Raw genomic sequence first — 144,179 nt, forward strand, 5'->3', positions numbered from 1 at the left:
GAATGGCCTTGCACAACTTTTAATAAAATCCATGGATATTCAAATATGATATTGATTATGTTAATGAATTGTTGCTTTGGAATTGAATGCAACTATAATCTATGCAGGATTTTATGTTGGTTTTACCAATTTTGGTTGGAAAATAAGCTCATCTAAAAACTCGCACAAGTTGTGTCAATTTGGACACGAGAAAAGAACCCTCTCAAAACTTTGAATATACTATCTTTAATGTCTTATAAATCATGTTAGGGGTATAAGCTTGAGTGACTTGGGGTGATGCAGTGTAACACCCTAGAATTTTCAACTCAAAAAAAGTGAAAATTTTTAATTTTTTTTTAAACACAATCCAATTCGAATTAGAGGAACGATACAGAATGAAAATAGTTTTCATTTTTTAATTGGATAACTCTAGGCGGGTTGCAAAACTAAAAACTCTCAACTAGATTGGATCAAATTCCTATTCGAACTTAGATTGTAAAACCTAAGATTTTTTTTATAATTAAAGTGAATAAATGATTAATTATTGGTGCATCTGTGACTATAGTGTGAATTCTTGATTTTTTTGATTTCGACTAATTGTGAAATTTTGTCTCAAGTCATAAAGAACATTATAAGAATAATTGTAAAATTTTAAAGTATGCGGACTAAACGAGAAAGTAAGTGATTTTAGATTTTGAACTTTGGTTTTGGATCTAAATTCGGCATTTGAATCCAATATGGATATGAGGTAATAATTGGATTTGATCCAATTTGAAATATTAACTGGACCCAATAGCCATGGATTGGACCCTCATAGGTGACATCCTATATGGACCCCCATTTGGATCCAAGAGTCTATATGGGTTAAAATCTTATCTAGTTTTAATTTAGAAAAATAAATAAATAAAGAAGATAATTAAGATTTTTATTATAGAATTAAATTAAATTAAATTGTTAAGATAATAGAGAGGGTGGGACATCCCACACCTCTTGAATAAGATTAAATTAGTTGAATTTTGTAGTGGTCAGTTGTAGAATAGTCAAACTTAAGAATCTTAATCAAATAGAATTTTGAGAAAATAATTAACCTATTAAGAAAGGAGTCTAGAAGATAGAGTTTTTTCTAAGTTAGGACTCCTCCTTCCACACAATTTTGGGAATGAAGAGTTCTAGGTATGACATTTCCTTGTGCATCTCGTGGGTTCTTATCAAACCCGAGCTATCAAATATATAATATGACTCACATGGATAACAAAATTAAATGCAATAATAAAAAGATTCACAAAAAGTGTGTCTAATGATACTGTGAAGGTTCCTTGAACCATATGCTCAATAAAAGGCAATAATAGTACAAGTATGTATCCCATATATAGAACACCATGCATATCATGCTTCACATTCATGTCATGCATTATTTCATTGCATAATTAATTCATGCACTCATGACATACGTCTGTTGCATACTTAGTTCATGCATTTATGTCATACATCATCTTATTGCATACTTAGTTCATTCATTCATGCCATACATCATCTCATTACATACTTAGTTCATGCATTTATGTCATACATCATCTCATTGAAAATTTCAAATTTCACGTCTTAGTTTCAAACTTTTTCTCAATATTTCTGGGATAGTATAAATCCCACAAATTTTACAGAGTATACCTTAATGTATCTACATTAAGTACACCAAAAAGCAATTTTATTTCTATGTTTGCAGAAAGACAAATCTCACACTGAAACTGATTTTTGGCAAACAGACTAGGGTTGTTTCGCAAAAACTCAATTTTGGCCAACACATGTAGGAACTTCCCACACCAAAGCTGATTGGTAGTGAGCTTAATATTTTTTTTATAGGTTGAAGGGCATGTTAACAACATCTACAACCAGATTAAGCATCATTTATTAGCTGATCCACAAAGTTATGATTTTTACATTGCACGGTGATGGAAATTGAGTCTTGGTTAGGACTGATTCCTAACCCGAACTTGTAAAAATCGTAACTCCCTCATCCCAGGTCAGAACAACTTGATTTTTGTGTGTGTGCATGTGTATATATGTGTAGCCTCCATAAAATATCATAATCGTTTCAAATTTAAAGCAACTGAATTTAAATAAAGGCTAGACATGTAGCATAAATCCTGAAATCTCCATTTTAAATCAAGAGACCCCATGGATTTTCTTGATCTATGCAGGGGACTATGAGGACACCCATCCAACGTAACCTATATGACCCCTAACATGATATTAAATGCCTAAATTAATATATAGCATACCAAAGACCAAAAATTCATATAATAGTGTATTTTTGTATATAAATCAACATATTTTTTATAAAAATCAATTTATGTATAGTATAAATAAAAAACTTCCGAAAATAGGTTTCTAAACCATAAGCCATCAATCTAATACATTCAATTATACATTTGAATGGGATTCATTCATGCATTAAAGATATATACTAACCCGTGAAAATATATCTAGATGAAATCTAACCATTGAATATGTACTAAAAACATAAACTAACTATTAAAAATATATTTAAATGAAATCTAACCATTGAACATGCATTAACATTTGATTCTAACCATTGAAAATACATCTAGATGAAATCTAACCATTGAACATATATTAAAAATAGATTCTAATCATTGAAAAAATATATAGATGAAATTTAACCATTGAACATACATTAAAAATATATTTTAATAATTTAAAATACATTTAGATGAAATTTAACCATTGAATATATATTAAAAATAGATTCTAACCATTGAAAATATATCCAGATGAAATCTAACCATTGAACACACATTAAAAATATATTCTAACCATTAAAAATATATTTAGATAAAATTTAACCATTGAACATGCATTAATAATAAATTATAAGCATTAAAAATACATCTAGATGAAATCTAACCATTGAACATGCATTAAAAATATATTATAACCATAAAAATGCATCTATATGAAAACTTAGTCATTAGACATGCATTAAAAATAAGGATTAACCATCAAATGCATTTATGTGAAAACAGAACCATTAAACGAATATTAATAATAAAGACTAATCATTAAAAATGCATCCAATTTTACAAAAGACTATAAAAAACATTTAAAGACATATATATGAATTTTTTATGCATATTAAAACTCATACATATATGTATTATAAAAAATTACATGTACATATAGTAGATGAATGTCACAACAAAACAACTTATATATTAGTGATTTTTACTTACCCTTAGGAGATAAAACACCACAAAGAAACACAGATCCTGTTTTTCAAAAATGTATAGGATGAAGTTCCACATGGTACCTCACCCTACACCAATAAAGGTAAAGGTAATAAACCAAACCCCTAAGCGGCCTTCAAAAATTTGGTGGAGAGGAAAAAGGGAATAGAGGAGAGAGAGTGAGTGAAAATCAATTTTTTTGAGTGGAGTTATGAACTCATTTTACTTTTTGAGCATCCTTTATAGAGTTGGTTAGGGTTAGAGTGAAATGAGTGGTTGAGAGTGATTGAGAGATATGAAGAGTTGAAATGAGGTCAAGCCCTCCTCTCCTAATTTTTTTTTTCAAGAAGATGCTGTTTTTTTTAAAAACCAAAAAGTCTTCTTTTTCAAGTTTCACCAAAATGGAAACATGGATAAAACCTAAAAAAATGGTATCCATTTTGGATTTAACCTTGGGGAGGAAAAAAGTTTCTTTTAGAACCACCTTGGGTTCCTAATGAGAGAAGGAGCCTTGGGATCCACCCCTCTCATGCATTTTTCAAGAAGATGCTTCTCATAGAAAAACACTCCAACCCATTGTGAAAGGGTTGGTTCAAATCCAACAAAACCCTAACTAATTTTTTAACATTTATTATTTTCTTTCTTCATGTTTATTTATTTATTTTTGAAACTCATACACAAAGTCAACTACACATTGGATCACCAATTGGCTCTAATCCAATTGGGTCTGATCCAAATCTAATAAGTCTAATTAACTTTATTTATTCAATACTTAGCATTAATTTTCTGCTAATCATGATTTAATTAACTTGAATAGTTAATTATAATTTAATAGAGTAATTAACCACCAACTTAATTCATTCTATGAATAAATTAATAATTATATTAAATTGCTAAGTAATTAAATTTCTTAGATTAGTTGAAAATTATCCATTAATAGTCATCTATGTCTAAGTTAAACCCAAAACTTAGGAATTTAACACAAATCATTTACATATGTCAATTAAATAGGGGAAAAAAATACACTAAACACAACAATTCTATTTTAAAATTCCATAAATTTTGTGGGTCTTACATGTAGTAGCTTTTATTTCTTTACTCTGGCAAGGTCGGCTAAAGATAAAGTCTTCAAGAGATAGACTTGCTCACGACGCCAATATGGGAAAATCAGCTTAGAACCAGAAAAATATCGTGGAACATGAAATACAAATGATTACAACAGATTCAATATTGTATTTCTATTAGATAGGCATGAGCACATTATATTAAGGCTAGACCTTTAATACGTCTTTCAATGTTGTCTTATTTATTATACTAGTAAATACACATATATTAAGTCATAGTCATAATTTGCCAAACAAGTTTTTTGTAAATTATGTTTTTTAAACATATTTGTAATTATTGTGTTTGTCAATTTTCGTTTTTGATATTCCAAAAAACTTTATTACTTTTAGAGTCTTAATTTAATTAAAAATATTACCTAATGAGTGATAAAAAGTATGGTTGGAGGTTAGACTCATTTTCTTAATAGGAGACAAGTTCCTATGCTCTATAAATAGTGGAGCAATAGAGAAATTGTTCTAGGTACCCTTATATCATATAGCCAAGTGGCAAGCTCAAGTTTGCCCCATTTTATATGCTTATAAACCAGGAGTCGACACAAAAGCTTGAACTTGATTCTTTTTTTTATGATGATTTAAGTTAAAATAAGGTGATTTAGCCTAGTGTCTTATTTTTTCTTTCTTTTAAATCAACATAGATTGGAGAACCTTAGCTACTGGAAGGTACACTTTCTTTTTATCTCTCTTTTGATATTGTTATCAATTTATGTATATTATTTAAATTTATGCTTAGATCATATACTTATACTTAGGTCAGATAAAAAACCGAAATTGGATAGCACTTGACATAATCAGTTTTCTCAAGCTATAACTATGCAATTGTATATCGGAAGCTTATTCAATTTTCTAAATTATACATTTTACATCAAAGTCAAATTCCTTCTCTTTCATATCCGAAATTGCATGACAATCAAACAGCCTAAATTTGAGATATTAGATTTTCTATTTAAGTGAGCTTGATCTTATTTGTGATATTAATTAAAATTGTGTTAATGACTACTCAACAATTTGATTTAATGTTTGTTGATGATAACTATATATATTTTAATTACAATTATGAATTATTTAAAATTTGATCCATTTAGATATGGTTAAACATTTCAATTGATTATAAATGGTCTCATATATTAATTTAAAATTTGGATTTGATCATGGGTATTTCATTTGCATATTTAAATTGACATGTCATATGCATCATATATATATATATAAGTGTATAACTTCTCTCATAAGCATAATTATTTTATATAAAAAAATTTTAAAAAAAGATATTGTTTATCATAAAACAAAGTATGTAATCATGCAGATGTATCATACTCGAATAATAATATTTATTGGAATATTTTAATTTAGAAGAGTTTTATATTTTTTTTTCAATTTCCTAACCTACCACCTTTTCCATCATTATGTGAAGTAGCATTCTTCTTTTTTTCATTTTTATGGAATGGAAAGACTTCTACTATGATGAATCCAATCAAGTTTTAAACAAATATAGTCCAGGCTCAACTTTTTTTTTTCTCAGGAAACGTTTATCTCTCACAGGCTCCAAACTCTCTTTTGAAAGCTCCTCTCTCTTTTTTTTTTTTTGCACATCTTATCCTCCAAATGTGATCTACGTATATTTGGTCTAGTAGAAATTGACCTTTAGATAATATTTTGTTGACATATATGCCAGGTTTACTAAGGGTTGAAAAATCAACGGCCTACTAAATATCAAATTCTCAACTCTAAAGTAACCAATATTTTTTAAATTTTTTATACAGATCAAGCCGATTACCATCCTAACAATGACAAAGAAACTAGTGAATTCCTCACACATATTCCAAATATCCTAACAAATGTGTTAATCAAGAAGGTAGTCAAAATATCCGGACCAAGGATCAGATCAACTGGATAAGATGAAAGAAACTAGTGAATTCCTCGCACATATTCCAAATGCTCGTTTCGAGTATGAAGATTTAGGTGTACTCTTTGAAGTGTTCAAATTGAAATCCAATTTCATATTGTACAATGGCCAATGTGTAGAATAGGCTCCGGGGATAAGGGTCCTAGCCTCAGAGTTTTATGCTGCTGGCATGACGCCGTAGGTATGGCAGGCTGAGCCAGCGCAACCAGGTCTTCATGCGGGGTGCGGTTTCTTCGGATTATAAATTAAAAAATTTATTGTACAATGGTTTTATATGCATATAGATAGACATATCATGACTGTGGGATTCCTTCTAATTGAATCAAACCCCCAACCTATTCAAAGGTCATTGAGATGGGGAAGAATTGGATAATTTGCTTCTTTTTTTCACTTTGACAGTCAATCTGGGGGATAATCCCATGGTATTCGAACCTGAGACCCCTCGGTTATGATAGGGCCACACTAACCATCCAGCTATCTCATTTGATTCCTGATAATTTGCTCATAAACACAAAAACATGTAAAGATTTGCAAATTTGAAACTATGGGGACTAAGAAAGTTGTAATAGCATGCTATAATTGATGACAAATCTGGATAATGGAATCTTCTTGGCGACGGAAAATCCTGTAAAAAAATTAATGCTTTTATTTTCTTCAGAAAATCACTACAAAATTTTGGTAAATGCAAAATGAATAACATAAATAATAAAATTCAATATGAAAATATTAATATAAATAATTACAAATTTTAAAAGCATTTTTTATTGGGTGAATATACAGTTATCGTGATATTCTCAAAATAGGTGTCATTTTGAAAGTATCAGGATATTTCTGGATTGACATCAATTTTTGAAATATACAACAACAAAAATTTATTTTCAAAATATCAGTGATTTTTGTGACATTGGCTACAATAGGATTAACGGAAATTGACATTTTCAATCAAAACGAAATTTCACAGGAAGAATCAAAGAGCGCTAAATTTGTAGAGATACTCTCTAATAGTCGAATTCTCCTTTATCATTGCAAATTTATCATCGGATAAACCATCTAAAGGATCCAATGCATCTTGTCAGACCCAGGTTGTGCACATCAGAATACGGGTCGGATTCAGAATAAACATAGGCAAGCTAACCAAATCTGATCGGGAACGGGCAAATGAGCATGGTTGAATCTGGGTCAGTATTGGATCTAGCTCAACCCTTTTTACCTAAAATCACATGAAAACTAATAAACTTTTACCCATTTTGAGCCGATATGTCATAGCTGGATCTGGGGCTCTATAGATAAATCAAGTCACTTCCAGATCTAAGCTGGACCCACTCTTCAAAATCTGGATCCATTCATCCCCAATCCGTCACGTGCAAATGGTATGGTTGTATAACTGGTAGGGGTCTGACTAACCCCAGCTTTCTCTGTTGAAAAAAGAAAGAAAAAAAGTTTACAAATTAGATTTTGCTATTGATCTCTTTTTCATTTTCTTGGTTCTCGATTGGTTGCACTGGTGTCTGTATTATTGAAAATTCTCAAAACCGTACTTAAATTATTAGTGATAGTAAAAAACACACTTGAGTTTATGACATTGCTAAAAGCACACATAAATTTTGTTACAGTTAAGGGCCCGCTTGCATGCAGCAGCTGCAGAAACCTCGGGGTTTTTGCGAAAATGCACGGAAACCCATGCATTTCCATGGGCCTCACTGCTGCAATGCATATGAGGGTTTCCCTTTCCTATCAGAAAGGGTGCCCCATTTCAATGGGAAACACCCCCTTTCCACGGTAACCTTTCCCATGAGGTGGTGATCCGAATCCCCTTCAACCGAATAGGACTCCAAGGAACCCTCTTCCTCGGGATGCAAACGCGCCTAAATAAACACAAAATTTCCTTTCAACAAGGTTACCATCAAATCTTTGCTGAAATTTACTCTTACTCATAAAAAGGAAAGCACTAACCTTTTTTTAGCAATAATCAAAAGCACACCAAACTTGAGTTAAACAAAAAGAAAAAGTTGCCATGGGACCCTCAAAATTTGACTTGAGTTAATGACAAACCCAAGTTAAATTGACAAAAACACGAGTTTAACTAACAGAGTGTAATTTTAATATGTTTTTAACAATTTCAAAAGCTTAGGTCCGTACTTCATTATCGCTAATAATTTAAGAGAATTTTCAAAATTTCTTGTTTTACATGGAACTTCAATTTACAGACCCACCTTTTGTTTGATTCTCCAAATAGAGTTTCATGTTTTCTAAAAGGATATTTCAGGATCCAACTTATTAATGCAACTGTCAAATAGAGACCTCAGTATAAGTAACTCAGATTAAAGAATATTTGAACTACCCTTATTGCATACTAAAAATAAGCACAACACTTTTTCAAACCAAAGGTTAAAAATGAAGCTTTATAAGGATTTTAATCATATTATTAACTTTAAATTTCTATTAGACAGTTTCAATAAAAAAGTTAGGTCATGAAATGTCTGATAAATGAGACTTTTTCATAATACCAGCCCAAAGGAGGAACTCCAAATGCAATTTTCTTTCATTTTAAGCGCATTCTATCTCCAAAGAGCGCCATCCAAGTTGAAGTTGCCCTTTTAGAAAAAAGCACCACCTAGCCTCATACAGCTGCACCACCTAGCAGGAGACAGGTTTCATAGAATAGCATTCTGTATATCAAAACATGCAACTATGTTGATGCAAGCAGAGCAGCACATTCATGGAAGAATAAATTGGTTGTAGCAGGTCAAAACCAAGAAGCGCCTAATGAAATAGTGAAGCTCAACCAACTTAGTATAGTCTAATGGTTTCCTTGAGTATCATGAAAGAAAGAATGTGAGAAATGGACTCTCATTTGCCTATACAAATTAGAGTTGCGTTCTCATTTAGATGAGAATCAGGACCACAAGAAGCCTCATGTGATTCTGAATCATGACTCCAAACGAAATTTGATTTGGTATCACGTGGCCCAGCAAACCCCAACAAACATGTCAAGTCATGGACCGGGGCAACATTTTCCATTGCAAGATTTTGACCACAGTTCCGAGGATCTGATGTAAAGTAGGGAGCCACTGATGTCGCGCAGCGCCCACGCCTACATTCAAAGCATTCAAGCAATGCATCACATATCCTAACCTTTTTTATCCGAAATACATATTTCACTGTTTTTTGGCCAACCTGGAGGCCGAGTCAGAGATCCTCAATTCTCAAATCTGATCCCTCGGATTTGAGAACTGAAGCATTGAAAGACACCATAAGCCACTCAACTATAAGTGCATAACCAAAACTGGCTAAAAAGGATCGGCGTCTTTCCTTTATGGAATGAGGTTTTTACCTTAATGAAACCGGGAAAGTTCCCCGCACGAACACCCAGATTAACCAACCAGCAGTCCTGGCCTGGACCCAAACAGATACTAAATGTCATAGATGGGATGTTACTAAGGTTGGATCGAACGAATTTCAGATCAGGGTGCTCACCAAATAGCTAAGCTTCAGTTGTTGATTGTATTTCAGTGGGTCAGTTGTTTCACCACTTGTGCATAAATTCTCTTGGATTAAAAAAAAAGAAGCAGAAAACAAAAAAGAAAAGAAAAAGGATCCCTGTTTGTGTCAATAAGATAGTAGCAAAAGATTTGTTTAGAGTCCCAGCATAATCCATTTCCCAGTTAAGGATCGTTTTACAGAACAAATGTTTATCTGATACAAACTACATTAGCTTACACTTGTAACACATCAGTTTGCACATGGTGAAACATGCATAAGAAACATGAACATAATCATACAACCTTCCCTACAAACATTTGAAACTCAGTTAGAATCAACAAGAAAAACCATGAATAGCAAACTTCTCTCCTGTTTTCCATGCCAGTGCGAAAAAATGGGTTCCAGACATATTCCTTACAATGCTATGCTAAAAGTTGCAGTTAGTTATACCTGCAAAAACTAAGAATAAATATTGCTTTCTTCAATTTTTTTTAAGCAACATCAAGTGCAAAAGTAACCATGGTTCAGACAGCTGCAAAACAAGCATACCTTGACTACATGGTACAAATCACAGCTTTCTGCTTGCTTAGCGCGCGGTGAATAATAGTGTTTCCAAAAAGCATCTTATATACCACAGAATGAAAATGGGAAAAAATTGGAATCTTGTTTGCAGAGAGAACTATTGATAGATCTTGGCTGATAGCACACGTTGAAGACCAGATCTTAAAGCTACTGAAGCAGACACTGCATACAATCCAAAAAATAGTTTTGAGTGACTTACAAAGACTGAGAATGTTATCAGGTCACACAAATAGGAATATTCAATAGAATGACAGTAAACCAGGCATGGCAATTTAGCAAGATTCTCATCTACCACGGATAGCCCCAAGTTGAGCATCTAGCATACAAAATATAAATGGACCAAAAAACGTGAAGCAATTCATCTTATAACTACCCATTATACTTATACAAATTTCTCCCAGTAGACCATAGTTGGCAAACCCGTGACTCGGACTCGGATCACCCAACCCCTGACTCGCGAGTCAGCAGGTCAACTCGGTAACTCGGACAGGTTAGGACCTAAATTTTTTTGGTGTTTTTTTAATTATACTTTAATTTTTTAAATATTGAACAGAACACTATGTTTTCTACAATGTGAATGCAAATAATCACACTCCAAGCATCAAATTCACTAAATCAAAGCATCAAAGAATAGAAACTACAAAATATTTGCATAAAAAAACTTCATAGCTGCACATGCATAAGAACAATGAAATGAAACAAGTAAATTGCACACCCTGTTGGGGTTTTTTCACCATTTTGTATACCATGTTTGTGTGTAGTGTTGGATTGTGTAGACTGTGGACAACAAAATAAACCCTCAATAGTGTGCATCGTGCACCACTGCAATACAGGGAAAGCGGGAAACCCCATCAGTCTGAAAAAAAAAAGAAATCTATGACCCCCAAGGCCACAGAGTGAGGGCATTACTTGAGAGAGAGAGAGAGAAAAGGGCCTCAGCTCACCTCAGAGAGAGAGAGGCCTCCTCGGCTCGGCTCGCAAAGAGAGAGCACTTGGCGGATGGTGGCTGTCGGCAGTCGGCGATGGTCGTCAATGATAGCCAGCCATCGTCGTTCGATGGCTAGGTTTGAGATGAGGCGAGAGAACGAAAAGAGTAGACAAACCCTTCTCCAAAAAAAATCACTTTTAAAGGGTTAAACCAGTTTGTATCGAAATGAATCGGTACAAAATTTGAGACAACTCAACAAATCAGGACTGAATCGCCTCATCGTGTCTCAGTCCTGAGTCGCATGCTTCAGGACTGAATCGGCGACTCTCCAAGTCAGCTGATTCCCAGTCGATCCTGGTTAAACCAGGACTGGCCTGGATAGGCGGCCTAGTTAGTGGGCGATCCGATCCGACTCCGGTGATTCCTGAGTCGGATCGTAGGGTTAGCCAACTATGCAGTAGACATTACTACCAAAAATTTCATAACATCATGTTTAACTTTATAAAATAGAAGATGTTGGATACCATTTTTTAGCACTACCTGACACCAATGTTGCAAGTATTGTACTATATCGTATGATACGGTACGATACTTATGGTTACTATGAGCAAAAGTGATACAATACATACCCGTATCGCAATACAAGTATGTATCATACGATACAACCCTGTATTGTGTTGTATCGTATGATACACTTTCGGCATACTTTAAAAATTGCCGAAACTTGTTTTTTATTTTTTGGGTTTTAAAGACCTCTTGAAAGTCGACTTCTTCATTTGTGTAGAAGCTATTAGAGGAGTATCTACCAGAGTTACCAGTCGAGGAAGCGGGAGCGGGAAGCGAGGCACTTTCAAAAATTTAAGAAGCAGGGAAGCATGGGACCACTTAGAAGAAAATTCCGAACCGTCTCGGAAGCGACCTAGGAAGCGAACCGGAAGCGAGGGGGAAGCGAAAAAAATGAAAAAAATGGGGAAGCGTGGGGGAAACGTGGGGGGAATTCCCAAAAAAGGGGGACGCTCCCCCTCACGCTTCGGAAGCGCGACGTTTCGCGCTTCCGAAGCGCGCTTTGGGGAAGCGCGCTTCCCCCTTTACTTAGGCACTTCTGGTAACTCTGGTATCTACGCACCTTAGGAGTCGTAAGAGCGATTTGGGAGCCGATCTGTGCGCAAGGGAGAGGGATCTTATGATTTGTTCAAGAGTGTGCATTTCCACTTTTTTTTCACTCAAGTGGGTTAAGGTTAAAAATCTCTATTATGAGTAAAATTACAAAATTACCCTCCAAAAAAGTTCGACATTGGGGGCTCACGCCCCCAAACCTCCACATTACGAGCAGGGGGCGCTTCTGCCCTATAACCCCCAATTAACTTACTACGAAAATTAGGGATTTAAATCAATGTAGAAATAAGACTCCACATTGCAACAAAGATGGCATATGATGATCCAACATGGCAATGGGGCACTCAAGTATTGAGTAAGAACCAATTGAAAATCGAGAACAATTATTGCTATAATATTTTTGTTTATGTAATATGAAAATATGAGTCTTGTGACATGTTATTAATATTAGAGCATGAGGTTTGAGGTGGTCGAATTATCACTCACATCACAATTCATGTCTCCTGGTTTCTTATTGTATTTTATTATATATTGTGTTCTTAAAATACCTATATGGCAGAATATAGATCTATGGCAGCTGTCACAGCTGAAGTGACCTAGATTAGACATCTACTTACAGAAATGGGAGAGAATGTCTCAGGTTCAACTCTTATGTGTGATAATAGAAGTGCCATACAAATTGTGATCAATCATGTTCATCACAATCGAACTAAGCATATTGAGATCGACCAACACTTCATCAGAAAAAAGATAGCAGACAAAGAGATTGAACCAGTTTATGTATCGTTACAAGATCAAGTCGCTGATGCGTTCACAAAAGGTCTCACGAGTAACCGTTTTTTGTATCTGAAGAACAAGTTGCACATGGTTTACTCCCATGCACAACTTGAGGGAGGGTATTAGAATATGGATCGGATATGGATCCAATAGAGATCCATATCGAATATAACTTCTCATACATATATGTAATATGTGTTTCTTGTAAAGGGCATTTTTGTACATGCAAATTGTTTGTAACCCTATTAAGGTTAATGAAAAGATTAGTGCAGCACTAAGAAAAAATAGTGGCTGCCGTTTCCAAAGCAGAACTCGAGTTCTCTCAGCCCTCCCTCTCCATTCCCTTTCACGATTTTGAACCAGTTTATCACCCTCCCTGCACCCAAGCACCCAAGTTTTTTAAAGTGCCGTACCCGCACCTATATGGCATAGGCCACCAGAACTCTTGTTTAAGTGCCAGGTGGTTTGGTGCACAAGGAGCCCTAATAAGCTCCAGAAACTTGGATCAACTGGAAATCTTCAGTTGTGACTCAGGAGCAAGCTAGTACACAAACTCCGCAACTATGGCCCGACCTATGAAATGTGGGTACAACCAGGCATCTGAACCCATGTTATATAATGTCAATACAGGTATATATACTCTCTAAGGTTTACAAAATACTTTGTATAAAGCCAATAGATGGACAATCATGAATCAAAAATCTAAAGCATGTCAAAGATCTATAGTTAACTAACAATCAATACTCAATAACTATATAACTAACCTTATACACTTTTTATCTTCCTCGTTGACTAAAAGCTGACTGGATCATAAATGGATAAAAGGGGTTGGTTCTGGTCCAAAACCTAGATATAATCTATTCAGCACCATTTAGATCTAAGTTGCAACCACTCAGACCTCACAAATGTGTTCAGTATGTTTTGTTTGCTAGGAAACACACCATGGTTCATACTTTTTTCGATGTAAAAATATGACCTTTTGATTCTTGAAAATTGTGACACATTGTGGGCCATTGATTTTTTAAGCCCTTGGAAAACCAGGTTACATGCTGTGATACATGTTCTAAAACCTATTTTCTACTAAACATGCTATGTAAATCACATCTATAATGACAGATCCACAAAAATTTTGCAAAAAAGTTGAAAAAAATAGGAGTTTTACAATACATTGTATGTACAAACAAATGTAGCAAACATCTCTCTCTCTATATATAAGATTAATATTTGCTGCTATACTATCCAGCTACAAATCATAGGTTATCTAATCACACAGGTCCGCAACATGGTTTGGTTGTTAAGGATCATACCTTGGATCGTGTTATTTTGATCCAAAAATATGAATATTTAGTGCATTGTGGGATGCTAATTTTTTGAAAAAAACTGCCAACATCGGGGAAGCGACCTTTTAAATGGGAAGCTCGCTTCCCAATATCAAGAAGTGATTTTTTTTGGGGAGGGGGGGGGGGGGGGGAGGGCTTGGAGCCTTTAACAAATTTTTTTACCCAATATTGGGAAAACTTGATTCTTATTCGCTTCCCAATCGAACCCTAGGTCGCTTCTCTCTTCGCTTCTGGTTTGTTTTCTAGGTCGCTTCCGGTTCATTTCCCTTCTCGTTTCTGCGACGAATCCCAGTTCGGTTCTAAGTCATCCTCTGCTTCCCGCTTCCTAACATTTTAGAAGTGTCTCGCTTCCCGCTTCCGCTGAATCAAACTCATTTTCTACAAAACAAGTCTTATAGTTCGAACACACCCATAAGGCCCAATCTAAAAAAAAATATGAAAAGAAGGTGATTTATACTTGCTAGTTCTATGCCTTGAATAGAAACAAATATTAACCCTATATATATATATATATATATATATATATATATATATATATATATATATAGAGAGAGAGAGAGAGAGAGAGAGAGAGAGAGAGAGAGGAATTGATTCCTCCTAACCATCCATAAGGTGTGGACGGTAGTGATTTTCATTGTTTCAAGGTGTCCGAAGGAATCCATATTGGACTTATTGGGTCCTTAGCTATTCATGCAAGGGTTGGTGATTGTGTACCTATAGAGAGCCCTTTTATGAAATATCTGAGAGATCAGAAAAGGAACAGATGGTTTCTTTATCACCTTTATATATATATATATATATATATATATATATATATATATATGTGGATTAGATTCAGTTCGGATGTGGGCATTACCAAATCCTATTAATCGGATGTCTTAATTGGAGTCGATTCAAACCTGAATAAGAAAGAACTAAAACTAAATCTGGCCCAGAGTGCTCTAGAAGATGCGGTTTGGGTCGGGTCCCCCATTGAAGTTTATATAACAAATCTTTCGACATTTGCACAAGCGTGGGAAGCAATCAGCTGGTTGGTTTGCTACATCAAGCAGTGTTAGTGAGTGAGAGCCTCAAAGTTGCAATTTTCATTTAGACATGAGAATACAATTGGATCTTGGTAAAAAACCGAATCCGGACTGATTTTGCCATGCCAAACACATTCTGACCTATGTAGTCAAAAGCGCTAGGCGGTGCCTAGTCAGTAGACCCCTAAAAAGACTAGTCGAGGACTAGGCGGGAGTAGTCGGACTAATCGTTATCCCAATTATAATATAAAAAAGTATACAAAATATACATAAAAATATGTTTAATTCTTTTACTAATAAGATGTTTTCATCTCGCAAGTACAAAATTACACATGCTTTCTCAAAATATATTAATATATTAATATATATATATATATATATATTCTATTATAATATTATTCATAACATATTCAATATAATCAACAAAATATGCTTTCAGCCTTTCACAGAAGCACAATACACATACATATATAAATAACATATTACATAATTCATATACTAAACATGCTTTCAGGCTTTTATAGAAAATCCATCAGAACCAAAGTAACACACACATATATAAGAAAACATAATCAATTAAAATTAACTCTGCATGGTTTCAACGTTTCACAGAAAAAAACCCAAAAGCAAAGTAACACACACAAATATATATATATATATATATATATATATATATATATATATATATATATATATATATATTATGCTTTCATCATTTCACAGAACAAATCACACAAACACACGCACATATATATATAACAGAATATATATAATAATAATTAATAATTAATAATTAAACAGCCCTCGTGCTATGTCACATGGGTGCGGGTGCGGGGGTGCGGCAGGGCAAAAATGTAAAAAAAAAAATATATATATATATATATATATATAAATATATATATATATATATATAAAAGGGAAGTGTATCACTTTGATCATCTTATCACAAGAGAAGGTGGTGATGTGGTCTTCCCAGATAATAAAATCATGCCACTGATGGAGTTTCCCGCTTATACAAAGTTAGGCCATATTTTGACATTAAAAAGTTTCATAAGACATTTAGGGTAAAATGAGGGTTTTTATAATGCATCGTATCTCTCAAAGATAGTATTTCTCAAAGATGAATGTCATTCATGATATACCACTTCTAGCATGCTTGCACTGACAAATACTATTAGTTTAGAGCAAAATGGTCTCTATACGAGCTGGAAAAGCTTCCAGTACAGTTCTGGGGTTTCCCTGCAGGTTTTTCTGCTGTCAGCAGCTGACAGCAGGTGTCTGTCAGCTGCTGACAGCAGCTGCCTGTCAGCTGCTGACAGACAGTAGCTGTCTGTCAGCCATGACAGACAGCTGCTGTCAGCCCTGACAGACAGCAGCTGCCTGTCAGCCCTGACAGCAGATTTTTTTTAAAAAAAAAATTCAAATTCGCAGCCCATTTCACAGGGAATTTTTTTTTTTTTAAAAAAAATCCAAAAAACAAATGGACCTAAATGATCCTGGGTGCGGTCAACGCACCCAGGATCGGGTTGACCGCACCCGGTGCCGCACCCGAACCCGCACCCGCGTCGAGTCGCGTCGACGTGGGTGCGGCACCCTGCTAGCCGAATCCCTGTGACATAGCCCTCGTGTCTAGGGCAGGGGTAGTCGCTGCCTAGTCGGCAAAATTGGTACCTTTTAAGGTACCCACCTAGGAATTGCAAAGCCTAGGCATTTTACTTACGCCTAGACTGACTAGGCGGACTAGTTGAGGCTGTTGACTACATAAATTCCAACCTGATCCCTCAATCGGATTTGGATTTTTAACCAAACCCAACAAAGGGTTCAGATTGGTCGGATATCCAACCAAATCAGCTACAAGAACCTAAACATACTGCACTAGGCATAATGAAGAAATTTATATATTTTATATTATGAAAAAGTGATTAATACAGGAATCTTTTTATCTAAACTACACAAGCCGGCTCCCTGTCATTTGCATACCATAACATTTTCTTGGCCATTCTGGAACATTATAATATATTGATATTGAAGGAATAAACGAAAGACTGTAATACCATGGCAGAAAAACGCGACCAACAAACTTTAAACTATCACAGATAGATGAAAGCAACTAAAGAAAAATCTTTTCATTAATACCTCTATTTTATCTTAAGAATATGCAAGAAGACAGTCATCCACTATCCAGAGGGGCAGCAACTTTTCAAATACACCCTTTAACTATTTCTTTAATTTCCAAAGCACCATAGGCTATGTCACAAGGATATTCCATTTTGAATCCTGTCCATTATCCCTTTATATGTAAGTCCTAATGAGAACTTTATAAAAATAGTTGTGTCCATTTAAAAACACTCACATTTGAAGTTTCAGGCTATCATTTTATGGGAGTATTCACAGCAGTACCACAAAGAAAAAACAATTTTTGAGATCTCATGAACTTCACGTGCACAAAATTACCAGACAGTACTCTCAGTGTCTGCCAAATTTCTTTGGCATCAAAATTAATCCATAAATTCAAAAGTCTTCTAACAGTTTATTAGCAGTAACAATAACTAAAGTAAAAATGTAGACAATCAATTATCATAACAATGTTATAATATATATTATTTGTTTTTTCTGTTACAAGTGTTCATCTGGTTGAATTTTCACCACCATACCTGCAGATCACGCATAAATGAAATCCCACCGCTCTTTTCGCATGTCTAAAACCTCTATATCCCCATCATCATACAGTATCTGCAAGAAAAATTAGGTACTGAGGCATTATTTTTCCCCACCACCACACAGAATAAGCAACAAATACAACACTGGTGCAGGAGTGCAACTAGCAACAAAACCAAGGTCAGACATCCATAAATGGGTATCCATCACTCACTGTGTGCTTTTTCTCCTCTGCATTATAGGCTGATATTTTCCCCTTATAGAACCTGCAATTTCCAAGGTACATCAGTTAATAAAAATGCAATATGAAAACAAGATTGGTAAATGAAACAGAAAAGGACTTTTACAAGGACTATAGAACTATAATCGTCTACTATTAAATAAAAGTTATAACAAGATTATAAACAGTTAACATAATAGCTATGCTTTTAATGGTTGCCATATACACACATTTTATTCATCAAACAAATGCACAAATTTTTTACAAGATACAGAAAACCAATGTCAAATATGTTACGTATGCTGAATAAAAGAGCCTAATACCATTGTCAAATATGTAAGTGTGCTAAATAAAAGAGCTTGTTAACAAATGCGCAAGGAATGATACCAAGGCAGTTTTGGAAGAGTTACTCGCATAATCACAAGATGTAGCTTATTTATTGCTTTGTTTGCATACCATTTTTGTTATCAATTACATATGTGCACCTATCAAAGCTCTTGGGTTACACCAAAACTTGTGCAATAGAGGAAGCAGCAGCAATGTGAGAGAGGGCTGTCAGTGCTCATGATTCCCAATATGGGAAATCGTCCGAAATCTCCCAATATATACCACAAACTGTTACAATGATGTACAATGACAAAAACACCCCAATACTCATATACAAGGCTTAAATAATAAAAAAGGGTATAACAAGAAAAACAAAATATACACTAATAAAACACAAACATTAATTTGATAGTGATGAATCCTAGATCCATGCCCCATCATAAGCAATCACGTCTCAATAACCTATTAATGGAAATATTTATGAGCAACTATGCAGCATCATTAACTCAGTTCTTCACCTTAGAATGGCTCTTTATGATATTACTAAATTGTGTGAGCATCATTTGAGTAAATTATCCTTGCACTTCTTCATTTCAAGCATCAACATTTCAGTATCATCTCACTGCTTTTCTTTTTTATAACAAGGAGAAACCACCATTATGGTTCAGACATTGACCGTGGCTCTGTTTTGGTGTCCACAGCGTAAAACTCTACGGGTACTATGCCTGCCCACCAGGGATAGTTTCCTGTTGGCTTCAACCTTCCGATAAGGATGCACACCCTGGGTATTGAACATACAGCATCCTTCAACTCGAATGTTTGCTCACTCAAGCTAAATCCACCACAAGTCTTAGAGCTCAACTCTATCTTAAATGCAAACAAGCTATCACAACTACAAGCAGCTCAATGTTAGCCTGCATTCAACTGAAGATGACAATTTGCAATTTTTGGCTCCTCATCAACAATTACATGGGGCTATTTACCTTACCATGACAAAACTGAATATTTTTACTCGTGTTCTCACTTTCTTCAGACACTTATCATATACAGTGCCTTTTTAAGTACATTATTCACAATAAACAATCTCATATAGTGGAATATGTTCTCATTCACTTTCTTCATATATCTCATTGATCAACACTCAACAACAGCTCTCTCTATGTTTTGGGATAACTTGTTATCTGACAGTGGCCAAAAAACATACTAGATTTCCTCTCACCTACTTAGGTTGAGTAGCTTGCCATTGCCTTCATATCCAAAGGAAGTTTCCATCCATTTGCTTTAATAGGACATAGGGTGCATTTCTCCTGGGGTGGCCATCACACTGGGAGCCCGACGGGATGTCGGGTACCCGGCCTGTATCGTGTTGGGCTCAGGCTGCATTTTTCAGCCCAGGCTCGAATCAAGTCGGCTGCACCTGATCTGATTAGATAATCAGGCCAGGCCCCTGCGTAATTTACTTCTCTTTACGACAGGCCCGGCCCATTAACTGGGTCAGGCCTGTCAGGCCCTAATGGGGCTGGGCCAGGCCAATGGTCACCCCTAATTCATCCCACCCCCTTCCATATCATTTGTGACAATAGAAGTGTATGATGAGTAGCAGTACATTATCTAGATGGCTATATATGAAACTAAATTGCCATATGGAATTTGGTATTTTCCTTTTGGAGCTCAGAACAGAGACGTAACAAGTAATCAGATCTCAAACATACATGATTTCACCATACAATGTGAGAGGGCCAAAGCATAGGTTCGACAAGAAATGCATCACCAATGTCTTTATTACGTCATATCCAACAGAAAAATGGTTCCCTTAAGCCTAAGTTATGATTTCAAAATGATCCATCTATGATGGATTAAGAAGAAACCAATCAGAAAATACATCAACACGGATTCGGACATCCACTATGATGTGTCTTATTACCAGTGAAGAATAAAAAAAACTCTGCAAGATTATTCTCTAGTGACAGTGCATCATGAAGTGATATGCACTGCATGCATGTTATTTCATGCAATCATATTTTTGTCCTACAATTAGTGACTGTAGTGTCTGTCAGCTGAGCTGACAAACAAAGCACCTAGAAGCATTATTTAAGGAGCTAATAATAACACAATTTCTCCACAATCCTGCAAAGCAAGCAAACCCATTGAGTTGGATTGTGCAATAGCATCATAGCTTGCCCTTCCGTTCCCCATAACTTGACCATTTCAGGACATCCCTTCCCTTTTTCTATTTCATAAGAAACTCTGATTGCTATCAGTGAGTTTAGGGGTTTAACATGTACAGAGTGCAACTGCTGTATCGTTTTGTTATTTTGCTGTTTTCCTGGAAACTTGGGTAATTAACTAATGTTCACAATTTTTATTCTGAAATATTATTGGAGTTCCTCAAACCAAATAGAAAGGTGAAATCCCATCTTAACCCATGATGAAATAGTTGATGAAATGAGATTGTCTTGATTCAACCATTTATTTGAATTTTAAAGCTTCACATCTGCATGTTAAACAAATGCTCTACTTGGAGCCCCATGTGTATCAATTTATATGCATAACATAAAAAAGAATTCACCATTCGTCTCTTTTCTGAACTGATCAAATGTAAGTTCCAATTTAACCACTATACCATGCTTAGCTCAATGGTTAATTGGTCATTTAGCATGCCAAATAGACAATTCACATAGCATGTACACCCCATCCCATGTCAACATGACAACAAACATGAAACTGGAAGTGGTCAAACACGCATTTCTATTTTTAAGTTGGATCTAAACTTAATGTTTATTAATCATAGTGGTCTAGAATTGTTATTTAAGAATTTGAATTTAAGATGATATTTATGCTTTATTGCTTTAAATTAGGAATTTTCAATGCAAAATCAAATTGACACAAACATACATATAATGTATGGTAGTGACTCGTGACTTAGTTTTATAAAGCTCCTGTGCATGAAGCATGTCTGTGTCATGTGTGTAACCACGTCTATGACTATGTGACACAGGTGATTAGTTTCTACAAAACCATTTGCATTTTGAACACCACATACCATGTTTGAATGCTCACTACTGGAAACAGACACTAAAGAAAACTTTTTAGGTTGTGTTTGATTCGCTGGACAAACTCGCGCAGGGACAAAGGAGTCACCAGAGGGACCGTTTTGTCCATTCCCATTTATTTTGAATTGGGCATGTCAAGATGCGCCAGTCACACCCTAGGAATGTGACCGGCACATTCGAGACAAACACCATGTGGCATTTGTCCAGCCAATCAAATGGTACACAAGCAATGAGATCAGATTAATATGCCCAACAGATTTTGAGGATAATATAACATTGAGTTTCCAAATTTCATATTCTGCAATTAAGGCCCATTGTGTTGCAATCACATATGGTGATATGCAGCAAGATAGGTACTAGCAAAGTACAATAGGTGTAAAGTAATTTACAAGTTTCCTCTAGTCAAAGAGTTTTGCTATTAAGATGGATATTGAAATAGGTTTATATTAAGATAGAGAGTCCACAATCAAACCCACCAAATAACTAGAGCTTGTAAAATTCATATAAGTTTTTTTTTTTGAAAGGCAAGCTGGGGTTAGGCAGACCCCCACCAGTTATTATTCATGGTACCACTGGGTTTTGAACCTGCAACGTCCCACCACAAGGAGACGTGCACTGACAGCTCCTACCAACCACGCGGAGCCCCTGTTGGTAAAACTCATATAAACTTCAATATGATAAGCAAAGCAATAAGACTGGTACTTAGACACAATATCACGGAGAGAAGAACATACTGATGCCATATACATAATGTGAGAAGGCACAGCAATCAGAAAAAAAGTAATCCATGGCAATGAAAACACCCAAGCGCATTAACTGCAAAAGACATGCACTATAACCATGATATAGACAAGATAAAGAACATCCAACAACCACAATGCTGCTAAAGAAAGACAACTTCAAACATGGACAAAAACTCTATTTGAACTACTGCTCAATATCAAAATTGCTCCAGCACCAACATCTGGATCACTGCTGACTTTGCAGTAAGCTGAACATCAACAAAGATGTTCTTATCATATTATCCAAATGTGAAAGAAAATAAAGGACAATATTGAATAGAAGGAATGACAGTGGGATGGTGACCAAGCCATTAAGCTGTCCAATCATACCTCTTGTCATCTGGCCACCATACTTTCACACATAGACCAATACATTCAGCTTCTTTTTTCTTATAAGAGCAACCATTGAGAAAGCCTCCTGAATTATTAATAAAAGACATGATTTTTAAACAGAAATAAAAAAGGAACAGGTCTCTGGAAGTGTGAAAATAAAAACTTAAACCACACATTAACAAGTATGAACTTACCACTAGCCATTTCTCCAATAGGCCAATCCTTTGCAATGAAAAAATAACGAAGTCAGTTCATTATTTGCAAGCAATAAGTCACAAGAATCATCTAAAGAAAAAGATAGTACACATGCATGTTACATGCACTTTGCCTAGCCATCACTATTGGCCAAATATTGGTGTCACATGCATCTCACACTAGCCGACTAGCCTAAAGGGGCGCCCACTTGGCTTGAGTATTCTTGTAATTCATATAAACATCTGAGCTTTTATATTCAGCTGGGAACCGGGTGGCATGAGTGTAATAATTGGATGTATTAAGGGTAGTTAGGAAGGCTAACGTCTGTATAAGGCCCAACTCAAGTGATGTGGCTCATTCTATATCTTGTATCTTGAGTTGCTCTAAGCAATTGCAGAGAAGTTCCTTTAAGAAATCTCTTATGGAGGTCTTTCTTCCTCTAAAAGGGTTAGGCTTAGCTAGGTAGGTCCTTAACTACTTGAGATTCACTTCTAAGTTCTAACAAACCCAAACCACCTCTCTAACCTATCCAACCCCCTACCCAACATCTTGTAATGTAATGGAAAATACACAATAAAGTGCCTCTTATGGGCTTACAATCATACAAAGAGAGCACAAGCAAAGACCATTTATGGGTCAATACAAGTCACAAGCACAATATCCTCTGATGGGCTTGGAAAAACAACATAAAAATATAAGTTTTATGTATTCAAATGTGCTTGAGAACAAGCATATATAATAAAGGGAGAGACACCCTTTATATAGACAAAGTAGACCACTTATAGCTATTGGGATGCTCCCAACGGCTATAAATATAGCTGTTAATAGCTTTCAACAACTATAAATATAGCTGTTGGGAGCTCCCAACTGCTATAATGGTCAATGACTATTAAGCCCTTACAAGGAAAATAAAAGACAAAAATAGAAAAAAAAATAACATACAAAGGACTAATGTGCCCCTATTAGACACAGTCTAATTACATGGACTGAAAGACCAAAATACCCCTAATGGGGATAACCTATTACAATGACAGAATATATAATTATATATACATATTTATATATATAATATATACAATTTAACACTCCCTCTCAAACTGACGGTATAATCACCGAAAGTTTGTCAAGAAATGAAACTGGGGAGAAGGAAGTGCCTTGGTCAAGAAGTCGGCTAACTAAAACCCAAATGCTATGTAGGGCAAGATGATAGTCCTCTTAAGATACTATTCACGAACATAATGGCAATCCATCTCAATATGCTTGGTCCATTCATGTAATATATGGTTGACAGAGATGTAGATGGCGCTTTTATTATCACAACATAGTCTTGAGGGTGATTGCATATACACCCCCGTGTCTTATAATAATCACCTCAATCATATAATTTCAAAGGTCGTGGTAGTCATGGCACGATAGTCAACTTTAGTCGGCAACAGGGAGATTATTTGTTGTTGCTTGCATTTTCGGGACACCAACGAATCATCTATAAACACATGAAAACCAGTGGTTGAGCGTCTATCATTGAGATGTCTTCCCCAATCAGAATCAGTATAAGCAATTAATTAAAATGAAAAGGAGGAGGATAACAATAGCCTTCTTGAAATAGAGGTTTGCAAATATTTAATAATGTGCATAACAACGCTCATATGCACAGTCGTAGGAGAATGCTGAAACTAGCTTGTTGTGTGCACGGCATGAGAGATGTCAGGTCGGGAAGAGTAGGATCATCTAAAGGGGTGTCATCATTGATTTTCATTTTAGTGTTGATAACTTAAGGCGTATCAACCCTCTTATCAAACCTATCAATAATCTCATAGGCAAATTAGGATTCAGTTAACAAATAACCATGCGCAGAGTAAGCTACAGCAATCCCCAAAAAATATCAAAGAAAACCTCGATCAGTCATTTCAAAACTTTATTTTAAAACAATTTTAATATAACTAACTCTTGTTTATCTCCTCCCGTGATGATCATGTTGTCAACATAAAAGAAGAATAGTTACACCTGCATTAGATTTCTTAATAAACATAGCAAGGTTGTAAGTATCGTATCGATCGGGTCCAAAATAAGATATGTATCGTATTGTAAAAAATCATAAATTTTTAATAAAAAAATTCACAAATTCTAAAAAAATCAGAAAAATCAGGAAAAATAGCGAAAAATCTAAAAAAATCATAACACATGATACAATGATGAATTGCACAAAATACAATCATAAAATCACATATGAAGCATTTATGTATCTCTGAGCTAAATAAGACATCATAACCAAGTTTTCTAAAAATAACACATAAAACAATAACCAAGCTTTTTAAAAATATACCATCAATAATCATTATCTTCTTCTTCTTCTTCTTCTTCTTCTTCTTCTTCTTCTCCTCCTCGTCCTTCTTTAACATTCACATCATCTCCTATGTACGTGGGCTCTTCATCATCTACATGTTGAGTTTCTTCCACGTTTATCCACTGAATGTCTTCTTCATTCAGAATATCTGCTTATTGAACCCATGCATCTAATACATCAAAATTTTCCAAACTAATAAAATCAAATTGCTCTTTGTGCCTCCTTGATGATAACTTTTCTATTTGCCTAAAATGATGATATGAAGAAATTAAAATTAGTGGGTTTTGTATGATATAAAAAAACTTTTAGATGTGCAGGCCGCAACATTTAGATGTGTCTCAGTGAAATGATGTTTCAACATAGAGATACAAACAAAAAACCAATATGGCAATAGTTGCACTCGATTTTCAATCGGTTTTCACTTATTATTCGAGTGCCCCATTGGCATGCTGGATCATTTGATGTCATCTTTCCCCAAAAAAAGCTCAATAAGAAGCAAAGAAAATGGTTTTTTTTTACCTTAACCCACTTTTTTTGAGTGAAAAAATGGTGGAAATGCACTCTTACTCGAATAACCCACAAAAGACATCTTTTTGTGCATGAATTGGCCACCAAATCGCTCTCATGAGTCCTAGAGTGCATGGATACCTCTCTAATGGCTCATATACAAATGAGGGAGTCATCCCTCAAGAGGTCTTTAAAATTCAAAACTGAAAAATTACGATTCAACCTTTTTTTTAAGTGTGTCAACCATGTATCGTACAATACGGTACGATACGAGCTTGTATTGTACGATACATATGATATGCAATTATATCGAGATACGAGTGTGTGTTGTATCATATGATACATACAACCTTGAACATAGCAATGTCAGTATAGCAGGATTTAAAATCAAGTTTAAGCATAACTGAATTGAATCTATCATACCAGGCTTTAGGGGGTTGTTTTACGTCATACAAGACTTTACAAAGATAAAGAATTTTTCATCTAGGAATTTCATATCCTGGTGGGGGATCCAATATATACTTCTTTTAGTCCATCATTTAAAAAGGCATTTTTAACATCTATTTAATATATAGACCAATTCATAATCGCAGCTAGAGCAATGAGAGTCCTAACCAAGATCATCCTAGCCACAGGTGTGAAAGTCTCATCATAGTCTACACTGTATTGTTGTGAATAGCCTTTGGCAACTAGCCTACCCTTATATCGTTCTAGGGAGCCATCGCTCTTAGTTTTAACCTTTTAGTTGTAAACCCATGTAGAACCTATGGACTTTTTTCCTTGTGGTAGATCTCCTATTTGCCACGTGTTAGATTTTTCTAAGGCTCTAAGCTCATGGTTCATGGATTCTATCCATTCGAGAAGACTTTTGGCTTGTATGTGTAGGAAGTGGGTTCGAAATGAGAAAAGATTTTAGCTAGACATGCTTGGTACTGAGCAGAAAATGAAAAGAGTCACGAGGAGGCAAATCTATCTGAGGGTCTAGATTCCCTAGTAGAACTAATACCTTGTGGCTCAAGGTTAGAGTACTGATCTAAGGCATTAGGTTGACTCAAATCTTCTTCTATATTGAACTAGAGGAGGTTCACTTCTATCTATATCATGATCCACATCACCAGGGGTATGAATAATAGGTTCTTCTTCACCAATATTCAAACAATCTTCCCTAGGAAGTAATTCAAATAAAATGAATAATTCCAAGCTTTCTTAGGCACATCAAGATCAAAAAAACATTTTTTTCTAAAAAGGTAACATTTCTAGAAATATATAAATATTATTTTGGATATCATAACTGTTAAGACATATGTAATAATACATCTATATATATAAATATAGATGTATTCACCATAATACCCGATAGGGGTATTATGGTCTTTTCACAAGTACCCAATAGGGGTACTTGTTTTATTTCTTTTATTTTGCTGTTTTTTATTTTTGTTTTTTTATTTTTTAAAATGTAATTTGGGATACCAAAAGGGGCCCCACAATGGAGTCATTGGGGCCCCCAACGGTCACAATTGTGACCGTTGGGGGCTCCCAACGACTCTATTGGGAGCCCCCTTTGGTCTCCCTTTTCTTATAAATAGGGGGAACCCCCCTTGTATTTTGTATTGCTTTTGAGAGCTCTTCTTCAATAAAAGAGATTATTTTTATGTGTGTAGCCTTTTTATAAGGCCCTTCGTATATCCCTTAGTGGATTTCCTCTCTTATGCTTGTTGCATTTGTCCGTGTTGGACATAGTGAATGCTTTAGCATTCTTGGATTCTTCCGCATATTTCATTACATGGTATCAGAGCCATACGATCTTCTAAGGTAAAATCGTGTCTCTCTCTACTTCTTTTTTTTTCTTTCACATCTACATTTTGTAGCAATGGAAGTCAAGATCGATCTATCATTCAAGCTCAATGGGAAAAATTACATGATGTGGGCATCCGCAATGGAGAATAATCTCAAAGGCAAGAAGCTTTGGGGTTATGTAATGGGAACCGTTCTGGAACCCCAACTTAAGCTCACAAAGATGGAAGAAGATCAAGAGAAAGCACTTGAAGGTGATGCTCGTCTCAAGGCCATAGAAGATTATCATCACCAAATGGAAGATTGGGAGAGCAACCATGCAAAAATCCTAGCATGGTTTATGAATAATGTCGAACTTAAGGTATGTGCAAATATTGCAAAATTCCGTCGGGCAAATGAAGCGTGGTTTTTTATGAAGGGTATGTTTACCCAAAAATGATCTTGCAAGAGCTTATTTTTTGCAAGAAAAAGTGAGAACCACAAAACAAGGTGACATGAGCATACAAGACTATTATAGTGCTCTAAATCCTTTGTGGGATGAATTGGCTCTTTTAGAGCCAAAATGGGTGGCTATGGAGGATGTGGTACTAAGACAAAAACAAATGAAACAAGATAGAATGTTTCAATTTTTATTTGGGCTTCGTCCCGAATTTGAACAAGTTAGATCTTCACTTCTCCATAGATCTACATTTTCTCCTTTAGAAGAGGCTATTGCCGAGATTACTCAAGAAGAGACTAGGCATAGCATGGGTAAAAGCATAGATGAAGTTCTTGCCGTATCTAAACCCGACAATCATGTTAAAACATACAAACCACCTCATTTTGGTAAACAAGGGAGTGGTGGAAGAAAAATGATTATATGTCATCATTGTTATGAGTCGGGACATATTAAACCCGTTTGCTCAAAGTTAAATGAGACATTCAAGCCAAAGGTGACTTCCGTTGAAGAATCATCCACCAAAGAAGATGACGGCAAGAACGGGGATCTCAAAGATACTCTTGGTCAAATCTCCTTGGCTCTCCAACAAATTCTAAAGGCTACTTCTTCCACCTCCGGTGCCGCCATTGCCTCATCATCACCTTCCGGTACGTACTCTTGGATTTTAGATTTCGAAGCCTCTTTTCACATGACTCCTCATGAAAATGCATTAACCAACGTGCACACCAATTCAAAAATGTCTTGTGTCTCTACGGCGGATGGAACTTTTCTCAAAAATAAATGGTATTGGAACTCTTGATTCTAAAAATGTTCAAAATTTTCTTGTTCCAAAAGTTAGAATAGTTCCTAAACTAAATCTTAACCTCTTTTCCGTTTCTCAAATTGCAGACCATGGATGTGAAATATCTTTCTCATCCCAAGGGTGCTTTGTGCAGGATCTCCGGTCCGAGAAGCGGATTGGGCAAGGCCATAGGAAGGGAGATCTTTATTTTATGGATAACTTAATGCTTCCAAATACCTCATTTTGTACTTATGTCCAAGACAAAAATATTGAAACTTGGCATAAAAGGCTTGGACATCCAAGTTACTCTAAAATGTATCTTTTTCCTTTTGGAAACAAGTTTTGTAAAGAAAAAGATATCAATTGCAAAGATTGCATCTTTGGAAAAATGAAGTCTATTCCTTTTCCTATTAGAACCTTTGTGACAACAAGACCTTTTGAATTGGTGCATTCCGATGTATGGGGACCATCTCCGGTTCTATCCAAAGGTGGTTATTCGTATTATGTTACCTTTATTGATGATTATACTAGATATGTGTGGATTTATTTTCTTAACCAAAAATCGAAAGTTTTTAACTTCTTCAAAGAATTTCATGCAAAAGTTCAAAATCAATTTCAAAGTCAAATATCCATTCTTAGATCTGATTCGGGTGGAGAATACTTATCAAATGAGTTTCAATCATATTTAAAACAACATGGCATTTGTCATCAAAAATCTTATCCAAGAACTCCTCAACAAAACGGTCTAGCGGAAACAAAACATAGACATATTTTAGAAACCACTAGATCTTTGCTCATTTCTAGAAATATTCCTAAAAATTTTTGGGCCGAAGCCGTGTTAACCTCCACCTATTTAATCAATAGAATGCCATCTTCAAAATTAAACAATATCTCTCCTTATGAAAAACTTTTCAATATAACACCCGACTACAATGGTCTTTCGTATTTTTGGGTGTAAATGCTTTGTTCTTTTACATAAAAGAGACAAATTGTCACCTAAAGCCATTGAATGCGTATTTTTAGGATATGGTGAAAATCAAAAGGGCTATAGATGCTTTGATTTTAAAAACAATAAGTTATTTGTCTCCAAAGATGTGACCTTTTTAGAAAATGAAAATGGATTTGAAATATTGGAAAAACCGAATGAAATTGATTATATGTTTATCAATGATCTTTTAGAAGATTCAAATGATGACTCTTTGAGTCATCCAGAATTTTTAGAAAATACTCATGATTCTCATGATAATGATGTGTCACCAACTAATGGTGACAATCTCCAAGTTTACACTCGGCGCGAGGAAGCACAACCTATTAGTGCTTTAGAAAAATTCTTGTGGCTTAATGAACCCCTAGAAGAAACCCCCTTTAGGCGATCTTCTAGAGAATCAATTCCACCTAATACGTTTGTCTCATATGAAACTCTCTCACCTAACTATAGAGTTTGTCTAATAGCCTTGCATTCTTACTATGAATCTTCTCATTATAATCAAGCAAAAAATATTCCTCATTGGGTTGAAGCAATGAAAGTTGAACTAGATGCTTTAAATAAGGCTAAAACTTGGGAAATAGTTCAACTTCCTTCAAATAAAAAAGCTATAGGATGTCGGTGGGTCTACAAAGTCAAAACAAAAAGTGATGGTTCCCTAGAACGTTATAAAGCTAAATTAGTTGCTAAGGGATATTCACAAGAATATGGCATCGATTATGAAGAGACTTTTGCCCCCGTGGCTCGCATGACAAGCGTTAGAACTCTAATTGTTGTAGCAACATCTAAGAAATGGCCTATATTTCAATTAGATGTTAAAAATGTCTTTCTTAATGGTCAGTTGAATGAAGAAGTATATATGGACCCTCCGCCGGGAATTAGTGTTAACCAAGGTCAAACTCTTCGATTATTAAAAGCTTTATATGGCCTTAAACAAGCTCCTAAGGCTTGGTATGATAGATTTAGTGCTATCATGTTACAATTGGGATTTCGTTCATGTTATACTGACACTGCTCTTTTTGTTAAACGTGCAGGTAATAGTATCATCATCCTTCTGCTTTATGTTGATGATATGATCATCACTGGCAATGATGAAAGTGGTATTCTTAATGTTAAAACCATGTTAAAACATAATTTTGATATGTCTAATATGGGTTTTCTCAGGTACTTTCTTGGTATAGAAGTAGCATACTCCCCTCGAGGGTATATATTGTCACAGATGAAGCTTGTTGCAGACATATGTTCCAAATCTGGGATTTCAGATGACAAAAAGGTGGAGACTCCCGAGGTTATCAATGCTAAACTACGACTGGAGGATGGAGTTTTGCTGGATGATCCTACGCCTTACAGGCAACTCATTGGCTCCCTCACCTATTTGACTATCACCAGGCCTGATATTGCTCATGTTGTGCACTCTACAAGCCAATTTCAGCATGCTCCTACATCTGTGCATATGAGTGTTGTGCTTCGGATCATTCGATACATCAAAAATACTTTGACTAAAGGGCTATTTCTATCCTCACTGTCTTCATTAGATTTACTGGCTTATACTGACGCTGACTGGGGAGGAAACCCAAATGATCCAATCTCAACTACTGGCTTTTGTGTTTTCTTAGGAGATTCGCTAATTGCTTGGAGATGCAAGAAACAGCAGAAAGTCTCATTGTCTTCTACTGAAGCAGAATACAGGGCTATGGCAACTACTACAATGGAGCTTGTGTGGCATCGAAGTCTTCTTCAATATATGGGAGTCGAAATTACCGGTGCTTCGAAGCTTTGCTGTGACAACAAAAGTGTCATCTATATTGCCAGCAACCACACATTTCATGAGAGGACTAAACATATTGAAATGGACTGTCACTATGTACGTGATGAATATCTTCGTGGGACAGTTACACTGCCATACGTCACTTCAGAATATCAACTTGCAGATTTCTTTACCAAAGCCTTGTCTGCCCCTCGCTTCTTGTTCCTTCTTGGCAAACTTTCGGTCATCTCCCCGTAAAGTTTGAGGGGGGGAGGTGTTAAGACATATGTAATAATACATCTATATATATAAATATAGATGTATTCACCATAATACCCGATAGGGGTATTATGGTCTTTTCACAAGTACCCAATAGGGGTACTTGTTTTATTTCTTTTATTTTGCTGTTTTTTATTTTTGTTTTTTTATTTTTTAAAATGTAATTTGGGATACCAAAAGGGGCCCCACAATGGAGTCATTGGGGGCCCCAACGGTCACAATTGTGACCGTTGGGGGCTCCCAACAACTCTATTGGGAGCCCCCTTTGGTCTCCCTTTTCTTATAAATAGGGGGAACCCCCCTTGTATTTTGTATTGCTTTTGAGAGCTCCTCTTCAATAAAAGAGATATTATTTTTATGTGTGTAGCCTTTTTATAAGGCCCTTCGTATATCCCTTAGTGGATTTCCTCTCTTATGCTTGTTGCATTTGTCTGTGTTGGACATAGTGAATGCTTTAGCATTCTTGCATTCTTCCGCATATTTCATTACAATAACACCTAAAACCTTTTTAGTTTTCACCATACCCAAGAAACACATGAGGAATAGCCCGAGAAGATAATTTACCATTTTTGTTAGTGAGAACAAAAACTTTACATCCGGAGAGATTTTGCAAGTTTTTCAATAGGTGTAATGTTTTGAAGTTTGACAAAAGGGATTCTATTTATAAGATAAACAGCGGTAAGAGTAGCTTCAGACCAAAACTCTCTTGAAACATTTTTTGAGATTAGTAAGGTACGGTTAGTTTCAATTTTCAACAATATGCCTATGTTTTCTTTTTTGTCAAACCATTTTGTTGAGTATGAGCACAAGATCTTTGGTGAACAATTTTATTTAGTTCTAAATATTTTTTAAACTCATTTGAATAGTTATATTAGATTGAAATAAATTTTTTACTAAGTTGTGAAAAGATTTAAAAATCTTAAAAACTTTATTTTTGTGCCTAAGAAAGTAAATCCATGTATAACAAGAATAATCATCAACAAAAATCACACAATAAGTAAAATCACCCTTAAATATAACAGGTGTCGGACCCCATACATCTGAGTGAATTAACTCAAGTGGTTTAGAGGCAAAAAGGGTCCTTTCTTGAAAGAGAATGGCCTTTATTTTTCCAAAAATAGAATCAAAACAATAGAACTTTTCATTACAAAATTTTTGGAAATGAGGTACATTAGATAATTTAGATATGCTAGGATGACCTAGCCTTTGATGCCATAAAACAATGTCCAAATCTTGTACATTATAACAAAAAAAAAAGTTTTTGGAAGAATCAATTGATCCATGTAGTAGAGGTTTTCTTCTCTATGGTCATCCTAAACTAAAGATAATGTACCAAGCATTGGTTCGATGAGAAGGAGATTCTACAATCATGATCGGCAATTTGAGAGAGAAAGAAGATTTACACGTATTTTTGGAACAAATCTAATTTTTGGTATGAAAATTTTTGAAGAATTTTTAAAATTTTCAATACCATTTATATTAAGAGAGGAGCCATCCATAGTAAAAAACATAGTTGCATAGAAACCATATTTCACCCTACGTATCCCATTTCAGGCATACCAGTACTTTGTAATGGTACGAAACTGGTTTCAAAAACTTTGAAACCAATTTCAGAAACACCAAGAACCCCATTTCTAAATGCATATGAAACTCATCCCTAAGAATGTAGAAAACTAGTTTCTTATATAAGTGAAACCAGTACTAAACTTGGTTTCATCTATAAATGCATATGAAACTTGTCCCTAAAAATATAGAAAACCAGTTTCTTATACAAGTGAAACCAAAACCAAACTTGATTTCATCTATGGATGGTGGTGGCAATAATTGTATCCCTCTCAAACAAGGTAAGACATGGGATAATAGGACCTCTGCAGCCCCCTCTTACACCTTTCTTATATGTGTGGATCTAGCTTACTTTCATTAAAACCATCAGCGAGATTCTCTCACTTCCATTGAAGCTACCACTGGAGGTTATTTCTTTTTCTTTTTTTGTACTTTTTATATTGATTTCATGAATAAGATTTGAGAAGACATTCAAGAAATCATTCTCATACTTGCATATACTTTTCATAAATTCTTGTAAGAGGCTAATGAGATTGTTCTATGTTTTTCTATTTAGTTATTATCTTAAAAAATATTGCTTTCAATATTTTGATTTTACATGTTGCTTGAGAGATTGGCCCATTGCTATAGCTATACATAGTGAAATTAGGTGATTTCTTTTATTTTTAGTGCTTTTGCATTTCTTAGCATTTCTTTTGTCATAATATATATGACGGTATTATTCTTAACATAAATGATGAGATGTAATTTTCAGAAACTCGCACCATCATCAAGGAAACCACGTACAAAAAACTCGTATCAATGTCTATCAGAAACTCGTACCAAAATCTTTAGATACAACATTTCAATAAAAACGTACCTGAAACTTTTGAGGGCCTTGTGTACTCATACCAGTATCTTGCACCTGTACAAGTACCCATACCCGTCTCTAGCAACTATGGTAAAAACATTAGATACACTTGAGTTTTTCATACATTCGGAAAGCAAAACATTATTAAGAGTCATATAGAATGATGCACCAGAGTCCAAGAGCTAAGAAATTTTACCTGGAGGAGATGATAAAGAAACAACGGCTATTATGATAGAAGAAGATCCCTTGACAAGCAGTTGAAGAGCCTCCGCCAATTGGGACAAAGACAGTTTCGATGGATTTGGAATCTCCATTAGCTCCACTCTTGTCTTCAAGTGATGATTCTATGCTTTCCACTCTTCGCGCATCTCTTCCTTTATACTTAGGGCAATAAAGCTTGATGTACCTTGGTTCTCCATAATTGTGACATACAATTTTCTTCCTCCCTTCATCGCTATGTTGCCTCCCAAAGTTTGATTTGGTGAAATGAGGAGGCTTATAGGTATTAGTGTTGACTCCGGATCTTGAGACGGACAACACATTATCCTTGACTTCCTTGGGCTCGAACATGATTTTCAACCTTGTCCCTTCCATGCAAACTTCGGCCAAGACTTCATGTAGATGTGGTGGCTCATCTTTGTTACGGTGAGTAATAGTGACCCTTGTTAATATTCGGGTCTAAGGCCTTGCATAAATTGGAAGAATTATTATTCTAAGATTTGTATCTTCCTTGGATGAGCATCATTAGACATATCTCAAATAGGCTCAAACTTAATCATTTGGTCCCAAAGTCTTTTCAAAGATCCATAACATTCTCTCACTATTGTCATGGATCTTGTTGCGAATTTCCCATTTATGGGCACCAGTCTTTTGAGTCTAGGTTTGTCTGATAAATTTCCAAGCCGCATCCGCTCTCTCAAATTCAAGAATGTTCTCACATGGTTCCTCACACATGCTTCTCATAAATAAAGAGAGAACTTTGGCATGGCCTACTTTCTATGCCTTATATTCATTTTTATAACCTGAGAGAGCCTTTTCTCTCTCTCTCTTTCTCTTTAAAAGATTCCTCTTTAATCTCACCATCTTCTCCCACAATAATTTTGGTGAAAATAGGTTGAGGTTCCGGTGTGGAACCATCAACTAAGTGCCATAGTTGTTTTAACACTAGGATTTTTTTTTACCGCGGTGGCTAACAAGTTGTTGGTCCCATCAAATTTGATGGGAACAACGGTAAACAACTTCTTTGTCAACGATGGAGGTAAAGAGAAAGATAGAGAGAAAAGAGAAAATAAAAGGAGAGAAGAAGAACAAATGAAGAAACTCGTGTTGAGAAACTATGTTTTGATGATACATAATAAATATATTATATGCTTTCATGAGATATTTATTTATTAAGCACTAAAAATCATGAAACACTCACTCAAAAAGTGACGACTTATATTTGAAGTCATCATCCTTTTTTTAAGCATTAAATGGTACTTCAAAAGCATTTACTAATGAAATGACCATTTGTAATATAAAGTACTAAACAAACATTTATTGTACTTACATTTAAACAAAGAACTGACGATTTGTGATAAAAATAAACTCAACGTCTAATGTACTACAAAACATTAATTTAAGAAAAGACACATTACTCATTTATAATACACCAACGTATAGTGTACCTCAAATATTTAAATTTAGGAATGACGACTTCAAGAAAATATCATTATTTAATACACCAAATATTTATTACTTAACAATTCTTTAATTTATGGAATGACGACATTTTTTAAAAAACGACATATAGTACACATATCATTTCACACCTTTTTCTCATAAAAAGTTGTTTTTGAGATGACCTGGCATCTCACATCACAAAAGGACAATCATTTCAAAGCATTTCAAAAAGCAACGACTATTTTTGAAAACCTATATATACAGACAAAATAATATTTCAAAAATACACTGGTGAGCTTTCAAAGAGAAATATTCTTACTCGACACACTGAAAAAAGAGCTTAGAAAATGAAAAAGAAAAAGACAAGAAAAGCTCTCTGACAAAAGAATCAAGTGTGTGAAGAAAAAGATCATTATGTTCTCCTGAAAGATTATTCTGCCTATTTTCAAAAGAGAGAACATTCTGGGAGAATCTTCATACGTGCATTCATACTCTGCGTATTCATTTTGAAGGTTCTATAGGAAAGTGTTGTAACTTTCTATTTACTGTTGTTTCCCTTCTCTGTTGAAAGAAGTAGACCTCTGAGGAAGAGGGTTTTTCCCTTCTCTGTTGAGAGAAGTACACCTCTGAGGAAGAGGGTGTTGTACTATTTATTCTGTAACACGGATTTTATAGTGAAAGGCTCAAATGTTTTACTTGGGGATTGGATGTAGGTCAGTAACTCGGCCGAACCAGTATAAATCATGTGTTTATTGTGTTGTGTCTAATTGTCATATTTTTATATTATTGATCTGCAACGAATTTCACTATTCACCCCCCCCCTCTAGTGAAATTTCATTTGGTATCAGAGCAGGTTCTGCTGGTTTCGACATAACAAGTCTTACGACACAAAAATGGCATCAACCTCTTATGCTCATGACATCGAAGGTTAACACTCATCTCGCCCTCCTTTTTTTAATGGCACTAACTATGGCTACTGGAAATGTAGAATGACCATATTTCTCAAGTCTGTAGATTTTGCTGTATGAAAAATCGTAGAATGTCCATATTCTTCTCCTACATCAGACTACTCTTCATGGATTAATGAAGAAAGAAAAATGGCAAAGTTAAATGCAAAAGCCATGAATGCTTTATATTGTGTCATAGACCAAAATGAATTTAACAAAATATCTATTTGTGATTCTGCTCATGATATTTGGCATTCTCTGGAAGTTATTCATGAGGGAACAAACAGAGTAAAAGAAGCTAAGATCTCATCATTGGTTCGAAAATACAAACTTTTCAAGATGATCAAAAATGAAACCATTACTGAAATGTTCACTAGATTCACCAATATCACCAATGATCTTAAATCTCTAGGAGAAACTCATTCTCAGACTGATAAGGTGAAAAAAGATCTTGAGATCTCTCACAACTGACTGGGAGAAAAAGACTACAACTATTGAAGAAGCCCAAGATCTTTCCAAGCTTACTCTGAACGACTTAATAAACAATCTTATGGCCTCTGAAGTCCACATGAAGGAAATAAGGGAAGAAGAACAACCTCCAAAGAAAAATCTAGCCTTCCCAGCCATTTCTGAGAATGTGGACTCAGAAAAAGAATCTGAAATTGCGCTACTTACTCGAAGATTCCAGCGTTTCATGAGAAAGAACAGGTTGTCCAAAAAGCACAAGGATTCTAAAGAAGATATCATGTGCTATCAATGCAATAAGCCAGGTCACGTAAGACGTGGTTGTCCTCTTCTGAAAAGAAGATCTAAAGTCGAGGAACCAAAGAAAAGGTTCTTCAAGAAGAAGGCTCTTCATGCTCAATGGGATGATTCAGAACCATCCACCAGTGAAGAGTCAAGTGATGATGAATCTGAAACTGCAAACATGTGTTTCATGGCAAACGAAAGCTCTCTAAGTGAAATTTCTGACTTTTCCTTTGAAGAACTTCTAGATGCTTTTCAAGAATTATTTGAAGAATCTAGAAAAATGAGTCTCAAAAATAAAGTTTTAAAATCTGAAAATTTGGAGCTTTCCCAGAAAAATTAGAAACTCATTGTTGAAAATTCTGAGTTGAAAAAGAAAAATTTCATGTTTGCTTCTGAATCTCGTCTACTAGCTCCCAGACTAAAAATCTTCAAGTAGAAATTTCAGAATTAAAAGGTAAAACTGAAAACGGTTTTCAAGTTTACCAAAGGAAAAGAGAACCTGGACAAACTCCTACCCTCTTAAAAATTCTCTTTTTACAAGAATGGTATTGGTTACTCTCATTATAATAAACCTTCATGTACGAATCAAAAGACCACTTTTGTCAAAGGTTCTACTGAACCTAAACAGGAGTATTAGAATTTTAATTTCATGTACTCCTCTAAGATTATAGATAAACCCAAATCAAAATGGATATGGGTTCCAAAATCTAACAAAAAGAGACCCGATCGGGTACTAAAAAGAGTTTTTACTTGATCTATTGCAGGTATTGAAAAAGAAGAACAGATGGATATTAGACAGTGGATGTTCAAAACACATGACAGGACATCTAGATCTTTTTTATGTTCTTCATCATAAAGAAGGAGGAACCATCACCTTTGGAGATAACAACAAAGGTTTAATAATTAGTATTGGCAATATTGGTAATATCGATAAACCTCTTCTTAAAGACGTTCTCCTTGTTAAAGGTTTAAAACACAATCTCTTAAGCATCAGTCAAATGTGTGACATAGGATATAATATCAGTTTTAAACATGATGCATGCCTCATAGTAGACACAAACGAAAATATTATTTTAAAAGGTACAAGGAAAAATAATGTTATATGAATTATACTTAGATAATATTACTGAACATTGTCTCATAGCAAATAATGACTCTCAAAATTTATGGCATATGAGAATGGGACATGTTAACTTTAAATATATCTCTAAACTGACTAAAAATAACTTGGTTCGTGGGTTACCTAAAATACCATTTAAAAGAGACTAATTTTGTGATGCTTGTCAATTAGAAAAATTGTCAAAATCATCCTTCAAATCAAAGAATGTTGTGTCAAGTAAAAGATCTTTAGAGCTTCTCCACCAGGATCTTTTTGGTCCTTCTAGGGTAGCTAGTCTTAATCATAATAAATATGCTTTTGTCATTTTCTATGATTACTCAAGATTCACTTAGGTAATATTTTTGAAAAATAAAAGTGATACGTTTTGTGAATTTGAGATTTTATGTAAAAAATTACAAAATGAAAAATCCTCTATAATTGTTAAAATTCGTAGTGACCATGAAGGAGAATTTGATAATGATCTTTTTGTAAATTTTTATAACTTGCATGGTATCTTTCATAACTTTGCCTTTCCTAAAGTTGCACCTCAAATGGTGTAATAAAAAGAAAGAATAGAACCCTTCAAGAATCTGCCAGAACTATGCTTCAACATAACAATCTTGTTAAATATTTTTTTGTTGAAGCTGTTAATACTGCATGCTATATTTCAAATAGAGTACTTATCAGACCTCTATTGAATAAAACTCCCTATGAATTATTCTATGACAAAACTCCAAGAATAGACTACTTTAAAGTCTTTGGGTGTAAATGTTTTATCCTGAACACAAAAGATAGCCTTGATAAATTTGATGCTAAATTTGTTGAAGGCATATTTCTAGGATATTCAAGTCATAGTAAAGCATACAGAGTTTTTACTAAGAGTACTAATACTATTGAAGAATCCATGCATGTCGATTTTTATGAATCTATTGATCAATCTGTTCATAAGAAAACTAATGATGATCTTGAAAGTACATATTTTCTTTTAGATAACACAGATGATCATCAAAGAACATTTGCTCAGATATCATCCTCAAAAGTAGATTTTTGGAGACCTGACAAGGGGGTTCAAATAAGAGCTCAGTTGAAACATATTGCAAATATGGCTTTCATTTCTCAACTTGAACCTAAAAAGATTGATGAAGCCATCATAGATGAGTTCTGGATGCTGACAATGACTGAAGAACTTAACTAGTTCCAAAGAAATGATGTGTGGGATCTTGTACCAAAACCAAAAGATCATCAAATCATTGGGACAAGATGGATCTTCAGAAACAAGCTGGATGAATCAGGTAATGTTGTAAGAAACAAGGCAAGGCTAGTGGCTCAAGGATACAATCAGGAGGAAGGTATTGACTTTGATGAAACATTTGTTCTCGTTGCTAGACTTGAATCCATAAGAATGTTTTTGGCATATGCAAGCTATATGAATTTTAAACTATATCAAATGGATGTTAAAAGTGTTTTTCTAAATGGTTTTATAAATGAAGAAGTATATGTAAAACAACCTCCAGGTTTTGAAAATGAACAATTTTCTGATCATGTTTTTAAACTAAAATGTGCTTTATATGGATTAAAACAAGCACCTCATGCTTGGTACGATAGACTTAAAACTTTTTTATTAAAAACTGAATTTTTTGTAGTCAAAGCAGACTCAACTTTATTTATAAAAATAGTGGATGCTCATACCTTAATCGTTCAAATATATGTGGACGATATCATCTTTAGATCTACTAACAATGGTCTTTGTCAAGATTTTTCTAAGTCTATGCAGAAAGAATTTGAAATGAGTATGATGGGAGAGAACTCACCTACTTTCTTGAACTGCATATTAAGCAAACCAAGGATGGAGTCTTCATCAATCAGTCAAAATATGTTCATGAACTTTTAAAGAGGTTCAACATGAACTCAACTGCTTCAAAGAATACACCTATGAGCACAACCATTGCACTGGACAAAGATGAAGATGGTAAGACTGTTGATACAAAATTATTCAGAGGTATGATAGGATCACTACTTTATTTAACTGCTAGTCGTCCAGATATTATGTTCAGTGTTTGCTTGTGTGCTAGATTTCAATCAAATCCAAAGGAATCACATCTTAAAGCTGTAAAAAGAATAATGAGATATCTAAAAGAAACTGTTGATTTTGGGTTATTTTATTCAAAATCATCTGTATTTGATTTAATCTTATACAGTGATGTTGATTTTGCTGGTAGTAAATCTGATAGAAAAAGCACAAGTGGAACATGTCATATGCTAAGGCACTCACTAGTTTCATGGTTCAGTAAGAAACAAAACTGTGTATCATTATCAACTACTGAAGCTGAATACATTGCTGCAAGTCTGGCATGTACACAAGTCATCTGGATGAAACAAACCTTAAATGATTTTGGTTTAAAATTCGAAAATACAACTATTTTCTGTGATAATACAAGTGCAATTAATTTATCTAAAAATCCTATTCTTCACTCACGTACAAAGCACATACAAATTCGACACCACTTTTTAAGAGAACAAGTTTTAAACAACATAATTAAACTTGAATTTATACCCACTAATCTACAATTAGCAGACATTTTCACTACACCTTTAAAACATGACTTTATACGAATTAGAAGATAATTAGGAATCTGTAAATTAAGTGATTTATAAACTATCATTAACTTAATTAAAAAGCATCTAATCTAACAGATGACTAATTGGGATATAGTAAAATCATTCTACACGAGTTCACTTTTTCAAATATTAAACTATAATTTTACTATAAACCTCCCTTTACAAAATTTCTTTTGTCTCTCTAGTAAATAATAATTGAAGTTTGACACATAAGCATGTCAAAACACTTTATGTCACTCACGTTGGTTCATTCATGCATTGTGTCCTTTTAAAACCAATTTTTTTGCTTTTCTCGCCACTTTTGGTATCCTCTCTCTCTCAAATACTTTACTTTATGTCTCATCATTTTTACACGCCATTTTTTTAATTCCTTCTCTTCACACTATTCAATGACATAATATATGTCAAGTACATTGTCTCTTTCCAATTTACGTATACTCATATAAGCTATAAAAATAAGAACACATTAATCGTGACATTCTTTATGTCATTCATATCTTTCAAAAATCACATCTTTCAAGTACACATCACATGATTACCCCTTTTCCTATCTCCTTTCACGCCTATCCATAAAATCTATTTACATTAAATAAGCTATTATTTCTTCATGTCATTCATTTCATAACTCTCTTCAATTACTTTTGTCGGGTCACTACCACAATACACTGACGACGAAGGCCACGATGATGTAGATCCTGCTCAGACGTCGCAATCTGATATATTCTTTGCTCTCATGGATGTTCAAACCTCACAGGATCTTCTTATGCATAATCAAGCTTCATTGATAGAGGCATTTAAATCGTTGAAGTTAGGACAAGACCCCATCCTCAAGCAACTCCATTCTCCGACCTCTTCTGAATGAGTTTCTGTTATTTATTGGTCTGTAATATTTAACCTACCTACTCTGATCCCTCCTTTTTGTCAATGACAAAGGGGGAGAGAAAACCTATCACCTCTCCTATGTAGGAGAAAAACGAAAAACGCATTGTTTATTATTGTGCTTCCTTTTAGATTTTTTTTTTCTAAAAAGCATTTTTCGTGTTTTGATATCATATTTAAAACATTATATATATGACTTATTGACAGGGGGAGCATATATTGTCATCATCAAAAAGGAAGAGAATGTTGAGAAACTATGTTTTGATGATACATAATAAATATATGATATGCTTTCATGAGATATGATAAATATGATATGCTTTCATATTTGAAACTGGATATTTATATTATGACTGGATATAATGTGCTATGTATTGAACGTGTATTTGATGCAAGGTTATTTCACTTAAAGAAGAGTGAAGACAACTTGATCAAGTGCAACAGTTTGATGCAATCATACTACTCTGAAGAAAAAGCTTGATGAGCCAAAGAGATGCATTAAAGATTATCTAAGAAGATCGGCTACTTCAATATGAAGATTTTTCTTCTTTAGAGTCATATGTAACAGAACCTTCAGAAGCATACATATTTCATATTAGACTATATGCTTTGAAATCATACAAGTCATTCATTTACAAAAAGTCGAGCTTTAATAAAAAGATACGTTATGTATATTGTAATATTTTAAAAACACTTTTTTTGAAACAAATCATTATACTTCCTGAAAGCATTTATGAAAAAGAAAAATTGACAAGATATAATAGCTCATGATTTCAAAAGCATTAATTGTACTTCTTACAAACATTTATGAAAAAGAAAATTTGACAAGATATAAAAGCTCATGATTTCAAAAGCATTTATGTAAAAAAAGATAAAATACATTGGTTCATAATACACAAATATTTACGTAAGAAACTTTGGTTCATAATACATAAACATTTATATAAAAAGACAAAATTGTGAAAAGATGTATTGGTTCATAACATACAATCATTTATTTAAGAAATGACTATTTGTAATATAAGTATTACTCAAGCATTTATTGAATTTCAAATCATTCATTTTAAAAATGACGATTTGAGAAAATAAATATTATTTTATACACAAATATTTATTGTTAAAAACAATCAATTTAAGAAATAACCATTTATTTATTAAGCACTAAAATTCACGAAACACTCACTCAAAAAGTAACGACTTATATTCGAAGTCATCATTCTTTTAGTAAGCATTAAATGGTACTTCAAAAGCATTTACTAAAGAAATGACCATTTGTAATATAAAGTATTAAATAAGCATTTATTGTACTTACATACATTTAAACAAAGAACTGACGATTTGTGATAAAAATAAACTCAACGTCTAATGTACTACAAAACATTAATTTAAGAAAAGACACATTACTCATTTATAATACACCAATGTATAGTGTACCTCAAATATTTAAATTTAGGAATGACGACTTGAAGAAAATATCATTATTTAATACACCAAATATTTATTACTTAACAATTCTTTAATTTATGGAATGACGACTTTTTTTTAAAAAACGACATATAGTACATATCATTTCACACCTTTTTCTCATAAAAAGTTGTTTTTTAGATGACTTGGCATCTCACATCACTAAAGGACAATCATTTCAAAGCATTTCAAAAAGCAACGACTATTTTTGAAAACCTATATATACAGACAAAATAATATTTCAAAAATACACTGGTGAGCTTTCAAAGAGAAATATTCTTACTCGACACACTGAAAAAAGAGCTTAGAAAAAGAAAGAGAAAAAGACAAGAAAAGCTCTCTGACAAAAGAATCAAGTGTGTGAAGAAAAAGAAAAAGAACATTATGTTCTCCTGAAAGATTATTCTGCCTATTTTCAAAAGAAAAAACATTTTGAGAGAATCTTCATACGTGCATTCATACTCTGCATATTCATTCTAAAGGTTCTATAGGAAAGTATTGTAACTTTCTATTTATTGTTGTTTCCCTTCTCTGTTGAGAGAAGTAGACCTCTGAGGAAGAGGGTGTTTCCCTTCTCTATTGAGAGAAGTAGACCTCTAAGGAAGAGGGTGTTTCCCTTCTCTGTTGAGAGAAGTAGACCTCTGAGAAAGAGGGTGTTTCTCTTCTCTGTTGAGAGAAGTATACCTTTGAGGAAGAGGGTGTTGTACTATTTATCCCGTAACACGGATTTTATAGTGAAAGGCTCAAGTGTTTTACTTGAGGACTCGATGTAGGTCAGTAACTCGGCCGAACCAGTATAAATCTTGTGTTTATTGTGTTGTGCCTAATTGTCATATTTTTTATATTATCGATCTGCAACGAATTTCATTATTCACCCCTCCTCTAGTGGAATTTCAACTCGATGGCACACTTCCCAAAGCAACGAACTAACACTCCTCTAATCTTCATGGTCCACCACACAATCATAAAAAACACAATACAATGATAGAGCACCAAGGCTCTGATACCATGTAATGGAATAGAAAATACACAATAAGGTGCCTCTTATGGGCTTACAATCATACAAAGAGAGCATAAGCAAAGACCACTTATGGGTCAACACAAATCACAAGCACAATAGCCTCTTATGGGCTTGGAACACAAAATAAAAATATAAGATTTTATGTATTCAAATGTGCTTCAGAACTTGTCACGGGCTTAGAAGGGAACAAGAACAAGCATACATAATAAAGGGAGAGACACCCTTTAAATAGACAAAGGAGACCACTTATAGTTGTTGGGATGCTCCCAAAGGCTATAAATATAGCTGTTAGGAGCAGCCAACAGCTATAAATAGTTAAATACAGTTGTTGGGAGCTCCCAACAGCTATAATGGTCAATGACTATTAAGCCCTTGCAAGGAAAATAAAAGACAGAAATAAAGAAAATAAAAATAACATACAAAGGACTAAAGTGCCCCTAGTGGACACAGTTTATTATATGGACTGAAAGACCAAAATACCCCTAATGGAACCTATTACAATGACAAGAATATATATATATATATAATTTAACACATCTCTCCCAAACCCATCTAGCCGACCCCCTACTCTCCCTCCCTAGCTTCTCTTATTCCCCGACACCACCTTCTCCATTTTCCCTTGAATTTCACCATAACCAAGGCATTCAAAAGTGAATGCAACAATGTATCACTACCACCATCAACATCATCAAGCCTCATCTCAACTACATAGGCTGGAATTAAGTGTAATTTTTTTTTCATTCATTCCTGTTATAGCTACAAACTTAGTCAAACCACATTTCATATCACACCTTCCCGCCTCTAAGTCTTCATTAGCCTTCTTCATTTCTCTACTCATTCACTTTCAGCCTCAACCTTCTTCACTGGTGTTCAGATAGATCTTCATGCAACAAGCCAAACCATCTCTAACCATAGGCCTTTGTGTAAGAAGTCCAAACAAATCTCTTTAATTTTTTTATCCTACTGATATGTTCATTTCTAATTGTACTGTCTTCATGCTTACACTCACGCATCCATCACAGCATATGCATCTTTGTGTTACTCAGACCACATAAGAGTGCCCGTATTATAACTCTTGCAAAAACACCCTTTTAATAATAAAGGCACTCATCTATCACATAACACTTCACAAAATTGTCACCAATTCAACTAGCCAGCATGAATCTCACTATTGATATCTTCCTCAAACCCACCATCTTGTTCCATAGAGCAAGCTAAGCTGTTAGAATCTATGCATAGGTTAAGGGAGGCTACTAAAATCAATGGTGAACATAAACAAAATGACATTATATTGATACCACATAATAGGTAAACATAGGGCTTGCCACCTACAAGAGGCTAGTTTTTTCTTGTAAAATCGATTACATGCCAACTCTAATAAGGCTCAACTATAAATGCATCAAGTTCTTCTCCCTAAACAATGGAGGTGACAGATAAGTTTTCTCTATTGTGTTCTCTTCTTCTCTCCTCCTCTCAAATCTCTGAAATGCTACATTGCAAGGTCTTAGGCTATGTAACAGGGATTCGGCTAGCAGGGTGCCGCACCCGAATCGACGCGGGTGCGGTCAACCCGACCCTGGGTGCGTTGACCGCACCCAGGGTCATTTTGGTCCATTTTTTTAGATGTTTTTTTTTCAAATTGCCCTATGAAATGGGCTGCGGAATTTTAAAAAAAAACTTGGGGGGGGGGGGCTGCCCCCTATAACTCCCCGCCAGGGGCGGCCCCCCAGGACCCCCGCCCGCTGACCGCGCAGCGGGACCCGCACCGGGGGGAGCCCCCAGACCCCCCTTCCTGCAAGGGCAAAAACAATGAATCAAGCTCCACAACTCATCACTTTCATCTTTGGGGACAACCATATAAGATAAAAAAATGGTACAAAGCAAGTTGGGCACACATTCAGATACACATCTAAAAAAAATCAATGCCTCTGCAAACATAAAACAAAAGGCTTCTCATGAAGAGGGATCAGTCTAGGAAGTTAATAAGTGTGTTGACTTCCATAGCCATCTGCAGGTGTTAACACATGACCATAAAATACACCCCTGAAGTTTAAAAATGACTTGGCGGTTCCATGCATTAATGGACACCAGTAGCTATTTTTGCAATTTTGTGTAAAAATAAGTTACACACTTATTAGTTGTGCATTCAAAATGCACAATTATTAATATGTTTTCCTAATAAAAATTACTAAAATGTCCATAATTGTGACAATTAATACACCTAATCACCATATCAATTTTTAAATTTGTTAGGGGCATAAAATTGTGGTGAACGTGCTAACATGCATAAATGTCATGGACCTTAACAGCTACCATACATTCATACATATACACTATGCATGATATATATATATATATATATTTTACATTTTTGCCCCTGCCGCACCCCCGGACCCGGGTTTTTTGGAAGTGCCGAATCCCCGCACCCATGTGACATAGGTCTTAGGTCTTGATTACAACATTTTTCTCACTAGCATTGTTGTTAAATGTGCATTATGCATAACTTTTTTTACCAGTTTTTACATCAATATTCTTTTGTATATTCCTCCAAAGTTCTACTTACTTTCATCCACCTTCTTTATCATACCTAACAAGTAATCTAAAAATATATAGCCAAATGGCTTCCGACCAATGTGAGCTTTGTCCCCAACATGTCCATAGTATCGTGCAGTGTTGTGAAAAGCGTTGAGGCATAGCGAGGTGCTCCACCAAAAACCGAGGCAAGGCGTAAGCCTCAAAAAAAATTTTGAAAACTTTAAAAAAATTATAAAAAAATTATAAAAAAATTATAAAAAAATATCTAAAAATACAAATAAATAAAGAAATGCTTTATTGATGAAATAACGACCAATAAGAAATAGAAAATCTCAAATAAGTACTAAAAAATATGAGATTAACATATAAAAGTAACTAAAAACTGATTATATAACTGGAAAATATATGAGATTAACCAAAAAACATTAAAATTTACTAAGAAACTGATTACATAACTGAAATAACTGGAAAAAATATGAGATTATTCTAAAAAATATGAGATTAACATATAAAAGTAACTAAAAAAATGATTACATAACTGGAAAGTATATGAGATTAACCAAGAAAAGATAAAATATACTAAGAAACCGATTACATAAGAGATTAACCAACAAAAGTTAAAATATATGAGATTATTCTAAAAAATATGACATTAACATATAAAAGTAACTAAAAAACTGATTACATAACTGGAAAATATATGAGATTAACCAAAAAAAAGTTAAAATATACTAAGAAACTGATTACATAACTGAAATAACTGGAAAATATATAAAATTAACCTACAAAAGTTAAAATATATGAGATTATTCTAAAAAATGTGAGATTAACATATAAAAGTAACTAAAAACTGATTACATAACTGGAAAATATATGAGATTAACCAACAAAAGTTAAAATATACTAAGAAATTGATTACATAACTGAAATAACTGAAAAATATATGAGATTAACCTACAAAAGTTAAAATATATGAGAGTATTCTAAACTAAAAAATATGAGATTAACATATAAAATTAACTAAAAAACTGATTACATAACTGAAATATATATGAGATTAACCAACAAAAGTTAAAATATATTAAGAAACTAATTACATGACCGAAATAACTGAAAAATATACGAGATTAACCAACAAAAGTTAAAATATAGTAATATACTAATAAACTTATTATATAACTGAAATAACTGGAAAATATATGAGATTAACCTACAAAAACTTTGTTGATTATGTCTCTAAAATCTTGTTGTAAAAAAAAATGCGCCTCAGGCTTGCGCATTGAGGCACAGAGGGCTGCGCCTCAAGGCGAGGCGCACCTTTTGTGCCTCAAGGCGCGTTTTTTATAACACTGGTATCGTGTTTTATGCACTTGGAGTTTTAATAATGAGATCCTCTATACCACCAGTAAATAACCAAAAAATATTAACATGAACAACTGTAATGTGTAATGGTAATGCACAGCAAATTTATGCCCATGGTAACACAACATGAATCATTAACACTTAAAAAGACAAAAGACCATATATATTACCAAATTATAGTAGCATAAACAATTAGTAATGAACGGGGATACAAAAATATGATGCCGATCACTTGCAGCAAAAGATATCAAAGGATTGAAGCATCTCGAAGCAAATAAAATTAGAAAATAAAAACAAAAAACAAAATAAAAGGAGACAAGTATTGTGCTTGCAAAATAACAAACAACACATTCGGGACAATTTTCTTCTTAGACATCTAAGAAGGAGAACATCCCGCAGTGAAATGCAAAACCAAGATCCCGTATTTAAGAGGGTTTAAGTTCCAATCCAACAATGCAGTTTAGCTTGACATTACAAAATATGAAATACAACTTTTCAAATAGACCCACATGATACGAATCCTCGAGTTAGAGAAGAGAAACTACTAGTCATGTCTGCAAAGTGTCATTCTTGTAATTTATACTTATTTAATGTCTTTGTATTGACCGGAGTTACCAAAAGCTTCATAGGTAGGTGGGAAGAGCGCTTCCCAGAAACTCGCTTCGGAAGAGTGATACACTTTGCTTCTGAAACTTCATGGGAATCTCAATTTCCCCACGCTTCTTCTATGCGTCTCACACGCATGGTCTATGTTTCCTATATGTTTTTCTCATGCTTTTTTTCATGTTTTTCATGTATTTTCTCTCATGATTTCACTCACTTCCCAGGTACTTTCTCTAAATTAGTAATCATCATTGTTAGACTTTAACAAAAATTTAACTCTTTTACTGAAAATTATGAATTATAAGAATAATTAATTTTAATTTAGTTTTTATTTGCTTCTTGTTTGATTCCTATTCAGTTACTATATTGCCTCATTTTTTATTCTTATTTCGCTTTCAAATTGATATTTTGCTTCCGCTGCCTATAAATTTTAAAATGCCTTGCTTCCCGCTTCCGCTTCCTAGTTTGGCAACCTTGGTATCGACAGCACTTTTGTGGCATATTTATAATTCTCAGTGTAACATTGTCATGTTATTAGTTCTAATTAGGGTTATTATATAAAAGAATTTATGTTCTTGTTCTTAACACGAGTTCATTAAGGGTCTAATGGTTTCTATTTCCTGTGTTTCCACACCAAAAACAAAGGAAGCTAATTATCATCTTTTTCTTCACAATCCTAATAAGAACATTTCAATAAAATTCAAAAACAGAGCACAATTAAAACAACACTGAACTCTTACAGTAAACACACTGACATGTAGGTAGGGATGGGCACCAGCTCAGGGACTCAAACTAAAAAAGGAGACCGATGACCCAACCACAACATGACCAACTTAACAAGGCTGAAATATGCAAGTGTGACTTACAGGAAATAAAAATTGAAATTATGTAAACAGAACTTACAGAAATGCCTTTTTCATAAAGAAATGCTTTCACTATAGGTGAAGTGGCTGCCATCTCACGAACAACAAGTTCTGTAGCAGCCTCTGAAGATAGTTTCTGCCTGCTGGGCTTGACACCCAACTTTCCCCTGCAAACTAGAGCACCACAGTAGCACTCTTGATCTTTTCCAAATTGAATAAACCTAAAAACATGATAGTTAAACAGACAAGTCATTTTAAAGTAGATGAATACATTCAATCCTAGAAAATAAAGAGACAAATTAAAGCATGAAAAGAATCATCATTCAAACATGTCAACAAGTCAGACAGAGAATTGTAGATTAACCACAAAGAACGTTCAATAAAACATGCACCATGATAGGAAAAAGGATAAGATTGTCGTACTGATAATCATAGGTCAAAGCCTCGCCCTTTTTAATGTTACGTATAGCAAAAATACCAATTCGTGTTTCACCATCAACTCTCCTGAAATAAGAAGGATCATAATCAATAAGAACATAATTTGAGTTCACAAAAAACACTTCCAATCACAAGGGCAGGTGGAAAACCATTTCTGCATTTCAGTATTTGGCTGACAGCTATGGTTCATAAAACGAGACTTATTTGCTTTGTATGTGGCATCAATAACCATATCCCTGTTAACCTCGCACAGGTAAAAGTTAGTTTCACCACGGCGTTTCATGTCCCAAAGCCTTTCCTCGCATGTTTTATCGTCAATAACTGCATAAACAAGATGAATGTTTCATGACTGATATATCAAGAAGAAAAAAATTATAATAAAGTTCTAGATGATGACCTTCACCCACATATTCTATCACAAACTCCCCTTGACGTATATCCTCTTCTGCTATCAATCCTAGTCCACATTTCTGAGTCTGCAAAAAAAACAGTCATACCAAATGAATTCAAAGACATGCCAGTCATAATATACAACAAAGACTTCAGTACATGTACCAAGAGAAAAAATATAAGATGTGGTAATAAAAAATTCAAATCTCACAATAACCAAGCATTCATGGAGAAAGCAGCAAGTTTAAAGCTTGCCGGTGCTCAAAGATAAGTGAATATGGTCAAGGTCATCCAGTAGTTAAACGAGAACATAATGAATATTTCAAAGAAACAAATTCAACACTAAGAGTTGTAATAAAACCATAAGGACTTGGAACGACTCGCTTTTAGCTTGAGTTAGAAGTAAACACTCAGACAACTGTTCTAAAGAAAAGACTGCAATTTTCATAGACTACGTTGAATATTATTTATCTTCAAATTACAAACAGCACTACGAATAAACAGTAATAACCATATGGCAGAAGAACAACTAAACCACCATGCTATGTTATATTGGCACAATGACCGTCAAGAAACCCCAGCAGACAGACAATAGAAATAATAAGATTTACAATGTCAATTTTGAAAAGATTTGGTCATTTATATAGTTATAGATAAGTTTGCAAACGAAGGGGCATAGTTAATTCTATGTATGATTTGTTCAGTGTGTTAAGTAGTACATGTATATATATATATATGCATGTATTGTTATACATATATATGTTTCATATTGTACATATATACATATATATGTATATGTATATTATTTATAATGATGTAATAGGTAAATACCCTCTATGGGTATTTACATCTTTTCCTCTTGTAATAGGTTCTGTCCTCTAGGGACAGATTTTCCTTTTATCTTTATTTTTATTTTTAATGTTGTCTTTATCCCAAAGAACAAGGGTATTTAGGTCTTAACCCTTAGAGTCATTAGAGGCATCCAAACAACTATATTTATAGCCGTTGGGAGCTCCCAACGACTTTATGTGAGCCCCCTTTTGGCTCTTCCTTTTATATATAAGGGACCTCTTGTCTCCATTTGATGCAATGCTTCTATTAAGCATTTGTGCTCAATAAAGATGAATATTTTTCATGTTTTGCTCTTCTATTCAGCCCTTTGATGTCCTGTATGCACTTAGTGCTTGTATTGTGCCTTTGTGATCTTGTATTGTCCCTTAGTTGGACTTATGTATGTATATGCACTTTGTGTTTATGATCTTGTAAGCCCTTAGAGGCCCGCATTTTGTGTTTCCGCATATTTCCTTACATGGTATCAAAGTCAAGAAAACTTTCTTGGCATTTTGCCACTTCTAGGTCTTGGAATTCTTCGGTTCGAGTTCATGCTTCATGAAGGATTCATGATCGTTGTTGGCTTCGATTCAAGGAAAATCTTGACTCGGTATGTATCTTATATATTTAAGTGTTTCTTGTGTTATCTATCTCATGCATTATGCATGAAGAAGCACACATTTTCCTTATCTTTAAAAAACTATTTGTTGTTTTTATTAAAAACTAAAATCTTTAAATGTTTTAAATTATCGTTGGACTAGTTTTTATTAAATGTTTTATAAGGTTTATTTGTTTGATCTTATGAAATTATATATAAGTATGTTTTTATGAATCATGTTTGAATCTTAGTTTTTCAAAAACTTGCTTTATTTGATATATGTGTATATAATCTTGTATTCTTGAGCATGTATTGTTGGCATTTAGATGCTTTATTTGAACAAGTCATGATTATAAATGTTAAATGATGTTCGTATTTATTATTAAACTTTATTTTTTTAATTATCATATATTTTAAAAATAATTTAATATACTTTTAAAATAATGGTGTTGTGTGTCTTTCACAAGTATGATCTTACGAAATTTTGCGTAAACTTGTGTTTAATATTTCTCTCTTTACTCTTGGTGTATTCCTATGTAAAACATAAAGTAGCTTATGAAGTATTAAAAATTATGATCTAACTTATGAATAAATAATTTTTATTTGATCCTTGTGTACTTGTGATTGCCTTACATGATGAATAAGATTGTCTATTCGTGCATAAGGTATTGAGCATAATTTCTTATGGGAGTCATTCATTTTAATAAATGTCTTTTATGGTCCTTTTTGTGGGACAATATTTATGATATTGAGTATTTCTCTTGTTAATATTTTTTTGTGGTACTTATGATTATTTTCTTAGTCTTATGGCTCTTTAATGAACATTATCTTACATGTTTTGTATAAGATTTAAATATTGTGCCGCATACTTAGTTTTTAATAAAATATTAAGTTGAGAATCCTAAAAAATTTCTGTGTTTGTTCTTTGTGGGTGTTATAAGTGTTTCCCTCATGGTTCACTTTAGTACTTGTCCATTATTGATGGACGTGCTTGTTCACTTAGATCTTGGGTGGACATGTGTATTCTTAATTAAAGACTCTTTATTCATTACATACTTATTATTTATAAAATATAAATTTTTACATTGTGCCCTTAGTGCCTTAATCTACCACTTGTATATATGCTTAAATATGTTCCTATGCATATCTTTTGTATAAGATATGTAGCTTTAAGTTATTTAGATTATTGCATATACATGAGTTTTTGATCTCTTTGAGTATCTACTTATGCACTTAGTTTTCTATATGGTTCTTTGAGAATCTTTATATACGTTTGGCCCTCTTTAATGTTATATGGCATTGATTGTCTCGTAATAGAGTCGTAATCTATATTGAGTTATCTCTCTATATAGCTTGCTTATATTGGCATTCATCAATTGACATCTTGTTGTGCATATGATTGCACTATATTGAGTCTAAGTTTTTCAAGATCTGATTTGAAGCTTTGTTTTTTAAATCGGTTCTTATATTTGAAGTTTTGAACGCACTTATTTGGAAAATGATTTCTGTGAGTATTTATTGCCTTCTTATGGCATTTATTATGTCCATCACAAAACTTTATATAATGCATCATTTCTCTTAGCCTTGTTATTGTTGAACCAGAGTTTGTTTGTGGGGGTGAGTTATGTGCACCTCAGTTATGTCAGTTTAGATTGTCAACTTATAGTTTGGCTTTAACTGATGGTTGTTTGATCTCTGGTTTTATAAGTGTGTTGTATCACTCATTTGTTTATTTGGTCATTATTATATTAAATGCTCATAATTATATTTATCTATGATGGTTATCTATTTTTGAAACTATGGTGTTTCAAAAGATTGTTCGAATTGATATCTTTATTGGTGGCATTAGTTTGTTTTCATTATAAGCTATCTTATCTTTCGTGTTTCCTTCTATTATGCATCTTATTTAAGTGTCATTTTATATAGACAGTAGATGTTTATTCAAATTTTTGTATGTTTTTATCTCATTAGTGACATGATTATCCTCTTGTTCAAGTCGTTGATACACTTATTTTGAGTGTCATTATATGTAGACAAAAGATGTTTATTCACACTTTTGTGTGTTTGTTTAAACTATCAGTGGCATTGTGATTATGCTCTTATTTTAATCGCTAATACACTTGCTTTGAGTGTCATTATATGTAGACAAGCAATGTTTTCAATGTTGTGACTTATGTGCACCCATTGGTTATGTTCTTGTTCTAGTCGCTGATACAGTTGAATTTTGAGGTTTGGAGGTCTTGTAAGGTGATTGCTTGTAGTGGTCAAACTATTGTTGAGGTTTGCAAAATATCAGTTAATATTTGTGGGTTTTTAAATATCTTCATATTTTTCGCAAATTAGTGTTAATTTGTAAATATCATTCTCTTTGTTACGTGAGATTTTTTAAAATCTCTCCATGAAATTACTAAACTTTTACTACTTGTTTTTTCCTAATATGAAAAATGTTTATCGATAAAATTTCATGCATTTCATTGATAACATATATACATATATATGTTTTAAAATTGTTATTTGGTTCTTTATAGTTAAACTCATTCTAAGTTGTGTGAATGAATTCTAATAGATTGTGATTTATGAGATTGCTCTCATTCATTATTATGTGCATTATATATATATATATATATATGTGTGTGTGTGTGTGTTTCAAATTAATTATCTTGTTCACATTGTTTCATGCATAAACTTAATTAATTCATCTTTTCTTGAGGGTTCTTTTTTAGTGTTATACTTTATATGCATGTTGTTTTAGCATAAATTGATGATTTGTTTGAAGAATTTTTTCTAAAAAATTGGGATATTATTAACACATGATTGTTTATCTCTTCTTGATAATTGATATGTTCTTTAATGATTAAATTCTCTTATGATCAATATTTATGTTTTCTTGAAAAAAATGTTGATTTTGAGTTTATTGTTTGATTTTAAATATATTGATTTTAAAACTTTATAAATATTGGGTTAGTTTATTTTCTTGTATAGTTGGAACCTTTTGGTTCGTTCTCTGCACAAGTTCTTAAAGATGTGATGGATGGAGAAAAGAATACCTTCGATGCATTAGATAATGAAGATGGAGATAGCCGATGAAGGCGGACAAATACTTGTATTTGCAAAATTCTTTGATGTGTCATAAAGATGGAGATTTCTCTTAAAGACACTTGAAGACTTGGATCCCTCCCATTGAGTTTATTGTTTGATTTCAAAAAAAAAAATAGCCTTGAAGAATACTCTGCTTATCTTTCTTAATGATTATCTAATGTTTCTAAAAATTATTACTACTTTGTTTGAAAATTCTACTTAAGTGTTATTCTTGTTTTAAAAATATATTGATTTTAAAACTTTATAAATATTGGGTTACTTTATTTTCTTGTATAGTTGGAACCTTTTGGTTTGTTCTCTGCACTGGAGAAAAGAATATCTTCGATGCATTAGATAATGAAGATGGAGATAGCCGATGAAGGCGGACAAATACTTGTATTTGCAAAATTCTTTGATGTGTCATAAAGATGGAGATTTCTCTTAAAGACACTTGAAGACTTGGATCCTTCCCATTGAATTTTTGTTGTATTTCCAAACTTTTGGTATATCACACCATAACTTTGAGGGGGAGTGTTAAGTTGTGTGTGTGTGTGTGTGTGTGTATATATATATATATATATATATATATATTATTTATAATGATATAATAGGTAAATACCCTCTAGGGGAATTTACATATTTTTCTCTTGTAATAGGTTATGTCCTCTAGGGATAGATTTGTCTTTTATCTTTTTTTTAATGTTGTATTTAGATCTTAACCTTTAGAGTCGTTGGAGGCATCCCAGCGGCTATATTTATAGCCGTTAGGAGCTCCAAACAACTCTATGTGAGCCCCCTTTGGCTCTTCCTTTTTGTATAAGGGACCTCTTGTGCCCGTTTGCTGCAATGCTTCTCTTAAGTATTTATGCTCAATAAAGATGAATATTTTTTATGTTTTGTTCTTCTATTTAACTCTTTGATGTCTTGTATGCACTTAGTGCTTGTGTTGTGCCTATGTGCTCTTGTACTGCCCCTTACTTGGACTTATGTATGTGCATGTGCACTTTGTGTTTATGATCATGTAAGCCCGTGTAGAATGCATCATGGTCATTCATGTCCTCTTTCCATTGTCCATCATGTATTATGGCCATAGTTGCTAGAACGGGAATCAAAAGTGGAAAGCAGTACAGGAATCAAAATCAGGAAGTAGTCAATCCAAATTTTTTGAGGATTCGTGAAGGGGGAAGTGAATAGGAAGTGATAGGGGGAATCGTTCAGGAAGCGATATAAGAAATTATGAGAAATAATGATAAAATGATGGATGTAATAAAAGAACTTTTAAATAATGTTCTTTGAAGAAAAAAGATGTCAAAATGATTAATTAAAAAATGATGCCTCCAATCAGCATTTATATCATCTTATTAGAAAAGCTACCAACAACAACAACAACAACAACTACAACTACGCCTTCATCCCAAAACAATTGGGGTCGGCGATATGAACCAACAAAGAAAATCATTCTGGGTCTTCCACATGAATCCTTCTCCTCCATTCATTTCTATCCAATGCCATGTCATCAGTGAGGTTCAAAGCATTCATATCCTTTCCTATCACCTCCATCCATGTCTTCCTAGGCCTACCCTGACCTCTTTTAACTAATATATTTTCCCATTTCTCCATCCTTCTAACCGGAGCATCATTAGGCCTTCGTCGAATATGTCCAAACCACCGTAAACGATTCTCTCTCATCTTATTTTCAATGGGTGCAATGCCTACCTTCTTACGTATCTCCTCGTTCCGAATCTTATCTTTTATTGTATATCCACACATCCATCTCAGCATACGCATCTCAGCTACACACATTTTTTGAATATGATGTCTCTTGGCAGCCCAACATTCCGTACCATATAGTAAAGTGGGCCTAATAGTCGTCCTATAAAACTTTCCCTTCAACTTCAATGGCATTCTACGATCGCACAATACTCCAGTTGCACTCTTCCATTTCATCCACCCAACCTTTATCCTATGATTTACATCTCCATCAATTTCTCCATACTTTTGAATGATAGATCCCAAATATTTGAAAGAATCATCCACCGGTATTTCTTGCTCACCAAGCTTCACTACACTCCCATCTCTATTTTGTTGCTTACTAAATCGACATTCCATGTATTTTGTCTTACTCTTACTCAACTTAAAACCTCTTGCTTCCAATGTTTGTCTCCATAATTCTAACTTAGCATTAACCCCAGCTCTAGACTCATCAATCAAAACAATATCATCAGCAAACAACATACACCACGGCACATTTTCTTGAATTGATCTCGTAAGCTCATCCATCACTATAGCAAATAGGAAAGGGCTTAAAGCAGATCCTTGATGTAACCCAACCGTTATAGGAAAATTGGTTGTTACCCATCCACAAGTGCGGACATTGGTTACTACTCCTTCATACATATCTTTAATTATACTAATGTACTTGAGAGAAACACCTTTCTTCATCATTGTCCACCAGAGAACGTCCCTAGGTACTCTATCGTAAGCCTTCTCCAAATCAATAAAAACCATATGCAAATCTTTGTTCCTCTCTCTATTTCTCTCAATAAGTTGTCTAAGAAGATGTATAGCTTACATAGTAGATCTTCCAGGCATAAAACCAAATTGATTCTCCGATATCATGACAACCTTCCTCAACCTAGACTCAATCACCCTCTCCCAAAGTTTCATAGTATGACTCATGAGTTTTATACCACGATAGTTTGTGCAATCTTGTATATCACCCTTATTCTTATATAGAGGCACCAAAGTACTCTTCCTCCACTCATTAGGCATCTTATTTGTCTGCCAAATCTTGTTAAAAAGATTTGTCAACCATTCTAAACCTTTTTCTCCCAAGCATTTCCAAGCCTCGATAGGTATACCATCTGGGCCAACTGCCCTTCTTGATTTCATTTTCTTCAAAGCCTCTACAATTTTTTTCTTTTGAATCTTGCGCATAAAGTCACGATTCATCTCATGAAAATGAATGGAAAAGTCTCCAAGATCCTGAGCATGACTTTCATTAAATAGGATAACTAAATAATCCATACAATCGATAAAAATGCAAAACCTTTAAAAACTACACGTACATAAGTTTATTTCGTAGTTTGGATACAAAACATTGATATAATAAAAAATTTGGACAGCAATTAATGTGTAACTCATCACACTAATTCTAAGAAACTTCAACTGAGCCTAACAATATAATCAACTGTTATATGATACCTTTAAACAACAAGAAATGTACAAGAGTGGACAATGTTATATATATATATATATATAGAGAGAGAGAGAGAGAGAAAGAGTATGTGTTAGTTGCCTACTACTTTTCTAGCCTACCAGGATTTTGAAGGGGTTTTTCTAATGTTTTTTTAAATCTGACCATACAGATGTGATCTACATGCTTGATTTTATGGGAATCGACTCTTGGATCATCCGATTAACATGCATGTAGGTTCTTATAAGATTTGAAAATCGATAGTCTACAATTTTCATAAATATTCAATGCTTAAAAATAATGTTTTCTATTTGCCAAAAACAACCTGGAGACACCTATTCACTGGTGGTAGGCTGTCAGTAGGCTAAAAAAGTGCCAGGCAGCTACCACTTTTTATATATATGTGTGTATGTGCATGTCTTAACAAAAACATACAACATATAGTTAATTATGTATTGCTGATGATTTCATATTAATGTAGGTATGAATATAGTAATTGTAATATAATAAAGTTGCATATAAGATACATAAAAGCTATTGAGTTGCTGTGCAAAAAGTAATACCAATTAGGCTGATAAGCTATTTATCCTCTGTTAAAAAATTCAGCAATTTGAAGTTTTGAACAGATGTAACTATATTATGAAACAAAGAACAAACAGCTGCAATTAAGAGAAAGCACAACAGTCCAACATGCATATAGAAACATATCAAACTAGATATGGTAATTCAAAAAAATAAAAGGAACTTTTTTGCAACCAAAACAATAATACTAAAGTCAAAAGTCATGTACATTTATATTATATATATTATGTAATTCCGTGCATATATTTGAGATGAAGAAGAGAAAAAGCGGGGCTTGTGGCTACACTAGACAAAATCACAATACAAATGGTGAAGAACTAGAATTCCTATATATGAGGAATTGAATTCCTCAACTTGAGAATTATAATTCCAATGAAAATAAAAATTCAGCCATGGAAATCGGGATTCCCATCACATGGGAATCACGATTCCCATGCATAGGAAGTGTGATTCCACACCGCTTCCGGTTCCCGCTTCCTGGGAATCACGATTCCCACCTTATAGCAGTGCTTCCAGTAACTATGATTACGGCCATTTCCATTATTAACTGACATTATGTTGGATTTAACTAGGCTTCCATTCCCCTACTGATCTATGTCCAAGACTTATAGCAGTCCATAACTCGGTTTATTTCTGAATATGCATGATCTGTTCATAAAGAAAAAGACATAATTTTTCAACCCAGGAAATATTTCCCAGTAACTTCACTTCTATAACATAGTTTTGCATTTTAACTAAAGCCCCTAGTACTTCCAACTATGCAAGGGGTGAGCCACTAATGGTTTTATTTCTATGAAATCCCTAATATGGGCTGTAAATAATTACATCTGATTATGATACATTACATACCATACGGGTGGCACCCATAGTTGGCAACATAAAGAAAATACAAAAGGCAGCCTCCCTCAAGTGCACATCTTGTGTGAACATGTACTTGGTCCTCATATATTCAAGACGAGTGTTTGACAGCCCCTTGGTGAATACAGCGCAATTTGTTCATCAATTACAAATTTAGTACCAGTCTCTTCTGATTTAACCTTCTCTTGCATGTAGTCTATGGGAAAGTGCTTAGATCTGTCATGATGAACTGGATTTGATGAGTGCAATAGCAGTGTTATTCCCACAACATACAACAGGTTCATTGGTCTTAATCTTCAAAACATTAACAAAACTTTTTATTCAGATTATTTCTGCATAGAAAGAGTCTTATATTCTGCCTTTGCGCTCAATCTAGTGATGCTTTTTTACTTTTCGCTATCTTTTTCAAGAAACACACAATAATTTGTATGTAATAGATCTCCCTGTATCTTCGTCTCCTGTATCTTTATTGATGGTATTCCGAATATAGCGGATGATTCGGAGAACAACACTCATATGCACAGTTGTAGGAGCATGCTCAAATTGGCTAACTGAGTGAACCGCATGAGTGATATCTGGTCTGGTGATGGTTAAATAGGTAAGAGACTCAATGAGTTGTCTGTAAGGTGTGGGGTCTTCCAGAAGAACCCCATCCTCCAACCGTAATTTGGCATTAATAACCTCGGGAGTCTCTACTTTCTTATCATCAGAAATCCCAGACTTAGAACATATATCTGCAGCGAGCTTCATCTGTGACAAAATATATCCTCTAAGAGAATATGCAACTTCAATTCCAATAAAATATCTGAGAAAACCTAAGTCAGACATATCAAAATTATCTTTTAACATATTTTTAACATTAATAATACTATTTTGATCATTCTCAGTGATAATCATATCATCAACATAAAGCAACAAAATGACGATACTAGAACCTGCATGTTTAACAAAAAGAGTAGTGTCAGTATAACAAGAGTGAAATCCTAACTTTATCATGATATCACTGAAACGATCATACCAAGCCTTAGGAGCTTGTTTAAGACCATACAATGCTTTCAAAAGCCGAAGTGTTTGACCTTGCTTAATATTAATTCCGGGTGGTGGATCCATATAAACTTCTTCACTTAAACTTCCATTTAAAAAAGCATTTTTTACGTCAAGTTGATAAATAGGCCATTTTTTGGTTGATGCGACGGCTATTAAGGTCCTGACATTGGTCATTCGAGCTACGAGAGCGAATGTTTCTTCGTAATCAATGTCATATTCTTGGGAGTATCCCTTAGCAACTAATCTAGCTTTATATCGTTCTAAAGAGCCATCGCTTTTAGTTTTAACTTTGAAGACTCAGCGACAACCAATAGGTTTTTTGTGTGAGGGTAGATTAACTATTTCCCAAGTATTGGCCTTTTTTAAAGCATTTAGTTCAACTTGCATTGCTTCAACCCAATGAGGTATAGATTTAGCTTGATTATAGTGAGTCGGTTCAAAATAAGAATGTAGGGTTATTAAACATGCCCGATAGTTGGGAGTTAAGGAATCATAGGATACAAACCTATTTGGGGGTATTGATATTCTAGAAGAATGCCTAACTTGTGGTTCTTCGGTGGATTGAGAAATTTGAGAGTATTTTTCGAGGGCACTAATAGGATTTTATTGATTTCTTCTTGAGTAAACATTTATATTGGTATCACTATCATGAACATTTATATTTGAATCACTATCATTTGAGGGTGTTATGTCAAGAGGGGATACCTCACGAGGATCTTCTATGTTTTCAAGAAAATCTTCTTGTATGTCATCAATAAGATCATATAAGAATATATAATCAACTTCATTTGTTTCTTCTATTTTATCAAAATCGTTTTCTTCTTCTAGAAATGTTACATCTTTTGAAACATATAGTTTATCATTCTTAAAATCATAACATCTATACCCTTTTTTATTTTCACCATATCCTAGAAAAACACATTCCATTGCTTTTGGAGATAACTTATCCCTTTTATGTAATAGGACAAAACATTTGCAACCAAAAATACGAAGATGATTGAAATCGGGTGAAAATTTAAAGAGTTTTTCATAGGGAGAAGCATTTTTTAACTTAGAAGAGGGCATTCTATTGATTAGATAGGTTGAAGTTAGAACGGCTTCGGGCCAAAACTTCTTTGGAATATTCCTAGAAACAAGTAATGTTCTAGCGGTTTCTATAATGTGCCTATGTTTCCTTTCCGCTAGGCCATTTTGTTGGGGAGTCCTAGGACATGATTTTTTATGGCAAATGCCATTTTGGGTTAAATAGTTTTGGAATTCATGAGATAAGTATTCGCCACCGGAATCGGATCTTAAAATAGATATGTTATTTTGAAATTGATTTTGAACCTTTTTATGAAAATCTTTAAAGAAAGTAAATACTTCCGACTTATGACTAAGGAAATAAATCCAAACATACCGAGTAAAATCATCAATAAACGTAACATAATATGAATAGCCTCCTTTAGACATAACCGGAGAAGGCCCCCAAACATCCGAATGCACTAATTCAAAAAGCCTTGATGAAAGAAAAGTTCTAGTTGGAAATGGAATAGACTTCATTTTTCCAAAAATGCAATCTTTGCAATTAATTTCTTTTTCCTTACAAAATTTGTTTCCAAAAGGAAAGAGATACATTTTGGAATAACTTGGATGACCAAGTCTTTTACGCCAAGTTTCCATGTTTTTTTCTTGGACATAAGAACAAAAAAAGTTTGTAGGGAGATCAAAATGGTCCATATAATAGAGGTCTCCCTTTCTATGGCCTTGCCTAATCCGCTTCCCGGACCGGAGATCCTGCACAAAGCAACCATTAGATGAGAAAGATATTTCACATCCATGGTCGGCAATTTGAGAAACCGAAAATAGGTTTAAATTTAGTTTGGGAATAACTCTTACTTTTGGAACACAAAAATTTTGAGAATCTTTAAAAGAGCCAATACTTGAAATTTTTAAAAAGGTTCCATCGGCCGTAGAGACACAAGAGTCCTTTGAATTGGTGCAAACATCAATAAGTGCATTTTCATGAGGGGTCATATGAAAAGAAGCTCCGGAGTCAAGGATCCAAGAATACGTACCGGGTGATGATGTTGAAGCAATAGCCGCACCCGATGTGGAGGAAGAAACTTTTAGCATTTGTTGGAGAGCCATAGATATTTTTCCAAGAGTTTCTTTGATGTCATTGTTCTTGCCTTCATCTTCTTTGGTGGTGGTGGCTTCTTCAAGAGAGACCACTTTAGGCTTGAAGGTTCCAATAAGCTTTGGACAAGCGGGTTTAATGTGACCCGGCTCATTGCAATAATGACAAACAATCATTTTTCTTCCTCCATTGTAGTTTCCTTGTTTTCCAAAATGAGGAGGCCTATAGGTTCTAACATTGTTACCCGGTTTTGATACGGCAAGGACTTCATCAACATGCTTACTCATGCCAAGCCTTGTCTCCTCTTGAGTGATTTCGGCAATAGCATCCTCAATAGGAGGAAAAATAGATCTATGGAGAAGTGAGGATCTCACTTGCTCAAATTCGGGACGTAGCCCAAAAAGGAATTGAAACAATCGCTCTTGTTCCATTTGTTTTTGCCTTAAATCAATATCTTTCATAGAAACCCATTTTGGCTCTAAGAGAGCCAATTCATCCCATAGTGGGTTTAGGGCACTATAATAATCTTGAATGCTAGAATCACCTTGCTTGGTGGTTCTAATTTTTTCTTGCAAGAAGTATGCTCTTCCAAGATCCTTTTGGGTATACATACCCTTCATAAAGGACCAAGTCTCATTGGCTCTACGAAATTTAGCTATATTAGCACATACCTTAAGCTCAACATTGTTCATAAACCACGCAAGGATTTTTGCGTGATTGCTTTCCCAATCTTCCACTTTTTTTTGATGATTTTCAATGGCTTTGAGGCGAGCATCTCCTTCAAGAGCCTTTTCTTGACCTTCTTCTTCCTTCGTGAGCATAAGCTTAGGTTCCGGAACGGTACCCATGACAAAGCCCCAAAGCTTCTTTCCTTTGAGATTATTTTCCATTGCCGATGCCCACATCATATAGTTCTTTCCATTGAGCTTGAAAGATAGGTCAATCTTTGCCTCCATGATGTTGTCAAGAAGTGAGAAGATATCCACTAAATATGAGATACACTAACCACACCTTTCCTTCAAGAATCGAGTGGCTTTGATACCATGTAATGAGATATTGCAGAAATATAAAGAGTGCATACAAGCACTTACAACAATGAATAAAAGAGACAATATCACAAGTCCACAAAGGGACAATACAAACACAAGCCTTTAAGAAGGCAACAATATAAAAAGCCTCTTATTGAGAAGAGAGGAAGCTCTCAAGAATGAAAATATACAAGGGGTTCACCCCTATTTATACAAGAGGGAGAGAGGAAAAGGAATGGCCAAAAGGCCTCAAAAGGAGAGCCAAAAGGGGGCTCCCATAGAGTCGTTGGGAGCCCCCAACGGTCACATTTGTGACCGTTGGGGGCTCCAACGACTCTAGGGTTGGAGCCCCTTTTAGTCCTCAAAAGAAGAAAAAAAAGAATTAAAAAAATAAAAATAAAAAATACATTTTATCAAAAAAACTAAAATAGTTGTTTCCTAAAACAACTAGGTGAAATTACAAAAATACCCCTATTGGGTATTGATGTAATATATATATATATATATATATACATATATTAGATACATTTTAACAGGTATATATATTTATATATATACATATATAAATTTTAGCAGTTTTAAGTTAACACTGTGTGTATGTGTGTGCATTTATGTATTTATATATATAATATAGATAAAAGTGGACTGGATTAGGGCTAATTGAATCTACTTTTGGATAGAAATGGACCTCAGTGTGGTTGACTTCAGCTAACACAAGAGAAGCTGTGTCCAAGTGTCGCATCCGCCTGGGTGTGGGTGTGATGCCCTGTTAGAAGAGTCCGTGTGACATAGCCCATGGCTCATAGTCCTTTTTACATACTTCACAATTCTCATGTGAACATTCATGGGTGACTGCATAAGCTGACAGATCTAATTTACCACATACGTTACTCGCCCAGTAAGAATAAGTACTGCAAAGCCCTGGCCATTCTATATGTCTCATATTATGTCTGAAATTTGAGTTTGAAAACAAATTCCAATGAATGCTTTGCTGCAACCTTGAAAATCACAAATGATAAACTAAAATTACTACACATGGAACAAGCATACGGGTTTTATCAGGATGATCCTAGAAAGTTTCAGTGTTGGCTGAAGAGATACATCTACGGTTTTAAACAAGCCCCAAGGTTATGGTGTGAAAGCCTCTATAATGCAGTTAAAGACCTTGGCTTCACAAAAGCACCTATATATAATCCTCCTTTTGTTTGTTATGGAAATAAAGGTATAGTCATCATACTTTTTATGTGGATGATGCAATAATCACCAAAAATTCAGAATGCCTTATTAAGAACTGAAACATTTTCTTCATGAGAAATTCAGCATTAGGGACATGGGTCAGCTTAGCTATTTCCTGATGATTGAAGTCAATAGAAGGAAGGAATATATCCATTTTTCACAGCAGAACTATGACTATGATATATTAAAGAAGCCTATCTTGCATAAACGTAAACCCACTGACACACCTGCAGCCATGAATAAGAAGCAATTCAAAGATGAAGGCAAATTGAAGCAAAATAACCACAATGCCATAGAACAATGTACAGGACAAACAACTGAACCCCTTTTATTTCCTTGAAAAAGTAATGATATATGAAGTTCAACAGCATACCTTCACTACTTTCATCTTCTTGCTGACACGATGCTGAAAAGGCTTGTTGGCACAAAAGTTTCCACAGCAGCAACTGGATGAGCAGCAAGATAATAGCATTCTGTGCACATAAGGACATACAGCAATGCAAACTGTTTTATTGGAAAGAACATTTCAGAAAACCAACAAGATAGAAAATTGCAAGACAACCATGTAAATAGCTTTTGAACATTCATGGAGCTCATTACATAGGGATTGCAGAAACTGACAAATGTACACACCAATAACAAGAGCAACAAACTAACATTGAACCAGCTTACCCACAATGGCAATCTTTGAGACACACTGTCGATGATCCAGGAGAGGGACTGCAGGAACAGAATATTCCATCATCTTCATTACGCCTCTTTGTTTTCTTTGCTAGATAAATGTCTTCAAGAGGTCAAGACTAAACAGTAATCTTTCGAGTGATAAATCAGTCTACTTAAAACACCATAACAAAAATGTGCAAGTTGCTAGGAAGGCCTCATGAAAGATACAATTGATTTCCAACCTTAATATGCGGCATTTTTTTAAGTAGAAGAAAGCATATTTAAATGTACCAAAAATTTACTGTTCAATTTGCAGTAAATAAAATAATAAAACATCCCAGGATATTAGTAAAGATATCAAAATAAGCTTTTTGTGTTCAATGTTAAAAACGGAACATCAGTTGCTTAACCTAGGGAGAGGCCAATACAAGCCATTTGTATTTTTCAAATTTTTAGGCAAATTTCTAATACAGAATGGACTTCAAATGTCCCAACACAGATAAAGTCACTCAACAATAGACAGACTTCGAAAGCAAGTTTCAACCACCTGCATACCTTAAGAATAAAATAATTTGACAAAATGGATATATTATTAAGTTCAAAAGCATCATTGGTTTTAGGTCTTCCTATTTTTTTATTTACCATGCAAATGGTGGATAAGAATTCCCAAAACTTTGGAACATCAAATATACCATGTTTACATCGCTTGCACGCATGTGTCTGTTTATATATAGGGAGAGAGAGAGAGAGAGAGAGATTTATTGGCCACCCTCGAGTGTACGATACCCTCTAGTAGAAACACCTTGTTCCATCACATTTTCTTGACTTTTTTGTGGATCAAACCCTATGGATCTCATCTATATGGTTTGCTTAATTAAAAACATGCTTTATATTATTCAACCACATCGCATAAGCAGACTTTTTAAGGGATTCAAAATTAAATGATCGACAATGTATCAAAATTTCATGATTGAGAAAACATGTTTTTACACTGAAACCACTCAACCAAAAGTGCATTGCCTAGCAAATGGACCATGCTGAACAGATCCATGGGATCAAATTAATCAAACAAAACTTGCACTTATGAATTTTAGCAAGAGATATGGTGCTCTACAGTGTAGCCAATATTTTCATATTATATATGTGTGTGTATGCACAGATGCAGACACACACACGCACACACACACACACAATTATATATATATATATATATATATATATATATATATATATATATATATATATATATATATATATATTATGCACGCAGACACATGCACACACAATTTTATATATATATATATATATATAGAGAGAGAGAGAGAGAGAGAGAGATGCACAGAGAGAAGAGAAAGACCCTTAGGGTATGTTTGGTTGCATTCAAATGTGATTTGGAATCTCATGCGAATGAGAGAATGAATCACATTTTCACAGCAAACTAAACATGTGATTAGGAATCTCATGCAAATGAGAGAATGAAACTCATTTGCAGAATTAACCAAACATGTGATTTGGAACCTCATGCAAATTAGAAATGGAAAGTGATTTGAAATCATATTTGAAGTGATGTGATTTGGAATCACATGAGATGAAATCAAATGTGATTTGAAGTCATATGATTCCAAATCACGGTGATGTGATTTGAAATCGTGATTTGGAATCATATGACTTCAAATCACATTTGATTCTATCTCATGTGATTCCAAATCACATGAGATGCAACTAAACATACCTTTAATTTTTGTTTCAGCAACTTTATTCCATAAGGAAGTATAAAGAGTACATGCGCACAACTGGATCTAACTAAAGCTTTCTCTTCTCTTTACGTAGAATACTTTAAAGGCGCCTTGGTGATGCCTTGTAATTAATAAGTCATAGAAGCATTAGCACCTTAATAAGTGTTTTATTATGACACAAATTTATATCTCGAGCAAGGCACTATGGGTGTATTTGTGTGTCACAAAAAGGATTGTTTTCGCGGAAACGCATCAATGGGTGTGCATTTTCGCAGGGCCCACAGTGACAACACAAACACTGAAAACGTGCGATTCCGCGGAAAACCCTTGACGGGCATGCCATTTTACACGCTGGAGGTGGGTTTTCGGCGGAAACAGTTCCCGTGGGTGGGTCCAATTCCATTTCCGTGGCAGTGGAATCCACAGAAGGGGGTGCCGCGGCACCCCCCTAAGGGCATCCTAGTTATTGTAAACACAACTTTTGTAAAGTATAAATTAAACCCATATCCTTGCAAAAGGGTTTCTTGAACATTTTATATTTACAGTAATTGGGCATATTGATGGTTCAGGAAGGGATTTCTTTTGTCAAACATTCTACATTTACGGTCAATTATAACATGAATGGTTCCTCGAAGAATTTAGAAACTTAGCAAGAAGAGGTGGGTTCTTCTTCATCCATGATGAGCCCCCTATTCTTCTCTTTCCCTCCTACCAGCCCTGAAACACTAATCCTTTTGTAGTAGTTTTTCTTGTGATCATTACTCATTAGGCTAGCTCCTTCAACTTTCTTAGGGAAATGCCAAGAATTGCTGCATCTTCAGTCTTGCTACAGCTCACTTCCATCAATGTCTCAAACGTGGTATAGAAATGCATATAACAATCAAAATCTACACCGGTGTCACACACATTTTTGTTCTTAGTCCCCTCTGAGGAATTCTTGTATTTTGTCCTACTCTTTCTTTGTCATATCACTGAAAGTACAAGAATTCAATCCAAGGAAAATAAAATTTTTAGGTGCAAGTAATTGAGGGTAGGTGTATATCTGTCACATGAACTCTTTATGGAGCCCAACACACCTGGTGCAGTGGGCACCAGGTGTGGTCAACACATCTCAGGCGCGGCCAACCGCACCCAAGGTCATATATGTCCAAAAATGAACTCGGTTGATGCTGGCCGAGTCCATTTTTGTCCAGTTTTTAGTATTAATTTTATAAAAAAAGAGTTAGGGCACTATCCCCACCCCCCGTGAGACCCCCTCAAAGCTCTCCTCTTCCTCGCACCTCTGACGCCGCAGCCGATACTCCTCCTCGACACGAGCTCCCTTCGGCAAGGTAACCTCTCTCTCTCTCTCTCTCTCTCTCTCTCTCTCTCTCTCTCTCTCTCTCTCTCTCTCTCTCTCTCTATATATATATATATATATATATATATATATATATAGGGCTGGGAAACAAGCCAAGCTGCTCGTGGTGCGGCTCGCCATGAACTCGTTTGTGTTCGATTTGTATAGCTAGTGAGTTAAGCCACAAGCAGCTCGTTAACCAAAAATGAGCCGGTACGAACAAAGGGTGCCCGGCTCGGTTTATCTTGTGTAAGCTCATAGGATTATAATATATAGAATTTTAGTGCAATACCTGTCACAAAAGGTGGTGTTGTTTTGTTGGTAATGACTTTTAGCATGTAAAGGAGAGGTTTAAACTTTAAAGTTCAAATCCCATTGTTGTCATTGTTAAAATACAGGTTTTTTTTAACAAACCAGCTCATGGCTTGGCTCAGCTGACTTGAGCTCGGATCGTCTAGTTATGAACATGAGCCAAGCCTGAGATTAGTTAAATGATAATCGAGCCGAGCCTAAACAAAATAGGCTCGACTCATTCGGCTCGTTTACCAGATATACCCTCCCTGCACCATCACACCCAAGTTTTTTTAAAGTGCCGCATCACTGCATCCGCACCTGCACCTATGTGACATAGGTGTATATGCATTCTCATTGCAATTGACAGCACCCAAACAGGAACCTTACTCCTACTATTTTGTACCAGTATTGGGTTTGCTAATGCTGCATCTCTTAACTAACAAGGTAATTCAAGAAAGTCTTTTGATAAGAACCCCTTCATAGCCAATCCTAGATTGCCCTTCAATTGTGAGGACACAGCATATAGGAGGAGGAAGTAAGAAAGATGCAGAAAGTGAGCATCCGCATAGAGACAGACAGACAGATACATACACACATACATACATACATAGATAAAGAGAGAGAGGTGGGCTAAAGAAATGGTTATTTTCAAATCAAAAAGCTATACTCAACCATTACTCAAATGTATAGAGAAAAATAATCATGATCTTTGTGTTTGGGAAATTTAACCATCTAAGGATTTAGAACTTAATCAAAAATAAAGTTCTGCTTGACTTGGAATAATGAGGAACCTCACAAGCAATAGAAGGGGAACCCCATTCACCATGTTCAGTGTTTCTCCAAGCTCACCTGAATAAGGAAGAGTATGCCTACCCACATGAGAAACCACGTTTAACAAGCTTCCATGTTAGACAAATGAAACTTTAATCCCATTCATGGATGTTGAAAGATGAAGTCCCCAATTATTCGAAACTACTAAGTGCATCATTTAGTTCAAAAGGGAAAAGGAAAGGCTGCAGACATAACTGTAGATGTTGATAAGAAAAAAAAAAGTAGCTAATTATTTTAAACTAATAAATGCATCATTTAGTTCAAAAGAGAAGAAACAACTAAGACATGAGTTAGAGATTCATAAAGCATTTCCATTAAGCATGGTAATGAACACATAAATTAGTTCAGGCAAAAATGATGCACTCCTTTGCTTGTGATACTAACTTCTATATCAATTCAGGGCTACCTAAAACAAAGAATCATACAGCTCAAGAAAATAAAATTTCAAAAATCATGAGGATACTACGCTTTATGAAAGTATATTGCATAGACTTCTGTTCCCTCAGCCATCTTGGGAGTTGAAAATCAACAGGAATCTCAGGCACGTGCAGCATAGTATTGAAAATGAACTCAACATTTCTCTCAGGTTTCTTCCTTGCCAAAAAAAACAAATTAGTTGTAAAGCTGGGGCTAAGTAATACATAACACAAGAAGAACCAGATACAACATACAAAAGTCACAGGAAGAATTATTTATCCAAATGGTGATAATATCCAAGAAACTTGCAATATAGAGAAAAAATACAAGTTTCCTCTTAAAAGATTCACAAAAGCAAATTAAATGTAGAATATTTGACGAGCAAAACTGTATTAACGTTTCTTCAAAAAAACTAAATGGAATAAAAACTGCATGCTAGAAGTCAGAAGTCAACCATGCCAGAGATTGAATGGCATAAAATGTAAAGCAAACAGTATTGGTCTGTAAGGAACTACCGTGAGATCCATCAGCAGAAATTTCTGGTCAAAGCATTTAAAATCAGTAGAGCAATTAAAAGGGTGAAGGCTCTTCAAATGTTACTGACAAACCCAGCAGAGATTAGTAAAATGACAATTCCATATATGCACCAATAGTGTTTCAGGCTCCAAACACACAAACTAGAACTTACAAGTTAACGGACAAAATCATTAATAAAGATGCCATATACATTTATAGAAGTAGAAAAGAAGAAGCAGGACTGGATGAAGAACGTCGCATCACTACCCTTACTCTCTATAGTGAAGGGCAATACAGCTAGAATTCATTTTATCGAACAAAAATGAACTCAAATAAGGGTATGTACAGTTGATTACAATCGTTAGTATAATGTTACAATCGCACAGTTACAATAATAAGTAATGAATAAATTTAGTGAGAAGAAATACAATACATAGCATTAATATCACACTAGACATCATCTAGCATTCCTCAAGTTGTATTCATATAAACAGCTTGATATTCTTAACCAAGAAAATTTGCTTAGACTTCTTTAATCTTCTAACCAATGAAATGATAACAATCACAGAAAACAGGATTTTCAGTTAAAACTAATGCACCTTTATTATCATCATTAGACGACATTTAGATATTTTTTGAATGGTTAGCAGAAGACTCATAAAGTCATAATCCATATAACTTTGAAGTTAATGCCAACTGCCACTATCTACAGAACTTTGATACTTGACCACGCAACAGTTGTCTACTTTTAGCTCTCCAAGGATAATAAATTCTTCCCAAGGAAAACAAAATATTTTACAGGTCAGCTGTCCAATCCACAACAAAAGATCTTGATACAGTAGCAATTTCATGTCTAACAAATCAATTTTACAGAATATCAATCAATGATTGACTACCATTACAGGCCTCATTTATCCTTTGAAGACCACAATATGAGCATTCACCAGACAGTTCATAAACTGGCAAGCTTACTTTACTGTGTGCACTGAATCTGGACTCTGTGAAATATGGCAATCCACCTACAATTCTTCTATATGTTTCACCATCTGAAATCGATTATGATTCTTACCATAGCACCTCTCTTTTTAATATGCAAGTTGGGGAATCTTGTAGGTTCGAATCTGAGACCCCTCAGTTATGATAGTGTCATCTTACCATCCAGCTATCAGCTATCTTATTCGACCCCATTTCCTAATAGCAATTTTTAATTTATAGCAAAAGTTGTTTCAATAGCATTACAATTAGCAGCGATACACTTGAGTTGAGATATCCAACACATATGTCCACCATGCCAATTTAAGAGAAACAACATTTCTACCAATTTCAACTCCTATAAAATGTTCAGTCATGCCAAATCTCCACATGTACCCCTATATCAGATCAATAGAATTGCCTTGATAAAGCATTCAAACCTTGGTTTCAGATTTTTTTGTCATATAGTGAAAAGGATTATTAGGCTTCTAGTTGAAGCATGAAAGATATGGTTGTTATACTTCTACAAGTGGATGACAGTCATATATCTAAATCAAAACATTCCCCTGTGAGAGTTTCAACATGAGTAATTTGAGAATTAAATATTTTCAAAGGATTGACGTTGGCAACAGTGAAATAAACACTATATGATTGATGCAATCCAGATGAAAAAAAAAACTTTGTAATCATATTTACAATCATGAAGTTCTAGAATGATAAAACATGCGGTTTGATGGAAAATTTTACCACATAATCTTTCTGAGTTTTTAACCTTTCTTCATGATACCTCTTTGCCTGCTTAGCAACACCAAACTTCTGAGTTATATAAGGAACCTAAATAGTAACATAAACAAAGACAAAAGAAGGATTATTTGCAAAAAGCATACCTAGTATATTTTCACGATTCAAAAACATACCAACTATAACTTATAATTCAAAATCATAGTTTTCTTCTCAGTTATCCAAATAAATATCTGTTATTACTTTAACTCTCTCAAAGATGCGGAAATCAAGGCCATTTCCATGGGATCCACTGAGAGGAAGCAAATCCCCCAAACGCACATGCACATGACTCCCCTTTCTCTTTTTTCCATGCTAAGCTGTCCCAGGGTTGGGGGATCAGACTTGTTTACCACCAAAGGGTGGACCGCACAGAGCCTCCTTTTGCACTATACAGATACTCCCTAATTGATTCAACCTTGAGATAGTATGAATAGGGTTAGATATGGGTTTGTTCATGCTTGATCTAACACTGTATTTTCTTTTTATCAAATTGGGTGTTTCAGATCCAGATTTTACTCAGATTGCACATAGGTTCGGGATTCAGATATTATCTAGACGTCTATGATTTCAGATCCGTTCGAAAGGAAATTTTCTAGAAGTGTAATGCAGGATGGACCAGACACGTTTCTAGCTCATATCCACTGCTAAGTTGCTATCCAATTTTAGATCCAGATTTAAATAGACCCGCATACATATGTTCAATATCAGGCACAGATTCAGATATGAGCTGCACATATCAGATAATTCATGTTAGATCTTTCTTGGCCTTGGGTTTGATCGCCAACCTGCCTACACCCCTGAAATGAAATGGGGATCTTCGAAACACGAGCTTTGATTAACAAGAGCAAGTGTCAAGAATGACACTAAAGCATAACCCTTAAAAAGGGTATAACTGGAAACAAAATAAAAATAAAAAATGTATTCTTTATTGATATGAAAAACCAATTGCTTAAGAAGCATTGGAGTAAAATACAAGAGGGGCTGCACCCCTTTATATACACAGCTGAAAGAGGACTCAATAGAGCTGTTGGGCACAGTCCAACAGCTCTATTTAGAGCTGTTGGAATGTGTCAGTCCAACAGCTCTATTAAGAGCTGTTGGACTGTGTCAGTCCAACAGCTCTATTGCTAGTCAAGTCTGGACAGGACTTGACTAGCAACAGTCATTCTAGTTCAAACTGAACTAGATGACATAAAAACAAAAAATAAAAATAAAGGAAAAAAATACAGAAAAGAAAGAAATTAAAAATGTATTTATATATATATATAATAATATAATATTATTATATATACATATATGTACAGTTTTACATTTTAACACTCCCCCTCAAACTTACGGTACAATGAGCGAAAGTTTGTCTAAGAGAAAGTGAAATCGGGGAGCAGCGAGAGGCTTTGTAAAGAAGTCTGCTAACTGATATTCTGAAGTGACATATGGCAGATCAATTATCCCGTGTAGATATTCCTCTCTGACGTAGTGACAATCCATTTCGATGTGTTTGGTGCGTTCGTGGAATGTTCTGTTACTGGCAATGTAGATCGCACTTTTGTTGTCACAACACATTTGTGAAGCCTTTGTTGCTTCAACTCCCATGTCAGCAAGCAGTCGTCGGAGCCAAACTACTTCCATGGTCGTGGTTGCCATGGCTCTGTATTCAGCTTCGGTGGATGAGAGAGATACCTTCTGCTGCTTTTTACACCTCCACGAGATTAATGATTCCCCTAAAAAGACACAAAAGCCAGTGGTTGAGTGTCTGTTATTGGGATCACCTCCCCAATCAGCATCAGTATATGCAATTAAATCAAGAGAAGAGGAGGAAGATAAGAAAAGTCCTCGTGAAAGAGAGGACTTGATGTATCTGATAATACGCATGACTGCTCCCATATGAACAGAAGTAGGAGCATGTTGAAATTGACTTGCTGTATGAACAGCATGTGCTATATCTGGTCTGGTAATGGATAGATAGGAAAGTGCCCCGACAAGCTGTCTGTAAGGAGTAGGGTCTGCAAGAAGTTCTCCATCATCAATCTTCATTTTAACATTAACAACTTCTGGAGTGTCAACTTTCTTATCATCAGTAATACCAGACCTGAAAACAATATCAAAAGCAAATTTAGTCTGAGATAATAAATATCCTCTAGGAGAATAAGCAACTTCAATGCCTAAAAAATATCTCAACAAGCCCAAATCAGTCATTTCAAAATGAGATTTAAGAAGTGTTTTGATTGTTGCAACTCCCTGTTTATCGCTTCCGGTGATGATCATATCATCCACATAGAGAAGAAGCACAATGATCCCTGCATCAGAATTCTTAATAAACAAAGCAGTGTCAGTTAAACAGAATTGAAAACCAATATCAATCATAACACGACTAAACCTATCATACCAAGCTTTTGGTGCTTGTTTAAGTCCATAAAGAGCTTTTTCTAAGCGAAGGACTTTACCCTTAGGAATACTTAGACCAGGAGGGGGTTCCATATATACTTCTTCAACTAGCTTTCCATTTAAAAAAGCATTTTTGACATCCATTTGAAAAATAGACCATTTTTTGATAGAAGCTAAGGCAATTAAGGTTCGGACAGTAGTCATACGAGCCACCGGAGCAAAGGTTTCTTCATAATCAATCCCATATTCTTGGGCATAACCTTTGGCTACTAAACGGGCTTTATATCTTTCAAGAGTACCATCACTCTTGGTTTTAATTTTATAAACCCATCGACATCCTATAGTTTTCTTCCCTGGAGGAAGATCTTGAATATTCCATGTAGAAGCCTTTTCAAGTGCATCTAATTCAGCTTTCATGGCTTCTATCCATTTGATATCATTTTTTGCTTGAAAATATGTGGATGGTTCTTCATATGAGTGAATTAATGCAATAACTGCCCTATATGTGGGTGAGAAAGACTCGTATGATACAAACTTTTCTGGAGGCCTCGAGATTCGGGATGATTGTCTAGTTGGAATGTTAGAATATTTCTCAAGTGCACATGGAGTATTAGACTCTTGTCGCCTGGAATATTGAATACTAGTATCTCTATGAACTTCTTCATTTTCAACATTAAGATCAATAATTCTGTGATCATCATCAAAGTTACAATCAAGGTCATATTCATCAGATGTTGATGTTAGATCTAGCAAAAAGGAGTACTCAGTGACGTCTTTTAATTTTCTAAAATCAAAGAAGCTCTCCTTTTCAAGAAAGGAAACATTTCTAGACACATATAGTTTATTATTTTTGAAGTCAAAACATCTATAACCTTTCTGGTTTTCAGCATATCCTAAAAAGGCACAGGGAATCGCACGAGGGGAAAGTTTATCATTTTTGTCAGTAAATATGAAACATTTGCACCCAAATATTCTTAATCTAGAGTAGTCTGGAGAAATGTTCATAAGTTTTTCAATGGGAGTGATATTTTGTAACGAAGAAGATGGCATCCTATTAATGAGATAGGTGGCAGTTAAGGCAGCTTCTGCCCAAAAGTCTTTAGGGACTTGATTTGCTATTAATAAAGTTCTAGTGGTTTCTATAATATGGCGATGTTTTCGTTCTGCCAGTCCATTTTGTTGAGGTGTATAAGGACAAGATCTTTGATGTGTGATGCCATGCAATTTAAGATAATTTTGAAAATCTGTGGATAAAAACTCTCCCCCTGAATCTGTGCGAAAAATAGTAATATCATTTTGAAACTTGTTTTTAACCATATTATGAAAAGTTTGAAAGTATGAAAATACTTCAGACTTATGTTTGAGAAAGTACATCCACGTATGTCGGGAGAAATCATCGACAAAAATAACATAGTAAACAAATCCTCCTTTAGAAATTACTGGTGCAGGACCCCAAACATCCGAGTGTATTAATTCAAGTGGTCTTGAAGAGAAAAAGGTTCTGTTCTGAAATGGTAATTTTTTCATTTTGCCGAGAATACAATCTTTACAATCAAATGATTCAGAGTTACAAAATTTCCCTAGATTTGGAAAATGTTGGATTTTGGCTATATGTGGGTGACCAAGTCTCTTATGCCACAGTTCCAACTCTATTTTTTGAATATTATAACAAAAAGCTTTCTTCGGCATTTCCAAAAAATCCATGTAATAGAGCCCTCCTTCTCTATGGCCTTCCCCAATCAGCTTGCCTGACTGGCGATCCTGTACCCAACAACCATGAGAAGAAAAAGAAATATTACACCCATAATCAGAAATTTGAGATACAGATAAAAGATTTAAATTTAATTTGGGAACATGTCTAATTTCTGGAATAAAAAAATTTTTTGTTTTATAAATTTTTTCAAAATTTCCTATTCCTTCTATTTCAAGAGAAGTCCCATCAGCAGTAAAGACCTTTGACACACTTGTTTTATTTTTAACACATTTGGATAGACTTTGATTATTTGGGGTCATATGAAAAGATGCACCAGAGTCAAGAAGCCAAGAAATTTTACCTAAATCAGAAAAAGATGAGGCTGCTGCGCCGGTTGAAGCTTCAGATGAGGAAGAGGCACCTTTGATGAGAGGCTGAAGAATCTCCATTAGTTGGGCCAGGGAAACTGGTGCATCCTGATCTTTAGGCTCCGATCCAGCAATTGCAGCTCTTTTTTCTCTCAGTTCCTTAAGTTTGGGACATTGTGGCCTGTAGTGTCCCGGTTCATGACAGTGATGACAAATAACTTTCTTCTTATCATAGTCACCATTTTGTCGGTTAAAGTGAGGAGGCCTATATGATCGAACATGATTCCCTGGTCTAGACACGGCTAAAACGGAATCATCTTCAATTTTTAAAGAACCTTTCCGGAGACGATTTTCTTCCATTGTTAACTCTTCAATAGTTTCAACAATAGAAGGAATTTTTCCCCTGTGAAGTAGGGCCGATTTAGTGGTTTCAAATTCCGGCCTTAATCCAGTGATAAACTGGTAAAAATGTTCAGCATCGAGTTGTTTCTGACGAAGCTCGATGTCTTCGGCACAATGCCACTTTGGTTCTAAAAGGGAAAGTTCTTCCCAAAGTTCGGACAACCCATTGTAATATTCACGAATAGTTTTGTCTCCTTGTGTCATCATTCGAACTTTTTCTTGGAGGTTGCACACGTGTGCAATATCTTTAAGGGAATACATATTCTTAAGGTATTCCCATGCCTTATCGGCATGATCAAATTTGGCAAGACTTGAGCATTTTTTAATGTCAACGCTATTGATAAGCCATGACATTATCTTCGCATGAGATATTCTCCATTCTTTCCATTTCTTCTCGTATGAGGCAATAGCCTTGATTTTCTCTTCTTCCGATAGAGGGACCTCTTTATCTCCCTCCTTTTTAGTAAGAGATAGCTTAGGTTCCGAATCGGAACCATCCACAATCCCCCATAAGCCTTTTCCCCATATATGGTGCTTCATGATTGAAGCCCATGTTACATAGTTCGTATCGCTTAGTTTCATAGGCATGATGGTGACTTTATCATTGTCATCCATCGATTACAATGAGAGAAAGAATAGGGATAGAAGAGAAACAAGAAGAAAAATGAGAAAGAAAGAAAAAAAAAAAAAAACAATACAACAAGATGTGAAATCTTCTCCAATGAAGTGATAAAACACTTCTCTTCAAGTGGCGAACACTTTTGCAAACGGGCACGGAAACCGAGGCAGCTTTTCCTCAAGATTTAGTACTTCCGCGGCTCTGATACCATGAAATGAAATGGGGATCTTCGAAACACGAGCTTTGATTAACAAGAGCAAGTGTCAAGAATGACACTAAAGCATAACCCTTAAAAAGGGTATAACTGGAAACAAAATAAAAATAAAAAATGTATTCTTTATTGATATGAAAAACCAATTGCTTAAGAAGCATTGGAGTAAAATACAAGAGGGGCTGCACCCCTTTATATACACAGCTGAAAGAGGACTCAATAGAGCTGTTGGGCACAGTCCAACAGCTCTATTTAGAGCTGTTGGAATGTGTCAGTCCAACAGCTCTATTAAGAGCTGTTGGACTGTGTCAGTCCAACAGCTCTATTGCTAGTCAAGTCTGGACAGGACTTGACTAGCAACAGTCATTCTAGTTCAAACTGAACTAGATGACATAAAAACAAAAAATAAAAATAAAGGAAAAAAATACAGAAAAGAAAGAAATTAAAAATGTATTTATATATATATATAATAATATAATATTATTATATATACATATATGTACAGTTTTACATTTTAACAACCCCGACCCCCCATAGGTAAGGATGTAACTATAGTTTTGGTTGGACATTTGAATGAACTGAATCTGTTTAGTGGGATACAGTAAATGATTTTGGATCTTACTAGTTAATCAGGTTGGATTTGGTTTTATGCTTTCACGTCTGAATCCAAGTTTGAAACCAAACCTGCCTACAAGATCAAACTCCAGTTTCACATAAATTTAGATACAGTTAGCATAAATAGTTAATTGGATCTGGATTTATAAAGGTGTTCTTAATTAGATTCATTATCTGGACACAAATTAATGTTGTAAAAAGCTTATTGGAAGGGCCAGGGATATGGATATATTGTATCATATCATCACGTATCATATCATAGGCTACAGAAAACCCCATATTTAAAAAACTACAAAAGATCAATTACACAAAAAATCAGAAAATTCTCAAAAAAAAAACAGAAAAAAACTAGAAAAAACTAAGCATGAAATAGGGGAAAAAAAAGAAATCAAATTTAAGCATTATGATCAATTAAACATAGACATGCACATTTAGAACATGTGAAACAATATGTAATAACTAACAAATCAAAATATTTATTAATTAAGAGTTACATTAGAAAAAAAGCATTCAAAACTGCCTAAATTTGTCACTCATGTCAAGAACGATAATAGAAAGGGTGTAGTATGATACTATACTATTGATAAGTGATAACCATATTGTACAATACAGGCTGATACAGGCCAATAATCGAAACCCGATGATACTTGATACCCTACAACGACACTAATAACACTCACTCAAATATGTTGAGATGCACATTAAGTCCATCAAAATCTGCGAGAAGATCAACAGTTTTTACATCTTCATAATGTTTGTTCACATATTAGAGAGAGAGAGGGATGGTTGAAGAGTACGGACTAAGGAGGAGTGAGAGAGGTTCAATGATGGTAAAATAGGAAAAGAGAGAGAGAGTTTCCATGAGGGAAAATTGGGTGAGATTAACCGGTACTATATTATAATTAAGGTAATAACAGTTACAGTGGGTATATATTTGAATAAGCAAGGGAAAAACTACATATGATTTTGAATTATACCATTGATTAGGTATAATTTGGCTTTTTTTTTTTAAAACTGGGTATCTTTCTGCAACTAAACCTAAAAATAATTGTGCAGTAAACATGCAAAGTGAATAAAAGTTACATAATATGCAAGTCAATCACTGGCTAGGGCATGGGTTTAATGATACATTCCAAATCCTAAGTCTTAGTGGAAAAAAGAGTCTTCAAATTAAATAAATGATTTTGCAACATTAAAAAATCTGCATCTCGAAGGTTGGGGCACATACTTTCTTCATATAAGTCAATGCCATTGATGCATATTGCTATGTTAGTATGCTCACATCATAAAGTACACTTCCTGCACAGTAAGTTGACACTTTTTACAGTTAAACTTAGCACAGTTAATTCTAACTTATAGAACAATGAATACACAATGAGAAAAACATTTAAAAACAAAAACAGAAAGATTCCCACCACAAAGACGCTTTCAATCATCACTGGTGAGTGCATAAGACGAGATTATCATATTAAAAAACCTCAATCCATTTGTTAACACCATGTTTTTTGTTTTTACAATGGAGACAAACAAAATATAAGCAGCATGATGTGAAGTTAGTGAAACACTGAAAAAGCTTCAACGTATCCATCAAAGGTATAAACACGATCAATGAACACAAGCAAACGAAAAAAGGCTAGTAGCAAATACCATTCAAGTTTCACCTTCAATGTTGAATTTCATCACTTAATAGCTTTGTTGGGCATAATATTTTCAGGTTTCTGCAATCACAAAGACAATTACTCAAGAAGATATTACTATAAGGAAAACTGATGATGGTATTGCAGCTTAAGATATGCAGTATGTAATTTTTGGAAGTAATAAGAGTTACAGTTTCCCTCATCCTATAAATTTAGATTTTATTGAACAAGAATCACAGAAATCTGACCAAAATTTACATGTTAGAACAAACTTTTACTCAGAATTTTATCGACATCATCCAACATCCAGAAGAAGTCAAAGAAGCACTTAAGCAAGGTGAGAAAGAAATGCATAGTTTCATGGATGTGTTGCAAGTCCAAGGGAACAACTTTCCAGACCATATTTTAAACTAACACAACAATTCAAGTTATTCAACAGACCAACAAAACTTATATAATTTAGTTTTCTTTCTTTTACAATGGTCAGATAACAGAAACTGGGTGTTCAAAGGCTAAGACAACATACCACAGAAACCCTTCCAGATTGGTTTCCACATGAGTGGTGGTGGTATATAATCCCTGGATCAAAACCTAGCTCTGATACCATCACACAGCTTTTTCATTTTCAGTCAAGGCACCATGTGCAGCCTGATTTTCAGTTAAAAACAAACAAGATGTTTCACCAAATCAAGTTATGGAAACCTGGCAATGACCTCATCAAACGATAAGAGGTCTGATAGCTGGCATTTGCGCCACTACTACATTGAGGGTAATGTCATGTGCTTCTTCATCTACTCCACATTTAAAAGATGGTTCTACTATTACAACAAAAGGGTGACTACCTACCATATTACTCACATGGTGAACACCTAATGTTCAAAATGATTATCTTCCAAAAATGATTTGTCAGTTGTTTTCATGACTCAAAATGCTCATTGAGGATCATTTCTCTTTTTCTTTCCATATTGAATCATGTCCTTTTTTTGTAAGCATAAATAGGTGGTAAATAAGAAAAAAGGAATCAAAATGCACCTATTACATCTAAATATGGAATTTATCTATAGAATTATGGGGGGTGATTCTTGAAGACAAGTGAAGAAATTTTTCACTGGATTAGACGCAAAAACCAGATATATTTGAGTATAAACTCAGAATAGTTATTAAAATAAAGAAGTTTTAAAAAGCATTGACTATCCATCAGTCAAATGCCATCAACTTCCCGAAGACATCTGTGATAATTGATTGGTGTGAAAGATCTTCAAAAGCCTTGACCAACTACCACAATGGTCTATGTTCATAGTTTTTGAAAAAGAGTGTTTTTGTCCATTCAAAATTTATCTATGTAGAACATACAGTGTGTATTATTTGGGTGGTATCAGCTCCTTCTCTGAAATTTTTCGGCTGGCTAAGATAGAAAAAGGAGAGAAGGAGAAAGAAATCAAGGGAGAAGAGACAAGGAAAACAGGAAAGCAAGCAACAACGAAAAAACAAAAAAAAATTCATGAGAGAGAGAGGAAAAAAGAATGAGAGAAACAAAGAAGCAATGCAAGGAGAATTATTGTTGTTTGTTTTTCAACTTATATATTTTATTCTTAAGTTCTCAAAAGAAAAAAACCAACTCAATCACAAGAAAACCCCTTGTAATAGTTATAGTGATACCAACTCTGTATTATATGCAAAATCACATGCATATAGACATTATCTTGCAGCAATTTTAGAGACACTGGCACTACATTTCAATGATACACATACATAATATGAACTCATTACATAGACAAAATAACTTATAATACTTTACTTTTCAAGTAATCATGGTATTTTGTATAAAACTTGGCATATTTTCTCTATCTCTTTCACACACATAATTACGATCGCAAGCATCCACGTAAATCAATTATATTTTCTTGTTAACTAAATTGAAATTTTAACTCTTTTTGAATCAGGTAAAACCAAATATTGCGACAAAACTCTTTTAAGCACCCGTCAAATGCGAGAAAATGTACATACAATGAGAACTTGATAAATGAAATTGACATGCATATTTTATCACATTCATGGACCCATTAATCTGGTCTAAAACATAAAGATAATAAGCTTGAAAAAGGAGATCAATTCAGTTACTAATTTGTTCAAACCCTGCCACTAAAGAAAACCACAATCTTTGAGTTTGCTCAGCCATGACCAAGCAATAACTTGTTTAGTGGACAATAAACTACATAACATATTAGTAACTTTTGAGCCATTGACCGGAAAACGGGTTCGATCGGCGAACCCTCTTCCCCTTTTTCAAGCAAGCCAGAGAGAGAGAGAGATCAATCACCAGTCAAGAAAGCGACCGAGACCATTTTCCGGCCAGTAATAGACCGGCCGAAAGAAAACTCTTTTTCGCCCCTTTTGTGGCGACAACATGCACACACAGAGCACGAACTCCCCGGTGAAAAAGGACCGGTGACCATTTTCCGTCCAGAAAAATATGGCCAGAAAAATCTCTCGGCGACACCATTTCCGGTCACATAAAGAGAGAGAGACCAAAAAGAAACCGGCCGGGAAATGGGCCACCGTCGGCCCTTCTCCAACCCCGAGAGAGAAAGAGAGAGGGTACCTGCGTGGCTCACGGAAGATTGCCGGTGACGGAGGAAGCCGGAGGAAGCCGGAGTTAGGGCAAGAAGATGAGCGACGAGGAAGAGGGACGGGGCGGGATTGTCCCGATAAACTGCTCGATAAGGGTGAAAACGGATCGGGTTCGGTTGAAATTATAATCCGAATCCGGATACCACTCATTTAAGTAAGATCCGAAAGAGTCCATACATTCATATCACTTTCGGATTTGGGTCAAATATGGATCACCCAAAAACGTTGATTTTGGTCTCCTTTTGCCCGATCCAGTATTCATACTTTGGATCCGAATTCAATCTTACATCATCGGATCTTGTTCAGGTTCAGATAGGGGTGGCAATCGGGTCGGGTTGGTGGGTTGGGTTGGCGGGTCAGAATACCTCAACACGAACATGACCCGTTTATTAAACGGGTAGGATGTGGCAAACACGAACACGACCCATTTATTAAATGGGTAACCTGACACGACACGGTTAACCTATTTAATAAACGGGTCGGATCGGGTCGACACAACACGATTACACGATACGGTGACCCGTTTATTAAACTGGTTGACCCGATAACATAGACATGATAACCGACCCGAGTAACCCGAATAACCTGTCTAACCCGAATAACACAATTATAAACAAAAAAAAATACATATTATACTTTTTTCTGCAAATCTCAATATGGAATTGTACTACCAACATCAAGATAAAACTTCAACATAAAGTCATAAACATAAAGACAACATCAACATAATTGTCTTACAAGTTACAACCATACTACAAACATATCCACCAAATTGTCTTACAATCATCAAGATAAACATAAATAATCAAACAGGTTGACCCGCCGGTCTAACCCGTTTATTAAACGAGTCAAACGGGTTGGCGGGTTGGCATACCCCAAACACGAACATGACCCATTTAATAAATGGGTTAGGCGGGTCGACCCGTTTACGACATGAACCCGTTTAAGCCAAACCCTAACCCGACTAAGAAGCGGGTTGGCGGGTCGAGTCAGATTTTGCCACCCTTAGGTTCAAATTCCAACTACTCGCATCAACTGCACAAAGTTATGATTCAAATTTGAATGATGTAGGATCCCGCTCTTTAACACCCACACAAGTGCTCCACGTATGGGATAAACCATGGCAACAATATTATGGGCACGCTTGGAAGCAAGAAAAGCTTTCACAGAAAAGGAAAATTTTGCCAATGAAAAGTTTTGATATGATAATTTTTCTAAAATAAAAAAGTTCCACATGCTGGGGTAGCATGAGAAAAATAAAAAGAAAATTCTCAAAAAAATGAAAAAGGGGAGGAGGGGTGGTGGAGGAGCTTTTTCAGCATGGTTTTTTGGGAGGTGGTGCTTTTTCGACATCATTTTTTTAGAGGTAGTTGGTGGTAGATGGTGGAATTGACAATTTTTTGAGAGGTGTGTGACGGTGGGTGGTGGTGGTGGTGACATGGATGGTGGTGATGTGGTGGTAAAAAAATCATCATAAGGTGGTGGAGCTTCTCCAGTGTGATTTCTCAATAAATGGTGATGGTCGATAGAAGTAGTAGCAGTGAGATGGATGTTGAAATTTATAGGGTGGAGGGTTTTTTGGGAGGTGGATGATGTTGGGTGATAGTAATAATGGTGAGATTGATGGTGAAAATGTAAAACACATGAAAAAAAATCGAACCCGGGTCGGGTCCAGACCCGACCCAGGCCCATTCTAGTTAGGGTTTTAAAACCAGACGCATGGGGGAGGATTTGTTTAAGAACAAACCCTCTCCCCTGTGCACCACCCCCCCCCCCCCACCCCCCACATGTGTTGCTCCACCCACTCGACAAGATAAGGGGAAACCCTTGAGGGTTTTCCCGAATTTCGACCCTCTTCGAGCTCTTTAAGAGCATTGCAGGAGGGGAGGATGGACGCACCTCCCTACTGTGTTTCCCGATGATCACTGACCTCCCCCTCGCTCCCTTTTTCGTCGTCTGCCTGCCGAAGCCCGACACCGGTGGCTTCCCCCGTGCCGCTCCGCTCCTCTCATCTCCTTGTGAGCTCCGACGGCATCGCAGTCGATCCAGGGTTCCTTCCAGTGAGCTCCCCTCCGACAAGTTGTTGCTGGCGACCGTGCCATCTCCCTCAGGTAACCCAATCTCTCTCCCTCTCTCGTTCCCTCGCTTTGCTACCCTCTCTCTGAGATCTATCTGGTGACAACGTCGTCGATCTCCTTGCACCCTCTCTGACCCCTTCTCCTTCTCTTTGGGTTCTCACCCTCGGTCCTGCACAGCTCGCCGGAGCCCCGACATCGCGACCAACCATTGTCGTTGCCCCTCTGCCTTGATTCTCTCACCCTCTCTTCTTGCACACCACCTCCCCTTTGCGTTTTTGATGCCGCTGCTACCACCTCTGTTTTCTTTTGTTTGGGTCGCCGGAGCCGTCAGAGGGCCGGCTCTGCCGAGCCCTCTCTTGGTTCCCCTAGTTCTGATTGGAGGGCCAACAGGGGGCCAATGACCCCCTGTCGTCTCTTTCCCTCACTTCATAATCGTTCGTCGGAGGGGCGACAGTGGCCCTGCCGCACCCTCCCTCTCTGATCGGTAGTCGAAGGGCTGGTAGAGGCACGACGGCTTCTGTCGTGCCCCTCCCCTCCTTTCTCGCGCTCTGTCTCCTTTGGGTTTTTTTTTTTTTTTGGCAAAGGGTAGCACCCTTCTGCTACCTCTGTTTTGTTTTTCGGCAGGGGGGTGGCCCCTGCCTCGGGTCTGTTACATGGCAGGGGGGGCGCCCCTGCCTCTGTCTTTTCTGGTAGGCAGGGGGCTCCACCCTCTGCCTCAGATCATTCTTCCTGCAGAGGGTGAAGTCCCTGCCTCTGTTTGGGTTTCTTTGCCTTTGTGGCAGTTTTCCAGCAGGGGGCTTGCCCCTGATCTGCCTCGACTTTTCCTTTCGACAAAAGGGCTCAACCCCTGTTCTGCGAAGGCTTCTTCGGCAGGGAGCCCTGTCTCTCTACTCCCCTTGGTTGTTCCAGCAGGGGTTGGACGTCTGCCTTGCCCCTCTTGTTTCTTTTATAAAATGCTAACTATTCTTTTTCACAGCTCGTGCAACACATCACGCTCGCCCCCACGTCCTAAGTCGTCATCACTCACTCTCGGAGTTGGTCGCCACCTCGCAACTCTCTAAGGTAGGGGAAAGTTGCGCAATAAGGGCAGTAGATGAACTGAATTAAGTTGAAATAATTAATAGTCATGCTAGATATGCCTAATTGTAATTTATTTCCTTCTTGTACTTATCTACTTTGCGTATTTACTTGCCTACATGCTTTTTTGTTGAGATATGGTTTCATACCTCGTGCCTTAATTGCACATTTACTTGATTGCTTAGATATTTGACTAATGTATGGTTTCGTACCTCATGCATTATTTGCATATTTACATATTTACTTGCTTGTTTAGATATTTGATCGGTGTACAAATTTGTACCTCATACATTTTGCTTATACATCTTTCGCTCGAGGTGTGATTTTTCCATATCGAGTATTGCTTAGTACTTTGCTATCACGCTATAATGTTCCCATGCTCGTAGTTATTATATACAAGTTGATGCAGCCTTTTATATATCTTATTTTTGTTTATTTACGAAAGATGTGAGTTGCGCTTGTGCGCAACAGTTCCTCTTGAAAGGATTCCTTATGCGAATCCAGTTTTCAAATGCATCATTTTGTAAAAGCGAAAATTGGAAGTCTTGCAGGTTGCGAAAGTGCAACTAAGTTTTCCAAGACAACACTTTCGAATAGAATGTTTTACAACTATAAATTGATATTTTGATATGATTCAGAAATTTTGAAAAAGGTTCAAACTTATCAAGGTCGCAACCTTGCAAAGCAAACTCGAAGGTTTTGGGAGTTGCAATATATCAAGCATGTCTCTCAAATAGCCGTCTTTAGAGAAGCGATCTCCTGCATGCAATATTGTATCATCACTTCAAAAGAGTGATTCGAGGCAAATCTTGTATTGAGCAAGATGCCATTGTGTTAATATAAGTTAAGAGACTTGATCTTATCAAACTCAGTAATTATTGTATCACTTCTCTTATAGAGGATAAATGTTTGGGGTTTCTTTATAGAAACCATTTCCCCTTTTATCGTAGTCGTACCTTTTATCAGGTATGGTCGTACCTTTGAACATGTATGCCACATTGGTATTACGATGATCAGATGAGAGGTTTGGGGTAACCTCGAATCGTGTTTTGGCACCTTATTGTAATGATGTAATGTTGATGATCGCCTAACAGACAAGAGGCTCGTGATGGTCTAAAGGACCAGAGCATGACAAATAGTAAATTGTGTGATTATACTGTGTACTTTTACTAAGCAGATGTATTGGGGATTTCATATGAGAAATTCATTTGCCTCTCATCGTGATTGTACTTTTGAACACGTACGTTATGTATTATGATGAGTAGGATGAGAGGTCCATGTTTACCTCGAACCTGCAATAGCGCGTATAACACACATAATGGTGACGGTTTCGCCTTCACAGGCAAGATGCTCGAATGGGTCGAAAGACCAGAGCATGTAGAACGAGGCAGCGGTTAAGAAACCTCTGTCGTGCTAGTTTGACATGGTTCGTCAAGAGAGAGGACGGATGATACAAAACTCCGATAAACAGGTCCTTTAATGACAGTTACGGGCAAAAGACTTAGATTTCATAGTCATCAGAGTTAGAGAAAATGGGCTATAAATGGTAGCTTACAGTTGGATGCATCCACAGACCACCTATGTCTTTGGGGATTTACTCTCTTGGTCACTGGCCATCCCCTTAGGGGCTGACTCAGTGAGCCATCCGGGTTATCTAAAACACATCATAATAAACCTTTGGATTGGTCTCGACTGTTTCTACGTTTCGTGCCTTGGTCGTACCCGCCTGGCCAGCTAATATCGAAACATAAGATAAACTATTTACATTATCGAGATATGCACGTTGTGACATGACTTGCTTGTTTAGTTTAATTATGCACACTTATTGTAGCGTTACACTAGTTTATTGTTAGTAATAATTGGCTGCTCATGCTAGTTAAATGCTTATGATAATAGCATTATTCTAGTTGCAATATGACACCTGTGATATGCTTTACTACTTGGTCGAACTATCCTGGTTTGTCAGTGTAACTGCTTACAGTTCATAATTTACGAACTGTTTATAACTAGGGCTAATGGAGTTGCATGTCTTATTAGTTCCTTACAACTTGTGATTAGTATATATATTGTTATATGATTGCTTACCGCCTGCAACTTCTAAACTGCTTGTTGTGCGATTGCTTGCACCTTATGAGTTAGGTAGTTACTTGTCGTAAAATTTTGTGAACCTTCATTTGTTTACATATTCAAATGTTTATGTTAGAAATGCTTACTCATTTGCATAGTCTATTGCACCTGCTAAATATAACTCATAACAGTTTTTCGTGAAACTAACTCATTCATGGGCAGGTGGTGTATAGGTGATACAACTCGTAATGGCATGATGAGATCAAGATGAAGCTCTTTCACTGACATTTCGCTTCTAAGGACATGTTGGTAAATTTGGTATAAAGTGTCTTTCAAAAAATCTCTTTTAATTAAACCTTGAGTTACTAAAGTTGTTATACTAAGCTTCTTTTTGGTTTCAATAAATATAATGAGTTGCAAATCTGATGTACAAATTCTCAATTATTGAAACTGCATTGTGAAACCATTTGATTTCAATGGTTATGCGAAATTCAACAAAAGAAAGTTTACGCTGTAATGCGCTCAAGGTCCATTGACTTATTTTGAAAAATATCATTTTCCGTTGAATTACTATTTAAACTCTGATAACCATATGATTTCAAAAGCTTTCTAAATTATTCTAAAAGTTACAAGTCTTCGATTTTTTTTGTGTTACAACTTGGTATCAAAGCGACAGAGAAAGCAGTAATTCTTGATCATCCGGCATTTGCATCGCACTGTAAGTTTTGCTAGTTAAATTGTTTAATATTTATTTTAATTAAAGAAATATGTTTCTGCTTATATGTCATTCAATGAATTGATCAAGTCAATGGACGCATTAACCAGAGCAGTTGAATGACTCCAAGCGATGGTCCAGAACCTGGACCATAAGGTGGATAGGTTGGTTTGCGAAAGTACCAATCTAAAATGAGGTGTTATCCCTCAAGTCCTCTCCAGTCTGATATGCTTTTGGAACCCCAATTATTGTATTTTATGTGGAAAGGTGGGTCATTCTACTGACGAATGTCAACTTAATCAATGTCGCGATAAAAAGACTCTCGTATATCGTAATAATAACAAGCTTCGACCTGCAAAAAAAAAACATAAACTTGGTGAAGAAAATGAGCCACAACGACCGTTAAACCTCAGATGCCTGAATGACAATTATGTTCAGCGTGGACAACCATGCCCCAGTGCCATTGGTGGCTATTTTTAGTGCGGAAAGATGGGGCATTTTGCCCGAAATTGTCGTAAAAAGGCGTCAAATTTAAAGAAGTGAACCGCGAAGGAAAGTCAATAACAACAACCCAATCTCCCTTACTAGTAGCAATGAAAGTAGTGAACCGTGTTTATTTTTATCACGATGGGTTAGGTAGAGAATTAGCGAATAGACACTTTAATAAGTTTTGGTTAAGACTTTTTATTTTCTAGTACGGACCTTGTCAAGCAAAAGGTTATCAATGAAATTATGTATGAATTTTGTTCAGCGTAGACCCTTATGATTGTAATGCGTATGTTAGCGTATAGGTGAACGACATATCACGCCTACAAATGATTAGTTCTGATTCTTAGGTAAATGACACCTTTCGACTACAAACTTTACTTTTTTGAAAGATACATCACACCTACGTAGTTGTATTGTAGAGGATTGCATTGTGATTGTCTGAGTAAGTATATTGAAGAGTCATGAATGTCTAACTAAATTACTTAGGAGGTATGTGCATGTGTTTCACGCTGAATATAGTCGAATGTGATTTGATGTAAAAAAAAAATTTAATGCTTATGAAGATGATGCAATGATTTGAATGTCTTAGATGCATATAACTTTTATCGTGTGTGCAAATCTCGAACTACATAGGAGTTATATATGTTGAGGTTTAGTTGCTTTGTATTATGAAATATGCATGTTCACGTATGCATGCATAGAACCCACGTATTGTTTACGCATGCTTCAAGGTTCAATTTACGAAGTGCTATGTTTTATGTGGCAAAGATATGATGTATAGGATAATATGCTTTTATACGATATGATTGATATGCCACATGATCTGAGATTTTGAAAGCATGCGATAAATGTTTTAATTCAATAGTGAACTATGGTTCATGGAACCTTATTGGTGAAATGGGTGATTTTATAATTTGAATACCATACAAAGTGATGTGATGCTCATTGATGATATATATACTTGTGCCCATTATTGGTGGCTATCCACCTTCAGAGCGGTTGTTTGTTTTGATGCATGCATCACTGATTATGGTACCTGTTAAGGTCCTTGTCCGCAAAGGATTCTCTATGAGGGTATGTATGATCAAGATCAGGTAATCTGACTAGAGTGATGAATCTCTGTGAGAAAGTACATTGTCCAAGATCGGGTAGCTGCAAAGACGGTGAATTCCTGTGAGGAAGTATATTATCCAAGACTAGGTAAACCATCTAGGGCGGTAATTCCTTGTGAGGTCGTACATTTTTCAGACCAGGTGATCCAACATGAAACTTGTAGATTTTGATTTCATGAAGAATTTGGATGTGTTATGATGCTCTTCGGAGAGCAACTGTTATAGCCAGTTATGAATCTTTAAATTTGGCTTTCTGTTGTAGCATGATTATATACTGGTTTTAGATTAGAGAATCAAATCGTTACTGATTATAGATCATGATACGAGGATATGTTTTTGTCTTCTATGAAAGTTGGGGCCATTCTAAGAAAGATAACTTAAGCGAAGATAGGACATCTGGCCGTGCAAGGCCTTGGGATATGGGGATAAGTTAAGGCTATTTCAGAAAAAGAGTCTGTTAGAAATAACAAGGGCAACGAACGACAACCTGATTATGATAAAGTATAGAGACCTCATTCTAGAAACAAAAGTTTCGTAAGAAAACCACACATTTAGTTTGTTTAACTGAAACCTTTCTTAGAAACTCATTATGAGTTGTCTTGATTACTTTAAAAGCATACGTGTTTGAGATCACTCACACATATGGTGCATCCTTATTAACAACAATTAACTAAGAACCAGATCGTTGCAAATAATCTTTAAATAAATATTTCGCGGACGAAATTCTTTTAAGAGGGGTAGGATGTAAAACCCATGCAAAAAAAAAATCAGACTCGGAACCATTTTCGTTAGGGTTTTAAAACCCGACGCAAGAGAGGACTTGTTTAAGAACAAACCCTCTCCCCTGTGCACCGCACCCCCCACCCGTGCTGCTCCACCTACTCGACAGAATAAGGAGAAACCCTTGAGGGTTTCCCCAAATTTCGACCCTCTCCGAGCTCTTTAAGAGCATCGCAGGAGGGGAGGATGGACGCACCTCCCTGCTGTGTTTCCCAACGATCGCCGACCTCCCCCCCCCGCTCCCTCTTCCCTCGTCTACCTGTCGAAGCCCGACACTGGTGGCTTCCCCCGTGTCGCTCCACTCCTCTCATCTACTTGCGAGCTCCGACAACATCACAGTCGATCCAGGGTTCCTTCCAGTGTGCACCCCTCCGACAAGCTATTGCCGACGACCATGCCATCTCCCTCAGGCAACCCAATCTCTCTCCCTCTCTTGTTCCCTCACTTTGCTCCTCTCTCCCTGGGATCTATCTGACGACAACATCGTCGATCTCCTTGCACCCTTCCTGACCCCTTCTCCTTCTCTTTGGGTTCTCACCCTCGGTCTTGCGCAGCTCGCCGGAGCCCTGACATCGCGACCAACCATTGTTGTTGCCCCTCTGCCTTGATTCTCTCACCCCCTCTTCTCGCACACCCCCTCCCCTTTGCGTTTATGATGCCGCCTCCACCACCTCTTTTTTCTTTTGTTTGGGTCGCCGGAGCCGGCAGAAGGCTGGCTCTACTGAGCCCTCTCTTGGTTCCCTTGGTTCTGATTGGAGGGCCAACGACCCCTTGTCGTCTCTTTCCCCCCATTTATAATCATTCGCCGGAGGGGCGATAGTGGGCCAGTGGCCCTACCGCACCCTCCTTCTCTGATGGGTAGTTGGAGGGCTGGCAGAGGCACGACAACCTCTATCGTGCCCCTCCCCTCCTTTCTCGCGCTCTGTCTCCTTTGGTTTTTTTTTTTTTGGCAAAGGGTAGCACCCTCTTGTTGCCTCTGTTTTGTTTTCTGGCAGGGGGGTGGCCCCTGCCTCGGATCTGTTACCCGACAGGGGGCTCCACCCCCTGCCTCAGATCATTCTTCTTACAGGGAGTGAAGTCCCTGCCTCTCTTTGGGTTTCTCTGCCTTTGTGGCAGTTTTCCAACAAGGGGCTTGCCCCTGATTTGCCTCAGCTTTTTCTTTCAACAGAAGGGCTCAGCCCCTGTCCTGCAATGTCTTCTTCGGCAGGGAGCCTTGTCTCTCTACTCCCCTTGGTTGTTCCAGCAGGGGTTGTGTAAAACCCATGTTTAAAAAAAAATTTTTGGACCCGGGCCGGGTCCGAACCCGACTCGGGCCCGTCAACGTTAGGGTTTCATAACCCGACACAGAAGGCCTTTCCCCTGTGCACCGCAAACCCCCTTTTTTCGACCCGATAAGGATGGAAATCGAGGTTTCCTGATTTCTCGCCTCCTCCCCCGAACTCTTTAAGAGCACCAGTGGAGGACAAGGGGAGGCACACCTCCCTCTTGCGCCTCCTCCTTCCCTACGCATGCCACCAGCTCAGATCGCCATCGTCGTTGCGACCGCTGACGACGCCGACGATCCTCTCTTTAGGTACGTCGTCTCCTCCCTTCACCTCTCTCTCTCTGTCATCTCACCGGAAGGCACGACAGGAGGCCAATGCCCCCTGCCGTGCCCTCCCTCTTTTTCCCCCTTCTTAGGGGTTTGCAAAGAGGCCGGCAGGCAGCGCACGCCCCTGCCGCGCCCTGCGTATCTATCAAAGGCCGACAGGGGCCTACAAGGCCCCTGTCTACTCCTTCTCTCTCTGGGGGTAAGCCGGAGAGCCGGCGGGGGGGGGGGGCAATGGCCCCTGCGGACCCCCTTCTCTTCCCTGTGGGAGAGCGGGCGACCGACAGAAGGTCAGTCGTCCCTCTGTCTCCCTCCCTTTTGCCTTGACCTGCGAAGGGGTCGACAGGAGGCTGGTGGCTCCTACCGCCCCGATCCCTCTCTCTTCGGCATGGGTTAGTTCCCCTGCCATCAACCTTTCGCCGACGGGCAGAGGCTAGCCCCCTGCCACCTCGGTGCTGTCGGCAGGGGCGTGACCCCTACCACTTCGGTGCTGACGGCAGGGGCTCATCCTCTGTCGCCTCGCTGTCTTCGACAGTCAAGGTCTCACTCCATGTCGGCTGTTTTTTCAGGTAGGGGTCGAGGCCCTACCATCCAATGTTTGTCAGACAGGGGTCGAGGCCCCTGCCAAACGTTGCTTTTTCCGGCAGGCGTCGAGGCCCTGCCCTTTACTTCATTGTCAGACAGGGATCGAGGCCCCTGCCATTTGTTGTTCGGTCAGGAAGGGGCCGAGGTCCCCTGTCGCCTAATCCTACCCTTGCCCTCGTCACACCATTAATTACATTAGCATAATTGAATATTTCACACTCTTGCAGATTTACGCAACGGGTCCAGTTCGCGCTCTGTGGCCTGACCCTCGTATCATCTACACCCGTAGACGCACGCAGTTAACGACATTCCGAGGTAGGGTAAAGTCGCACAAAGGGCAATAAATGAACCTATTTAAGTTGAAATAATTAAGAGGCCCATGCTAGATATGCTTAGAGTTATATTGCTTTTGCATTTTGCATTATTTTGTTTGTATGCTCATGGGTCGAGGTACAATTTCATTCTTCGATCATTATTTCGCATAGTTGCTTATGAGTTTGAGGTGTGGTTTCGTACTTCGTGCAATACCTATGCGCTTGTTTTCTTGCATATATTTTTGCCTGCACGTTTCCTATGAGTGAAGTAGGACTTCGTGTCTCATGTATTACTTATGACCTTATATGTTTGCCTATCTAAGTGGCCAAGGTATAGTTTTGGTACCTCGTGTGTTACTTATGTGCTTTTCGCTCGATGTGCGGCATCACAAGTCGAGAGTTGTTTGTCGTCATGTTATAACCTGCATATGCTCACACTCATGGTAAATATGTACTTACATAAATGTAGTCTTGTGCCTAACCTGATTTCAGTTGTTTTCAAAACACTAGAAGTTGTGCTTGTGCGCTATTGTTCTTTTAAAGAGGGTTTCCTTCTGCAAACCTAGTGCTCTTCAAAATACACAGCTTTTGCAAAGTTAAGTTTTAAGTCTTGTCGGATTGCGAAGTCACATTTGGGCCCTCCCAAGTCCACACACTTGAGAGAAATATTTTATAACCCCGATTCGAGTTGCGACCCAATTCGAATAACCCTGATCAGGGGCATGAGCCTATGAACGAGTGGGGTTCTGTTGAAGAACCCATTCTTCATTTATCAGTCTAGTGTCGCAGGTCGTGCAAATCGTGTCGATAGTAAGATAAATTTTGGATGCAAGATTGATAGTGATGTGTCTTGTGTGAATGACTCAATGTGGTATTATGGCTTTTAAGGATGAATCGTGCCAAATGAGCACTCCTATATTATTTTGATCGTTATGAAGTTATGTGTTGGGTGTTCCTTTTGAGAAGCCCACGCACCTCCCTTTTTCAGTATAGCGTACTTTTAGACATGCACAACATGTTAAGTACTTTGTTGATCGGACGAGAGATCCGAGACAACCTTGCATCATGAAATATGCAAAGTATTGTTGAAATGAATTCAAGACTTATCTTGGCAAACTGTGTTGTATTAGTTCTTTTGTAGATAATATCTGTTGGGGTTTCTTTTGTGGAACCATTTCCCTTTCATCGTAGTCGTACTTTTGACAAGTCAGACGATACTTTTTGACAAGTACGTCTTCTTACGTTGCGATGATTGGATGAGTAGGTTGTGGCAACCTCGACGAGTGCAAATAACAAAATGCTAAGATCACCTAAATAGGTGATGATTCCACCTTCACCGGCAAGATACTCGAGTTTGGTCGAAAGACCAAAGTATGCAAAATGGGTCTTCAGTTAACTAACCCTGATGTACTCATTCGAACCGTTGACTCCTGTCTGGAGAGAGGATGAGAAGGTACAAAAACTTTGATGGACAGACCATTAATGACAGTTATGAGCAAAAGACTCGGCTTCCCCAGTCATCGGAGTTAGGGGAAGGGACTACCATAATTATCCTAGGTGGTAGCTCTTCGTGTTCTGGATGCATCCATTGTTTATGCTGCTTTGGGGATTTCTCTCTTGGTCACTGACCGTCCAATTAGGTGCGGACTCAGTCAGCTATCCGGGTTATCATAAAATACATAGCATAATAAACCATCGGATCGGTCTAGGTTGTTTCTAGAGTCGTGCCTTGTGCGTACCCACTTGGCTAGTTAATATCAAAACATAATTTAAATCCGATCACACAATTTGTTGAGTTATGCGCGTATGAAAGTTATAGTGTACAACAGGTTCAATACTTATGGAATTGTGTGTGTGGTTGATGAAGCATTGTATTTTGCTAGTTAAATTTCTTATGCACTTCTTTGCTTGTAATAGTTAGCCTACTTGTGCCAGTAAAATGCTTGTAATAAATTTTAGCATTGTGCTCATGATAGTTGCTCCACGAAGCTGTTGAAATTAAATTGTTATATAATTGCCTGTCTACTTGACATATTAAATTATTCTGCTTAATTATGTTTAATATTGTCCTGTATGTGTACCTACCAGTTTTTAGTGAAACTGACCCATTTTATGGGCAGGTAATGGATAGGTAATACAATCTATGATGGTACGATGGCGTGATGAGATCAAGATAGAGCTCTTTCTCTGACGTTTCGCTCCTGAGGACATGTTGGTAAATTTGGTATAAAGTGTATTTCAAAATTTCTTTGTTTATTAAACCTTGAGTTACTAAAACTGTTTTAGTAAACTTTTTCTTGGTTTCAACAAACAAATTCTCTATCATTGAAATTGCATTTTAAAACCATTTGATTTCAATAGTTGTGCGGAATTCTGTAAAGGAAAGTTTACACTGTAATGCGCTCAATATCCATCGACTAGTTGTTTTAAAAATATCATTTTCCGCTGAAGTACTACTTAGACTTTGATAATTGTATGATTTCAAAGCTTTCTAAACTATTCTAAAAGTTACAAGTCCAGGATTTTGCGGCGTTACAGGTTGGACGCCTGCCTTGCCCCTCTTGTTTCTTTTATAAAATGCTAACTATTCTTTTCAGAGCTCGTGCAACACATCACGCTCGCCCCCACGTCCTAAGTCGTCATCACTCACTCTCGGAGTCGATCGCCACCTCACAACTCTCTAAGGTAGGGGAAAGTTGCTCAATAAGGGCAGTAGATGAACTGAATTAAGTTGAAATAATTATTAGTCATGCTAGATATGCCTAATCGTACTTTATTTCCTTTTTGTACTTATCTACTTTGCGTATTTACTTGCCTGCATGCTTTTTTATTGAGATATGGTTTCATACCTCGTGCCTTAATTGCACATTTACTTGATTGCTTAGATATTTGACTGATGTATGGTTTCATACCTCATGCATTATTTGCATATTTACATATTTACTTGCTTGTGTACAAATTTGCACCTCATACATTTTGCTTATACATCTTTCGCTCGAGGTGTGATTTTTCCATATCGAGTATTGCTTAGTACTTTGCTATCACGCTATAATGTTCCCATTCTCGTAGTTATTATATACAAGTCGATGCAGCCTTTTATATATCTTATTTTTGTTAATTTACGAAAGATGCGAGTTGCGCTTGTGCGCAATAGTTCCTCTTGAAAGGATTCCTTATGCGAATCCAGTTTTCAAATGCATCATTTTGTAAAAGCGAAAATTGGAAGTCTTGCAGGTTGCGAAAGTGCAACTAAGTTTTCCAAGACAACACTTTCGAATAGAATGTTTTACAACTATAAATTGATATTTTGATATGATTCAGAAATTCTGAAAAAGGTTAAAACTTATCAAGGTCGCAACCTTCAAAGCAAACTCGAAGGTTTTGGGAGTTGCAATATATCAAGCATGTCTCTCAAATAGCCGTCTTTAGAGAAGCGATCTCCTGCATGCAATATTGTATCATCACTTCAAAAGAGTGATTCGAGGCAAATCTCGTATCGTGCAAGATGCCATTGTGTTAATATAAATTAAGAGACTTGATCTTATCAAACTGAGTAATTATTGTATCACTTCTCTTATAGAGGATAAATGTTGGGGGTTTCTTTATAGAAACCATTTCCCCTTTTATCGTAGTTGTACCTTTTATCAGGTATGGTCGTACCTTTGAACATGTATGCCACATTGGTGTTACGATGATCGGATGAGAGGTTTGGGGTAACCTCGAATCGTGTTTTGGCACCTTATTGTAATGATGTAATGTTGATGATCGCCTAACAGGCAAGAGGCTCATGATGGTCTAAAGGACCAGAGCATGACAAATATGAAATTGAGTGATTATACTGTGTACTTTTACTAAGCAGATGTATTGGGGATTTCATATGAGAAATTCATTTGCCTCTCATCGTGATTGTACTTTTGAACATGTACGTTATGTATTATGATGAGTAGGATGAGAGGTCCATGTTTACCTCGAACCTGCAATAGCGCGTATAACACACATAATGGTGACAGTTTTGCCTTCACAGGCAAGATGCTCGAGTGGGTCGAAAGACCAGAGAATGTAGAACGAGGCGGCAGTTAAGAAACCTTCATCGTGCTCGTTTGACATGGTTCGTCAAGAGAGAGGACAGATGGTACAAAACTCTGATGGACAGGTCCTTTAATGACAGTTAGATGCAAAAAACTCGGATTTCCCAGTCATCGGAGTTAGGGGAAATGGTACAAATGGTAGCTTACAGTTGGATTCCTTCTATTTGCACCTTTTCTGAAGTGTAGTCAGCAAGGGCCGTTTGTTTCATGCAATTATATAGAAAATTGCTTAGCTGTCATCTCTTTTAGGGATGGCAATGGACCAGAGCAGGGCTGGGGGACAAGGTCTCCACCCCCGCCCTGTCTCAAAACCCGAACCTCCATCCCCGTTTCGTGTCCTCCATCCTCGGTCTAAATGGGGGTGAGGTGGGGGCAGGGCCCCATTTCTCCTCGGTCTATCGTCATCTCTTAAAAGGATTGGGGATGAGGATGGGGAAGGCAGGGATTCGGACGGGGCGGGACGGGGGAAAGCGTAAGTCCATCTCTGCCTCCATCCCCGAACGGGGATGGATTTTAACCATCATCCCTATTTCATGCCTTTCATCCTCGGTCCAAACGGGGCGAGGCGGGGCTGGGCCCCATTTTCCCCCAGTCCACTGCCATCCCTAATCTCTTTTCTTCTTTTTCTCATCTTGAATGAAACAAACTTCAAATCATCAGTGAAAAAGTTTCGTGCTAGCACAAGTGAGCCTCAAAATTTGCCACCACCTACCACTTCATAATCCATTCATACCTCCCTCTATATGAAGACACTCTCATGGAAAGGCTGAGCTGGCAGGTTTTTAGAAATCTGTGCCTTTTTTTTTCATGAAATGTCCTTCCCTTCCATGGGAATGAAACAAATATTTGTCTCATGGGTGAATTTTCCATTTATGTTTTCCTATGAACCATCTTACAATTTTTTTTTATGTGGAAACATTCTTAATGAATATTTATGATTTGTTTTACATGAGAATAACCATGAGGGAGGTATGTGTATATAAAAGGGTTGGATTTAGATCAAATGTTGTTCCACTTCTACCCAAGGGAAGCCTCATTCCAGAAAGGGGTCACTTTGGAGGGAAAGTGCTTCCCCAAAGAGGAGGCATAAACCCATAATTTTTGAGATCCATATCCAAGGCTAAATTCCATAATTTTTGACAATTTCATAATTAGATCCAACACTATACCCATTAAAGCACTTGTATATAAAAAATATCAATTCCTATTTTTTTCTCAAGTTACTCAAATTTTAAACATTTTTCGATATTTGGATCCTATCTAAGATGTATATCGAAAGCTAAAATCCATAATTTTTGACATACCATCATAATTGGATCCAATATGATACCCACTAAAGCAATTGTATATCTAAAAATAGTTTCTATTTTCCCCTCAAATTACCCTAATTTCAAACATTTATTTGGTATTTGAAAACAATTTGAGATCCATATCGTAAGCTAAAATCCAATCAAAACATGTTGAAACAGTAATATGGTGGGGTAGATCTAGTCGTATGATACTACACAAAACTATCCACCCTATTTTATGTGTCCAAGCTGTCCACAGTGCAAATCAAACACTGGACAAAATAAACACATGTCCTTGTCCAGTCAAAGCAGATGCTGGAGAAGTACTGTTTTTCTTGTTCTAGACAAAAAATGTGTTATGTCTGTGTGGGACATGTGTTCTGTCCAAGCTTGAACAAGCAATCAAACACTCCCACAAACAGTTTGGACGCAGGCCAAATCTCAATTGATCCAAACTAAAATCCAGATTTTAAGCAGAAATCTCAAATCCAAATCCAAAATGTATTCAATAAGGCCCTCACATCTGACTTTTCTTTTCCATAAAACCAAGCAAAATCTGAAAAAAAAGAGGTTGAAATTTTCCCACGTTTGCTAGAAACATGGGTATAATGGTGGATCCCACCCGTGTTGGAAGAAGCTTTTCCTTTCCCCAAACCTTTTATCTGCAATCAGGTAAATTCGAATCTATATATGAATATTGTACTATATTACTGGATCTGGTAAAAATAAGTTGAAAACATGCGTCTTGCATGTAATAAAATACAAACAGATTAGATTTGACCCAAGACTAAACAAAATCCAGCACGAAATCTCAACCCAAATTCAAGTTCTAATACAGAAATATTCCAGCCACTCAAGTCCAACTCCAATCTAAAACACATTAAAACTCTACTCTAAGATTGCTATTCAAAAATGATCTCTGACCGAGGTGGTATCCCATGTGGCAAGCGGGGTCCTGTGACAAGCTGAAGGCCCAGGTTCGAATCCCTCGATCACATGGGGCTTAAGAGATATCTGGTAGGGGTCTGCCTAACCCCATTGCCTTAAAAAAAAAAATCATGCCCTTGATTCCATTTGCACCCACAATTCCACAGCCTCAATCCTTTAACTGATTCCAAAGCTACCCTCCAATTCTGCAGAAATGGCAGGCATAAAATGTTCAAGACTTCGTGCTTGTGTCCTCTCTGGGCCACCACCATCACAAATTGAAATCTCTCTCACAATCTTCCCCCCAAAACAACTCTTTAAACAACACAAATTAGAACAAAAACCAACAGAGAAGAAACAAAAAAGGGAAAAAAACTCGGAAGTTAGTACCAACAAGGGCAACAAAGCCAAGAAACACTCTGTGCACCTACAAAATCCCAATCAATGAGGCAAAGCCGGACCATCCTATCAAACCTCATTCTCAGATTATGCTTTGCAAAAAAGAGAACTATGAGTATGATATCTGTCGACATGTATCAGTGCATGTACATTCCAGGTATGTCGGTACAAAATATTGTCACACATACCACACCTTCCATATATTAGCTTACAGAAGGATCACAATGTGCAAAAGCGCATCATGGAAGATACAATCTGTTCCAATGATAATTCATGCCTTACAGATCTCAATTGTGCAAAACAAGGCTTACTACCTAACTTGGGCTGCATCACCCGATTTCTGATTTTGTGGCATGTAAAACATAAGGCTCTAATACAATGTCGCTCGTACATGTAGCATCATCTAGAGAGGATCACAACAAAATCACAAACAACTATGTTACCAAGAGCGAACTTGAATCATTCCCATATTAGCAAAAACAAGATTACGAGAGACTACATAGGCAGCATGCAAATGGTTATTGTAAACTCATGGAGGAAGGAAGCAACTGGAGTTAACAGCTTGCCTACACATCTCAACCTCCAAGAAACCAAATGCATCTGCTCGTGAAAACTTCTTCCTAGTTCAATATCCTTGCCTTCAATTCGACTCTGGTTCAATTCTTGGCACAGATCATCCCATCTGTCTCCAAATTGATCCATGTTGCATTTCCGCTCTTTCTAGAACTTGAAGTCTTTCTTCTTTGACTTCCCTTCCTTCTCCTGCATCTTGCGTTTTCGTTTCTTCTCAGCCTGCACCATCCAAGTAGAATAAATTAAAAGCCAGAACATGAGAGCAAACAAATACCAGTGTGTTTCTATTTGCTTGTCGATGACCCACCTCCGCCACCATGTCACTGAAATCCTCTCGTTGATTCCGTAGCTTTTCTTCTTCCCTTGCCTCCTCATACCTGCACGCAGTACCCCAAGTATGAACCAATAAATGACAAATCTTTGCTCAACCAGCAAACATGCAATGGTCAAGATGAAATTCTTACTTGGCCGCCAAGGTGACATCATCCAAAGCCTCCAGTTCCTCAGGCCTGAGGGTGACATCCACTTTGTCTGACTTCTGTCCTCGAAGAAGATCAACCTGCTCTCATGATAAAACATGGTACAAGGTAAGAACCTCATGAAATCAACTCATTTGACACTAACCAAATACAGGAAAATTCATTTTTTTCGAATCGAGTGGACATTGGAACTAAGAACCACTAAATTTACAAAAAAAATAGATCTGGTGTTTTAATCCCCTTTTGACCAATAATACACTTGTCTATTAAAACGTTAATAACCTGCGTCACTGACTAAACCAAAAAACATCACATAATTCATCAACTGCTTACCCTTTTAGGAGCATTTTTGTCTGCTGAGCCAAGCACGTACCTGAATTAAAGGTGCATGTATAACCTTCAGAAAATTTAAATGGAAAGAGAAATCCAAAGAAATTGCTATAGATTTCTTTTATTCATCAAATGGAATGTTAACTGCTTACGTGTGTGTTGTGCCAAGAAGGGTTCCTGGTGCAATCCTTTCTTCTTTTTCCTCAAGAACCTGTTGCTCAGAAGATTCAAGGCACACAAGTTAAGCACAGATTGAAGATTAAATAATGCATGGCAGACAAACTCTTCCCATTACACTCACTTGATATAGAGGCTTCTCAGGCTCTTTGCGCTGTTGCTTCCGGAGATCAATGACATCAGGAGTCTCCACACCAGTTGGCGTGCTGAGCAAAACATATAAATCAAACAGTAAATGCATGAAATGGAGAAACCACAATCAGATACATTGAAGGAACAGTACAGTACCTAGAAAGGCTATCCACTGATTGAATGCCTTCCTCCAACTCTTCCTCTTCGATTTGCTCTTCCTCTTCCTCTTCTTCCTCTTCTTCTTCTTCTTCTTCTTCCTCCAAATCACCCCAATGTTTGCTTCTGTCAACAGGCTCTTCCTACAACCAGGAGCACATACAGCACATCATTGAAAACAACTTGCATCATGGTTCACTCATGCAGCAGAGAAGAAAACACAAAGACTCTTGAAAGGGAACCATAACTTGCACACCTCATAGTTAGGTTGTTCTTGCTGGTAGACTCCAAACACATCCCCATATAAGGGAACTCCATCCTACACATAAAAGACAACACATAAGCCCAAATAACCAGCTCACTTGATGTGCAGTCTCTCTCTATCTCCCCGAGACACACACATGCATGTATGTACACAGGGGATGGGGACGGTGATAACCAACTCACTTGATCAACAGGAGGCTTGCCCCAACCTCCTGGATGATAGCCAAAGCTAGCCCCTGGTGGTATAGGTGCATTCAAGCCAGCAATTTTCAGGTGTGGATAAGATGGCGGAGGGCCATACCTCTGGAAAAGATAGATTAATCAGTAAACAACAAAAGGTTTATTTTAAACAGGTTGGCATGTACAACATCAGCAAAACCATTTTATGCACCTGCATATTGATAAGCCAAGGAGGAGGTGCACCTTCAGGCATCCCCAAAGCTTCTTTCAGTTCCTGGGACAGAATCCCCGTCTTCATCTCCCTCAGTTTTACCTGTAAAGCCATACCAATCAGTAATAGTATCAAATATATGATATAATCTAATGAATGCTATTATCCAGAAAATAGTAAAAACTTATGAAAGTGGTCAATTAGGAAAAAAATTTGCATACAGAACACAGAAACAAAATAAGACATTGGACTTACAGATAAAACAGAATAAAAGATGAAAGAAACTAGACAAAAAACAATGTAAAATGGAGGACAAATGGGATTAGAGATTGATGGCTGGCATTATCTCAGAGCACTACACTTGGTTGCCAGCTTCCAACCAAGATTCTAAATATTCTTTGTATACATAAAAAGAAAAATAATGAAAGACATCCAAACGTGTATTTCTATATGTTATATGCTACTCTCTGATGTCTTATTTTAAAAAGTAGGGTTACCGGTTTCTGGAAAGATAACCCCTAGATTGGGAAGAAGTGATGGAAAAATGAGCGTAACAGAAGTTGTGCCCTCTGTACATTATAAATTTTCCTATACTTAACGAACCTAGCAAGTGAATTTGATTAATGAACCATAAAAGTGATACCTCAAACTCTTTTCCTTCATGATAGAGATCACCATGGGTGGTAAGTTTTGGTTTTGTCTGATATTTAAAGAAGGCATCGTGAAGAACCTGCAAAAGAAAAATGGTACGGCAAATTACCATCAGTTCCCATTACAAAAAATAAAAAATCTTGACAAACATGCACCTAAATTGTGTTCGCTGGGTAAAAATCAGCAACATAGCAGATTGGCACAAATTTACAAAGAGCATTGTAAGTACCTGATAATCAATATCCATCTTTCCCATTTTGGGCTGCATACGCTCCCGCTGTTTCTGTTTCAACTTCTTGCTGTCCTCCTTCTCAATATATGCCTACAGAAGAGTTTGTCCAAAAACAGACAGAAAGAAAAAGAAGAGCTTGAAGCAGGCACAAAAAGATCAATGACTTGCAGAAATCCATATTATTAATTGAAAAATGGTTTACTGTAATCTCTCACCTGTCTTAATTTTTCTATTCCAGTTGCGGCAATGAAATTAGGAAGTTGAAATGGTTGTTTCTCAATACCACGTTTCCCCTACAAATAATGAACAGAGGGTAAGGATCATCTTTCCAATTATTCAATAAATACAAATAGTAGTTATTTCCCATTCTAGTCATGCCCCAATTACAAAGAGAATCTTAAGGTGATGACAAAGCCAAAACCTCTGCAATAACAAAAAGAATCAATTCAGTCAAGTATTTTGGAGGACATGAAGTTTAAATTCAGGCTTCATGCCAAATAGGACAAAACCACTATCCCAGGTGCAGAACCAAGTAGACAACTCCACAATGAGCATCCTGACGAGAACATTTAGCCTAGTGTGGGAGTGGCATAGTGCTCTTTATTTTGCCAACATGTATAATACATGCTCACTAGACCATCACCCACCCCAACATTTAATATCAAGAGAGAAGCCATTCAAGGCTCTCGCTTTGCAAATAATGACAAGTCCTGGCTCCATGATTTGTATGGCTGGTGATCAGTGGCCCTGCAAGAACCAGATATAAGAGGGTGAAAGCTTATCGATCTCTATCCTCCCTCACCCCCTTTTATGTTCCACTTCTTCAACATGCAGTGTGTACCCCTCAACCATGCACACATTATAAATGTTCATATCATGTTGACAGTTGACATGATTCTCACCTGTAGGAATTTGCGTTTTTGACACCAATGCCTTGGCACAGGAACAGTATTGCGGTATGATTTTAGAAAAACTAGCAACTTCGGGTCTGCAGCTGTTGCATCCCAAACCTGCATAGAAGAATGATATGATTAGATGGTATAATGAAAAACTCAACTAACCTATGAAAATAACAACAGCCAAGGCTATTCTAAATTTAATCCACATTAGGCTCAAGGATATGATCAAAGGGAGAGGACACATTCAATGCAAAAATTTATTCCACAAAAAGTACCATGACAAGCATCCCACATTTTCAGCCACCAAGGACGCTAACCTTTTTCAACCTAACCCAACTTAACTGCAATTAAAAGAAAAGTCCATTATCACGTTTTGTTATTAAAGTTGACCAACTAGGCACAGGTTGTGTCTAATCGGAAGCTCTTCTCTCTCTCTAAAAAAAAGTGGACTGACAATTACTTCATTTTTGTTAGGGCCTTTTCTTCGTTTATTTTGCTCAGTTTGTGCCTATCCATGTGATGGATGCTTTGGTTTTGAGTTGAACTATGATTTGTTAGTTCATTTTTCTCCTTTCCATCATCATGGTCATCATTAATTTGGTGAAATTAGGGTACCCACATGTTAAAAATATATATATATATATATATCTCTTTTGTAATGCCCACTAGGGGCAATTTGGTCTTTTTATCTATAGACACGTCCATTAGGGATATTTTTGTATTTTTTGTTTTCTTATTTTCTTTTTATTAATTAAAGGGGTAAAGGGGGATTCCCTTAAGAGTCGTTGGGACTCTCTTCAACCGTCACAAATGTGACTGTTGGGGTGCTCCCAACTACTCTTTTGGGAGCTCCCCTTGGCCCTTCTTGAGGTGTATATAAAGGAGATTTCTCCCCTTCTCTCAATAATGCTTTGTCAAGCAATTCAATAATAGTTTCATTATTATTTCAAGTTCTCTCTTCTCTCTTGTGTGTGTTTAGTGTTTGCCCTTTGTTGCATATTGTATCATGTCCATTAGAGACATTGTGCTTAAGTGATTGTGCCTTCTTGCAGTCACTTTGTGATATTATTTTTTGACACTTGTATTTCATTACATGATATTAGAACCCCTAGCTCTTGGGACTTCTTTCTTTTGTGTTTAAGTGTTATTAATCTTCACACTTGTTCTTCTTCAACTCTTCCGCAATGGCCGACAAAGATGCAAAGATTGACCTCTCTTTCAAATTGAATGTGACCAACCATACAAGGTTTAGATACCGGAAAACAACCTCAAAGGAAAGAAACTTTGGGGACATGTACGTGGAACCGTTTCGGAACAACAATTAAAGCTCACCAAGATGGAAGGAAATGAAGAAAAAACTTTGGGTGATAAAGAAAAAACCAAAGCTATAAAAGAATATCAAATCCAAAGTTGAAGATTGGAAAAGTAAGCATGCCAAAATATTGGCATGGTTAATGAATAATGTGGATCTCAAGATTTGTGCTAATCTAGACAAATTTAAGAAGAAAAATGAAGCATGGTTCTTATGAAAGGTAGGGACACTAAAAAAAATCTTACTAGATATTTTTTATAAGAAAAGTATGAGAAACCAAGCAAGGGGATATGAGTATTAAAGACTATTATAATATTGTATCTCCTCTATGGGATGAACTTGCTGCAAGGAAATGAGGGATCACAAGCGATATCTCTAAAAGCACAATAACAAGCCACTAATGGGCAAAATACATAGTCACAAGATGCCTAGGCACAATAGCACAAGAGATCACAAGAACATAAAATAAAATGTATTTTATTGATAAAATGCTCTAAAGAACAATGCAAACCAGAGGGGAGAAGGTCCCCTATTTATAGAACAAAGGGGAGCTCCCCGTAAACGTTGAGGAGGATCCCAACAGTCCTATTCCTATAATATGGACAATTTTGCCCATGGTCAAAACAGTCAAAAAGGTAAAAGTAAAAAAAGTAAAAAATAAAAAATAAAAAGAAAGAAAAGTCCCTAGTGGACCGTGCTAAGTATATATGATAAAAAGACAAAAATGCCCCTGAGAGTTATGACAATTTACAACTATATATATAGCATACATTTTAACACTCCCCTCAAACTTACGGTGAGATCACCGAAAGTCTGTTAAGTAGAAAAATAAAACGAGAAGAAAAAAGGGCTTTGGTGAAGAAATCCGCAAGTTGGTACTCCGATGTGACATACGACAATTCAATAGTTCTCTTTAAATATTCATCACGAAAATAGTGGCAGTTTGGTTCTTGCATGGAATGTGTGGTTGCATGCAATGTAGATTGCACTTTTGTTATCACAACACATCTTCGAGAATCTATAGATGAAAACTCCTATATCTTGGAGAAGAGACCTGAGTCACTTGAGGATAGCGAGACCTTTTGTTGTTTCTTACACCTCTAAGAGCTCAACGAATCTCCTAAAAAAATACAAAAACCAATAGTTGAGATTCTATCATTTAGGTTACACCACCCCAATCAACATTAGTATAGACAATTAAACCTAAAGATGAGGGCGAGGATAAGAAAAATCCTTTTAAGATAGTGTTTTTAATGTATCGCACAATCCACGTAACTGCAACCATGTGAATTGTGGTAGAGACATGCTGAAATTGACTTGCGGTATGAACGACATGAGCAATATCAGGTCAGGTGATAGAGAGGTTGGTGAGAGATCCAATCAATTGACGATATGGAGTAGGATCTTCAAGCAATACGCCATCTTCAAGTTTTAATTTTGCATTTATACCTTCCGAGGTCTCTGCCTACTTTTCATTTGAAACTCCCGACCTAGCACATATGACAACAACCAATTTCATCTGAGAGAGAATATATTCACTAGAAGAGTAAGCAACCTTAATCCCTAAAAAATATCTCAAAAACCTCAAGTCATACATATCAAAATTTTTCTTTAAAACTGATTTCATTTCAATAACTCATTTTTTGTCATTTCTTGTGATGATCATATCATCAACATATAGAAGAAGAATCACAATGGTAATACTTGTTTTCTTAACAAAGAGAGCAGTGTCAGTATAACAAGAGATAAATCCTAAATTAATCAAAACATTACTAAATTTATCATTTCAAGCCTTAAGAGCTTGTTTAAGACAATACAAGGCCTTTTTAAGTTTTACAATTTTTTCATTTAAATTACCATTGAAGGGGGTCCATGTAAACTTCCTCACCAAGTTTTCCATTTACAAAGACATTTTTAACATATAATTAAAAAATGACTCATTTTTTAATAGAGGCAATGGCAATGAGATTTCGAACACTAGTCATTCTTGTGACAAGAGAAAAGGTTTCTTCATAATCTATTCCATATTCTTGGGCATATCCTTTGGTTACTAATCTTGCTTTATATCTTTCTAATGATCTGTCACTTTTGTTTTTGACTTTAAACCCCCATCTACATCCTATAGGTTTCTTGCCTAAAGGAGGATCAACTATTTCCTATGTGTTGGCTTTCCTAAGAGCATTAAGTTCTATTTTCACTGCTTCATTCCAATCAGCGTATTGTTTGACATCATTATAATGAGATGACTCATAATAAGAGTGAAGAGTTATTACACATGCTCTAAAGTTTGGAGAGAATAAGTCATATGACACGAATCTATTTGGAGCACTAGAGATTTGACTTGTTCTCCTAAGTCGGGATTCCCCTAAGGATATGTTTTGAGAGAACTTATCAAGGGAACATGGGTGATTACCTTCCCCCCGTCGAGTATCTACAAGTATATCATTTGATGCATTTTCATTCAAACTTTCATGTTGATGACTAACTTCATCAACAATGGAATGATCAATACTAGAGTCATTATCTAAGTAAGAATCAAACACTTCAAAAGAGAGTTAGACAAATCATGTCTTGGCAATAGATCAAATAGAAATGAATAATCCATTTCTTTTTTAGGTTCTTTGCTATCAAACTCATTTTCATTTTTAAGAAAGGTGATATCTTTTGAAACATAGAGCTTGTTATTTATTGGATTAAAACATCGATACCTTTTTTTATTTTCATCATAACCCAAGAAAACACATTCAATGGCTTTGGGAGATAGTTTATCATTTTTATGGGTAAGCAGATAACACTTACGACCAAAGATTCTTAGTCTTTTAAAATCGGGAGTCATTTTAAAAAGTTATTCAAATGGAGAGACATTTTGTAATGAAGACAAAATACTATTTATATTAAGTAGGTTGAGGTTAAAACGGCTTCAGCCCAAAAAATTTTGGAATGTCTCTTGAAATCAAAAGAGTCCTAGTGATTTCTATTATATGTCTATGCTTTCTTTTTGCTAACTCATTTTATTTTGGAGTTCTAGGACAAGATCTTTGATGACAAATTTCATTTTATTTCAAGTAGTTTGAAAATCATTTAACATATACTCACCTCCCGAATCTGATCTAAGAATGGACATGTTGCTAAAAAATTGATTTTTAACCATTGAATGAAATTCCTTAAAGAAAAAAAGCACATCCGATTTAAGATTTAAAAAATAAATCCATGTGTACCTAGTAAAATCATCAACAAAAATAACATAATAGGAGTAACCTCCTTTTGATATGATCGGTGAAGGACCCCATACATCCGAATGCACTAATTCAAAAGGTCGAGTAAAAATAAAAGTTCTACAAGGAAAGGGAACAACTTTCATTTTTCCAAAAATGCAATCTTTACAAGATATATCTTTTTCATTACAAATATTTTCCAATAAAGAAAAGAAATACATCTTCGAAAAACTAGGATACCCAAGTCTCTTATGCCAAGTATCAATACTTTTGTCTTGTACATAATTACAAAATGACTTGTGTGGAAGGGACAAAAAATCCATAAAGTAAAGATCGCCTACCCCTATGGCCTTTCCCAATCAGCTTCCATGGTTGGAGATCTTGCACAGTGAACTCTTTAGATGAGAAAGAAATTTTGCAATCATGATCAGAAATTTGAGAGATGGAAAAAATATTTAAATTTAACTTTAGAGCTCTTATTTTTGGAACAAGAAATTTTTGAGTCACGAGTTTCATACTATTTATTTTTAAGGAAGTTTCATTGGCCGTTGAAATGTAAGATGAAGTGGAATTAATGCAAACTTCATAGAGGGCATTCTCATAAGGGGTCATATGAAAGGAAGTACCGAGTCAAGAATCTGTTAAGATATACATATACGTATACGTATATATACTTAACTGTAAACCAAAATACCCATCAAGGGTATTTCAATATTTTCATTGTAATAGGCGTCAGCCCATTAGGGGTTGACAATCTATTTTTCTTTTTTCTGTTTTTTACTTTTTTTGTTTTTTACTTTTTACTTTTTTAACTTTTGAAGTATTGGGAGCAGCTCCAAAGTAGCTATTGGAGCTGCTCCCAACAGTCATATTTATGACCGTTGGGAGCAGCCCAAGAGCTACTTTGGGCAGATCCCCATGTGGCTTTGTATTATAAATAGGCCTTGTAGTTTCTCAACTCATTTTCATGAGTAAATATATGCAATAACAATTCTTTAGACCCTTGTGTGGGTGGATCGATGATTCAATCAAGTATTCTACTTGATTGAAAGTGTGTTTGCATGTGTATTGGATTTTATCCGCTTCATTACATGGTATCAAAGCTTTGGTGTTCCAAAGGGCGTTTGTTAGAAGAAAGATCGTGATCAAGAGGAGGATCGTGGACTTGGCAAAGTACATCGAAATTCTGATTGTTGCATTGGAAAGCGGACCATCTCCAAAAAGTCTTGTATTGCATTCCTTTTCTCTCTTTCTCTCCTCCTCATTTTCTTCTATTTCGCTTTCTCTTGTTGCAAATGGAGAATGAGAGGAAAGTGACAGTCTCCATTCCCATACGCCTAAATAACACCAACTATGTGATGTGGGATTTCATAATAAAACATAAAATATGGGAAAAGGGGCTTTGGGGGTTGATTGACGGCACCGAAAAAGGAGCCTAAACTTATCTTTACAAAATTGGAGAATGAAAAAGAAGTTCTGCTTCAAGAAGAGAAAATGGCTAATGTCGTTTCCGAATACGAGAAAAGATGGAAAGAATGAAGGATGGGTCATTCTAAAATTATTGGATGACTCATCAATAGTGTGGACATTCACAAATGTTATAGTTTGACAAAGTTTGACTTCGCTAGTGATGCATGAAAATACCTTAAAGACATGTATAGTCTTAAGGATATTGCACATATTTGTAATGTCTAAAATAAAGTGAGGACAATGACTCAAATGGACATGAGCATAAGAGATTACTATAATGCATCTCTCTCCTTTGGGATGAATTGGCTCTTCTTGGGCCAAAGTGACATTGCCCACAAGATGTTGAGCTCCACGAAAATCAAATCAAAGCAAAGCAGTTTTATCAATTCATAAATGGGCTTAAGCCCGAATTTGAAAAAACTAAATTCGCCCTTCTTCATAGAAGAGGGGTTTCTTCCATAGTTGAGACACTTGAAGAATTAATTATGGAAGAAAATAGATTGAAAAGACTGTCCGCTTTTAAAAATGAAGAATTCGTGCTTGTTATGTCAAAGCCCGGAAATCATACAAAGAGTTATAAACCACCTCATTTTGTAAGAAATGAGAATGGCAGAAACCCCAACAACTATGAAAAGAGGGGTGATCATGATTCAAAAAAAAAGGTGAAAAAAATATTTGTTATCACTGCTATGAACCGGGACATATCGAACCTTTTTGTCACAAAAGAAAGGAGGATTATAAAGAAGACAAAAGAGTGGCTTCGGTTGAAAGAAGTGAAGTTGACGACTCCAAATGCATCGGTTCACTCTCCTTAGCTCAATTAATGGAAGTGTTGCAACCTATGCTTAAATCTCAATCTCCTTATTCGGGAGCGACCATATCGACAAGTGACAACCATGGTAAGACCTTTTGGATCCTAAACTTCGATGCTTCATTTCATATGACCCCTAATGAGTCCATATTGACCGAATGCAAGTTTAACTCAAATGATTCTACCCCTAATGAGTCCATATTGACCGAATGCAAGTTTAACTCAAATGATTCTTGTGTTTCTACTGCCGATGACACATTTTTGAAAATCAAAAGTTTTGGTATTTATAAAAAAAATACCTATCTTTCACATACCAAATATTAGAGTAATACCAAAATTGAACTTAAACCTCTTATTCGTTTCTCAAATTGCGGACTATGGTTACAAAATAGTTTTTTCATCTAATGATTATCTAATACAGGAACCCCAGTCCGGGAAGGCGGATTGGACAAGGCCATAGAAGAGGAGACCTCTATGTTATGGACAATCTTGAATTGCCAAAACAACTTTTTTGTAATTTTGTGAAAAAAAATTATAGAAATTTGGCACAAAAGACTAGGACATCCTAGTGTGGCCAAATTACAATTGTTTCCATTTCTTTCAAATTGTAAAAGGAAAAATTTTGTATATGAAGATAGCATTCTTGGCAAAATGAAGTATTTACCTTTTGGAACAAAACATCTTATAACTAAGAACCCATTTGAATTAGTGCATTCGGATGTATGGGGACCCACACCGGTCGTATCCAAAGGAGGTATTTCTTATTATGTTGTGTTTGTGGACAATTATAGTAGACACACTTGGATATTCTTTTTAAAACACAAATCGAAAGTATTTGATTGTTTAAAAAAAATTCATAGTCATATACAAAATCAATTTAAAACCAATATTCAAATATTCAGAACTGATTCTGGAGGAGAATTTATGTCAAAAGAATTTAAAAATTATCTTGACTTAAATGGGATTATACATAAAAAATTGTGTCAGTACACCCCTCAACAAAATGGTCTTGCCGAAAGAAAGCATAGACACATTATTGAAATCACTAGAACACTTCTAGTATCTAGAAATGTTCTCAAAGTTTTTTGGGTCGAAGCCGCTCTTACGGCGGTCTATTTAATAAATAGAATGCCCTAAAAAAATATTGAAAATGTTTCTCCTATTGAAAAGCTTTATAAAACGTCTCTTGATTACAAAAGGTTGAGGGTATTCAGGTGTAAATGTTTTATTCTTACCAACAAGAATGGTAGACTCTCTCCTAAAGCAATTCCTTGTGTGTTTTTGGGTTATGCCGAAAACCAAAAAGGATATAGATGTTATGACATTGAAAGAAACAAATTGTATGTTTCTCGAAATGTTACGTTTCTAAAAAATGAAAAAGGATTTTTCAAGGATAATATCCAAGAGAGTTGTGACTATTTGTTCCTTTTTTATCTAGTCAATGATAAATGTAAAAATATTCATGAAAGCCAAGTCATACACGAGGCAAATGAGAATGTGAGTAGAAGTCTTGTCAATATAGACCTATCTCACGATAATTTACAAACCTATGCTCGACGTACCGAAGGTCATCCACCATGTACTTTAAAAAGATACTCTCAAAGCTAAGAAGAAGACCCTTCTAGCGTTAGAAAATCCATAAGAATTTCAAAAGCTCCTAGTAGATTTGTTTCATACGATTCCTTTGAACCAAGGTATAGATCTTGCCTAATGGCTATTCACTCGTATGTTGTACCTCAATCATATCATGAGGTTAAGCATCATCGTGAATGGGTTAAGGCTGAATGATGAGTTAAAAACATTAGAAAGAGCAAAAATTTGAGAGATTCAAACATTACCTAAAGAAAGAAAAACTATAGGATGCAGTTGGGTTTACAAGGTTAAAAATAAGTACGATGGAACATTAGAAAGATTTAAGGCTAGGTTAGTGGCAAAGGGATATAGTTAAGAATATGTGATTGACTATGATGAGACATTTGCCCAAGTTGCTCGCATGACTACTGTTAGAACTCTCATTGCTATAACATTAATTAGGAAATGACCTATATTTCAAATAAATGTCAAAAATGCATTTTTAAATGATAATCTAGATGAAGAAGTGTACATGGATCCTCCACCTAGCCTGAATTTAGCACATGGGGAGACTCTCCGATTGCGTAAGCCCTTGTATGGCCTAAAACAAGCTTTAAAGGCTTGGTATGATAGGTTTAGTGATGTGATGACACAACTTCATTTTAGATCCTGTTTTACCGATACTGCATTGTTTGTTAAGTCTTCTAATACAAGGATGATGATTTTACTATTATTTTACTATTGTCTGTAGATGATATGATAATCCCAGGAGATGATAAGCAGGGAGTTAATCATATCAAAGATGTGCTTAAAGCCAACTTTGATATGACATATCTTGGTTTTTTACGGTACTTTCTTGGAATAAAAGTTACTTACTCACATCGTGGTTATTTTTTGTCAAATACTAAATATGCAGTAGAGATCATTGAAATATCAGGACTCTCGGATGAAAAATTGATCGACACTCCGAAAGTCATAAATGTCAAAATGAAAAAAAATGATAGAGAGCCCTTGCAAGATCCAACGCCCTACAGACAGATGATTGGGGCTTTATCTTATCTTTCTATTACTCGCCCTGATATATCCCACACTATTCATTTTGCTAGTCAATTTCAGCATGCTCTCACTATAGCATATGAGCGTTGTAATGAGAATTGTTAGATATATTAAAAAATCTATTAATCTTGGTTTGTTTTTATCATCATCTTCCTCACTAGAAGTTATTGCATATTCTGATTCAGATTGGGGAAGGGATGTCAATGATAAACGCTCAACCACTCGTTTATGTGTATTTGTACGTGACTCTTTAATTTCATGGCGATGCAAAAAGCAGCAGAAGGTATCACCCTCCTCCGTTGAAGTTGAGTATCGTGCCATGGAGACCACTAAGTCTGAGTTAGTTTGGTTGATACAACTTCTCGAAGACTTGGGGGTTCATACTGCAGAACCTTCAAAATTGTGTTGTGACAACAAGAGCGCTGTATACATTGCAAGCAATCATACATTTCATGAGAGAACGAAACACATTGAGATGGATTGCCACTACGTTCGTGAAGAGTTCTTGCGAAAGACTATCACATTGCCTTATGTTCCATCAGAATACCAACTAGCGGATTTCTTCACCAAAGCATTACCGTCACCCAGATTCCACTTCCTACTTGGCAAAATCTTGGTGGTTGTACCATGAGTTTGAGGGAGGGTGTTAAGATATATATATATATATATATATATATATATACTTAACTATAAACCGAAATACCCATCAAGGGTATTTTGGCATTTTCGCTGTAATAGGCGTCAGTCCATTAGGGGCTGACGATCTATTTTTCTTTTTTTTCTTTTTTTCTTTTTTTGTTTTTCACTTTTCACTTTTTTTAACTTTTGAAGTATTAGGAGCAACTCCAAAGTAGTTGTTGGAGCGGCTCCCAACAATCATATTTATGATCGTTGGGAGCAGCCCAACAACTACTTTGGGTTGCTCCCCATGTGGCTTTGTATTATAAACAGGCCTTGTAGTTTCTCAACTCATTTTCATGAGTAAATATATGCTATGTCACATGGGTGCGGGTGCGGGGATTCGGCACTTCCAAAAAACCTGGGTGCGGGGGTGCGGCAGGGGCAAAAATGTAATAAGTAATATATATATATATATATAAAGGGGGTTGACGAATAGGCGGGTTTTTTTTTTCAAACTTTGCAGCTGTCAGCTGCTGCAGCTATGCTGACAGCTGCTGTCAGCAGCTGTGCTGTGAAAACTTACTTTATGCTAGTCTGTCAGCAGCTGACAGACTAGCATAAAGTTTTTTTAAAAAAATTTCGAAGCCCATTTGGGCAAATTTTTTTTTTTTAAAAATGGACATTAATGATCCTGGGTGCGGTCAACGCACCCAGGATCGAGTTGACCGCACCCGGTGCGGCACCCGCACCCGCGTCGAGTCGCGTCGACGCGGGTGCGGCACCCTCCTAGCCGAATCCCTGTGACATAGAATATATGCAATAGCAATTCTTTAGACCCTTGTGTGGGTGGATTGGTGATTCAATCAAGTAGTGTGTTCTTGCATGTGTATTGGATTTTATCCGCTTCATTACAGAATCCACATGCCTAGAGGTGACGAAGAATATGAAATGACAGCACTCGACAGAGGAGAGGATTTGAGAAGTTGTTGAAGTGCCTCGGATATTTGACTAAGCATGTCTTTGATATCTGTACCATTTTTGCTTGTTTCTTGGGTGTGATTTCTCCAACGGAAGCGACTTTGCCTTTAAGCTTTGGATATACATACTGGTCTAATGTGTCCCAGTTCATTACAATAATGGCAAGTAGCACCCTTCATATACCCACTATTATAGATGAACTCTCCGTTATAGTTGTTTTTTTTACAAAGTGAGGGGTCTTATAGGACCTTACATTAGAATCCGACCTAGTAACGTCCAAGACATCATCATTTTTATTTGTCATGCCAAGGCAGGTTTTCTCTTGACATACCTCAGCAAGAGCATCTTCAAGAGGCATAGCCTTGATTCTACGAAGAGAAGACCTCACTTTTGCAAATTCCGATCTTAGACCATAAAGGAATTGAAAAATGTGTTCCTTCTCAATTTGCTCTCTTCTAATCTCAACATCTTTGGGAGCCACCCATTTTGGCTCAAGGAGTGCTAATTCATCCCAAAGAGGAGACAAAATACTAAAATAATCTCGAATACACATGTCCCCTTGCTTAATAGATCTAATCTTGTCTTAACAAAAATATTGTCCAACAAGAACGTTTTTAGTATACATACCCTTAAGAAAGAATCAAGCTTCATTGGCTCTTCTAAATTTGGCGATATTGGCACATATTTTTATGTCAACAGTGTTCATAAACCATGCCAAAATATTTGCATGGTTGCTTTCCCAATCCTCTACTTTTATTTGATGTTCTTTGATGACTTTATCACTGATAATCTCCAACAAGAGCTTTATCAACACCTCCTTCGACTTTGGTAAGCTTTAATGATGGTTCAAGATTAGTATCCATCACAAAGCCCCAAAGTTTCTTTCCTCTAAGATGATTTTCTATGGCCAAAGCTCACATTAAGTAACTGCTTCCATTGAGTTTGAAGGAGAGCTCCACTCTTGGTTCATACTCCATGACGAAAAGAAAGAGGTAAAGAGGAAGAAAAGACAATACACCTTAATCACGATCTTCACTCCTCCAAATGCAAGACCTCCAAGATTAAGAGAACCCAATGGACTCTCATACCATGTAAGGAAATGAGGGATCACAAGTGATATCTTTAAACACGCAATAACAAGCCACTAATTGGCTAAATACAGTCACGATATGCCTAGGCAAAATAGCACAAGAGAGCACAAGCAAACATAAAATAAATAATGTATTTTATTGATAAAATGTTCTAAAGAACAATACAAATAAGAGGGAAGAAGGTCCCCTATTTATACAACAAAGGGGAGAGCTCAATAGAGCTATTGGGAGCTCCCCAACGGTCACATTTGTGACTGTTGGGGAGGTTCCCAACAGTCCTATAATATGATCAATTTTGTCCATGGTCAAAACAGTCAAAAAGGTAAAAAGAAAAAAGTAAAAAAATAAAAAAATAAAAAGAAAAGTCCCAAATGGATTATGCTAAGTACATATGATAAAAAGACAAAAATGCCCCTGAAGGTTATGACAATATACAACTATATACATATATTTTTTGATATATATGTATATAATTACATTTTAACACTTGCTCTCCTTGAACCACAATGGAGAGGAAGTGTTATTGCCACGAGGCAAGAGGAAATGAAGAGAAAGATTTTTTCAATTTATTCACAGGCTTCGTCCCGAATTTGAACTAGGGCTTCTACTCCTCTTAGTGAAATTTTTGCCGATCTATGCCGAGAAGAAACTCGCTTAGCTCTTTAAAAAAACTTTGATGAGGTCCATGCGGTATCTAAACGAAAAATAACATGAGGACATATAAACCTCCTCACTTTTGAAAAAATAAATTTAGTGGAGGCAGAAAAATTACGTCACTGTTGTAATGAACCGAGACATCTTAGACCCGATTGTCTTAAGATTAAAAAGAAGGTGGCTTCTGTTGGAGACAGTCCAAGCAATTCAAGTGACGAATCAAGAAAAGATAGAGACATAAAGGACACCATTGCTCAACTTACGAAAACTCTCCAACAATTCATGAGAAACAACTCTTCCTCACCTTCCACCTCTGGTGTCGCAGTCTTATCAATTCACAGTATGTCCTCTTGGATTCTTGATTCAGGTGCCTCCTTTCATATGACTCCACGTGCATCTTTTTTTATCCAAACAAAGTCTTAATTCTTTTAAATCATTCATTTCCACGGACAATGGAACATCATTAGATGTTAAATGGATGGGAAACCTTGAAAATTTCTTAAGCAAAGGCAGAGAATTTTATGTTCCAAAAATTAGAATTATTTTAAAACCCAACTTAAATCTTTTCTCTGTTTCTCAAATAACCGATTTTGGATGTAGTGTCTCTTTTTCATCAACTAATTACTATGTGCAGGACCTTCGGTCTGATAAGCGGATTGAGATAAAGCCATAGAAGAGGAGACCTATATTACATGGGTTTTTGTCTTTGCCATTCAAATCATTTTGTAATCATGTCCAATCTAAAAGATGTTGTCACTTTGTACAAAAGGCTTGGTCATCCTAGTGTCTCTAAGTTGTATCTTTTTCCTTTTTTTGAAAAAAAATTATAATGAAAAAGAATTTACATGCAATGATTGTATTCTTAGGAAAATGCATTATCTCTCTTATCCACATAGCAACTTTATTTCTGATAATCCATTTGAATGAGTGAATTCGGATGTACGGGGACCGACACTCGTTATGTCTAAAGGAGGATATTCATATTATGTTGTCTTTATTGATAATTTCACTATATATACTTGGGTTTACTTTATTAAAAACAAATCCAATAATTTTTTTATTTAAAAAAAAAATTATATCCTTATTCAAAATCAATTTTAAAACAATATAGCCATTTTTAGATTCGATTCCGGAGGCGAATATATGTCAAATGAATTTCAAAACTATCATAACAAAATGACATTATTCATCAAAGATCTTGTCTTAAAACTCCCCAACAAAATGACATTGCCGAAAGAAAACATAGGCATCTTATTGAAACAAGAAGAACTCTTCTTATTTCTAAAAATGTTCCAAAGAACTTTTGAGCTGAAACCGCTATTTTCGCAAATTTATCTTATAAATAGGATATCATCTTCATCTTTAAAAAAAATGATTTTCCCTTTGAAAAATTGTTCAAAATATCTCCAGATTTCAAAATTTTAAGAATTTTTTTTTGTAAATGCTTTGTTCTTTTTCAAGGACAAGATAAACTTTCACCAAAAGTTCTTGAATGCGCTTTTATTAGCTATGGTGAAAATAAAAAAGGATATAGGTGTTATGATATTAAAAATAACAAACTTTATGTTTCAAGAAATTTGACTTTTCTTGAAGAACAAAATGGATTTGAATCTCAAAAACCCAAGAGGTTGATTATTCTTTTTCCTTTGACTTATTACCTAAAAATGAGTCTAAGGATTTTAACGATACTATTTGTGATGTCAATTCTCATCAAAATGATGATTCTCACAATGAAAATCCCAATGATATCCATGTAAATACTCGGCGAGAGGGAAATGAACATCAAAATGCTTTTGACATATATTCACAAAACATTTCCTTAGAAGACCTAGTAGAAGAATCCCTACCTAGGAGATCTTGTAGGAATAGTAGACCTCAAAAATTTGTGTCATGTGATTCATTTTCCCCAAATTATAGAACTTGTCTAATGATGATCCATTCCTATCATGAGCCTTCCAACTTTAAAGAAGCCAAGTAGCATCCACATTGGATTGATGCTATGAGACTTGAATTAGAAGCACTCAACAAAGCTAACACTTGGACAATTGTAGGTCGTAGATGGGTTTATAAAGTCAAAACTAAGAGTGATAGGTCATTAAAAAGATACAAAGCTAGGTTAGTTACTAAAGGATAAGTACAAGAATATGAAATTGATTACGAAGAAACCTTTGCTTTGGTTGCTAGGATGACTAGTGTAAGAACTTTATTAGCCTTAACATAAATTAAACAATGGCATATCCACCAATTAGACGTCAAAAATGCTTTTTTAAATGGGGACATTTGTGAAGAAGTATACATGGATCCTCCGCCAAGTTTTGAGATTGAGAAAGAAAAATTAAACTTAATAAAGCTTTTTATGGTCTTAAAAAAGACCCAAAAGCTTGGTATGATCGTTTTAGTAAAGTTGTTCTTGATAGTGGTTTTACTTGTTATATTGATATTGCTCTTTTTGTTATGAATGCAGGTGATCACATAACTATTTTATTGTTATATGTTGATAATATAATGATAAAAAGACATTGAGTTTATTAAAAAATGTTCTTAAAAGCAATTTTGATATGTCAGACCTTGGATTTCTAAGGTATTATTTAGGGAATGAAGTTGCATATTCTCCTCGGGGATATGTTCTGTCTAAAATGAAGCTTGCATCAGATATTATTGTTAAGTTTGGTTTAACTGACGAAAAGAAAGGGTAGACTCCAGAAGTAATCAACGCCAAGATGAGAGTTGATGATAGAACTCCTTTAAAAGATTTCACTCCTTATCGTCAATTGATTGGATCACTAACATATTTATCTATTACCAGGCCAAATATTGTTCATGTCGTTCACACTGCAAGTTAATCCCAAAATGCTCCTACTACTATCCACATGGTTGTCGTCATGCGAAGTATCAGATATCTGAAAGAATCCATAACAAAAGGACTTCTTATTCTCTTCTTTATCTCTTAATTTAATTGCTTATACTGACTCTGATTGGGGTGGTAACCCCAATGATCGTAATTCTATCACATGTTATTGTGTTTTTCTTGGAGAATCATTAATTTCTTGGAGATGTAAGAAACAACAAAAGGTGTCATTATCTTAAATGGAAGCCGAGTATAGGGTGATGACTACAACTACACCTGAACTTATTTGGTTAAGAAGTCTGCTCAAATATATGAGTCATTATCTCTATTTCTTCGAAGTTGTGTTTGATAATAAGAGTGCCATCTACATTGCTAGAAATCACACCTTCCATGAACGAATAAAGCACATCGAGATGGACTGCCATTATGTTCGAGATGAATTTTTACGGGGCACCATTCAACTACCATATGTCACTTCAGAGTATTAGCTCACAGATTTTTTTACCAAAGTCTTGCCATCACCCCGTTTCTACTTTCTCCTAAGCAAACTCGGTGATCTCACTGTCAGTTTGAGGGAGGGTATTAAAATATGTGTTATATATATATATATATATATGTGTTATATATATATATATGTGTGTTATATATATATATATTGTAATGCCCACTAGGGGTAATTTGGTCTTTTCATCTATTTATAAATAGACATGTCTATTAGAGTCATTTTTTTATTTTTATATTTTCTTTTTATTAATTAAAAGGGTAAAAGGGGATTTCTTTAAGAGTCGTTGGGACTCTCCCCAACGGTCCCAACGACTCTTTTGGGAGCTCCCCTTGGTCCCTCTTGAGGTGTATATAAAGGGGACTTCTCCCCTTCTCTCAATAATGCTTTTTCAAGCATTTCAATAATAGTTTCATTATTATTTCAAGTTCTCTCTTTTCCCTTGTGTGTGTTTGGTGTTTGCCCTTTGTAGCATATTGCATTTGTCCATTATAAACATTGTGCTTATGTGATTGTGCCTTCTTATAGTCACTTTGTGACATTGTTTTTAGGCACTTGTATTTCATTACACCAGGCAATGGATTTTCTTCTCCTTTCAGTTATGCAGTTTTAGTTGCCTGTTTAGTTATAATGATATTAGTTAAATTGTAGTGACCCGTTTGCGTTATCTTTTTGTTTTTTGGTCATGAATTCAATGAATACATTTTCGTACTCAATCTAATGAAAATTCCCTCATGTTTGTTGTTATTAACATGATCATTGTTGTTGTTTTCTTTGGACTATTTTTAGCCACTTCCTTTTGTTTTAAGGTTAAATATGTTTTTAGCGAAATTTATCCACTTAATGTTGTTTACTAACATATTCAATAAATGATCTTTTTTGGGGGCTAAGCCAAGGGCACAACACACCCAAAAAATCACTGACCTAAAATTGGCGGGCCTAGTTGGGAAAACCCTTGAGATCCCCCTTGCCCAGCGGGGATACACCCAACTTCACTCTTGCAGCAAGGGACACCCATAGTGGGTGTCAGCCCGTGGTCATCCCAAATCAGGTGACAAACCGTGATTACCCCTAAGCAAGAAGATAGAACCCTTGTGCACTGAATGCACACATTTATTTAGTTTTAGTATTTTAGCATTTTTTTTGGGTCCCTAGTCAGCGGACTAATCCTGCATACGTGCAAATTCGGCCTTTTAGGGGTTGGGCACCTAGATAGAGGCACACTTTTGTTGACTACATAGTTCTCATGTGAGAATGTTGTAAAAAATAATAATTACATTCCTTTATTACAAGCATCAAATGATACATGTGGAAAAAAAATGTTGTAACATAGATGAGGTGATAAATGATTTATGTACCCATCTATGCAGAAAAAATTAAACACCAAATTGTAGAAAGAACCATGAATTTGTGGATAGTGTTCATACACTTTAACAACTAGAAGCATTTCTTGATAGTTAACTTCCGAATGACCTTAAACAGCTTTTTCTAAAAGGACAATCTTCTACTTCTCAACAATTCTAGTAACAGTTGCCTTGCTAGGCTTAACAAAAATTAAGTGTATTGCATATTGCTCAGAAATACAGAAAAACTGCTCTTCATTGTTATCACGTGGCCATGAAAGACTGGTATGCCAAACCCTCTAACTAAGTCTACTTGAAGAACACTTAGATGAATAATCAAAACCAGTGTGTGGACTGTGGAACTCTTTTTATGCAACAGCTCTTAAAAACTTTCCTTAGGTAGAGGAGGAATAAGAAGAAAATGCTAGGGTTAGAGAGATCAACACAGCCCCTAACTACTTATGTGAGGGTTGGCACACTAATATTATATTTATTGAAAACATGTACTATGATTAGGGTAAATTGCTAATTAGGAATAGTAAACAAATAAATTATAGTATGCATCATAAATTAATACAAAGGATCAATAAAACTACAAACATGACATCATCACTGGGCATATTACCAACATGCCATTGATAAGCATTGGCTACTGCCTCTTTCAAACTCCATTGTAGTGACATCCAATCAATCACGGACAAGACCAGTCTCCCCCCCCCCCACACCCACACACACCACCACCAACACACACAAGCAACTCAACAAGAATCAGGGCATTCCCCAAATATTCAGTCACTATCAGAGTCACAACCACCCTAGAGCAACAACTAAAACAAGATTTTTCAAACCTTGAACCCAGTGTTATTAAAAGCGCGCCTCGCCTCAAGGCGAGGGGCTTTGTGCCTTGAGGCGCAGGCATAAGGCGCAAAAGCCCTGAGGCGCGCCTCAAGGTGAGGCGTACGCGCCTCACCTTGTTTTGGTAAATTTAGATTTTTCATCCATTTTACATTGAAATTTGAGGATCGCAGTTGGAACTCGGGTCTGGCCCATGTATGGTATGAAAGTTCACAAACCATATTATATATTAATTGGACCCTTCGGGTCTGACCCGGATTCTTTTTTAACCTTTTTATTTATCATCAAACCCAAACCATTGACACCCCTAGGTGAAAGGTGCTTGCCTGAATCAACTTGATTGATTGAACTTGAAAGGTAAAGTTCTTGAATTAAGTTTTGAGCCTGAAGTGGACCTTGTTGGGGCATTTGCACAAGAGCTCCAAACCAAACCAGTTTTTGTGCTTTTAAATCTCTTTTTTTTTCTTAATTAGCCATGGAGAAGTTGCTGCTATAGCTTTGACCTGAGTCATTGTCTGCAGTATAAAGCTGCACGAGTGCTCTTCATCTTACCATTGAGGATAGTTTCTCATTTTCCTGTCATTGCCAAATAAAATAATTAATAGAGAAGAGTTTGTCTTTCTATGTTGTTCTATTGTAAACGAGTATCAGTTTTTTAGTATATTTTAACTTTTGTTGGTTAATCTCATATATTTTTCAGTTATTTCAGTTATGCAATTAGTTTTTGTTAGGCAAGGGCGACAACCCTAAACCTAAACAAATAGGGGCTGGTCCATAAGAAACCGGGTCCCAAACATAAGCCCAAGAAAAAAATTCTTCGAGGGGGGGGCTGCCCCCCTATAACCCCCCGCCAGGGGCGGCCCCCTGGACCCGCGCCCCGGACCTCCCCTTCTGTAAGGGCAAAAACTCTGAATCAGGCTCCACAACTCATCAGTTTCTTAATATATTTTAACTTTTGTTGATTAATCTCATATATTTTCCAGTTATGTAATCAGTTTTTTAGTTACTTTTATATGTTAATCTCATATTTTTTAGAATAATCTCATATATTTTAACTTTTGTTGGTTAATCTCATATATTTTCCAGTTATTTCAGTTATGTAATCAGTTTATTAGTATATTTTAACATTTTTTTGTTATTCTCATATATTTTTCAATTATGTAATCAGTTTTTAGTTACTTTTATATGTTAATCTCATATTTTTAGTACTTATTTGAGATTTTCTATTTCTTATTGATTGTTATTTAATCAATAAAGAATTTTTTATTTATTTGTATTTTTAGATATTTTTTATAATATTTTTTATAATATTTTTTATTCAAATTTTTTTTGAGGCTTACGCTTTACGCCTCGCCTCGATTTTTGGTGGAGCGCCTCGCTACGCCTCAACGCTTTTCACAACACTGCTTGAACCTATATGTCAAAAGTGGTGACTAGGCACCTAGTCACCTGTATCGTTAAAAGTAATTTCTCGGCAAAGGTATTTCTCTGAGAGATTTTCATTCAAAAGTTGATAAATGTCAAGAATATCTTGAGAATGTCTCGAAAATATATAAAAATTAATATAAATTCTAAAAAATTAAGTAAAAATACAAAAAATAGAAAAAATAAAGAAACAATTCCCTTTTCCCTTCCTTCTCTTTCTTCTTTTCCTTTCCTTTATTTCATTTAATTTTCTTTCATTTCCTTTCCTTCTTCCCCTCCCTTCCTTCCCAGGGTTACCGGAACGTGGCACTTCTGAAACGTGCTGGGAAGCACCAAAAAAATTGGAAAGCTCGCTTTCCCTTCTTTTTCATTTTTTTTATTTTTTTTTACCCTTTTCTCTTTTTTCGCTTCCCCATCGCTTCTAGTTAACTTCCTAGGTCGCTTTCGAGATGATTCCTGATTCGCTTCTAAGTCATCTTGTACTTCCCGCTTCCTAAATTTTGAAAATGCCTCACTTCCCACTTCCCCAACTGGCAACTTTGTTCCTTCCTTTCTTCTCTTTTTTCCTTTCTTCCCTTCTTCTTTGCTTCTTCCTTTCTTCTCTTCCTTATTGTCCTTTCCTTCCTTTCCTTTCCTTCATTTATTCTCTTTTTTCTTTTCCTTCGTTTCTTTACTTTCTTCTTTTCCTTTCCTTAGCTCCTTCCTTCTCTTGACATTTATCATTATATTATCGCGATAAATATAATTTGCCGATATATTGAAAATATCATGATATTTTCAATATATCGGTGACTTTGGGCACAAGGACATGACTGTAGACCTCACGTATCCGTATCGACACAGGTACAAGTACTAGGTGTGGCACAGGGACGTGTTGGGTCCTGAGTCCAGTCAAGACCCAACCTAACACCCAAATTCTTTTCTTGTTTTTTTTGTTTGCAACCCCCCCACCCTCCACCCTTTCCAAACCCCCCTTTCCCTCCTTTTCACCCTCAAGCTGAGTGATAAGAAGAAGAACAAGGAGCGAAGGAGAAAGACGAAGAAGAGGAAAAGGTGGAGAAGAGGAATAAGGAAAAGAAGAAAAGAGAGAGAGAGAAAAACTCTTCTCATCCAAGAGATCCAGCTCATCCACTCTAATCATGTGTTAGGCGTCTAAACTATGTCACATGGGTGCGGGTGCGGGTGCGACACGGGTGCGGGGCAATTCCAAAAAATTTGGACACGGGGACTCGGCTATATATATATTAAAATATATATATATTATAAATATATATTATAAATATATAGAATTATATATAACAATAAATTAACACATAAAGATTGTAAATTTTAAAGCAAAAATAAAAAAGCAATTCTTAACAACACAAACTTACCAAAATATAACACATAAAGAAGCTTGTGAGTGTGATAAACAACAAAACTTATCATAAATCTGCCTCATCGTCTGAATTAGAGGGAAGAACAGGATCGAGGTAGTCCATGTTGAAAGTATGTAAATTATGTTCTCCCTCCAAGTCAAAATCTTCTGGATTTACATCCCAATTCTTGGATGGTCCACAACTGCATCAAAAAATGACTATATTAGTATCTAACTTAAAACTTTGAATGCAAATATTTAAATACAAACTTTGAATACAAAAAAAAAAGTACCTATACTCTTCTTTGGTGCGGCGAGAAATTAATCGTAGATTTGAGTGAACATAAACCAAATCCTCTGCTCTTTTACTAGTGAGTTTGTTTCTTTTAATGTTGTGAATTTGATCATATGTACTCCAATTTCTTTCACAACAAGATGATGTAGCAGGTTGAGATAACAACTTCATTGCAAGACATTGCAGATTTGGTGTCTCTGATCCATATGTTGCCCACCAATTAAGGGGATCTTCCTCGTCCCTTGCCACAAGTGCTGCTAAAGAATCAAATCTCCTAGTAGAAAACATGTCAAACTAACTATTTATAACCTTAAACATGTGAGGATCATTAAAAAGTTTTCCCAAATATATCATTCTATTTCTTGATATCTCAAGATCTTCATTTGGAGAAACACGACCAACACCTGCTGTCAACCATTTTTTTGCGTAGTATTTTGGATTGAGAGAGTGTGTCATGCAATGCAAAGGTGTATTGCTTTTATCCCATCTTCTCACTAAAACTGAATGTACATGATTGTAAAATTCTGAATCATCAAGTGCAATATCTTTCTTCTCATGTTTAAAAATGATACTTTGAACTTTTTCAATCATATTGTCCCACATTTCATAAATTCTATGAAGCATGGGTATATCTCTGTCAACTTCTCTCAACATCGGGTGCCACACCCATGTGGCGTCGACACGAGTACGGCACCTAGTTGGCCGAATCCTTGTGACATAGCTAACACACTACACAAGCACAAAGTGCATATACGAGACTTCAAAGAGTCAAAAGAAGAACACAAAAGCATTAAAAATATACGCTTTATTGAGCACAAAATGCTTAAGAGAAGCATTGAAACAAAGAGGGGCATACAGGCCCTATATATACATTTTAGAGGGCATTGGGGAGCTCCCAATAGAGTTGTTGGAAGCTCCCAATGGTCATAAATATGATCATTGGTAGCCCCCAACGACTGTATGGACTTTTGACCATAGAGCCCATGCTCTAACCAAAAAAGACAATTAAAAAAATAAAAAACCAAAATTTGTTCTTAATGAATGGTACCTATTACAACCAATAAAAAGACCAAAATGCCCTTGAGGGGCAATACAAATTACAAGACTTGTATATGACTTTACATATGTATGTAACCTATTTTAACACCCTCCCTAAAACGGACGGTGTGATCAAGAAAGTTTGTTGAGAAGAAACAAAGAACGAGGCACAACAAGAGCTTTGGTAAAAAAATTGCAAGCTGATGTTTTGATGACATACGGCAACTCAATAGTTTCTCTCAAGAATTCATCACGAACATAGTGGTCGTCCATCTCAATGTGTTTGGTGCGCTCATGGAAGGTGTGGTTACTAGCAATGTAAATTGCATTTTTTATTATCGCAACGCATCTTTGAAGGTTTTGAGACGACAACCCCCATATCTCTGAGAAGATTTTTTAATCATACAAGCTCCATGGTTGTCGTAGTCATACTTAGCTTCAATAGATGATAGCAATACCTCCTGTTACTTTTTGCGTATACAAGCAAACAGTGAATCTCCTAAAAAGACACAAAAACCATTAGTTGAGATCAGTGTTATTAAAAACGCGCCTCAAGGCGCAAAAAGCGCGCCTCGCCTCAAGGCGAGGGGCTTTATGCCTTGAGGCGCATATATAAAGCGCAAAACCTTCGAGGCGTGCACCTCATACGCCTTGAGGCGCGCCTCAAACTGAGGCGTGTATGCCTGGGGCTTTTGGTCAAATGAGGGTCAAAGCCCTCATTTGACCAAAAAATAGGGTTTAAAGTTTAAACAAACCCTAATATTTTATGTTTTCACGCAGACTCTCTTTCTCTCATGCGCAGTCTCTCTCTCGTCTCTCATGCGCAGTCTCTCTCTCACACGCATACTCTCCCTCTCTCTCATATTTTTCTCACACAGGTACTCTTACCTCTCTCACACGCAGTCTACTGCTTTTTCTCATTTTCTTTTGGGGGAGGGATCAAATTGTTTACGAGTTTTGAGTGAGGTTTCATTTAAGAAAATGAGACTTGTGAAACTTGTGGATAGAGAAGACCAGAAAATATTACTTTTGGGCAATGGTGCATCCTGTGGCATGTGGTCCAGTTAGGCATTTTTTCAGAACTTTCAGCACTGTGCAACGAGTTCAATAAGTCTGGCAAGTTTACTAAGAAGAGTGGAGTGGATAATTGTTCTTAACGCAGTTCGTAGCTCTATCCAATTTCAGGATGTTACATATTTTTGCAGTATGTGTACCACCCATCATACAAAAGGATGCACACAACTTATTTCTTCCATTAAATCCCACTTTGAGCTCCATGAGCATTTCTGATACTGACAACACGAAAAGGAGAAGAGTGGGTACTTTTCCACCACAAGTTAGTGCCTTTCTGTGAGATAGTTTTTTCATGTCCTGGTGAAGTAAAAAGAAAACTATATTCCAATCAAAAAGCTCTATAGAACTACTTGCCAGTTAGTAGGAGTTCATTTGGTTGTCTTCTGATATCGGTGTTCAATCTCTGATCCTAACTTGATGAAGTGTGGCAATGAGATGCTACTTAAACAGCAACTAGTTTTGTCTTAATAAACAACTGAAAAATTATACATAATGCATGCTTCAATAGACAATAAATTGTGAGTACATCACCATGCCTTTCATGACATCCCTAAGGTTCTTTGACACTTTTAAAAAGCCTCACATTACATCATTTCTTTATGCCTTGCAATTCCTCATTATATGAACATCAGAAGTTTGAGGGGCAATATCGAGGAATGTGTGTTTAAGCGAATATTGGTTACAAAAGATAAATCTCATATATTTTTCAGTTATGTAATCAGTTTTTAGTTACTTTTATATGTTAATCTCACATTTTTTAGTACTTATTTGAGATTTTCTATTTCTTATTGGTTGTTATTTCATCAATAAAGCATTTCTTTATTTATTTTTATTTTTAGATTTTTTTTTTGAAGTTTTCAAAAAAAATATTTGAGGCTTACGCTTTACGCCTCGAGGCTTACGCCTCACCTCAGTTTTTTGTGGAGCGCCTCGCTACGCCTCAATGCTTTTCACAACACTGGTTGAGATGAAGATGAGGTTAAAAAAACCCTTTAATTATGGTGTTCTTTATATATCTGACAATCCTTAATACAACACTCATGTGCACGGTGGTTGAAGCATGTTGTAACTTACTAGCAGAATGAATAACATGAGCTATGTTTAGTTTGGTAATAAATGAGTGAGTGACCCAATTAACTGTCTATAAGGTGTGAGATCTTCAAAAAGAGTTTCATCTTCAAGTCTTAATTCAGCATTAATCATTTCAGGAGTCTCTACTTTCTTATCATCTGAAATTCCAAATTTAGCACAAATATCGGCAGAAAGCTTCATTTGAGAAAGGACATACGATCTAGGAGAGTAAGCAACTTCAATACCTAAAAAATATCTTAAGAAACCCAAATCAAACATATCAATTTTTTTTAAACATTTTTAATATCACTAACTCTCTGTTTGTCATTCTCGGTTATCATCATGTCATCTACATATAGTAGAAGAATAACAATATTGATACTTGTACCTTTAACAAAAAGACCAATGCCAATATAACAAGAATGAAATCCCAAATGTCTATCTTACCAGGCATTTGGAGTCTATTTCAAGCCATACAGGGCTTTTCTAAGCCTATGAGTTTTTCCCTTTTCGATATCAAATCCCAACAATGAATTCATATAAACCTCATTTAATTCTTCATTAAGAGATGCATTTTTGACATCTAGTCGATATATAGGTCGTTTTTTAATAGAGGCAACTGCTACGAGGGTCCTAACACTATTCATCCTAACTACATGTGCAAAGTTTTCCTCATAATCAATTCCATATTCTTGGGAGTATCTTTTGGCCACTAACCTAGCCTTATATCCCTAGGGTTCCATCACTCTTGGTTTTGACTTTGAATAGCCATCAACATCAAATATTTTTTTTCTTAATGACAATGAAACTATTTCTCAAGTCTCAGCTTGCTTAAGGGCATCTAATTCTACATTCATTGCTTCAATCCAATGTGAGAAATTTTTTGCTTCATTGTAATGTGATAGTTCATCATAAGAATGTAGTGCTATCAAGCATGCTCTATAGTTTGATAACAAGGAGTCAGACTCAAACCTATTGGGTGGAACAGAAACATGACTAGATCTTCTAAGAGAAGATTCTTCTATAGGATAATTATAATCAATCTCTTGATCATTATCTAATGTTTCTTCTTCAAGAGAAGAGTATTTTTCTAATGCATTTTGAGGATTTCTTTGCTCAAACCGGGTATAAACATGCATATCTTTAGTAGATCTTTCATCTACTTTATCACTAACTTTAGTAGAATTATCATCAAGTTCTACACTTTCATCATTAGGATGATCATTACCAACTATAATTTCATCATTCAAGGACTTATCATAATTATAATCGATCTTTTCTAGGATAGAGATCAAATAAAAAAGTATAATTTACTTCCTCTTTTCTATTATCTTTATAAAGACCATTTCCATTTTCTACGAAGGTCACATCCTTAAAAACATAAAGTTTGTTATTTTTAAAATCAAAGCAACTATAGCCTTTTTGGCTTTCTCCATAACCATGAAAACACATTCAAGGGCTTTTGGAGATAACTTATTTCTTGTGTAAGAGAACAAAACATTTACAACCCAAAACTCACAAACGCTTAAAATCAGGTGTCTTTTCAAATAGTTTTTCACATGGAGAAATATTTTGTAAAGATGATGAGGGCATTCTATTTACCAAATAGGTTGATGTTAGAATGGCCTCGACTCAAAAACTCTTTGGAATATCTTTAAAAATAAGTAGGGTCCTAGCGGTTTCCATGATATGCCAATGTTTTCTTTTGGCTAGCCCATTTTATTGAAGAGCTCTAGGACAAGATTTTTTATGCCAAATTTTATTTTATTTTAAATTATTTTGAAATTCATTAAACAAGTATTCTCCACCCGAGTCGGATCCAAGTATGAAAATATTGCTTTGAAATTGATTTTTGACAGTCATATGAAATTCTTTAAACAAAGAAAAAACATTCTATTTGAAATTAAGGAAGTAGACCCATACATATCTAGTGAAATCATCAATAAATGTAATACAATATGAGTAACTCCTTTTTTATATGACCGGAAAAGGTGGGACCCCATACATCTGAATGCACCAACTCAAACATTTTTTTTAGAAACAAAGGTTCTATTTGGAAATGGAATATATTTCATCTTTTCAAGAATACAATCTTTGCAAATAAATTTTTTTATTATAATTTTTTTTTCAAAAGGAAAGAGATACATCTTTGAAAAGACTTGGATGTCCAAGTCTTTTATGCTAAGTTTCAATATATTTATCTTAGACATAATTACAAAAGAATTTTGAAAGAAAATTTAAAGAGTCCATAAAGTAGAGATCTCCCCTCCTATAGCCTTGCTCAATCTGCTTCCTAGACCGGAGATCATGCACGGAACGGAACAACCCTTAGATGAGAAGGAGATTTCACATCCATGGTCAGAGATTTGAGAAACCGAAAAAAATTTAAATTCAATTTTGGAACCACCCTAACTTTTGGAACATAAAGTTTTGAGAATTTTTAAAGTCTTAAGGTTCTAATACCTTTAATTTACAAAGATGTCCCATCAGCGGTAGAAACACAAGATATTTTGAATTAGTGCATAAATTGGATAGAACATTCTCATGTGGTGTCATATGAAAAGAAACACTCGAATCAAGGATCCAAGAGCGCATACCTCGAGGAGATGAAGAATGGCAGCACCCGAAGTTGACGGGGATTTAAGTAATTATTGAAGTGCTTCTGATAGTTGAGAAATAGAAAAAATGTCTTTACAATCTCCTCTTTTGCTTGACTCTTCCATCTTGGGTATAGATTCTTCAATAGAAGTCACCTTGTTCTTGAGCTTTGGACAAACGGGTTTGATGTGACTCGACTCATTACAATAATAGCATATAATTTTTCAACCACCACCATAGCTATTATTTCCACTATAGTTATTATGACCACTATAGTTATTTTACCTCCCAAAGTATGAAGATGTGTAGCTCTTCACATTGTTGTCGGGTCTAGATACCGCCAACACTTCATTTCTTCCTCCTTTTGTTATACCAAGTCGAGTATCTTCTTGGCAAACCTTGGCAACGACATCTTCAAGGGATAAGGAAGAAGATCTACGAAGGAGAGAAGACCACACTTGTTCGTATTTCGGGTCTTAGACCATGTAAAAAAATGTTATTTTTTTATTTGCTCCTGTCTTAGTTCAACATCTTAAATAGAAAACCATTTGGGTTCAAGAAGTACCAACACATCCCATAAGGGAGATAGCGCACTAAAGTAATCTCGAGCATTCGTGTCCCCTTGCTTGGTAGTTCGATTTTTCTCTTGCAAGAAATATTTTTTACAAGGTCCTTTTGCGTATACAAGCCTTTCATAAATAACCAAGCTTCATTGGCCTTTCTAAACTTCGCAATGTTGACACATTTTGGTGTCAACATTGTTCATAAACTATACAAGAATTTTTGCATGATCACTCTCTCAATCTTCTACTTTGGATTGATAATCACAAATAGCTTTGGCACGATCATCTCCATCAAGAGCTTTAACTACATCTCCTTCCTTTGTGAGCACAAGTTGAGGTTCGAAAATAGTGCCCAAAGTATCCCCAAAGCTTCTTTCCTTTGAGATTGTTACCCATGGCGGAAGCTTACATCATGTACTTTGTTCCATTAAATTTTAAAGAGAGATCTATCTTGTAGTCATGTACCATGTTGAAAGAGAGAAGAAAGAGAGAAAGAGGTAGATGTGGAAGAACACGTCATAAACACACGAACACTTGATGGTCACCTCCACAAATCCAAGAGCACTATAGCTCTGATACCATGTAATGAAGTATGAGAAAAAACAAATACAAAGTGCACAAACACTATCAAGTCCAATAAAGGACAATACAAAAGCACAAAGTGCATATACAAGACAAAGAGTCACAAGAGCATAAAAAATATAAGCTTTATTGAGCACAAAATGCTTAAGAGAAGCATTGAAACAAAAGGGGGCAGGCAATCCTTATATATACATTTTAGAAGGCATTGGGGAACTCCCAATAGAGTCGATGGTCTTTTGACCATAGATCCCATGCTCTAACCAAAAAAGACAATAAACATAACAAAAAATCTGTTCCTAATGAATAATACTTATTACAACTAGTAAAAAGACAAAAATGCCCATAAGGGGCAATACAAATTACAAGACTTGTATATGACTTTATATATGTACATATATATGTATGTGACCTATTTTAACAAGTTGGGGGTCGAAAATGCTAAGTTATGCTAAATTTCTTACACATCTTCCTAACCTTTTCATTTTTTAAATGAGAATTGTTGCTAATTACTAGGTCCTTGGGTACACCAAAATGACACGAAATGTTTTTGTAAATGAAGGCAACTAACTGTTGACCTTCAACCTTAGTTAAAGAGACAACTTTAACCAACTTGGTGAAGCACTAAGTGGCTCCTAGAATGTAGTGATAACCGTTGGATGCACGTGGATGAACGGGACCTATAAAATCAAATGCCCACATGAGAAATAGCCAAGGGGATGTAACAGAATGTGATGCAAATGAAGGTGCATGAATGACATCAGCATGTTCTTGACATCTACACTTCTTGACATGAGAGTAACAATCATGGTCCATGGTTAACCAATAGTATCATGCCCTTGGAATTTTCTTGACCATCATCTGGACACCAATGTACCCTCCACAAAGACCAACATGATACTCTTCTAAAACCTTTTTGGCCTCCTCATCCAAGCATATGAGAAGCTCACTACTATAACCCTTTTTGTAGAGGACCCACCTAGAAGGTAATATCTCTGGGCTAGTCTTCTAGTAGCTTTATTGTCTCTAAGATGAGTGTTCTCTGGAAAAGTTATGTTTTCTAGAAAATTTTTTATATCATGAAACCAAGGTTTCCCACCTTTTGAAGCTTGATAGTTGACCTCTTTCGAACTGGTTTTTTTCTCTCCTATCACAAATTAACATTTCCAATTTTTTAATAAAGGATGTTTGATTCTTCCCATGCTCCATCTTGATAATGGAAGTAAGGCTTGTCAGTCTATCAACAAATTGGTTGTTGTCTCTTCCAATATGAGAGAATTCACAATATTCAAACTTTTTTTTATCAACTCCAAGACCAATTCTACATAGGAAGTTAATATTTCTTACTTGGTTTTCCATACTCCAGTGACTTGTCTAATCACCAACATTGAATCACCTCATGCATGGATCTTCGCCCCTCCTGGTGTAATGATAATAAACCCAATTCCAAATCCATTGATATTCTGAGAACCATCAAAATACAATTGGCAAATTTCTTCTTGCTCTTCTTCGACTGCCAAAATATTCTAATTAGGAAAGTCATCATTAACTCTAGTCTTCACATCAATGGGCAGGTCAACTAAGTGATCAACTATTGTTTGCCCCTTGATTGATTTCTGAGAAATATATTTTAGATCAAATTTCATAAGCAGAATTTGCCATCTTGCAATCCTTCTAGTCAAGGTTGGCTTCTCAAAGACATATTTGATCGGATCAAGCCTAAACAAAATTATAACCTCACATGCTAGCATATAATGTCTTAGTTTTTTAGTCTTTCAAACAAGAGCTAAGCATGTTTTCTCCAACTTATTATATTTTTTCTCATAATCCACAAAATTTTTGCTTATGTGTCTTCCCATCATCCTCATATTAGGCAAGTAGGCACCCTAGGGCTACTTCATTGGCAGATAGGTATAGGAGCAAGAGAGAGAGAGAGAGGCGGTGGGGATAGGGTTACGCAGTACCCCATTTCCCTTTTATAACAAAATTATCTCAATCCCCTTTTCTTTCAAAATTTCATTTTGCCCCCTCTGATATTCAAAATATCAGATTCTCTTTTTTCATTAAAAACAAGACTTTTATAACTAGACACACACACACACATATATATATATAAAACGGTGTCCTCATACCCACGTCTTTTGAATTTGCTATGGTGTACCCTCTATACTTGTACTTACACTCGTACTTGTACCCATGTGACATAGCTAGTAGCCACAGTCGTGGGCAAAACGACTAGTCCAAGGAATTCAACACACCATGGAGTTCAAGGTACAAAAATGTGACTAGGCACTAACAAAGCATCTAATAGGCAACTAAACTACCTTCACCTAATCGACAAGGGAAATTTCATCATTTTTTTTCAAAATGTTACCAACAGGGGGTTAAAAACCCTGCAACCTCTCTCACTCTCTCTTTGCTTCCTTCTTCTTCCTCCTCCTCTTCTTTTCCCTCCTCTCCAACTTCCTCCCTTTCTTCTTCCTCTGCCTCTTCTTTCTGCCCCTTGTGCTTCCTCCTCTTCTTCTTCTTCAGCTGAGTGAGCCAGAGAATATATATATATATGTGTGTGTGTGTGTGTGTGTGTGTGTGTGTGTGTGTGTGTGTGTGTGTGTGTGTGAAAGCATGTTTTTGCTGTTAATATATGCAGAAAATTTCTGTTAAGAACTTAATATATTTTATTAATATATTCTGTTAATGTATTCTGAGTTTTTGTGTTATATATATATTAATTTTTTTTCTATTGATATACACTGTAATTTTTTCTATTTTTTTAATTGGGGTACCGACTAGTACCACCCAGTCTAATATAGGGTTCTACAGACTAGGGACCAACTACTATTTCAGACTACATAGCTTTGAAACCTCGTACGTGCCATAGAACAGCATTAATTGTCTTACCTGATTAAGGAACTCAGAAGTAAAGCACGAAAGAGAAAGGAAACCCGAGATACAGCTATTTGAATTTTAGATTTTGGTAATAAAATTACATAACCCCAATATGTACAACCAAAACAGTGGGAAAGGATCTCTAAATACAGAGTAGAAACAATTTGCATATGGCTCTGTGCTATTAAATTTCCAGTATAAAACTCCAGAATTTTTTAATAAAATCAAACCTTTATTTTTTGCTTTTCAAATTCATTGTCTATCACAGTGCTAACAAATAATGTGAGCCTGCTGACAAAAAAAGAAAAAAATCTTGGCAGTTACATATGAGCTTCTTGATAGTGCTTCCCCTGCTTCTTTAATCCTCGTTGACTGGCTTAAAATCATTTGCATTTAAGCGAAGAAAAATTTAGGAAATTTGTACCATGATGGCATATATAGTAGCGAAGAGAAAACACATAAATGTACTGAAAAAATAAGAGAGAAAAATAACCATAATCAGGAATCAGGAAATGAAAAACTAAATGGTTGAAGTATACAAAAGTTGAAAACTTAAATGAATTGACAACAAAACAGAAAGCACACCTCAACCACATCAGGCCTTGAGCATATCTGTTTCAGTTCTGCTATATTCATTCGACGTTGAAGCTGCAAAACAGCAAAATCTATTGAGAACAAGTTGTTTCCAAAGTTAAAAACAACAAGCATGGACATTTTTCACTTGGACAATGGCTAAACCTTTTTCTTTTTATTTGAAACCCCCTTCTCCTTTTGCTGTGCATCCTGTTCATCTTCCTCAGAGTCTGAGTCAGCTTTCTTTTTTGACGTTGCATCCTGTGCAGCTTCATCTTTCTTCTCACCATCCTACAAGTAAAGAATAGCTGTATAAGAGCACTCCAGAAGGTGAAGGGGAAAATCATTTTCATCGCAAAATATGCTCATCAAAATTGAGAACAAACAATTGAATGACACCTCTGCAGTTCCACCAGCATCTGTAAAACTGAATCTCTCAAATACTTTTTTGAAATCATCAAGAAGGCCATCATCTATATCAGCTATTTCCGGCACGTATTCCACTTCAACTTTCTCCAAACCCTAATAATTGACACATCTGAGTGAGAATATCCAACTAACTGAACACAATATATGAACAAACAACCAAAAGCCAACAACTGCCCCCACAACATTGAGGCAAGAAAAGAATATAAGTAGAGGAAAAACCACAAATTTGCAACCTTACGAATTGTGCCTACTGTATTATGTGACTTTCAAAACATTAGCAGCGAGTACTCGCAGAAATGGAAAACAAAAGGTAGCAGTAATGAAAAGTGAAAACATGATAAACGAAATATTTGGATTCCTAAATATGAAAAGAAGCACTTAAAGGGTATGAAGAATACAGCTTTCATTCCTTTCACATCCATATGTTAATGATTAATCCCTCTTTTCTTTCTCCAAAAACAAGGCAGCAAGGGGGGGAAACTGCCAAAATATATGATGGTACACTAAGGGTACAGAAACATTACTACCACTACTATAATAGATGAGAGGCATTTCCCCACCGCTTCAGATCACAATCGGCAACTATTCACTCTACCGGCAACCTATGTCACAAGGATACTCCATTCTGGCTCCATTTCCGTACCCCTTATGTACTAGTCTACTGGAAACTTCATAAAAATGACCGTATTCCCGTATCTGCAGCCATATCCATGTGACATAGCCGCCAACCAAACAAATGGAAACATAAATCATCAACCAAAAAAAAGGTGTCAAATATACCACCATGCAAGAACTACACGAACAGAAAAACGCGGAGAGAAAAAAAACAGAACTAAAAGAAGAAATTTTCAGCAAAGGAAAAATAAGGTGCAACCAGAGGTTACAAGGAATCCAAACGCTGGATTATGGAAGAGACTTTGGCTTCCAAACGCTGGCCATACTTCCCAATGATTGACGGCTCCAAGCAAACCCTAAATATGCCCAAGTTCCGAGCGACCAACTCTCAAAAACCAGAAATTCTATAAGAGAACCCTAATACATCTAGCAAGTACCCGAATTGTGCAAATCAATGAACAGGAAATCAAATTTACAAGGAAAAGAACACGAATACATCTACTAGATACCAATATTGCGCAAATCAATGACCAGTCTCATCGAACTTTTAGATAAAATATCCAAAACGCATACTTAACCACACAAGATCTCCAAAGAAGGAAGTGAAAACAGGAAGCAAACTATTGAAGTTTTCAGAATACCAAGCAACTACAACCATAATAAACTTACATGAACCCAAACATTCCTACCAAAAACTGAAGCACGAATGAAGCAGAAACCACGAAAAAAAACAAAAAATTAAGGAAGAATCAAAATTCCCCCAAACTCACAAACATGGAACTCATATAGCACCGAGAAAAGTCGAAAACCCTACTAAAATGCTATATTTTGAAACGATAGAACGGATTTACAGCAAAAAGAGAAGGGGATTCAATCTTACCCAAAATAACAAACACGAAACTCATAATGAGTCGCAAAAACATCACTGAAATGCCGTGTTACGAACAGCGGTAAGGATTTACAGAAAGAGTGGAGGGTTCAATTTCCCGGCAAACCTGATCGTTTTCTCGGGCTTCTCCGTCGGCCGCCCCCTCGCTCTCGCCATCTCCGTCGGCCTCGGAGGAGTCGGGCTTGTTGGCCTTCTTCTGCTTCCTCCGCCTCCTCCTCCGCTCGCTCTCCCTCGCCTTCTTCTGCGAGGCAGCACCGTTGGCGGAAGCGGCATGAAACCCTAGCCCTAGCTCTGATCCACCGCCACTCACATTAGCGTGCTGGATCCCGTTATCTACGATGGCAGTCATCTTCTCCACGAATTTTGCTCGTTCGCTGCAACCAAGGAACGAGGGGGAGGGATCGTTTTATACGAGCATTCGGATCTTTATCTACTCATGCGACAAGGATACGTCGACACGAGGGTACGTGATTTAAGTTCGACGCGCCCAAGGGGGGGTTGGCAAAGTGTAGTGGGTGCTAGACGGGCAGTCAAGTTTAGATTCTCGTGTGTTGAGTGTAATTTCTTCGAGTTATAAATTCAAAAAAAAAAGTTAAAAAAAAAATCTGAATAATATGACACGGTGGTACATAATTTTTTAATTTTTAATTAAATAAAATGTTATTTTTTTATCATTTTAATTGTAAAATTTGATTTTTTTTTAAATTATAAAAAAGCATGCCTTGCAAAAACATAGTTTGCAGTGCCGACCCAAACACCAATTAATAATCTTTCTATAAACAAACCCAATAACAGGACTTTTATCCAAATCTTTGAGAAGACTACGGAGCCTGCTCTTTGAGTAGCACGACTTTATTTTATATCTACATAAAGAAACCATTCTCAGAAACCTGCTGATCAAAAGAGAAGGGGTGTTGTGTGTGTTCTCACCCAAAGAGGCACAGTGCGTGTTAGGGGGTTCGATTGAGCGTCATGTATATAAGCACATGGGGCTCGTATTCCCGTGTGTGGCGGCATCGCTTAGCATCATAATCCGGTGCGGTTGCAAAGACTTAAGTACCCTTTCCTGCTATTCTTGTCATAAAATGACGACTCAAAAAAATGACAAAAATGTCCTTCATTCGAAAAAAAAGAAAACGCTGGTTCGAAAAAAAAACAAAAATGTCCTCCATCTAGAAAGTCAAGGATGATGTTAACTCTTCAAAGTCCAAACATTTCATTTTCGCCCTAAGCAGTAAACTTTTGCACCATCTGCTATAACAGGAGCTCCCTTTGATGACGCAAACTTTACCATCGTCTGCTGCCATATGAGGATGAGCCTCTGTCGTCGTCTCGAGTCCATGTTCCCGCCTTGATTTTTAGCTTGTGTTATAACACATTATCGCCTTCTCGTTCCTGCCTTGTGTTACAAAACATTCCTGGGTTCACGATCGACTGGTTCGATCATTGGTGGGCATCATAGGGGCATTTGTCGGCCATCTCTTTTTACAGTCGCCTCTTCTTTTTCGTTGTTATTAGGCATTATAGAAGAAAGCAATAACGCACAAACATTCCAACAAGTGCCATTAAGGTGTCGTGAGTACCTTTCCATGTCATCATGCTATCGTTGAAGAACGTATGTCATCGTGAGTGCCATTAAAACATTGTTTTGTTATTGCAGGTGGATCTTGTCCTTTTGATGGTTGGAAACTTAATGATATTTGTAAGACACTGGGACCTGTTGACAAGAATGTTTGTTTACAGATGCGAGGAAGGGCCTTTACCCCATTCGGTATCTTTCATTCACTCAGTATATGCAATGTATCACAAATCGCAGTTGTAGTAACATACTACCAATTTATGAGATATTGTTTTGTTTGTTAATATCGATTTATAAGCTATTATGCTGAATTCCGTATCGATTTGTAATATATTTTGTGATATGTATATCGATTTATAAGATATTATGTATTTTGTAGTGTCGATTTGTAAGCTATTATACTGAATTATCGTATCGATTTGTAATATATTATGCAATATATATATATATATATCGATTTATAAGATATTATGTGTTTTCTAGTATCGATTTGTAAGATATTTATAGAAAGACTTTTAAAACGTGTGTGTGCAGAAATACATTGTTACGCACTTGCGGTGGCGATTTTTGTATTCAAATTGCTGCTCATTTAACGATTTTTATTGAAATCGCTTCACAGCATCATAGATATAATTAAATCGCTACCATCAACACACATATACAATAAATTGTTACTTTTATTGGCATGGTAAGTAACAACTCGATGCATAGTATAAGCAAATAACAAATCATTGTTGTTTTCATATTGTGATTCATTCAATCGTTTCTTTGACTTGCTTAACCTTATCGGTATTCGTTGTTATATGCATCTTGAATAAATTGTAGTAAATGTATGTGCTTACTAACACAAATTACTATCTTGCTTATAGCAGTGGTGAGTTTATCATATGGTTGTAATGAAGATGATCCATCTCAATCATTTGAAAGATATGGAGAAGTGAACATTTGTACTAATGACGCACCTGAAGAAGTAAACATGTGCACTAATGATGTACATGATAACAAAGGTGCAGGCATTGGATTCACTCTTGACTAGAATGTTCCAGCAGAAGAAATGCAATTCGATAATGAGACAGATGATCATGACAATACACTTGATAAAGGTGCAGACACTGGGAATGTACATGATAGTACACTTGACTCTATTCTCGTAGAATGAATGCAGTTTAATAATGAGGATGTTGCATATAAATGTTACAATGATTATGCCTTAAAATTTAGATTCAATGTTAGAAGGTATTCTTGGTCAAAAAATGCGCAGGGTGTTGTGGTGAGAAAGACATTTGTTTGTTCTAATGAAGGTTGGAAGAAGTCAAGTGAAAATCCAATAAGAAGCAAGCCAAAATCAAGATGTGGATGTCCAACGAGAATGGTGTTAAGAAGACTTTCGAATGGAAAATATGTAGTATGTACTTTAATCAGTGATCATAACCATGATTTATCTACTTCATTTATGACTTCACATCGTAAAGTAACTGAAGCGCATGTTGCAATTGCTTAAATAGCTGATAGCGCCGACATTGCACTAAGGAAGACATACAATTTATTCGCGCACATAGATGGTGGTCGCGAGAATATGCTATTCACACCTATAGATCTAAGAAACCACTTGAGAAAGAAGATGACAGATAACATAAAGAATGGAGAAATATATTCTTTGGTTGATTACTTATAGAAGAAATCAAACATTGACCCTGGTTTCTTTAGTGCAATGCAACTGGATGAAGATAGATATGCTGCGAATATTTTTGGGCAGATTCAAAGTCAAGAGTAGATTATGAATGCTTCAATGGTGTGCTTGTTTTTAATATGACGATGAAGATTAATACTGAACAATGACCATTTGCGCAGTTTGTCGGAGTGAACCATCACTCACAGAGTTGTATATTAGGCAACATTTTTTTGTATGACCAGACCAAGGAAAGCTTTGAGTGGTTGTTCAGAGTATTTACACTGGTAATGAATGGGAAGCAACCTGAAGTTGTACTTACAAATGGTGATCACGCAATTGCGGCTGCAGTGTCTCATGTGTGGTCAGATGCACATCATTGCCTATGTTTGTAGCATATCTTTCAAAATGCAACAAAGAACATATGACACATTTAAATCAGAAGACAGGGTTTGACAAAAAGTTTACAAGGTGTGTACTTGAGAGCGTAGACGAGGTCACCTTTATATCTGATTGGGAGGAAATGATTCAGATATACGATCTTGAAGATTGTTTGTAGTTACAAAATTTATATGTAGAAAAAGAGAAGTGGGCATTGGCATATGGAAGACAATACTTTTATGCAGGTATGATAAGCACACAAAGAGCTAAATCTATGCATGACACACTGAAGAAAACCCTGTATTCATGTTTAACAATGTTTTGCTTCATTAAACAATATGAATTATTTGTAGACGGTCTTAGACAGAATGAGCTTGAACAAGATGTGAAATGCTTCAATACATGCCCTGTAACTTTGGGCATGAAAATATTGATGCGACCTGTATATTTGTATACACTAACTGTATTTGAATGGATTAAGAAGAAGGTTATACAGGTCATGAATTATAACATAGAATGGCGCATGCAAACCGAGAATATGCTCAAATGCCATATTATATGGGAGGGCGAAGAGCATCAGAAAAGGCAAGAAGCACATGTCACGTATAATGTTGACAATGGAACAATTGAATGTACGTGCAAGAAGTGTGAATTCAAAAGTATTTTATGTCGTTATGCATGAAAGACACTTAATCAAGAGAAGATACAAAAAATACATGAGTCATATTTGATGTGAAGATGGAAGAGACAAGCAAAGATTGAATTGTTGGATACAGATAATGTTAGTCAATCTGGTATTGATAAGAAGTGTCACATAGCCTCTCGTTACCAATAACTGTGTAGGTCATTTATGCATATTGCAGATTTGGCATCAAAAAGTGAAGAAACCTATGTATGCATGAGAAAAGCGTCAATGAAGTTACTTGAAAACGTGCAGTTAATTCATCATCAGTTCGTTGCAGCTCATGAAGACCAGTCCAAGAAAATGAGAGTGAACAATGGAGGTGAAAATCATGCTCTCCTTGACACTCATGAGAAGTTGCGCCGAAGCGTAAATATCATCTTCAACAAGTCAGGAGTGAATGTTGTAGATTATGATGAAAAAATTTACCAAGTGAAGGGTATGAAAAGAAAACTTGCCTCTGATCGTAGTCGTCGGAGGACAAAGGGTGCACTAGAATTGGTGGGCAAGAAAAGGTCTAAGAAACAACTAACCTCTAAGCAAAAGCAACCAAGACCTTCGCATGAACAGGTATGTAAGACATTATATTGTTTTTCATGTAAATTGCATTACGTGAAACTTATCAATATCTAACTTCTGTAATTTCCAACATGCAGCAATACCCTACAAACGTAATTTCC

General features: G+C 36.0%; 2 protein-coding genes and 1 long non-coding RNA gene across 9 annotated transcripts; all 3 read right to left on the bottom strand.

Annotated features, from left to right (window-relative positions):
- Nucleotides 1–8,719: 8,719 nt before the first annotated feature.
- On the bottom strand, nt 8,720–9,821 carry LOC149817074 (uncharacterized). Its single transcript, XR_016427637.1, has 3 exons — nt 9,729–9,821; nt 9,586–9,647; nt 8,720–8,888 (listed from the first exon to the last, which is right to left on the bottom strand). It is a non-coding gene; the product is annotated as an uncharacterized LOC149817074 (long non-coding RNA).
- A 33-nt stretch (nt 9,822–9,854) lies between these two features.
- LOC149817075 (histone-lysine N-methyltransferase ASHH3-like) lies at nt 9,855–83,767 on the bottom strand. Of its 7 annotated transcripts, none has more exons than XM_089987298.1 (17): nt 83,648–83,767; nt 81,056–81,126; nt 80,637–80,707; nt 73,080–73,127; nt 70,891–71,017; nt 66,237–66,348; nt 65,938–66,037; nt 50,999–51,077; nt 50,751–50,922; nt 50,587–50,667; nt 50,204–50,384; nt 23,070–23,097; nt 22,873–22,960; nt 18,375–18,426; nt 18,157–18,235; nt 10,284–10,478; nt 9,855–10,184 (listed from the first exon to the last, which is right to left on the bottom strand). In XM_089987298.1, exons 3-15 carry the CDS (start codon nt 80,658–80,660, stop codon nt 18,164–18,166), a joined length of 1,164 nt encoding a protein of 387 aa, XP_089843424.1. In that variant the 5' UTR covers nt 80,661–80,707; nt 81,056–81,126; nt 83,648–83,767; the 3' UTR covers nt 9,855–10,184; nt 10,284–10,478; nt 18,157–18,163. The 7 variants fall into 7 exon arrangements, with proteins under 7 accessions (XP_089843424.1, XP_089843423.1, XP_089843422.1 ...); XM_089987297.1 differs by having other exon boundaries at nt 73,080–73,130; XM_089987296.1 differs by having other exon boundaries at nt 66,237–66,336; nt 73,080–73,166.
- A 17,577-nt stretch (nt 83,768–101,344) lies between these two features.
- LOC149817076 (uncharacterized) lies at nt 101,345–139,565 on the bottom strand. Its single transcript, XM_089987303.1, has 18 exons — nt 139,295–139,565; nt 137,655–137,777; nt 137,421–137,546; nt 137,268–137,330; nt 105,472–105,579; nt 104,785–104,862; nt 104,567–104,659; nt 104,330–104,416; nt 103,687–103,788; nt 103,479–103,598; nt 103,288–103,350; nt 103,032–103,174; nt 102,868–102,949; nt 102,719–102,777; nt 102,570–102,609; nt 102,222–102,316; nt 102,065–102,134; nt 101,345–101,976 (listed from the first exon to the last, which is right to left on the bottom strand). The coding sequence occupies exons 1-18, from the start codon at nt 139,535–139,537 to the stop codon at nt 101,905–101,907; spliced, it is 1,767 nt and encodes a 588-aa protein (XP_089843429.1). The 5' UTR covers nt 139,538–139,565; the 3' UTR covers nt 101,345–101,904.
- Between the last annotated feature and the right edge of the window lie 4,614 nt (nt 139,566–144,179).

The sequence above is a fragment of the Nuphar pumila genome, chromosome 14 (genome assembly GCF_984573655.1).
Source record: "Nuphar pumila chromosome 14, dmNupPumi1.hap1.1, whole genome shotgun sequence".
Taxonomy (NCBI): domain Eukaryota; kingdom Viridiplantae; phylum Streptophyta; class Magnoliopsida; order Nymphaeales; family Nymphaeaceae; genus Nuphar; species Nuphar pumila.

Bases quoted from the DNA above. Each gene is read 5' to 3' on its own strand.
- LOC149817075 (XM_089987296.1), bottom strand. From the start codon at position 80,660: ATGGCATTGACTTATATGAAGAAA. The intron at 50,385-50,586 runs GTACGACAATCT...TCATGTTTTTAG, and splicing joins GCTTTGACCTATGATTATCA to GTTTATTCAATTTGGAAAAG. The intron at 18,427-22,872 runs GTATGATTGGAC...TGGAAATTGCAG, and splicing joins TGGTGGCCAGATGACAAGAG to GTTCTATAAGGGGAAAATAT.
- LOC149817076 (XM_089987303.1), bottom strand. From the start codon at position 139,537: ATGACTGCCATCGTAGATAACGGGATCCAGCACGCTAATGTGAGTGGC. The intron at 102,778-102,867 runs GTGAGTGTAATG...TCTGAGCAACAG, and splicing joins CTGAGAAGCCTCTATATCAA to GTTCTTGAGGAAAAAGAAGA. The intron at 102,135-102,221 runs GTAAGAATTTCA...TACTGCGTGCAG, and splicing joins GATGTCACCTTGGCGGCCAA to GTATGAGGAGGCAAGGGAAG.